Here is a 135111-nt window from a genome sequence, read left to right on the forward strand (position 1 = left end):
TCCTGAGCTCAAACGATCCGCCCACCTCGGCCTCCCAGAGTGCTAGGATTACAGGCCTGAGCCACCGCGCCCGGCCCCTGCTGAGACTTTTGATAAGGAATCTCAGATAGGACTTTAAAAGCCTCTCCTGGCTGGGAAACCAAGCCAAAGCCTCACGATCATATTTTGCCTGCAATACCTATAAGTTTGGGTGAATTCCTTTCTTTTCAAGGTCCCCAAAATATCCTGAGGTTCCTGGGCTTGACAGGAAGTGACATTCCTTTCGTACCTGCAAGGCAACCATGTGACCCATGTTTTCAAAGTACCTGGCCATTTTTTCCCAACATTTTTGGTTTCATAAAGTCAACCTTACTTTCTAAAGTTGTCTGGTCATATCTGAAAATAGGACATTCCATTCAAAGCTGCGGTAATATAACATTTCCTCAGTTGTACACTGTTGGAAAGAGAACAAATTCTTATTGAACTTATGTACATAACTATATTGCCATAAAAGTGAGACTACTCATGAATAGTTTTTGAATTCTGGAAGGATCAGGTAGGGAGAAAAGGTATTTATTTCATCTTTGTTTATCAAATTACTATAAGCTATAGATATCTTAAAAGAAAAGGAAAAGTAAGTTTCCTTGAATCTAGAAAACAAAATATTAAAGAGCCAGAAATGTTTCAAACAAAACATCATAAAAATTATCCTCATCAGTGCATTCAGCCCTATGTAATTAATTCTTTTTCTGCATGACCTTGGTTAACAGTTTCATGAGCCCTTCGTTGTCTTCATTAGCATTCTGGAAATTCTTACACAATCCAATGGTATGATCATAAAGTTGCCAAAACTCTGTACGCCAGAGTACTTATCAGTCTTTTTTCATGAACTGTTTATGAATGATAAACACTTAAAATGGCCATGCTTAAAGATCTGATGAGAGTGCATTATAATAATTACACAATTGACATGGAAATTTGGTTATTTCTGTGGCATACAAAATTTTAACATAATTATGACGGGTAACATTATACAAGACATATCAGATTTCTAGGAATTTCACACAATTTTGGGAGCACGCATTAATAACATCTATCCAAACATAACTTAAAGAAGGTTTAGTATCACTTATTTGATAATACTTCCCATATATTATAATTTAACATATCAAGCCAATTATTTTGGCTTTTTTACTCTTTTACAAAGTGAGAAACAAATCCTTTGAGACTTTTCAGGGGTCTTCTTGAAAGTCTCAAAGTTAGTTCAAAGTCAAAAAGACTTAATTTAGAATTTGATTTTGGAAAATTGTCAAAAATGTCAAAAGGTTTAAAACAAATAGGATTATAGGTCACTGTGAAATGATACTAAGGTGACAAAAGATTTTAAGGGCAACCAAAGTTCATAGTTGTAAATACAAAAAAAAAAGAGGAGAAAAAATGTTACATAGTTGTTAAAAAAGAAACCCTAGATGTTTTAATATTGAGAAGACTTACATTTCTTTCTTTTTTTTTTGAGACAGGGTCTCACTCTGTTGCCCAGGCTAGAGTGAGTGCCATGGCGTCAGCCTAGCTCACAGCAACCTCAAACTCCTGGGCTCAAGGGATCCTCCTGTCTCAGCCTCCCGGGTAGCTGGGACTACAGGCATGCACCACCACGCCCGGCTAATTTTTTCTATATATATTTTTAGCTGTCCATATAATTTCTTTCTATTTTTAGTAGAGGTGGGGTCTCGCTCTTGCTCAGGCTGGTCTCGAACTCCTGAGCTCAAACGATCCGCCTACCTCAGCCTCCCAGAGTGCTAGGATTACAGGCGTGAGCCACCGTGCCCGGCTACATTTCTTATATAATCAAAAACCTAATAAAAGACATCACGAAGCACAAGAAATTATCTTGATCAAATGCAAAATCTTTGTTTTCTAGGTCAATTATTTAAAAGGGAAAGAAAAATGTTCACATTCTCAAATACTCTAAAAAATTTTGTCGTCTTAGCAGAAAAGACCAAATTATAGTTTTGTATCAGTGGACTATTAATACTAATGCTAACTTCAATAGAAGCTTATAAATGATTCCATCCAATCTCAGCCAGTTTTGACCATACAAGATAATACTTCTTTTCCAAGATTCTTTCCTGTAAACCTTTTACAATTTTTTTAAAATATCTATCAGCACTTTTTTCCCCCTTTATTTTTCTCTTTCTCATTTTGGAAGAACCAGTCCTTCTATATTGATATAGAATCAATTACTCCCTACAGGGATTTTATAAATTAGTACTACCATCTGGAGATAGACGAATACCACATATACATAACATACAAACATACATACATGAACATACAGATAGATGCAAAGATCTTATAGTTTTCATTCTAAAATTTTAGTCATGAGTCCGTAAAACATAGTAATAGAAACTCAAGTGATTTATATCCAGTTATACTTTTATCTGAATTTCACCAGAAGGTGAAAGCTGGACAAATTGTTCCCTACTCAGTAACAGCTAAAGCTTTTTGCCAATGTTTTAAGACCTTCTGCCCTGATAGATAATCTCACGGAGGCACTCACTAAGTTTTAGGTGAGTGACTGAGGAAACATCCGGCAGCTTCTGAATGTCTCTAAAGCCCACCCAAGTAGAGAAAACATCAATTTCTGCTTCTAAATCGCCTTTTTTTATTTTCAGCCTCAAGTGATTGCTTTTGGGGGCCTATTATGGTTTGAATATTTGTCCCATCCAGAAATCATATTGAAATTTAATCCCCAATGTAGCACTATTGAGAGGTGGGGCCTTTAAGGAGTGATTGGGTCATAAAGGCTCTGCCCTTATGAATGGATTAATGAATTAATGGGTTATCGTGGGAGGGGAACTGGAGGCTTTATAAGAAGAGGAAGAAATGTCTGAGCTAGCACATTAACATGCTCAGCCTCGCCGTGTGGTACACTGTGCCGCTGCAGGAGTCTTCAGAGAGTCCGCGCCAGAAAGGAGGTTATGTGCGCCCTTGACTTCGGGCTTCTCAGCCTTTCAACTGTAAGAAATAAACTCCTATGAATTACCCAATTTTAGGTATTCTGTTATAAGCAACAGAAAACAGACTAAGGCGGGGTCCCTGAGTCTCTTGAGAACATGTGGCCTAAAGTTCAAGTGACTGAGGGGCTGTGGGGAAGAAGGGGGCCTGGCAGTAGGGACAGAGGACAGAGGGTATAGGAGTTTGAAGGGAGACGTACCCAAGGATTCAAGTAAACCAGAGGGCAAACTCATGCCAATGAGGAGGAGGTAGGCAGAGCTGGCAGAGCATATAGTCCACAGGGGTTCAAGAAGAGGGGATTCAGGTGACAGAGAGGTTCCCATGGGAGAAACAGGATCCAATAGAGAGAACAGAGAGGCCTCACAGTGAGCCAGGGAGTAGAGATGTCCAGCCTGGGGAGTCAGGGAATAATCCCCACCCAGAACAAGAAGCCAAGAAGACGTTCCAGTCCAGGAGATACCTTTCAAAAGAAGCCTGGGACACTAACCCAGCTTCAGAGACTGTATACCTTAAAATCAAAGTCTGTCCTTACCAGCTTGAACAAAAGTTTGTCCAGAGCAATGGTTCAGGAGTCTGACTCATCAACGGATCCCACAGTTAGGAGAGAAGACAAAGGTTGCAAAGATACACACTGAAGGGCCTTGGTGAGAGGCCTGAAGGTCCCATGATGAATCTGATTCTGAGTTGCAGCACCATAACTGTTAATGAAAAAAATTATTCAGTACCACTTGTTAAAGTACATATAGCATGGGCAAGTGGGAATTGGTAGCCACAGAACAAGGTGGGGGGCAGTGGGTGGAAAATGAATAAAAGAAAACATCAGGGGTAAGGGGAACTCTGGCTAAATTGACCTAACAGGATTCTTGCTGAAGACAGACGTCAGCAAGAATGATCAGAGATCACCTGGGAATGGCAGAGGATCAGATACTGAGGGTGATCAGAAATCAAAGTTATATGTGTGGGGGTTTGATAAACTGTTTTTTGTTTGTTTGTTTAAGATTGCACTCTGTCACCCAGGCTAGAATGCAGTGGCACAATCATAGCTCATTGTAGCCAAAAACTCTTGGGCTCAAGTGATCCTACCCCTTCAGCCTTCCGAATAACTGGCATGGCAGGCACACACCATCACGCCAGGCTAATTTATTTATGTAGAGATGGGGTCTCATTATGTCGCCCAGGATGGTCTCAAACTCCCGGCTCAAGCGATCCTCCAGCCTCCGTCTTCCAAGTAGCTGGGATTATAGGCGAGAGCCACTGTGCCTGGCCTACAGATGGGCCTAGGAGCTTGACTCAAGCTTGGCCAAGCAAAGAATCTTTTGTTAACACAATACTATTAACTAATCTACAGACCATATTTGAATTTTACCAATGGTAACCCACTAACATCCCTTTTGTGAGCATAGAGGGCCTGGATTCCATCTTGCAGTTTGTTATGTCTCCTTCAAACAAAGAGGGCTCCTCAGTCTGTTTTTGACTTGAATGATCCTGACACTTTTGAAAAGCACTGGCTGGTATTTTTTTTCCTTTGTCACCCAGGCTGGAGTGCAGTGGCACCATCACAGCTCACTATGGCCCTCCACTCCTCGGCTCAAGGGATCCTCCCGCCTCAGCCTCCGAGTAGCTGGGAGTACAGGCACGGGCCACTTCTTCGGGCTATTGGCCGGTAATTTTGCAGAATGCCCCTAATTTTGCCTTTGTCTGATCTTTCTTTATTCGGGTTCTGCCTTTTGGGCAGAAATACCCACAAATGAACCTATGTCCTTCTCTTGAGGTCCACAGTATGTCCTTTCACTGGTGCCTTTTTTCACTTCTATTGAAGCATAATTGCACATATGTCACGTCAAGTGTAGCACTCGCTAAGTCTGGTGACCTAGATCGCTGATTAATATTTACACTGGTGTCTCCCAGGTTTTTTTCCCACTGTAAAGCTATTTTCCCTCTGCAATTAATAAGTTTCTTGGGGGAGAAACTTTGCAACTGCGTATAAAGACACAACAAAAAAGGTTTCTCGTATTTCGCCACCATTCTTAGCACCCGGGTTTCGGTCTTTGGGTGCCGACAGGCGAGTTTCTGTGTCCGCCGTCCCTTCCACGCTTGGCCCGGGAAGTGCCCGCTCCACTCACACGCCCTCTCCGAGGCGGCTGATGCAGCGTCCGCAAACAGGGCAGCGCCCGCCGAGCACGCCCCGCGCTTTGTTCACCACCAAGTTTGACAAACTGACGCTCCTGACTGGATCCCGCGGGCCCGCGCGGCAGCGCCGCTCCCGGCGTCCCCCGCTCCCCTCTCCCGGCATCCCCCGCGCTCCCCGTTCCCGGCGCCCCCCGCGCCGCGGTCCTCCCCCCGGGAGCCCCGCCCGGGCGGCGACCGTTAGCGCGACCGCGGCCTGGCGCCTGGTCCCGCCCGCGCGGCCGCGCGATTGGGCCGCGCGCCGCGGACACGCGCGCCACGCGCCGCCGATTGGCGGGCTCCGCAGCCCGCTCGGCGGGTCCCCCAATGCGGGGCTGCCGTGCGCCCGGATTGGCCGCGCGCCGCCAAGGCCCGCCCTCCGCTCTCCCGGCGCGGCGGGCGGGTCCGCCGACCCGAGAGCCTGGGAGGCCTTTCCAGATGGCGGCGGCGGCCGGGCGGTGAGGATCTCCCTGCCGGGGTCGGGCTGCGGGCGGCTCGGGCAGGCCGCGGGGGCCGCAGGTAGGTGCGGGGCGCAAGGGGCGCCCCGCGGGCGGGCGGGCTGCGGCCTGCGCGGAGGCTCGACCTCCCTCCCGCCTCCCTCCCGACCGCGGCCGCGGCCCGGGCTGGGGCGGGGCGGGCGGGCCGCGCGGAGTCCGGCCTTTGTGAGGCAGCATGGCCGCGGGAGCGCGCGGGGTTCCGCCGGGCCGAGCCGGGGCGGGGGGCGGGGGGCGGGCCCGGGCCGGGCCGGGCGTCGCCGACACGCGTCGCTGTCCACCCGGGCACAGAGGCCGCTCTCCCGGTGAGCCCGAAGCCGTAGCATCGCTTTCAGGCGGGAAAGGTGTGGACAGGGACCGTGCTCGCCCAGGACCCTGCTGGCTTTAACACAGTTTGGGAACCCGAGAAGTCGCCCAAGTCCTTTTCTCCACCAAACGCTCCCGGATTGAGTGTCACATAGATATTTGGGATATGGTTTTATTGGAACAATGAACATGGTATAAATAAATGGAAGGTGGCAACCTGTTGACAGCGATTCCTGTCAAGTATCGTCAGATGGACTTGGGTTGCTCCCGGTAGGAATTCGATTTGCCGGTTTGCATGCTTGCATGTCCCCTGCTACCTGCCGCACGGCAGGCCCGGCTGTCGGCTGTTCGAGGCCAGCTGCTAGGCGAGGACCCGCTGTCTCCTAGCCGGACTGGACTCCAGTTGTGGGAGTGGCTCAAACCCTGTTGCAGGCCATCCCCCCCCAAAGGGGGTGAATGGCCAGCCTGGGGCACTGAGTGCCTGGTGTGAGCACAGGATGTGAGGCCCTGTGGAGGGTGACAAAAGGAACGGATGAGGTCATGCTGCACTGGGTTGGGCGGGCGGCTGCAGCATGAGAGGCTTGGCCGAAAAGCAGGCTCCGCCGCGCTGGACCCTCCGGCCGGCGCCTCGATGCCAGCACGGCAAGTAGACTCCAAGGAAGGGTGCTGTCCTAGTGTTGGTGTTACCTGGTGCCAGGGGCCCAGGGAGCCCACTGTGAAGTCTGCTGCTGGCCTGTGGCCCCGTTGACAAGGCAGAGTTTGCCACGTGCATGTGTCACTCCCCTGAGGCAGTGTTGAGGCCGAGGGGTGGGAGGGACCCCCTTTAAGCCCGTTATGGCCAGGCATTGTGTGCGGAGCACTTTCCAGGGCTTGTTTCACAGTTTTACCTTGACCTTGGGTGGGAAATGTGATTCTGACTGGCCCAGTCTTGGTCTCTCCTGTCACAGCTCCCTTTGTGATCTCATCCAGCCTCCTGGCTTTAATGTCACCTTTCCTTGACATCTTCCATGCCTCCATCTCCAGCCCTGGCCTCCTTTCTGAGCTCCAGCCTGCTGTTTCCAGCTGCTGCTTCCACATCTCCCTGTGTTACTGTGATGCCAGGTAGCCACGTCCAAACCAAACTCCACCTTCGCCTGCCAGAACTCTCCTGGGGCCTTTCTGAAGTCCCCTCAATCTGTCTCTTTCTTACGCCTTCGTGCAGCCCTCAGGAAGCCCCGTCACCTCACCTCCTACTTCCAACGACAGACCATTTCTCACCACTTACTGTCCTGGTCCAGGCTACCAAGTGAGCCTCTAATTCTCTTTGTTGTCACCCTTGATCCCACTTCCCACCCCCATCCACCCACCTGTAGTTTTTCTGGACACAGGGTGATTCTTTTAAACTGTAAGGTGGTATAAAAGTGAGGCAGTGTAGACTCCAGCTTGCCTTGGGGATAAGGCAGCGGCACCATTTCTAGCTGTGTGACCTTGAGCAAATGCTTTAACCTTTGTCACAGTGCTGGGTGAGGTAAAATGCTTACAGCACTTAGGACGGCCTGCCTGAGGGTGGGCTGCCACTGCTGTCTTTGGATCATGTGGCCCATCTCAAGATAGGAGCCACAGTCCTGGCAGCAGCCTGGGACACCTATCCCTGACCCACTTGCTCTCACCGCCCCGGCCCATTGTCAGGCTCCTGGGCACACAATCCAGCTCCCACACCGTGCTGCTGCCCTCGGGCCTTTGCTTTTCCTCTCAGTGTCACCTGGAATGTCCCTTCCTCCCAGCCTTGCTACCTACCTGGTCTCTGCCTTCAGGTGATGCTGGCTGTGAGGCCTTCTGTGATCCCCCTCTCTGAAGCTGCCTCCTCTTCCTCAGCCCTTCCCCTGTTTTGTTTTAGCTGGAAAACTCAGCATGTGTCGCAGTACATGCCTTTCCTAGTTGTTACTTGTCCATCTCACCCGCTACAATGTGAGCTCTGCGGGGCAGGGGTTTTGCGTGTCTTGTGTCTGCAGCGTCTGGGATGGTGTGTGGACCGCACGGAAGGCGATGAGTGGCTGCAGACAGCTTGCAGGGGGAGAGCCGGGGGCTTGTCTGGGACTGCCTGTCACTGAGTTCTGGGGCTGGGCAGGTTTCCCGCTTTCCCAGAGAGCGCATCCTCCCTGCCCTGGCTCCAGGACTCCCTGCCCTGCACCTCTTCCAGGCGCTGCCCTTTGGCAGTTTTCATCTTTGCTGGGTGCTCGCACACTGGCTGCTTCGGAGCCTTTTCACATGGTGGCAGCCTTCCTCCTCCCGTCCTCCCGTCCTCCCGTCCTCCCACCTCCTTGTGTCTTCTTCACGTTAGCTTTTGCTGCCCCAGAACCATGGATTGACTCACGAGGGTCTCTGCAGGACTGTCGGGTCGGAGGGCCTAGTCCTGGTCTTACTCGGGGTCTGGAGCACTGGGCATGCCGACCGGTGTGTCCCTTCTCTGAGGTGGTCTCTCTTGGTTGCCAGGAGACTGGCCTCACCCCACTTGGTGGTCCTCATGCCCACCTGGCTGCTGGCTGCAGCCTGCTCAGCGCCGCAGCACTCTGAGGGCCATGGTCAGCTCTGTGCTGTATTGCCTTGTTGCCGAGCACCTTTGATGGACGTGCCTTTGGGGAGGTGTTGTGTTAAATTCCTATTGAGTTAAAAAGTGTTAGGACATCTCAGAACCTAGAAATACAGTGACAGTGCAGTGGTCATTGCCCTGCCAACACGTCCAGATCCCGGGGGCCTTGTCGCTTGTTCACGTAGCGCCTCCCTCCAAGTAGACGGTTAGACACTAGTTGTGAAGTGTACTGATGACACCTAAAGCAGCCTGTGGTCTTCATGTCGTGTTACCTTCAAAGTACAACCACCATATTCTGTCCCCGCACCGTAAACTCCTCAAACGTGTGATATCTGCTGTCTCCTGTTACTTCTGGGAGTCTCTGGAGTAGTCCCTGAAACCAACCAGGCTGTCACATGGCGTGGGCATGCGTGTTGCATCTGCACCGTGTGCACAGCATGTGCATGGGTGTGTTTCTGTGCACGTTGCGGGGTGTGCATGCACGTGTGTGTCTGTCTGCATGTACTGCTCCTGCTGGGCCCCTGGGTTTTCTGGCTGCGCTGTCCCCCGCCCCGCCTTCCCTGCCCGTGGCAGCCGTCCCACCTGCCGTGCTTCCTCTGTAGTGAGGCTTCCTAGAGTTGCATCCTTAACCCCCGGGCTGCCATCCTCCTGTGGCCTGGCAGCTCGCTCCTCGTTGGTGTGTGTTGGCCGTCTGTCCCTGGGCCCATGACGGCGCCTGTCAGTCTCTGGAGCCTCCTGCTTAGGGGCTGGAATCCGTGTGTCCCTGCAGGGGAGGAGCCTTGCTCGTCTCAGTTCCCTCTTTTCTCTGCTCCCTGCCTCTGTTGGGTCAACCATGTGGCCAGTTATGTGGCACTGTTCTTGGTGTCTCCAGCCCCGTCGCCAGGGCCTCCTTTACACCTTTGTCCTCTGGCGCGGAAGACTGTCCCCTGCCTCGGGTGCAGTCGCCTCTGCCTGGCACGGCTGTCAGTGTCTTTTCTCAAATAGAGACCTAATTCTGACCCCAAAGTTGCTTCACCCTCGGTGGCTCCTGTTGTCCCCGTCGTGGAGCCAGGCTGCAGGTGGCACCCAGGACTCTCTGTGCCTTGGCTCCAGCTGTCTCTTGTAGCTCTCCCCAAAACCCTGGCAGGCTCCCTTCCCCACAGCCACTCACCCCTCTCCTCTACCAGAACAACTCTGCCGCCACCTCTGGTGACCTCAGCACGCTGCATCACTATCCCTGTCCACGTGCCACCTTGTGGGCCCAGGGCTGGTAGCGGGGCACCTGGCCATACCTCTGAGGCCCTAGTGCCGCAGAGCTGAGCTGAGGGCCTGGCGCTCGCCCTCTGACTGACCCAGCCCTTGCAGGTGAGTGGATTGACGTGCTCCGAAGGCCTGAGGGAGGCCACATGCCTTATGCGTGTTCCGGAAAGGGTGCTTCCCACCATGCTTGCTTACCTGTAGACTGAGGTAGGGCAGTGCTGTGGTACAGTTCAGGGTACATTTTTTTTTTATCCCTTTTGAGCCTTAAGATTATATTATTTTTGTGCTCCTGAAGTAGGAATTAAAGTGAACAGTTAATAAAATATTAAACTTTGGACTTAAATTATAATTTAGGTTCTAAAAGAAGAAAGCAAGGCTAGTTTGTTCTGATGCCTAACAGGTTCTCTTAGGCATATAATTTTAAGCTCTCTACTGCGCTGTGAATGGCGCTTGACTTTGACTTGGTACCCGGGAAGTGGAAGGTTTCTGTCATTTTGTGATGATACTTTTAAATTTCTTTGCAGGTGGAAGAAGAAAGGTGCCACTCCGGCATGAAGACAGACTCGCTTAGTCGCCAGTCACTTAAGCTGAGTGCATTGTGATTTCCAATAATTGAGGCAGTGGTTCTAAAAGCTGTCTACATTAATGAAAAGAGCAATGTGGCCAGCTTGACTAAGCCGCCAGCGCACAGCGCGGCAGGACGCGCCCGGGTTTCGGCGGACTTTGCATGTTAGCTGTGTAGATTTATGTGAGGGCTTGTAAAACTCTGGTCTTTTAAAGTAGTCTTAAGCGCTTTTAATATGGAGACAGATGAGAGCCCCTCTCTGCTCCCGTGTGGGCCCGCAGGAGAAGCGGTGATGGAGAGCCGAGCTCGCCCCTCCCCAGCGCTGCCCCGTGAGCAGTCTCCACCACCTCCCCTGCAAACGTCCAGTGGTGCAGAGGTAATGGACGTTGGCTCTGGTGGTGATGGACAGTCCGAACCCCCTGCTGAGGACCCCTTCAACTTCTACGGAGCTTCTCTTCTCTCCAAAGGATCCTTCTCTAAGGGCCGCCTCCTCATAGACCCGAACTGTAGTGGCCACAGCCCGCGCACCGCCCGGCACGCACCTGCGGTCCGGAAGTTCTCCCCTGACCTTAAGTTGCTTAAGGATGTAAAGATTAGCGTGAGCTTTACTGAGAGTTGCAGGAGTAAGGACAGAAAGGTGCTGTACACAGGAGCGGAGCGCGACACGCGGGCAGAGTGCGGTCTGCTCCTCAGCCCTGTCAGTGGGGACGTGCATGCTTGTCCCTTTGGCGGGAGTGTTGGTAATGGGGTAGGCATAGGGGGTGAGAGTGCAGATAAGAAGGATGAGGAGAATGAGCTGGATCAGGAAAAGAGAGTGGAGTATGCAGTGCTCGATGAGTTAGAAGATTTTACTGACAATTTGGAGCTAGATGAAGAAGGAGCAGGCGGGTTCACGGCTAAAGCAATCGTTCAAAGAGACAGAGTGGACGAAGAGGCCTTGAATTTCTCCTACGAGGTATGTTGGCGACCCCTTCTTTGGTGGGCTCTTAGCAATCCCAAAGGGGTTTGGGAATTGCAGCATCTTTTAAAAGCAGGGAAATTTAAAAAATGAAATGCCTTATGAGGTGGGATAATGTTAATGTGGAGAAGAGAAAGATGTAAGGAGTCCGGATTTTTAAAGTTTTGTTAACGAAACGTTTGGCCAACGGGTTGGCCTTGAACCCTTTATCCAGCCTGAGTCGGCAGGTGCTGCTGAGAAGCGCTCCTTGGCGGTGTGTGCACCTGGACCAGGTGTGTTGGCATCAGCTTTCGGTCTCATCCCGTTTGTTTTTCAGATGACCACACGCCCTAAGGGCACACCTAGGCCCCCTTGAGCGCAGCTCTCTCTGTGTCTGTTCTGGTGGACACGGCTGGGCTTGCCCGTCGTGCAGGAACTCGGGCTCCGGGCCGTGGTACCTGAACAGCATGTTTTGCAGGATGACTTTGACAACGATGTGGATGCTCTGCTGGAAGAAGGCCTTTGTGCTCCCAAAAAGAGACGAACAGAGGAGAAATACGGAGGAGACAGCGACCATCCCTCTGATGGAGAGACGAGCGTGCAGCCGATGATGACCAAGATTAAGACAGTGCTCAAAAGTGAGTCGACGGCACAGGAGCAGTGCGCTCTTCCAGGGCAGGGGAAGGGCAGCTGCTTCCTTCAGAAAGATGCTCTGGCCGGGCACAGTGGCTCGCGCCTGTAATCCCAGCACTTTGGGAGGCTGAGGCAGGAGGATTGCTTGAGGTCAGGAGTTTGAGACGAGCCTTGGCAATACAGCAAGACCCTGTCTCTACATAAACTGAAAATCAGTCAGGCATGGTAGTGCGTGCCTGTAGTCCTGGGTACTCTGGAGAGTGAGGCCGGAGGATCACTTGAGCCCAGATGCTGGAGGCTACAGTGAACTATGATCGTACCACTGCACTCTAACCTGGGCAACAGAGCGAGACCCTGTCTCTTAAAAAAAAAATGCTTTGAAGGCCCTCTGGTGCCAGGCAGTGGGCTGGGTGGAGGCATGTGTTTGTGGACAGGACAGTCATGCCTGAGGGCAAAACAGACCAGATTTGGGATGCCTGCTGACGCACAGCCCAGGAGCAGATCCTGGGAGGTGCCGTGGAAAGCACAGAGCGGGGGGTGGGGACACTGTGCAGAGGAATGGGGAGGGGCTTCTCAGGGAGCAGGAGCAGACCCCAGGGAGGGGCCATTGGTGTGTGCTGGGAGCCAAGACCAGAGGTGGGTGCTCAGTGAAGTAGCAGGTGGCGGTCCAGGTTTTTGTTTTAAGCCAGGTGTCACAGAAGCCACCAGAAGTGGGTGGGCATTACCCGATTTTTGTTTGAAAGTGTGGCACTTGTGTTTTTGGTGGGCAGGGGAAGCTCCCTGGGTAGAGGTGGAGGTGTTTTGGAGGTACAGGTGGTGGGACTTGCACTTTGATTTTGGGGAGAGCAGTTGGAAGGTGCCCAGAGTAGCTTCGTGAGGCTCTGTCTTGGATGCGGTGCAGGTGTGGGAGGAGTCGGGCTTGGTGGCCTAGAGGCACCTGGAGTGCCCCAGTGGAGGTGTCGGGCTCGGTAGAGGGTCTGAAAAGGCTCACGGGGACTCGGGCACACAGGTGAGACCCAGGGCTGAGGGCCATGGTGCAGAAGGTGGCAAGGTGCGACTGGGAGGAAAGCAAGAGGTGGGTGGCACAAGACCCCTGTCCTTGGGCTGCTGAGAGGATGGCCCGCAGCCCCAGGGGTCATGTGCTTCTGCCCATGTAGTTGAGCAGGAGGACTGTTGGGATAGGCGGTGACAGGCAGGATGAACCTGGGGCTGCAGCTTCTGGAAGAGGCAGGGGCAGTCTGCCTTGGTGCCTGGAGAGCGGGCTCCTGCCCCTCTGTGGCTTCAGCAGGCCCACTCCAAGCAGGGAAGCCCGTGCCCATTCTGTGCGGCCCACAGGTCAGAGCAGGCCTGGCCTGCCTACCTGGGTGCTCATGCATGGGCAGCTGCGCGTGAGCTCTTCAGGTGCCTGGGCTGACTTTGTGTCCGCTGACTGTCACAGAGGAGCAGCCTGGCTAGACCTGTGTCCCGTCTTGTGCTTGGCTCTCTATTCCATTTGCTGCTTCTCCTGACTTAGCCCAGAGCTGCAGCGAGGCAGCTCCGTGTTGGCAGAGCCCCTGGGGAGAGCACCCCATGGTGTGCATGTACCCCGACCTGTGTCACTCCCTCCCTGGGGCTGTCACCTGACGGGTCTGTGTGCAGGTGCCAGGCCCAGGGTGAGGGCTGTGGCTGGGTCCTGGCCGTGAAGTGCCACTTCTTTCCTGAGAGTCACTGGAACCTTTTTCCCCGCATATATTTTTTTAGATTTCACTTGCTTTTTTTTTTTTCTTTTGTTTCTAAATTTTTAATTTGTTCCCAATACCTACAAGAAAATTAGTTTTAGTTAAATCTTTGCTTTATGCTCTTTCTAGCAATAGGTCCGTCAGACAGGTGTTGAGTGGATGATAAATCTTAAACCTCTAGCTCATGACTGCCTGGAAGGGGTTGGGAAGGGTGTCTTAAAACCCGTTTAGAGACTTACAGATTCCATGTAGTGTTTCGTGTGCTGGTGAGAGTATGTAGCTCAGTTACAATAAAGACTCGTCACCTGGTCACTGGGAGCAGCAGCTGACAGACATGCAGTTGATCAGCAAAGCTGACCCAGCCCTGGCGCGCCCCTGGCCGTGGCCAAGCGGGCAGGAGGGGACCGCAGCATCCGTGGTGCTCACCAGCTGTGGAGGCAGGCGCTGAGGACTTGTGTCCAGCACAGCCCTGTTCTGTGCTCCTTCATGTGTTGGTTTGACACATTTCATTACCACGTTGTGCCACATGCTGTCCTGGGCCCTGGGGGCACGGCAGTGAGCAAGGTGGACAGGAGCTTAGGTTCTCTGGGAAGACCCAGGTAAACACGTACACAAACATGGAGCAGTTTCATGTGCAGGAGGCGCCGTGGCAACAGTTCTAAGTGTTTTTAAAGTGATCATGGCATGTTCTCATCTTCCGTGCAGGTCGTGGCCGCCCACCTACGGAGCCGCTGCCCGACGGGTGGATCATGACATTCCATAACTCCGGAGTCCCCGTGTACCTACACAGAGAGTCTCGGGTGGTCACCTGGTCCAGGCCATACTTCTTGGGAACGGGAAGCATACGGGTAGGGGAGGCATCAGTCGTGACTTTAGGCTTGTAAGTTCTCAGACCAAAACGTGCACATCTACACACACTGCACTGTAGCCAAGCAGAGGCTGGTGAAAGCCCTCAGATTTTCAGACCTCTGGGGTCACCCTTGTGATCTGTGTTGCACTCTCTGTCCACAGAAGCATGACCCTCCTCTGAGCAGCATCCCTTGCCTGCATTATAAGAAAATGAAGGACAACGAAGAGCGGGAGCAAAGTAGTGAGCTCACCCCCAGTGGGGAAGTGTCCCCCGTCAAGCCCCTGACCCGATCTGCAGAGCTGGAGTTCCCCCTGGACGACCCCGACTCCGTGGGCACTGACTCAGGACCCCCGGATGAGAAGGACCCACTAGGGGCTGAGGCGGCCCCCGGGGCCCTGGGGCAGGTGAAGGCCAAAGTTGAGGTGTGCAAAGATGAATCAGTTGGTAAGTTTCCTGAAGGAGCTTTGTCCTTGCTGCCCGGGACCTGCCTGTGGGAGTGCAGCTGCATCTGTGCCTTCCTGGGGTCTCGTTCCTCCTGCTAAAGGCCGTCGTCCCTAGTTCCTCTCTGTGTCTCTAGGAAGGTGCGTGCCCGTCCTCTCGTGGGGTGGGAAGGCCTGTCTCCCTGCTGTGCGAGAACCCGCCTGGGGCAGCTCCCCGGGCCCCTGGCCTGGGCTCCGCAGAGCTGCACGCTGCGGCTGCTTTGGGGAAGTGGCTGCCAGCCCAGCCCACGGGCCTTCGGCTCTTTGGTCACTTGTATGATCTTCCTGGAAGCCTTGCTATTTCAGTAGGATTTGCTCATGCGATATGGTTTTGATTTTTCCTGACGAGCTCAGAGTGAGCCTCTTCGATGCATGTACTCAGCGTTGGGAGGCTGTCGCTGCTCTGTGACGGTTCCCTCCTAATTCCTGCTGTTGCTTTCGCACGTGTGCTGGTGTTTCTCCTTCTCTTCCACATCTTTTAGCTTAGTTCTATCCATTCGACTCTTAGCTCTCTCTTCAGTGGTGGCAAATCTCTTTCAGCCCACCTGCTGGGCCCCTCTCAAAGAGCACTTTCCATGTTCTGGGTTTCTGGTCGTCTGTGTATTGCTGCCCAGCCTGTCCTGTAACTCTGGAGCGTGAGGTGCCCTAGGAGAGCTGGCTGGGGTGGGAGCTGTTGCCGAGGATGGGGAGGTGGCCTGGGAAGAGCTGTGACAAGCACAGAGGCCCCCAGGCAGGGAGCTGGCTGGTGTGTTACTGCGTGTGGAAGTGGCCGGAGGAAGAAAGCAAGGTGGTCAGAGAGGTGTGGGACCACCAGTGCACGGGGCCTGAGTTGCTGCTGGTAGTCAGGCATTGGTTTTCATACAGGGAGAAGGTGCGGACGGCCATCTGATTTTTTTTTTTTTTTGGCTTCCTTTTTTCCTTTTCATTTTTAGGATTTTTTTTTTTTTTTTTTTTTTTTTTATAATTTTATTTTTTTTTTTTTTGAGACAGAGTCTCACTCTGTTGCCCGGGCTAGAGTGAGTGCCGTGGCTTCAGCCTAGCTCACAGCAACCTCAAACTCCTGGGCTCAAGCGATCCTCCTGCCTCAGCCTCCCAAGTAGCTGGGACTACAGGCATGTGCCACCATGCCCGGCTAATTTTTTGTATATATATATTTTAGTTGTCCATATAATTTGTTTCTATTTTTAGTAGAGACGGGGTCTCACTCTTGCTCAGGCTGGTCTCGAACTCCTGACCTCGAGTGATCCACCCGCCTCGGCCTCCCAGAGTGCTAGGATTACAGGCGTGAGCCACCGTGCCCGGCCTCCTTTTCATTTTTATATTCTTGATTTTGTTCCAGATAAAGGCTATCCCAGAAATTTGTCCATAAGTGACCTGCCAGAATGATCTGTGCTGGCAGAGTGAGGGACCTGATTCTTTGCTTTTGCTGCCCTTTGAAGGGATGGGAAAAGGGAATGGGTGTCAGGTGGCCTGTTTACTGGGCGGCCTGTCCCTGTCCTCTGCACTAGGTTGTGGGGACGTGACTCCTACATCAGAAGTTTAGTAATTGGGTTCTCTGGTAATCTTGGACAGATCTTGAGGAATTTCGGAACTACCTGGAGAAACGTTTTGACTTTGAGCAAGTTACTGTGAAAAAATTCAGGACTTGGGCTGAGCGGCGGCAGTTCAACCGAGAAATGAAGCGGAAACAGGCTGAGTCTGAGAGGCCCATCTTGCCGGCCAATCAGAAGCTGATCACTTTATCCGTGCAAGATGCACCCACAAAGAAAGGTGCGTCGGGCTTCCAGATTTTAATGTCAACAGATGGATTATGCTATTGTTTCTAAGTTGACGTGTATAAGAGTGTATGTCCTATGAATTGCATTTCATTCAAAGCTTATGTTTATCCCGTGAATGCAGAATCTGCCACGCTCCTGGTTGTGGGCCCTAGTTAGTGATTCAGTAGTGCGACACTGCCAGGTCCCCGAGTGCTTGCAGCAGTGCTTCCCACTGTTGCTGAGATGGTCTTTCTTGTCACAGAATTTGTCATTAACCCCAATGGGAAATCTGAGGTCTGCATCCTGCACGAGTACATGCAGCGAGTCCTCAAGGTCCGCCCTGTTTATAATTTCTTTGAATGCGGTAAGTTTGACCTTCCCTGTTCCAGTCCTAAAGCGTCACACACGTCACTCGGTCAGGGCTGGGGAGGTGGGGGCTGGCCGTGAGCCCTGTCCTGCTGGCGTGGAAGGAGCGTGCAGGGCAGAGACAGGCGCGCTGCAGTCAAGCTTCGTCCTCATGGAGCTCGCCCTGCCCGCGGGGAATGGTTCTGCTTTCCCTTTCCAGTCTGCCCCGTCTGCCTCGCTGGCTCCTGCCCTGTGTTGTCACAGAGCCTCCTTGTGAGGAGCTGCCCCACTGTCACTGTGTCCTTTCCCTGGTCTCCCGGCACCCCCGGGTGGCCGAAGGGTTCTTGGGCCTGCACTTCCCTGCAGCTGCGTCTCCCATGGGCATCCTCGCCACACCTTTGTGAAGACCACTGTGTCTTCCCCTTGGAAGCCAAAGCCCAGAGCGTCACTCATCATTTGGGTGTGTTTCTTTGGCAGACCACATCTTGTGCTTCCCCTCCTGCCAGTCCTGTGACCGTCTTTCATAGACGTTGGTCCCTGTCCCAGGAGGCTCTGCCGCCAGCCTCTTGCCTTCTCTCTGCTCCCCACCCCACCATCCCCCATTTCCCTCGATTGCCCGGCTGTGCCCTCTGCTGCTGACTGCCCGTGGCCCTGCCTCCGTGCCTCAGGAGCCCCCAGGTCTCTGCAGGGCAGCTCCTGACTCCTCCTCATCTGTTGGTGTGGGCAGACTGTGTGTGGCACATGCTGTTAACGTCTTGGCAAGTGTGTTTTAAAACAAGTAATTTTAATTTTAAGAGAACCCAAGTGAGCCTTTTGGTGCCTCGGTGACCATTGATGGTGTGACTTACGGATCTGGAACTGCAAGCAGCAAAAAACTTGCGAAGAATAAAGCTGGTAATGTGCCCGCTGGGGGGGGGGGGGCGGGTCTCAGGGACACGTGTGCCTGGTCATGTGCCTGCTGGGGGTGGGGGGCGGGTCTCAGGGACACGTGCACCTGGTCATGTGCCTGCTGGGAGGGGGCGGGTCTCAGGGACACATGCGCCTGGTCATGTGCCTGCTGGGGGAGGTCTCAGGGATACGTGTGCCTGGTCATGTGCCTGCTGGGGGGGCGGGGTCTCAGGGACACATGCGCCTGGTCATGTGCCTGCTGGGGGTGGGTCTCAGGGACACGTGTGCCTGGTCATGTGCCTGCTGGGGGTGGGTCTCAGGGACACATGCGCCTGGTCATGTGCCTGCTGGGGGTGGGGGGCGGGTCTCAGGGACACGTGCACCTGGTCATGTGCCTGCTGGGAGGGGGCGGGTCTCAGGGACACATGCGCCTGGTCATGTGCCTGCTGGGGGAGGTCTCAGGGATACGTGTGCCTGGTCATGTGCCTGCTGGGGGGGCGGGGTCTCAGGGACACATGCGCCTGGTCATGTGCCTGCTGGGGGTGGGTCTCAGGGACACGTGTGCCTGGTCATGTGCCTGCTGGGGGTGGGTCTCAGGGACACATGCGCCTGGTCATGTGCCTGCTGGGGGCGGGTCTCAGGGACGCATGTGCCTGGTCATGTGCCTGCTGGGGGAGGTCTCAGGGACACGTGTTCCTGGTCATGTGCCTGCTGGGGGGGGGGGTCTCAGGGACACGTGTTCCTGGTCATGTGCCTGCTGGGGGGGGGTCTCAGGGACACGTGGGCCTGGTCATGTGCCTGCTGGGGGGGGTCTCAGGGACACGTGTTCCTGGTCATGTGCCTGCTGGGGGGGGTCTCAGGGACACGTGTGCCTGGTCATGTGCCTGCTGGGGGCGGGTCTCAGGGACACGTGTTCCTGGTCATGTGCCTGCTGGGGGGGGGTCTCAGGGACACGTGTGCCTGGTCATGTGCCTGCTGGGGGCGGGTCTCAGGGACACGTGTTCCTGGTCATGTGCCTGCTGGGGGAGGGGTCTCAGGGATACATGTGCCTGGTCATGTGCCTGCTGGGAGGGGGCGGGTCTCAGGGACACGTGCGCCTGGTCATGTGCCTGCTGGGGGGGTGTCTCAGGGACACGCCCCTGCCACCTCTGCTTCTCCCACCATGGGTAGGCAGGGGCTGAGCAGTGGTGGCAGGTGGGGGGTGTGGGTGGGACACATTCATTTTATTTATATAGTCATCTACTTTGATTTTTAAAATTACATGCTCATTGGGAAAAACTCAAATAGAGTGAAATGTGAGACTTAAAACTAGAAGGCCCCTCTCTGCTGAGGGACACCTGGGCTGGTATGTCCGTTTCTTATCTCAGCCCCAGACGGATTTGGGGGTGTGCTCAGAGCTAACTGGCCTGTGTTGGGTACACACTGTAGCACAAGTTTGTTTTTAAACTGAGCAAATGTGGGCACACAAGGAGAGAAGTGTCGGATCAGCATGCTTCCAGCATTCTCCAGTGGTTTGACATTTATGGGGACTCTTTCCTGAGTCCTTCAGACTCCAGATTTGGGAGTCACCACAGTTGCTCACAGGATAGCATATACCCTTGAAAGCTTGTGTCTGGACCACGTCCTTCCTGTTAGCTTTTGTGCTGGCACTAGTCACGGCCGGCACTAGAACGGCCAGCACTAGTCACGGCGGGCGCTAGTCATGGCCGGCACTAGAACGGCCAGCACTAGAACGGCGGGCGCTAGTCACGGCCGGCACTAGTCACGGCGGGCACTAGTCATGGCCGGCACCAGTCACGGCCGGCACCAGTAACAGTGGGCACTAGTCACGGCCGGCACTAGTCACGGCTGGCACCAGTAACAGTGGGCGTTTTTTTGCAGGAGACCGTTCTGCCCCAGCATCAGGGTCATTTGGCCTCTTCTGAGGTGGGAGCCACATTGCAGAGTGGTGTTGGGTGCACCCCAGGCAGTCACACCTTCAGGTCGATTCTTGGGGTTGATACCATTGCTGTGTCTCCCAAAGCAGGTCTCAAAGCAGGAAGTGTGTCAGTTGTATCCTGGTCACGCTAGGTCTTAGGGACAGTGCAGGTGTCTTTTGCTCATGGGAATCAGAGTGTCCCTCAGTGTTGCTTCCTTTCAATGGCAGATGCTGAGGACGGTTGGGAGCCTTCTGCGTTGTAGTTACTGCCTGTCCTTTCCTCTGCGCCACTGTCCTGGGTGTGCACACGTCTCCCTAGTCACCAAGAAGGACTGCTGTCTTAGATTCTGCCTAAAAGACTTTTTCAGCTCAACAGACTGGGTGTTAGCAAGGTTTTGAGCCGATTACCTGTCGGGTGGGGCCTGGCACAGGGATGGAGAGGCCCTGGGGAGCTCTTTCCCTCGTGCTGAAATCCACTTCCCCTGCCCAGACTGCCCGCCCTCCGTCAGTGTCTCTGTTTGGATCTCCTGCAGCACTTAGAGCTCTGCAGGGTCAGACTGAGCTGAGCCACCAGCCCTCTGGCTGTTGCACCCCAGCCCTGTGGCCGTGATAGCCCTGCTCACGTGGTGCCTGTGCTCTGAGCCCTGGGCTGTCCCTGTGCTCTTCCCTGCAGACACTCTCCAGAGTGTCCCACAGTCCTGGCCGTGGCAGGCCCTGCCACTGCTGCCTGGTCTGGATGCTCGCAGCCACCTGCTCCGTGGCCTTCCTGCTCGGTCCAGGGCCTACTGAGCCGTTTTTTTATACACCACCCAAAAGATTCCCTAGAACGCGGGTCTGAGCCCCTCTCCCCTTGCTCCAGGACCCCTGGGTGAGAGAGCACAGGCTCTCCATGTGGCTCGTGGGCTTCCTGCAGCCTGCCCCCCGTCTCCTGTCCTCAGGGTGGGCTCTTCCCTCTGTGCTCTCCTGACCCTGCCTCTGAAGTGCTGCCACTCCCTGGGGCCCTCACTTCCCCTGAGCTGTGGGACGGAAGCCAGCGCACAGCTCATTCTGCAGCTGAGTGGCATGTCTGCCTGAGCCCTGGGAAGAGGGCCATGCCCAGGCCTCACCCTCTGGCTTTTCTTTCCCCGTAGCCCGAGCCACCCTGGAAATCCTCATCCCTGACTTTGTTAAACAGACCTCTGAGGAGAAGCCCAAGGACAGTGAGGAGCTTGAGGTGAGTGTCTTGGTCCTGCCCGCTAGAGCTGCGCCGCACTTCAGCCACCCACTCTGTTGGCATGACCCGGGACTGCCTGCGGGCTATGCTTGTGCCCTCCACACCCTGTGCCAAGGATTTAGTCCAGGTCATTCTGTTCGTATTTCATAAAAGAGGAAACTTGGTTGTCTTTGTGCAGGCAGGGGAAAAAAATGTCCTTTTTGTTGGAGATTTTTGTCCCTTGTGTTTTGCAGCCTTGAGTGTGTACTGTAAGTGTAAATCTCTGGTGGGAATGAACCTTTGAGCCACAGACTACAAGATTTAGATTGTTCTTTATACAGTTTACCCTTGAATAGTGCAGGGGTTTAGGGGTACCGACCCCCCTTGTAGTTGAAAATCCATGTATAACTTTTGACTCCCCCAAATCTTAACTACTAATAGTCTACTGTTGGCCAGAAGCCTTACTGATAAACATAAATAGTCGATTAACACATACTTTGTATGTGGTGCATTGTATACTGTATTCTTATGATAAAGTAAGCTACACAAAAGAAAATATCATTAAGAAAATCATAAGGAAAAGAAAATATAAGGCCAGGCGCAGTGGCTCACGCCTGTAATCCTAGCACTCCGGGAGGCTGAGGTGGGTGGATTATTTGAGCTCAGGAGTTCGAGACCAGCCTGAGCAAGAGTGAGACCACGTCTCTACTGAAAATAGAAAGAAATTATATAGACAGCTAAAAATATATATAGAAAAAATTAGCAGGGCATGGTGGTGCATGCCTGTAGTCCCAGCTACTCAGGAGGCTGAGGCAGGAGGATCGCTTGAGCCCAGGAGTTTGAAGTTGCTGTGAGCTAGGCTGATGCCACAGCACTCTGGCCCAGACAAGACAACAGAGTGAGACTCTGTCTCAAAAAAAAAAAGAAAAGAAAAGAAAATATATTTACCATTCATTAAGTCAAAGTGAATCATCACAACGGTTTTTATCTTCGTCATCCTCACGCTGAGTAGGCTGAGGAGAAAGGAGGGGTTGGTCTTGCTGTCTCAGGGGTGGCAGAGGTGGAAGAAAATCTGCATAAAGGTGGACCCTTGCAGTTCAAGCCCATGTTGTTCAAGGGTCAATTATATGAAGAACCATTTAAAACTAGTTGTAAACCTTTTCTGAGTAAATATGATTCTAGCGTTATTTGTAGCAAGGGCTTCTCCAAGTTCTGAAGGATGTGTTCTTTTATATGATAGTTTTATTGGGATAATTTATGTGCCGTAAAGTTCGACCTGTTAAGCTATACAACGCAGTGGATTTTTGTGTATTCAGAGTTGTGCAGCCGTCACAACTACCTGATTTTAGCACATTTCCTCACGCCTCAAGGAAACCCCCAGACCCACGAGCAGTCACTGCCAGTTCTCCAGCCGCCAGGAGCCGCTAGCGTGCCCCTGTCTCCGTATAGTCGCCAGTTCTGGACAGTTCACGTACGTGGAATCACACAGTGTGTGGTCCGTGGTGACTGCCTTTCCTCACTTGGTATGCTGTGTTAGCTATGGGTTTTATCAGAGTGAGGAAATTTCCTTCTTTTCCTGGTTTGCTGAGAGTTTTACCAGGAATGGATATTGAATTTTGCCAAATGTTTTTTCTGCTTCTGTTGAGCTGATCATGTCGTTTTCTTATTTTTTATTTTGCTAATACGGTATATTGCTTTTTGAAAGTTAAACCAATCTTACATTCCTGGGATAAATGCCACTTGATCGTGGCATATAATCATTTTTATATGGATTTGTTTTGCTAGTATTTTGTTAAAGATTTTTGGATACATAGTGCTGAGGAATAGTGGTCTGTGGTTTTCTTGTGGTATCTTTGTCTAGTGTTGGCATCAGGGTAATGCTTGCTTCATAAAATGAGTTGAAAGTATTCCTTCCTTTTCTATTGTGTAGAATAGTTTGGGAAGGATTGGTATTAATTTTTTAAACGTTTGATAGAATTCACCCAGTGAAACCTTGGCCCAGGCTTTTCTTTGTCCTGAGTTATTTAATTACTGATTCAATCTTCTTACAGGTCTATTTAGAGTTTCTATTTCTTCTTGAGCCAGTTTTGGTATTATAGTTTGTGTCTTCCTAGGAATTTTTTCCATTTGATCTGCATTATCTAGTTCATTAGCATATATTTGTTCATAGAATTCCCTTATGATCCTTTTTTTATTTCTATGAGGTTGTGATGGTCCCTGCTTTCATTCCTGATTTTAGTAATTTGAGTCTGTTTTGTTTTCTTAGTCATTCTAGGTAAAGTTTTATCAATGTAGATATTTTCAAAGATCTATCTTCTATGGATTTGAGTTACTGTGTCTTTTTATTTCAGCCTGAAGGCCATTCAGTATTTCTTGTAGAGCAGGTCCACTAGCAGTGAATTTTCTGAGTTTTTATCTGAAAATGTCTTAATCTCTCCTGTACTTTTGAAGCATAGTTTTGCTGGACACAGAATTCTTGGTTGACAGTCTTTTCTTGGCAGTGGGTGCATGTCATCCTGTTGCCTTCTGGCCCGCGTGGGTTCTGATGAAGAGCTGGCTGTTTTTGTTTTTGTTTGATTTTTTTTATATCAGCTTATTATGGGGGTACAAACGTTTAGGTCACGTATATTGCCCTTGGCCCACTGGAGTCAGAGCTTCAAGCGTGTCCATCCCTCAGATGGTGCGCACCACACCCTTTAGGGGTGTATATACCCATCCCCCTCCCCCCTCCCATCTGCCTGACACCCGATGAATGTCATTACTATGTGTGCACTTAAGTGTTGATCAGTTAACACCAGTTTGATGGTGAGCCCATGTGGCGCTTGTTTTTCCATTCTTAGGGTACTTCACTTAGTAGAATGGGCTCCAGAAGACCTGGCTGTGAGCCTCCTGGAGGCTCTCTTCTGTCTTTGGTCTTCGATCGATGTCTCTGGGTGCGGATGTCTTTAAGTTTGTTCTAGTGGGAGTTTGTTGAGCTTCTCAGATGTATAGCTTAATGTAAATTTGGGGATGTTTCAGCCTTGGTTTCCTCAAATATTCTCCTTGCTCTTTTATTTACTATTTCACTCCTCTTTTTGGGACTCCCGTTAACATCCATTGTTACACTTAGTGATGTCTCACAGGTCTCTGAGGTGCCGTTCTTGTTTCTTCATTCTTTTTCTTTCTCTTCCTCAGAGTGGATAACAGTTGTTCTATCTTCAAGTTTGCTGATCTTTCTTCTGCCTGCTCAAATCTGGTGAACCCCTCTAGTGAACATTTCATAATTTCCATTTCTTCTTTGATATTTTCTATGTGGTGAGACATTATTCTTTCATTTTTTAGACTTTTTTTTTAGTTCTTTGAACATGTTTATTGTAGGTGATTTAAAGTCTGTGTTTGGCAAGTCCAGTCTCCTCAGAGATAGTGTGTATCATGTTAACTGCTTTTTCCTGCCATGTGTGGGCTATCTATACTTTCCTATTCCTTTGCGTGTCTTGTCGTTTTTCTGTTGAGGAGGGGAAGTTTAAAACAGTACGTGGCAGCTCTAGAAATCAGATGACCTTCCCCACCCAAAGTTGATTGTTTTGCTGTTTGTGGTTGTTGCTGGGGGGCTGCTGTAACAAAGTATCACAAACTGACTTAAATAACAGAAATACATTGCTCATGGTTTGGGGGCTGGAAGTGTAAAGTCAAGGTGTCCGGAGGGCCAGCTCCTTCTGAGGGCTGTGCGGGCGCCGCGCGCCTGGGTTGGATGCTGGCGGTCTCCACGCTCGCGCCTTCCTCACCGCACACGTTTGTCTCCAAATTTCCCCTTTGCATAAGGACGCCAGTCGTACTGGGTAAGAGCTCCCTAAATGACCTCATTTTTAACTTGATTACCTCTGCAAAGACCCTGTGCGAATACGGTCACATTCTGAGGTCCTGGGGTTTAGGACTTCCACATGTGAATTCCGGGTGACACACGGTTCAGCTTAGCATAGTGACTTTCCTAGACTAATTTTGTGAAGTCTTGTCATAAGTGGCCACTGAAGTCACAGTTTCTGTTAGCTAAGTGATCACCTGATTATTGGACACAGATTTCCTTAAATTCCCGAAACCAGTAAGTCTCCTAGTCTTTGCCAGGGTGCTGTGTGGGCTTGTTGGCGCTCACCTGCGGTGCTCCAGCGGCTGACCCTGCTGCCTTGGCCTCGCCTTCCCACCTGCACGGAGCTTCCTGGGCAACCAGAGGGGAAGTTAAGGCCCTTCTGAGGTCTGTGCTGGACAGGCACAGGGCCACGTGGGCCCCCAGACCCCACACATACGCTGGAGCTTTTCAGAGTCCTCCACGGACATCTCGTTGTCCAGCTTTTTCTGTCAAGGCTTTTGGCAACCCTCTTGTTTGCCCAGCTGGTGTCACAGCCTCAGGCCACTGCAGTGTGAGCCGTGTGCCACTGATTCCTTTTGACACGTGCCCTGGGGACTGGGCTGTTTTCACGGGGTGAACTCTGAGTCAGGCAAATAAAGACGAGTCCTTCCCTGAGGGCAGCCAGAGAGGTCTCAGAGTGACAGTTCTCTGTGGCTGGGGTCTTGGGGACCACAGAGCTGGGGGGAGAGAATGGGAGTAGGGTAAGTTAAAATGCCACGAAACTCCTTGTTCTTACCAAGATTCAGCTGTTTTTCTTGAATAAACACTCCTCAGATGGTTTAAAGGCTTTCTTTAATTTCCAGAGTTTTGAAAAAGTTGATTTTGACCATTTTTGTTAGTGTTCTTATTGCTTTTATGGAGGAGCAGATTTTGGAGGCCCTCATTCTGCCATTCCAGAAGCACTTCAGGATGGATTTTTAAGTCTGCTATCTTTGTAGGCTGTTACTATTATAAAATACAATAAACTAGTATTAAATTGTTGCTCTCAAGTTTCTGGATGTTTTCTATGCTTGCTTGCTTTTTTTTTTTTTTTTTTTTTTTTTGAGACAGGGTCTCGCTCTGTTGCCCGGGTAGGGGGCAGTGGCACTGTGATAGCTCACAGCAACCTCAAACTCCTGGGCTCAAGCAATCCTCCTGCCCTAGCCTCCCAAGCAGCTGGGACTATAGTCACACACCATGATGCCCGGCTAATTTTTCTAATTTTGGTAGAGACAGGGTCTTGCTTTTGCTCAGGCTGGTCTTGAACTCTTGAGCTCAAGCAATCCTCCTGCCTCGGCCTCCCAGAGCGCTAGGATTACAGGCACGAGCCACTGCACCCAGCGCTTTATGTAACTTATTTTATCATAAATAGGCCACATACAGATCACAGACGCCCCTTGGATCAGGGACTTAGTCTCAGCATGCTACCGTTTGCAGAAAAAGCCACATTTCAACTTTGTTTCTGAGGGAAAGATGGGAAAGAACCCCCTGCCCATTCTCACGCCCACAGCCCATGAGACTCTCAGAGGCACTGTCGCACATGACGGGACCGGGGCTGTGCAGCTCTGATGCCACCATTCTTCCTGAGTCGTGGCCCTGCTTGTCCTTTGACGTGGGGTGGCACAAGTGTGTGTGCGTGACTGTGGGTTCTGGCGCTGGGAGACAGCCCAGCTGGGGTCAGAGTCTCAATGTGCACTCTCGGGCTCTGCTGGGAAGCAGAGAGGCTTTCCAGAAACTACACTGGAAATTTGCCTGAGCAGGAAGAGGTTTCCCAGGTGGAGAAGGGCATGTAGGCGGGAGGGTTCCCCTCACCAGCTGCGGCTGGGCTCGGGAATCCCGGCCAGAAGATCTCCCCGTGTGGGGGGTGTCCACGCACTCCCCCAGTCCTCCGCCACCACGTGGGTGTCCAGCAGGTCAGCTCTGGCGCTGCTACCTGGAGTGCTGTCAGCTCTCACAGGATAAAGCGCTCGGTCCCACACAACTGCCTCCACTTGAGATGCCAGCTGCAGACGGGGACCCTCGCTGCCCACCACGCTTCTGCCTGGCCAGCTGCAGATTTGCAGTCTTCAGGCTGTTAGTTTGCTAGAGGATTCATGGAACTCGGGAGAGCGTTTTGCTTACCATGGTTATGACAAAGGAAACAAGTGAACAGCCAGCTGAGGAGACACACAGGGCGGGGTCTAGGAGGATCGCGAGGGCAGGAATCTCTGTGTCCTGGGGTCGGGTGCTCCACCGTCCCAGCACATGGGTACCTTCACGACCAGGAAGCTCTCCACGTCTCCTTCAAGAGATTTTATAACCCAATCTCCAGCCCCGCCTTCACTCCCGGAGGTGGGGGACAGCCTGAAAGTTCCCACCCTTTAGTCAGGCGTTTGATCTTTCTGGAGACCCCACCCTGAGCCACCTCCTTCCCACAAGCTCAGGTGTGGGGTCTTTTTTTTTTTTTTTTAAAGGAGATAGGGGCTCACTCTGTCACCCAGGCTGGAGTGCAGTGGCACAGTTAGGGCTCACTGCAGCCTTGAACTCCTGGGCTCCAGTGATCCTCCCACCTCAGCCTCTGGAGGAACTGGGACTATAGGTGTGCACCATCACCTGGCTAATTTTTAAAATTTTTTGTAAAGACGGGCTGGGAGTGTGTGTCTCTCCAAGTTGTCTAGGTTGGTCTCAAACTCCTGGCCTCAAGTGATCTTCCTGCCTTGGCCTTCTAAAGTGTTGGGACTTTGGGCCTGACCTAAGGGTCCTTTTGAATAACGCAGATACTCCTATCACTCAGGAAATCCCCAGGGTTTTAGGAGCCCCGTGCTGGGAATTGGAGACAAAGACCAGATATACTTTTATTATGTTACACCTTGGTTAGGGTACCTTTTATGTGTGCCCCTCTTGAGAAGCTTTTTGACCTGATTTAATTATATACATATGTATCTGATTTTCCCTTTTTTTTTTTTTTTTTTTTTTTTGTTGAGACAGAGTCTCACTTTGTTGCCCAGGCTAGAGTGAGTGCCGTGGCGTCAGCTTAGCTCATAGCAACCTCAAACTCCTGGGCTTAAGCGATCCTACTGCCTCAGCCTCCCGAGTAGCTGGGACTACAGGCATGCGCCACTATGCCCGGCTAATTTTTTCTATATAGATTTTTAGGTGTCCATATAATGTCTTTCTATTTTTAGTAGAGACGGGGTCTCGCTCAGGCTGGTCTCGAACTCCTGACCTTGAGCAATCCACCCGCCTCGGCCTCCCAGAGTGCTAGGATTACAGGCGTGAGCCACCGCGCCCGGCTGATTTTCCCATTTTAAAATCTGTCCCAGGAGAAAGTAGCTTTTCCTTCAGGTGGGGTGGAGGGAGCATTCAGACGAGGTAGTCGTCTCTCGCTCCTGGGAAGTGTCCTGGGGGCTGGACTTTGTTGCAGAGGTGTCAGCACGCTGCTCTGGGGCTGTCTCCCCTGGACATCCCAGCCTGGACCGTGGGTCGAGGTGTCGGAGCAGGCTGGGGAGGCCCTGGGCGCGCTCTGCGGGCTGACGCCCGTGAGGTGCGGTGGTTACCCGGTCCCCGCCTCGGAAGTGCCGGTGCCACTGTTAGGAAGGAGAGGCTCACCGAGAAGCAAGTGTGTTGCTTGATCAGAAAGGGAAAAAAAACAGACCCGGCATTTCCTTTTCACACTCGTGGTGACCTGTTCTTGGTATTTTGTTGTCTTTTAGCTAGCTGTTGGCTGGTTGGTGCGTGGCTATTTACGAATTTAGAGATTAGTGGCCAGGTGTTTTCCGGTTTTTTCAATTGATTTTTTAGTTCACGTAAAGTTCACTTTTTGGTGCAGTTGTATGAGTTTTGACAAATGTATAGAGTCATGTAACCAACGCAGCAGTCAAGATACAGAGAACATTTCCCTATGCCTCGTGTTCTTTCGGGGTGCCCCTCTGTTTTGCCAGTTCCAGAATGTCCTACGAGTGGAGCCACACAGTAAGTGGCCTTTGGACCTGGCCGCTGTGACTTAGGGTGGTTCACCTCCATCACGTGCATGTCAGGGTCATTTCCACCGCTGAGTAGCCCCCACTGTGTGGTTGTGCCACAGCGTGTGGGGGGCCTCTCTGGTCTCAGTTCGGGACACTGGCACCTTCCTGGGTTTTGGTGACTGACAGTGAGGCTGTCCGGTTCTGTGCGCTCGTCAAATTCCAGCACCTGGGCTGGGGCTGCTGGGCCCTGGGCAGGCGTTTCCCTTGAGTTGCTCTTGCACCTTTCCTGGGAATCAGGTCACCATGGAGGTGTGCACCTGTTTCCGGGCTCTCTTCTGTCCCTTGAGCTCTGTGTCTGTCCTTTCACTGATGCCACACCACACCTTCTTGATGACTTGAAATCTTGAGGTCAGATAGCTCGAATCCTCAGACTTTGTTTTTCTTTCTCAAAATTTTTTTGGCTTTTCTAGCTCCTTTGCCATTCCATGTAGACTTTAGAAACAGTATGTTGATTTCTATAAAAAATTCAAATGGAATTTTAATTGGAATTGTGTTAATCTGTGGATCAATTTGGGGAGAATTGACATCCTAACAATATTGAGTCTCCTAAATCATAAACATAGACTATTTCTACATTTATTAGGTCTTCTTTGATATCTCTCATATCAAAGAATTCGGCAGTTTTTCAGCACATAGATTCTGCACATATTTTATTAGATTTATACTTAGGTATTTTGTATGTTTGGCGCTACTGAGTAGTACTCTAGTTTGAATTCTGGTTACTCATCTAGCATAGACACAATTTATTGTTTGTATATTGACCTGTGTCCTGTCACTTTGCTAAAGTCATATATAAATTCTAGTTGTTTTTTGTAGACTTTGGATTTTCTACATACAGGATTATGTCAACTATGATTAAAGATGGTTTGATTTTTTTCTTTTCCATCTGGATGCTTTGTATTTTAGTTCTTGCCTGACTTCTCTGGCTGGGACCTCCAGTGCACTGTTGGCCGGAAGTGGTGAGAGTGGGTAGCTGTTCCTGACCTTAGGGGCAGCCCACTGAGTGTGATGCTGGCTGGGGTTTGCCGTAGATGCCCTCACGAGGTAGACAAAGGTCGCCTCTATCCCTGGTTTGTTGAATGCTTTTATATGAAATAGTGTTGGATTTTGTCTAATGCCTTTTCTGTATTTGTTGACCTTATCATCACATTTTCTTCTTTGTTAATGTAGATAATTATGTTGATGGAATAAGTCCTACGTGGGCATGGGATATATTTCTTTTTATGCGTTAATGGTTTCAATATGCTTTACAGTGTTGCATGTGTATTCATGAGGGACATTGTAGTTTTGTGTGTAGTTTTTTGTACTATTTTTGCCTGGTCTTAACATCGTGGTACTGTTGGTGTCATAAAATGAGTTGGGAAGTGTCCTTTCTCTTGAGTTTTTCAAGAAAGTCTGTATAGAATCAATGTAATTTCTTTCTTAAAATTTGGGCCTGGAGTTTTCCTAGTGGGAAATTATTTAAGCACAGAGTCAATTTCTTGAATAGATATATGGCTATTCAGGCTATTTAGATAATTTGTAATTTTTTGAGGCATTGGTCCGTTTTATCCAGATTGTTGGATTCATGGGTGTCAGGTTGCCCGTGGTATTCCCTCACGGCCCTCAACATCTGCCGGGCACTGGTCACTCAGGTTCCTTCTGTGCCGTTTGTCTGCAGAGCTGGAGCCTCCACCTGCCCCTGGCGTTAGCGCTCAGCAGTGCGTGTGGCCTTGGCCGCTCGGTGCAGGCCGTCCTGGCCCAGGTCTTTGCCGGAAACTGGTGTCTGTGCTTCTGAGCCGTGCTCTCCAGCGAGGCGTGTGCCAGGGCGGGTCCTAGAGCTCTGGGGTGTGCACGCTGTTCCCGTTGCTCAGCCCCATGCCAGGCCTGCTGCCCAGGGACGGACCACGGCTTGGAGAGCGGGGCCTTCCCAGCCAAGAGGGTCAGAGGTCACTAAGTGGTCGGCTGTCTGGTTGGTACCCCGAGGTCGGTTCCAGGGCCTGATGTCTTTGTGAGGGACTCTCCTTGGAAACAGGCCCACACTGATGCGGGCATGTGTGGAGAGAAGTGTCTTGGGAGGACCTCTTTGCAGACAAGAGCCAGACCGTGCCGGGAGGAGTTCCTGCTCGCTGGCCTGGGCGGTCCTCCTCAGGGACGGTGCCTGCCTCCTCCCCGCGGCCGGCAGTGCGTCTGCCTCCTCGTCCAAGCGGGGGAGGGCCCAGGAGCCGCCTTCTTCCTCGTCTGCAGGGCCGGCACCACTGCTGAGGTCGTGGCTCACCTGTAGGGCTGCGCGGCCAGCTGTTGGAATCGGCCGAGTCCAGCTTCCTGGGGTGCCCACACATGAGGCCGGAGCACGTCTCTCGCCCTCGGCTCCAGGTCTCTCAGAGGTCCCCAGAACAGGGCTGGGGGCAAGGCCGTGAGGGGTGTGGACTCGGTGTGTCCCCTCTGGTGCTGGGCCCCCCTGTTTCATGTGTGGTGCCAACTCTTAATTAAGGTTTGCTTGTCAGCTGGGAAGACCTTGCTTAGAATCTCAGGGAGACCCTGTTCTGGGCTGCTTTGTGTCCCCCGAAAGGATATGTTGGAGGTGACCTTTGGAAAGAGTCATTGCAGATACAGTTAGAGTAACATGACGTCACACGCAGTGGGGTGGTTTGGTGTCTAAAGGGGGAGAGACAGGGCCAGCAGACCGCGTGGAGAGCAGAGGGATGCTGCCGGAAGCCGGGGCCGCCTGGGGTCTTCAGGAGCTGGGAGAGGTGAGGAAGGGTCCTCCCCTAGAGGCTTCTTCTCATTTTTTTTTTCTGTTCTTATTAGAGACAGGGTCTTGCTGTGTTGCCCAGGCTGGTCTTGAACTCCTGGCCTCAAGTGATCCTCCCACCTCTGCACCCCAGGTGGCTGGGCCTACAGGGCGTGTATGTCCTGCTAATTACTTTCATCACCCTAGAGGTTTCTGAGGGAGCACAGCCTTGCCGACACCTGGACTCCAGACTTCCAGCCTTCACAACTGAGAAAACAAACCTCTGCTGGTCAAAGGCTGGTCTGTGGGACTGGACCACGGCAGCCCCGCCAGGGAGGTGGGCTGGATGGCATCTCTCTTTCACCCAGGAGGGGTCTCGGCTTCAGCCTTTGGCTAGAGACTGTGTCAGGGAAGGCAAGGTCGGTGGCCCGTCCCTGTGGCTCCACCTCATGCACCCCTCGGCCACCTCAGTCCTGTCCAGCTTCCCCCGGCCTTGCTGTGCAGAATTTCCCCTTTGTCCTCCTCATGTGTGACTTGGTTAACTTGCTTCAGTATTGCCAGTTCTTGCCCTCTCTGTTCTCTGGTCAGAGTGACTGGCCGCAGAGCCGGGGTGAAGGCGCCGTTGGAAACAGCTGCAGCAGGCCCTGCCGGCCCCAACCGGTGGGACTCTGCGGCCACCTGGGGCTCTGGCCCTCGGGGAGCTTGGCCTTTTTTAAAATGCAGCTTCTGTGTCTGTCTGGCTTATCTTCTCTCTCTCTTTGTAATTATGACTGTGAAGGTTCTCTCCGAGAGTGGTTTGACTTTAGATTTCTGAAGAATTGTGTCTTGTTGGTCAGAGTGAGACTCAGAAGAGGTGTCCCCTAGCCAGCCGTGGGCCCAGGGCCCCCGTGGGCACCAGACTCCGTCCCACTGTGCTCAGGGGGACAGGGAGGTACGGAACGTTGTCCGTGCCCAGTCGGTCCCTGGCAGGGCTGTGGGGTGTCATGTTTAGGGGATGTCATAGGAAACAACGCTGAGTGTCTGGGGGAAGCCAGCCCTGAGAGGCCGGTGGGCCTGGTGAGGACTCACAGGCGTCTGCTTTGTGTTGTAGTATTTTAACCACATCAGTATCGAGGACTCGCGGGTCTATGAGCTGACGAGCAAGGCCGGGCTGTTGTCGCCATATCAGATCCTCCACGAGTGCCTTAAAAGGTAGGGCGGGAGGGCGCCTCCCGTGCGGGGTCAGCTTGGGCGAGCTCCTGTCTGGCGTCCCACGGCCTCTGTGGCCGTCTGTGCCCGGGTGGAGGCATGGCAGTTTTCCCTGGGTGCATGAAGCCCCTCAGCCCTGGCTGTCAGGCAGAGCCGTGGGGTTGAGGCAGGTGTGCCAGGGACCCCCTCCTCCCGCTGACACGCAGTGTGGGGAGAGGCCTGGCCTTTTCTTCAGAGAGCCTTGAAGGGCCTGCCCAAAGCAGCCCTCGCTCCTCAGTCGGTGCTGCCTGCTCTTTGTGTTCTGTTAAAGAAACCACGGAATGGGTGACACGTCCATCAAGTTTGAAGTGGTTCCTGGTAAAAATCAGAAGAGCGAATATGTCATGGCGTGTGGCAAGCACACAGTCCGCGGGTGGTGTAAGGACCCTTCTCCACTGCTTCCCGAGGACCCTGGGGGGTGGCATTGGGCTGGTGGCCCTTGGTGTGGCCTTGTGCTTCCTGAGCCCCAGCTGTGTGTTGGCTAGAGGCCATCCTGCGTGCACCTCCTGTCCTCCTCCCATGCCCTCCTGCCGCCCCTGTCTGTCCAGCCCCGTCCCTGTGGCAAGAGTGTTCTTCCAGAACAGCCAGCAGAACGCTGGTGCTTCTCTGCGTCTGGAGTGTAAGGCTTGGGGGAGAGGCAGGCTGCTTAGCTGCGTGGCTCTGGGTGCGTGCCCTCCCCTCCTAGAGCCACAGATGGCCATCGCAAGGTGGCAGCCGGGTGCCATGAGACACGGACGCCCAGAGCAGTGGCACAGTGTGCCCTGCTGGCCCTCGGGGTGGGGGTTGGTGAGGCTGGGAACAGCAGGGCTCCTGTTGAGGCGAGCTGGCTGTGTGAACACAGGATGCTCGCGGCAGCGCTCTCCATGTTTGCTTTCTCTTTGTAGGTAAAAATAAGAGAGTGGGAAAACAGTTAGCCTCTCAGAAAATCCTTCAGCTGCTGCACCCGCATGTCAAGAACTGGGGGTCTTTGCTGCGCATGTATGGCCGCGAGAGCAGCAAGATGGTCAAGCAGGTAGGTGGCCCCCTCGGGTCCCACGATAGCCTCTGCTTCTCCTCCCACCCCGGAGCTTGTGTCTGGGGCTCTGCCGTCAGAGGGGCAGAGCGTGGCAGCTCCGCTCTAGCCCATGGCTGCCCCCCCTACGCCATGTCCGTGCATTTGTGGGCAGGCGACGTGGGGCTGTCTGAACTGCTGGGAGTGGTCGGTGCAGCGTGAGCAATCGGGCACTGCCTGGGCCCGCGAGGCGGCTGGAGTGCAAGGCAGGGCCAGGCGGGAGACTGGTGGTGCGCCCGGCTCTGAGGGGCGTGAAGGCTCAGGAGCCAGGCCCCGGCCCTCCCGGGGTGGCACACCCTTGGACTTAGTGGACGCCCGGTGGCTTGAAGGAGATGAGCACATCAGTGCAGCTCTCCCTGGTCTGCCTTTATCGGAAGAGCGCTGTGTGCCATCGGTCTTGCTTCTGTTGCGGCCACGATCTCCATGTGTGAGCCGATGCCTGCACCCAGGGGGTGGAGGGAAGCACTGGGAGGTGAGTGCTCGCCTTCTTCATTTTCCCCAGTGTTTGCGTCCCGCTTGGTGGAGGGGCAGTAGGCATGAGGGGAGCGCGCTGCGGGTGGGCTGACCTGAGGGCCGTGCCACGGGCCCTCAGGCTGAGCCAGAGGCCAGGGCGAGCACAGCACCACCTTCAGGTCCCCCAGGGCCGTGAAGAGGCGCTTGCTATGGGCATGACAAGGCAGGGTGAGGCCACACAGGCCACCAAGGTGTGTGAAGGATGACGCTTTGGGGCAAGGAGTTAAAATGTAGGTGAAGCCGGCTTCTGCCTTTGCTGCGCACGGTCCTGGGCGCAGACCGAGGGAGAGAGAAGCCTCGGCTTGGCCTTGGGGAAGCGCTCTAAGCTGGAGGGCGAAGAGTGCCGGCATGGCACAGCCTAGCACAGGGCAGCTCTGGCATCCCAGGGCGCGGCAGGCACCCTCATGGCTGGCCTCAGAAGACAGGAAGGGGCCAAGGACAGCTCGTTGGCTGTGTGAGCTGTGGGACGCACAGAGAGCTCAGTGCCCGGGGCCAGCACGCTGTCCCTGCTGGCTGTGGCCACGTGCTCATCTCTCTACTCGATGGGTCCTTGGGGTCCAGTGGGCACCCAGCCTCCCTGTCCTGCCAGGCAGGAGGAGGCAGAAGTGGGGTGGTGTGGCCAGAACGCAGGCCAGGCGTCGGTGAGGATAGGCAGCCAGTGTGGAGTGGGTGGCCACATCTCCTGGCTGCTGTGTGCCTGCCAGGCGGTCCTGAGAGCGAGCCCCTGTGTCCCCAGGAGACCTCGGACAAGAGCGTGATCGAGCTGCAGCAGTACGCCAAGAAGAACAAGCCCAACCTGCACATCCTGAGCAAGCTGCAGGAGGAGATGAAGAGGCTGGCGGAGGAGAGGGTGAGTGCGGCCCCGCGTCTGCCCTCCCGCGTCTCCCCCGAGACCAGGGCACCAGGACCCTCCTTCCAGATGAGCTTCAGCATGTGTGAAATTTTATAAAATCACTTTCCTTTGGTTACAGTAGAGAGCTGGCAGGCCAGCCTGGTGTTCGGTGATGGGTGTGACCTCTGTGGGCTGACCCTGGGTCTTGCTTCCACGCTGGCGTTTAAGGGCAGGGTCAGTGTGCCGGCCAGGTACCCTGGGGAACTCACAGGTTCAGCTGGTAGGGCTTGGTCCCAGCGAGGCTTCCAAAAGCCACCTTGGGTGCCCCACACCAAGAGGGGACTGTCAGGTTGACAGTGGTATCCCCTGTCCCCAGGCACAGTCCATGTGGCTACTCACGCCCCCTCCTGGGCCTCCGAGGCGGAGCTTTCCTAGCTGTGGCATCCCCTGGGCCTGCACGAGCCCCAGGACTCGCATCTGCTGCCCTGCCCGTGCCTCGACCGGCCAGGAGGCCAGGAGGCCAGGAGGCGCCCTGCTCCTGCCCTAGGCAGGGGTGGGACCCTTGTCCGCCTGCAGCTAGCAGGACTGCCTGGCCTGGCCCTGGTCAGGAGAGGGGCTGTGGGGCCTGAGGGGAACAGGCCCTGGCTTGGGGAAAGGGGTTGACTGGGCCCCAGGGCAAACAAAGGCTGGGCCAGGGAGAGACTTGGCTTGTTGCTGTGACCCCACCTGACTTCTTTGCTTCTGGGTGTGCGGACACCAGGGAAATTGCAGCATGTGGTGCTTTGCCATGGCATTGCGGGGGCCCTCTCCAGGCCTGGCTTAGCCTGCTCCCCAGGCCGTCCCACTCCCAGCCTGGCGTCGTAGGCACTGGTGTCCTCTGGGCTGCCGGAGCCTCCTAGCGCCAGTCTGCGGGGCTTGCCACCCCGGCCTTCCTGAGCCTTGGCGAAGCCCAGTGCGTTGGCATCCCTGAGCTGTTGTTCTTTCAGGAGGAGACTCGGAAGAAGCCCAAGATGTCAATCGTGGCGTCTGCCCAGCCTGGCGGCGAGCCCCTATGCACCGTGGACGTGTGAGGCGGCAGCACAGGCCGGGGCGCGGGGGCCGCCAGCGGCACTGCTGAGACCCCCAGTCACGCATCGCTCATCGCAGAGTCAGGCCTCCAGCCTGAGTTCCTCCCCTGTGGCCAGCGTGTCCGAGGGCCTGGGCCAGAGGTGGGGGCTCTAGCACACACGTGAGGCAACGGTTCCCCCTTGGACGCCCTCCCAGGCCTGAATGGATGTGTTTAAGGATCAACTCCGGGTGCCGCACGGTTGGAAGCTGGTAGTTTCTAGACAGCTGTAGACCGTGCTTGTGTACCTGCTGCGCACTGTCTTGATGAAGGTTTTCATGAATTTTCGTACGTAATGTGCACGGACAGCAGATGATACGGGATGATGGATGAGTTGAGAAAGGACACTGAATGCCGTGGCTGGCCGTGGTGCCAGGTGGCCCCTGCAGAGCCGCTGGGGGAGCTGGTCAGAGGGGCACGTGGCACTTCGCCCCCACCTGCCTTCTGTGTTTTCCCGTTTTCTCTGAAAAAGTTATAACAGTTAGAAAGGAGTATTTCAGATCTTTTTGGATTAAAATAAATAGACTTTTAGCATCAGCACTACTTTTCAGAGATGGCAGGCAAACCATCGTCAGGGTGGTTGCTCTCCAGCCTGGACGTGACGCCAGGGGGACGACGCATCCTGCAGCCTCCCGGGTGTCGCTGCCTGCTGCAGCCCAGCGTCCTGATCCAGTCGATGCCCCAAGGCCACACCTCGCTGGACACAGAGGCCCCGCATTCGCTGGCCGCTGGCGACGGTTTTTTATGGAGATTTTTGCACAGTCAAGTCCATCTGTGCCCTCATCGATTTTTAAAGCTTTTGATATTTCAGCATTTGGAAAGAAACTTTTACAGTGAGGGTGGAAGTCGACTTGGAACCCTGCATTTTAGCAAGTGGACTTGTTTAAACAGGAAGCCAGGGCCCTTCAGTGCAGTCCACTCTTGACGCGGGGCTGGCTGAGCGCGAGGCGGGCAGCTGCCTCCCGGCGACAGGGGCTTCCCTGGATCTCGAGGGCAGCCACCCCATGCAGCCAGGCCCCACGCCCAGTTTGCTCCTTGCCTGGCACCGGTGCTCGCTGGGCCCCTGCAGACGGAGCAGGGTTGGAGCGGTGCTCCTGTTGTGTCCCAGGGCAGGAGGTCGTGCTCACCTGTCCCCAGCACCTGTCGAGGCGGCCGTGTGCTTGTGCCGTGCCAACCGATGCTGCCCATGGGTGGTGGTGATGGTGTTTTTGTCCAGAAGACGGAATGTCAGCCTGTGGGTCACCCAGAGCATATCCCTCCCTCACCACCTGTGTGACCAAGGTTGGCTTCTGTGCTGAGCTTTCAAAAGAAACCCCTAAATCAAGTTGCTGTAATTAGATACTTGCTTCTGTCTTGCCTTTTGTCTGCAGCTGTGAATAATCGTTTGACCGTAACTGTTGCCCTTAGACAGCCAGATGCGCCTGTAAACCAAAGCTTTGTGCACACCTGTCCCCCTAGAGGCCGGGGAGCCTCACTGTGGCTCACTGGTCCCCTCTCACTGTGTCCCCCTGTGTCCACCAAGTGTGGGTGCCAGTTGTGTGCAGTCCTGCTGTGAGGTTGGCGGGCAGGGGGGCCTGTGCGATGCCCCTGGGCACTGGGCCGTGGCTGGAAGGCGAGCCTCTATGTCTGAACGCATAAAGCAAACTGTCCAAAAGGAGTGGCTGCTGTTTTTCTTCTGAGGGCAGGAGCCCGGGGGCTCAGGGACCCTCTGGGCTGGGTGCCTGCTGGACACAGTGGCTCCTGCAGGGCTGGGCAGCACCTCAGCGTGGCTCTGGGTCCCTCCTTGGTCACCGTCCTCCCTCCTGGGCTGAGGGTTTGAGGGCCCTTCCCTCGCTCAGGTGCAGGGGCAGCAACTGCTGTCCGCAGATGGGGAGACAGGCGGCCTCAGCTTACTGCCCAGCGCCCACCACCCAGCACGCCCAGTGGTGCTTGTTTCTGCGATCTGCATCTCGGCCTCCTCTTGGGTTTAAGTGTAAAATTCAACACTCTGTTAAAAGCAGACTCCGACTCCCCCAGCAGAGAAGGGTCGGAGAGCTGCTCCACCACCCACCTCCCCCCTAGCCGGGCAGATCTTTGTGCTCAGGTCTGGTGAGAAGGGTGCCAGTAGGGACCTGGGTCCAGGCAGGCCAGACGGGCCGAGGTGCCCTGCCCCTTGGCACCCACAGTGGGGGGCTGAGAGGAGCCCGTGTATGCCTGAGTCCTGGCTCATCACAGAAACGTCCTTAGTTCAGCATTGTTTATTCCAGCCATCATAGCCCAGCTATTCCAGAAGGGACATGGAGATGGGGAACGGGCCCCAGGAGACCTCCCACCTTCCTAGTCGGAGCTCAGAGCCCATGGCCCACAGCCACAGGCTGGTCCTGGTGGCACCACTGGCTGCGCTGCATCCTGGAGCGCCTGGGCAGGGCTGTGGGGGTCCCTGGCCTTCTGCCCCTGTGCCAGGCCCTGGTCTGGAAGAGCTGGCTGCTACTGGTCCTAGGGCCTAGGACGAGAGGGAGGCCCCAGTCTCCTGTGGGGTGTCATCTGGAGGCCCTGGTGGGGGCTGGGCTGGAGGGTCTTGGGGCCCCAGGACCCCTGTGCCGTTGGAGTGCTCCACCCTCTGGAACAGGATGAGCATCTCGCAGTGTGGTGTCTGTGGGAACAGGTCCACGGCCACGGCCTTGACTGGCTGGAATGGGGTGCCCTTCACGCGGTTAGACGGGGCCCTGCAGAGGCTGCATTGGGAAAGGAGGGAGCGCCAAGGTCAGCCCCGTGGCTGGCCAGGGGCTCCAGTGGGGGGCTGGGAGGCATGGGCTGGGCCCTGGCCCCCCACCCCATCCTGCCTGACACTCACTCCACAAAGTTGCCCATGGCCGCCCGAGGGTTGCAGGAAACATAGAGGAGCCGCTTGAGGTTCTCAGCTCTGCGGAGGGCCAGGATCACCTTGGAGTCTGAGGAGGCAGACACGGGCTGGGTGCCTGAGGCCCAGGACTGCACAGCCTGGCGTGCCACCCGACACCTGCCTTCCCTGTACCACCTCCCCACGCAGAGGCCACTCACGCAGGCCGGCACGGGGTGGGTCCAGGACGGCCACAAGCTGCTCGGAGGCCAGTCTGCTCACCAGGGCAGGCATCAGGTCCTCGGCCCTCCCGCAGTGGAACTCCACGTTGCTCAGCTCTGGAGACGGCACCACAGCCTGTCAGCAGGCCCTGGACACCGTCCCCCAGCAGGGCCAGCCTGCTGCTACCTACTCCTACCCACGCACCCAAGTCCCGGGGCTGCTCACCCTACCTCCCTGCTGGGCAACCCCGGGACCTGGGTGCACGGGAGGTCTGCGGGCTGCCCTGCTGCACCCCAAATGCCCTCACCCCCAGGGTGGATTCTAGGTGCCATGTTGGAGGCACGCAGTGGGGGGCGACGGCTGTTCCCCCAGGCCTGCCCGCTGTGCTCACCATTGGCGTGGGCGTTCACCCGGGCGTCCTCCACGGCCTCCGGGCACAGCTCAACCCCGATGACTCTCTTCACCCTCTGAAACAGAACGGGCACAGACAGTGGTGCCTGCCCAGCACTCCTCAGGAAGCGGAGTGGCAGGAGACAAAGAGGAGCTGGGCCGGGGCAGGACAGGGTTGGCGGGGGTCGTGGGGTGGAGAGGGCTCACCCGGGCCAGGGCCAGGCCGATGGTGCCGGTACCGCAGCACACGTCCAGCACCGTGCTGCCCCCATCCAGCTGCGCCCAGTCCTGGATGACTGTGTAGAGCACCTCGGCCGCGGGCGTGTTCACCTGGAGGGCGGTGATGGTGCCCGTATGCAGGCCTCCCCTCCTGCACCCCAAGCACACCTGACCCCTGGCTCTCCCCACGAGACTTCTGGGCCCAGGCAGCCCACCCTCTTCCCCATCCTGGCCCCAAGCCACCCCTCTGGCCACACCATGCTGGCGACCCCACCCAGCCTCCTGGCTTCAAGAGCCAAGTCCATGCCAACCCTCCTGCCCCTACCCCCATTCATAGGGAGCCCTCCCGACTGGCAGGCTTGCAGGGCCCCACAGCTGCCCAGTGGGCCACACCTTCCTACACCAGCAAGGGGGGACCTCGCCTCCCACTAGGGCCCCTGGAGTCACCCAACTACCACTGCCACCTCCACCTCTGGACCCTCAAGTCCTGCCAGGCCTATGTCCAAAAGAGGGTCCTTACAGGCTCCAGACCCCACACCTCCCCTGAGGGTCTCTCCCCACACCACCCCCTGCCGCAGTATTGGGAATGAGCCTGAAACTGTTCCAGCCCCAAAGCCACCACTGTCCCATGGTGGTGCAGTGTGCCCTGCACTGGGGACTGTTCCGCACCCTCCCTGTGACAACCTCCTTCCTGCCTCGGCCCTTCCCCCGGGGCTCCCCTGCCTGGATGCTCTCCCCAGATGGAGCCAGCATGTGTCACCATCCTAACCCAACGCCCCCCTCATGTCCTGACGGTGCGTCAGGCCTCGCTCCGTGTGTCCTTGTGCCCCCCAGGGACTCGGGGCTACCTGGAAGAAGGCGTGAGGAGAGATCCGGAAGGTCAGCCCAAGCAGGTCCTCGTAAATGCACCGGTCCCCCGCCACGTGCTCCAGGGGCAGGCCCTCCTGGCTGGGAGTCTTTCTGTGGGTGGAGGCATAGGGCCTTCAGTGTCACCTCCCCTGTGGGGACCCACCTCGTCCTCTCCCAGGCTCCTCACCGCTGTCCCTCCTCCACGAAGTACAGGCAGGTCACCCCACTGGCATTGCCTGGCCCTGCCACGAAGTGCTGTGCCAGGGAGGCCTTCAGCTCCGCCAGCTCGCTGAGGCTCAGCTTCTGGAACAGCGGGTGACAAGGCCCCGTCAGACTGTGCTGCGGCCCACCCAGGTCAGACACCCCCCCCAGCAGGGCCCCTGCTGAGACCTGGGGGTGGAAGTGGGCGATGGCCATGGCCTGGCCGCGGCGGCTGGTGCGCACAGTCAGCTGCTTCCAGTGGCCCGTGTACGTCTCTGGGTCATACGCTGAGTACGGAGTGGACCTGTGGGAGTCACAGATGGCCTCGACTGCCTGACGTCTGCCAGCCAGGACTGGGTAGCAGCCTCCCTGCTCTCTCTTCCAGCCATACCCTCCCCCACCTGACCGCCATCGCGTGCACCCCAGAAGCCTTGGGGTACAATCCCTGCCCTCTGCTCCCAGAACGCACAGGACTTCCCAGAAGCCCAGCCTCAGGTCCTCACCGAATGAACTCCTGGAAGGCCTTCACCACCTGCTTGGTGGCTTCAGGGATGTGCACAGTGTCAAAGGGGGCAGCCACAGCACATGTCCCACCCTTGTACTTGCCGAGCCGGCAGCCGACTGTGTTGTCCTCCCCGTCCACCCCGACGCCAACCAGGAACTCGCACTTGTTACGATACTCAGTCTGCAGGAGGCCGGAGGCAGAGAGAGGGCCGGACCTCACCCTGGCTGTCCGGCACCCGCGTGTGGAGAAACCCTGACCTCCCCAGGGGGCTGGCAGTCAAAACCAAGAGGCCTACTGACAGCCACGCAGTGAGTACCAGGAGGGAACGCAAAGCAGGGACACTGATGGGAAGAGTGAGCAAAAGGGAAGTTTTAAAAGCACAGGACAGAGGTTGGTGGCTGCCACAGCCCAGGCTGACCTGCTGGGGTGATGGCTGGACCCCCTCCAGCGGGCAGCAGGCCTTGTTGTGCTTGTGCCTCTGTGCGAGCAGCCAGGGCAGCAGGGCGCGGTTGGTGTTCCCAATTTCCCTGCAGGAGGAGGCAGATCCGTGGTCGGACTGCCCAGTGCCCCCGACCTATGCCCGGCCACTCCCTAGAGACATCCTGGTGTCCACTGGACACCGGCCAGCTCCCTGAGTGCTGGGCCCCACGCTGGCCATCCTGCTGGGTGCGGGCAGGCTGAGCACGCATGGGGCCGAGCAGGACTGGGGGCTGAGGGGTGCCCCACGCCCACACTCACTTGGCGAGCTTCTGCAGCACCTGCTGACACTCCACCCGCTTCCGCTCCAGCTGCTCGGCGTAGGGCACTGTCCAAAGCGGGGTCACCACGTCGGCGACTCGAGCCGCAGGAGGATCACCCTCACCCTCCAGCCGCCGCCTCTTGGCCATGGGATCGGCCTTGGGCCGGGCGAGGCGCACGCTGAGTGGGCGGCCTTTCCAGAGGGTGCCGTGCAACACGCGCAGGGCCTTGTCCCGCTCCGCGGCACTGCGGAAGGTCACGAAGGCGCAGGGCGGCTGCCCGAAGAGCTTAGTCTTGTGGGGCTGCAAGCCAAAGCGGCCCAGGAAGCGCCGCATGTCGCTGAAGCTGGCATGGCGGGGCACGTTCTGCATCTCCAGCTTGAAGATCTCCGAGGTGAACACGTCATCTCTGATGTAGCCGTAGAGGCCCAGCTGAGGCCCGGGCCCTGTGGCGGTGCCAGCTCCCTCCTCCTCCTCCTCCTGAGGTGCCGGGGCTGCGGGGCTGCCCAGGGCACCGCTGCTACACTGGCTGCAGCCCTCCATGGGCTCCGGGCCCTGCACGGGGACAGACAGGGCTAGGCCGAGGGCCTGACGCCCGGGCCTGACCCCCGGCCCAGGCTCCCTGCCCCCACACCCGGCCCGTCCCCACTGCTCGCCTTTCTACCCTCTTCCCCATCCCAGTCTCGCATCCCCATCTGTCCTCCCGCGGGCTTCCCGCCCCGCCCCGCCCCACCCCATCCCCGACCGTTTCCCTTCACTCTACTTCGCTGTCCAGCTTGTCACTCATCGTCTGGGCTTTTCGCCGCCAGGACTGGGGGCCCCAAGAGGGCCGCGTCGCCGCCGGGTCCTGGGCCTGTCACACGGGAGGTGCTCAGAGAGCAGGGGCGGCCCTGCGAGGTCGCCCGGCGGGGGCTGGACTCGAACCCCTGGTGCTCGGGTCCTGATCTCGGGCGCGGGGCTGTAGCGCCCGCCCACCAGGGGCCCGCGCCGGCCACTCCCCTCACCCGCCGCTCTTGAGTCCTCCAGCGCGTGTCGCCGAGGCGGTGCGTCTCCATGGTCCCGGCTTCCGACAACGTCATCACCATGCGCCGGCTGAGCCCCTCCAGCTACTTTAGCCGGCACTAGGAGCGCGTGCGGCTGGGGACGGAAGTGCGCGCAGGTGCTGCTGGGAGCGCGCGCCTCCCCGGCTGACGGGCGGGCCGGGCATGCGCCGCGGGCGTTTTGGCGGGAAGCGCCGGGCGGGCCGGACAATGAGAGTGTCCGCCGCATGAGCCAATAAAGCTGTGCTGGTTTTGAATCGCGCCGCGTTTCCCGCCGCCGGGGTCAGGGGTCGGGGTTCGGGTCGCGGGGCGGAGGGAAGAGCGGACGGGCAGGAGGCGCCGGCGCCAGACGCGGAGGGAAGGAGCTACGAGTAGCCGCCGAGAGGCCGCGGAGCCAGCGACGACCGAGCCAGCCGAGCCGCCGCCGCCGCCGCCGCGCCCCCATGGCGGCCACCAAGGTGCGGCCGGGCCCCGGCGGGGACGGGATGGGCGGACGGGGCCCAAGGGGGACGGGGCCGCTATCGGCGGCCACGTGGGCGGCCCGCGCCGACACGGCCAACCCCCGCCGGCCTGCGGGCTCGGCGCCTGCGGGGCCTTCCTCACGCGGTGCCTGGGAGCTCAGGGCTTGCGGGCCGGGGTGCCTGGTGTCTGGGGGTGTGGGCTCCAGGCCCGGGGGCTGCGGGGCGCCCGCGTGACCTTGGGGTGGGCCATGGAGCAGCCATCGCCACGCAAGGCCGCCCATTCACTGGGGGCCGAGGCCGGCGGCCGGTTTCCTCTGGCCCAGCCCACTTGGGGCTTCCCAGTAGTACGGTGCAGTGATCCCTTCCGTCGCCCACGCAGCACTTCATTCATTCAGTCCTGACGTCTGGAGTCGCCACCAGCCTCTGTGGGAGAAATCGCGTTCCAGCGGCGTGACGGGGGCGCGGGGAGACGGGTCCAGGACGCGCCGACCCAGGGCGGGGGCGGCTTTGTTGGCTGCCGGTGCCTGGCTGGGTGCGTGCCGCGACAGAGCCGCAGTGCTGTTGAACTGGGGAGAGCAGCTTATATATTTTTTCCGGTTTGATTCTGGTGGTGATGTTTTGGGGTCCCTTAGGGACTTTTGGGCCACGGAGGCACGTGTTCTGCAAGACTTGAACCTAAAATATGATTATTTGTGCTCTGTAATTTTCTGAATTGGGGTGGGGATTTTGTGACTTTCACTTGTATGACTGACGTACTAATGAACTTAGTTTTGCAAACTATGAGAAAACTGCTAACAGAATTGCGAATTCCATGTAAATACCAGTAGTCCTACGGCAATATTTTTTCCTTTTGGTAAGGAAGAGCCCAGGCATTTCCTAACTAGTGAAAACAGAAAGGGTTTCTCTTCCCTTTAAGGGTGATGCTCTTAAGATTCATCATTGTGGCCTTTGATCTTCACAAAGCAGGTATCCCCTGCATTTTACAGCTGAGGGAACTGAGCAGTTTCTCCCGGGCCACTCAGCAAGTTTCAGGAGCCCCAGTCAATCTGTGCACAGATCTGATTGATGTTTGCAAATGGGGGCAGGGATGCAGAAACCTAGCGGCGAACCACAGGCTTGCCTGGTGATTCCCAAACGCAAACCTTTCCTAGAGCGAAAGGCTGTGGGCTGAGTTTCTTACTCTAGAGTGAGGCCCACTGTAGTGTTCAAAGGCTCTTCATAAACTGCTGGGGACACCCACTGCGGGCACTGGTGGGCTCTGGCTGTGGGCCAGGTCTGGAGGCCAGCAGTGTCACTCACCTCTTTGTATCTCCCTCCACAGGACACGCATGAGGACCACGATACCTCCACTGAGAACGCAGATGAATCCAACCATGACCCCCAGTTTGAGCCAATAGTTTCTCTTCCTGAGCAAGAAATTAAAACCCTGGAGGAAGATGAAGAGGAGCTTTTTAAAATGTAAGTAGGCTGATGTCCCAGAATAGGTATCTTTAGAGGTTACGGTGTTTGGGTGTCAAGGTCTTGCTTGGCCTGACCTTTAATCGGACTGAGGCTGTTAGCAGAAAGGGCCTAAAATTGTGTGGTAACTAATCCTGCTTAGAAATTCAACCCATTACTTCACCAGATCTTCACCCGGTGGCCCTGCTGCCCCCTGGCCAGTCACGTGAGGGTGTCCCATCACTGCTGCTCTGTCCAGAGAGAGCACACTGCTGGGTCCTGGGTGCCCGGGTCCCCAGCACGACATGCTGCTTCTGGGCAGGAAGGCTGGGTGTTGGCCTAGAGCCTGGTTGTCGAGCAGAGGCCTGGGCTCCCCCTGGGGCTGGGGGAGAACAGAGGGCATGTCACAGTTGAGGGAAGGTCTGGGCCTGTGTAGGGTGAGGGCCTCAGCTTCCCCCTGCTCCGAGTTGTCCCCATGGGTCTGCAGGCCTGAGAGGTCACCTGAACTGTGACCGTGGGACACCCAGCCCACCGGGGAGCTTCTGTACCCACTTTGGGTCGTTTGCATGTCGCTCAGAGAGGTCAGGGGTTTCTGTTGGGAAAACATTGCGACCATACACATTTCTTTTTCCTTTTGATTGTGAAATAAAAACGGCCCATAATTTGTTGGGCTGTTGTGCTCTTTGGGGTGATGTTCCTGGGTGCTTGTTGAGATGTCGGGTCCAGCAGTGCGGAGTTGTGCCACGTGTTCAGTGCAGCGAGGACAAGGGTTCTTTCTGGGAAAATGTTTGGTGCCTACGTTCCCCTCTATGCATGTCTAAGCTTTTTGGTGGCTTTTCTCTCAGGCGGGCAAAGCTGTTCCGATTTGCGTCAGAGAATGATCTTCCAGAGTGGAAGGAACGAGGCACTGGCGACGTCAAGCTCCTGAAGCACAAGGAGAAAGGGACCATCCGCCTCCTCATGAGAAGGGACAAGACTCTGAAGATCTGCGCCAACCACTACAGTAGGTGGCCTCGGGCTCTGTGTTCACACCAGGTCAGCTTGAGGCCTTCAGGAAGAGTCTCAGAGCTGGCTGGGAACCAGGGAGCATGTTCCTACATGCAGCGGACGTTTGTGGTGTGTTCGTTGGATTTAAAATGAGAAATGCGTTTTCTAAATGTGCCTCTGCACTGAGAACAGGTCTGCGTGAGACTCACAGAACATAGAGCTGTGGAGGCCAGGCAGGCCTGCCGGGGTGACAGAGCCCAGGCTGGTTGGGGACACGGAGTGAGTGCTGCAGGACAGGGTGGGGGCCAGCAGTGTGCGTGTGCGCGTGCGTAAGGTGCCTGGGCTCTGTGTGACAGAGAGAGTGTGTGTGTGCGTGTGTAAGGTGCCTGGGCTCTGTGTGACAGAGAGAGTGTGTGTGTGCGTGTACGTGTGCGTAAGGTGCCTGGGCTCTGCGTGACAGAGAGAAAGTGCGTGTGTGTGCGTGTGTAAGGTGCCTGGGCTCTGTGTGACAGAGTGTGTGTGTGCGTGTGTAAGGTGCCTGGACTCTGTGTGACAGAGAGAGTGTGTGTGCGCGTGTGTAAGGTGCCTGGGCTCTGTGTGACAGAGTGTGTGTGTGCGTGTGTAAGGTGCCTGGGCTCTGTGTGACAGAGAGAGTGTGCGTGTGCGCGTGTGTAAGGTGCCTGGGCTCTGTGTGACAGAGAGTGTGTGTGTGCGTGTGTAAGGTGCCTGGACTCTGTGTGACAGAGAGAGTGTGTGTGTGCGTGTGTAAGGTGCCTGGGCTCTGTGTGACAGAGAGAGTGTGTGTGTGCGTGTGTAAGGTGCCTGGACTCTGTGTGACAGAGAGAGTGTGTGTGTGCGTGTGTAAGGTGCCTGGGCTCTGTGTGACAGAGTGTGTGTGCGCGTGTGTAAGGTGCCTGGGCTCTGTGACAGAGTGTGTGCGTGTGCGCGCGTGGTATGTGAGCGTGTTGCATGTGGCATCTGGGCATGTGACGGGAGGGTGTCTAGGCATGTGTGTGGTTTCTGAGATTGTGTTTGTGGTGTCTGAGCACGTATGTGGGGACGGATTCTGTGCGTGTGTCTGTGGTGTCTGTGTGGTGCCTGGGCTCGCTCTGTGTGGTGTGTAAGTACACGTGAGGGCGGGTGTCTGGGCGTGTGTGTAGTGACTGGGCCTGTGTGTGTGTGTGTGTGTGTGTGTGGTGTGTCTGTGCATAAGTGTGTGTGTGCACGGGGCCTGGGCGGCAGCCTCCCAACCTTTGGTGTTCCACTCCCGCCAGCACGTCTCCTGGGGAGGACACGGGAGGAGGACAGGTGGCCATTGAGTCCTGGGCACCTGTGAAGCTGCACGAGGACGGAGTGGAGGCCCTTGGGCAGGTGTGGCCGTAAGCCCTAATCACCCTGTGTGGGGCCAGAGAAGGGCCACAGGAGGCCCGGCCTGGAAAGAAGTGGCAGTAGGTTGTCCTCAACTCGTATGGCTGCCAGCTGCCTGCAGGCTGAGCTTGTGCTGCCCCTGCTGGGGCATGTTCAGAAGCACACCTGTCCTGGGGGGTCCTTTGGTGAAGCTCCGATGCCGTGTCTGTTTGCTGAGTGTAATGTGTGTCCATTGGGACAGGGCCCCAAGTCCTGGGCACACAGGGTGACTGCTGGCAGGAACCGGAGCTGAGTGGCCCTCGGGTGAGGCAGAAGGATGGCCAGCTTTGCAGAGGCCCTGAGAAAGGGACAGGGCGCCCTCCCCGCCCAGCCTGTCTTCCTCGTCCTCATCCTCAAGCCCCGGTTGAATCATTTCCGTGGGGTCTTCCCTGATGCCCCATGCTTCTCCCAAGCCTTGTTGTTTGCTGGGCTTCTGTGAGAGTCGTCAGTCAGCCCTGGCATCCGGGCAGAGCCGTCTGTGCGGTCCACGGGGCCTGGTGCGTGTCAGGGCCCTCAGTGGACGGGGCTGGTGGTGGTGGGTGGGAGCCGCGTGCCCAGTGGGGTGTGGGTGAGGCTGACGGGTGGGCTGGGGTACGCGGTGTGGTTGTGGATGGGCACTGCGTGCCGCAGGCCTGGTCACTGTCCTGGGAGATCCTGCGCTCCCAGGTCACACAGTGACGTGTGGACACCCATGAGAGCATGTGGCCAGGGCTGGCCTGGGCCCACCCCGCATTCTCAGAGACCTGCCAGGGCACAGCGGGCTGTTCTGGTGAGCCGGCAGCTGTAGGGCCATCTCCAGACACATAGTCCCTTGGCCCAGGGACCTGGCTCCTTCCCTCCCCTCAGGTCTGCGTGGGGCCTGAGGAATCAGGGGTGGACATGTTTATTCCAGGCTCTGTCTTCTGTGACACTGAAGCATCTGTCAGGGGGCTCCGGGCGGCCCCTGCTGGTGTTCTCATCTCTGGGCAGTAGCGGGTTAACAGTGGTTGCCCTGCCTGGCCACATGCTCTGCTAGGTGACTGCCCCATGTTCTGGCTTCTTTCCCTCAGCTACCCCCGACCTTTAGGTCGGCCAGGTCCCCGTGTTGAGGCCCTTAGAAATGTCTGGGCTCCCTTGGCCTTGTACCCTGACATCTGACCCAGGGCCTGAGACGTGCTGGGACTGCCGCTGGTCCCTTTTTTGCCCCTGTCTGCTTTTCTGCAGGTGGGGGTCTGTGTGCTGCATGGTATTGGGAAGATGGCTCAGGAACCCCGTGCTGAGATGTCCTCGTGGTTGGGGAGCAGGCTGCCCTGTTCCTGAGCTGCATGCCCTGTGGGAGTTTGGGCCTAGTTCTCAGGCCCAAATTGTCCCTGTATTGCCTGAAGTGGGTCCCTTGGCTCGGTTATCAGGGTGCTCTGTGGCCAAGGACTGGGTGGGCCAGCCTTGGCGGCTGTCCCTGCTGTCAGTCCCCACCGTTCTCATGGGCTTCTCTCCCTGCAGTCACACCGATGATGGAGCTGAAGCCCAACGCAGGCAGCGACCGCGCCTGGGTCTGGAACACCCACGCTGACTTCGCTGACGAGTGCCCCAAGCCGGAGCTGCTGGCCATCCGCTTCCTAAATGCTGAGAGTGAGCAGGAGGGCAGGCCCCCAGGGACCGACCTGACTTGGGGTTCACCTGTCCCGCAGCGTGCAATAAATGCTGTTGCTTTTGGGGGAGAAGGGACAGTAGCTGGGGAGTGTGCTGGGGCTGTTTCTGCCCTGCTGTCTTGTGCCTGGCACTTTAGTTTCTTGTTTAAGCTCCGGTTCCTGTCAGGTCTTGTGGAGCCTAAAACCAACCCCAGGGGCCTCCCAGGGCTGCTCCTCATGCCAGGCTTCTGGCTCACCGAGGGCAGGGGCAGTGTGGACATCCAGGCCCGCCTCTCTCTCCTGCTCGGGGGTCTTTGCAGTCTGGACTGTCAAAGTAGCATTCGGTGGTTCCTGGAGGAGTCGGTAGGTGTTGTGGCCCGTGCCCAGTAGCTGAAAGTCTGGGGCTGAGTGAACCTCGCTCATGTCCTGGGAGTGGGGTTGTCCCCGCAGCCCTTCCAGCACAAGTGAGGGGTGGAGCCGTGGCCAGGAGGTCCCGTGCTCTGGGCTGCTCTTTCTAAACTACACAATTATGGCCGGGCGCGGTGGCTCATGCCTGTAATCCTAGCACTCTGGGAGGCCGAGGTGGGAGGATTGCTCGAAGTCAGGAGTTCAAGACCAGCCTGAGCAAGAGCGAGACCCCGTCTCTACTAAAAATAGAAAGAAATTATATGGACAGCTAAAAATATATATAGAAAAAAAAATTAGCCGGGCATGGTGGCGCATGCCTGTAGTCCCAGCTACTCGGGAGGCTGAGGCAGGAAGATTGCTCGAGCCCAGGAGTTTGAGGTTGCTGTGAGCGAGGCTGACACCACTGCACTCTAGCCCGGGCAACAGAGTGAGACTCTGTCTCAAAAAATAAAAATAAATTGACACAATTAGATGAAGGGAGACACAAGGCTCAGCATAGCCCCCAGCCTTGGGATGGACTCAGGTCACTGCCCGATGCGGCCGAAAACCCAGGGCCCTCTGTGAACCCCAGCTCATGTCCACAGGGCATGTCCCCTCCACTGCTCCCGGCTCTCAGGAAGTCATTTCTCTTCTTTCCGCAGATGCACAGAAATTCAAAACAAAGTTTGAAGAATGCAGGAAAGAGATTGAAGAGAGAGAAAAGAAAGGTGGGGTGGGGCCTGGGAGGGCCTGGGTGGGGCTTCCTCGCAGACTCACTCTGCACCCGGCTGCGGCCTCAGGCGGGTGCTTTTTCTGTCTGCCAGAGAAATATCCCGGGTGCTGCGCTGCCTGACTTGTCAAGGGCGATGCAGCTGCCTGGGGACACGGGGTGCCCAGTGTGGCTGGTCTCGGGTCCAGCTGGGCAGGCGGTTGGCCCACGATGCTCTGACTAAACTGACCAGAGGCTAAAGGTGCTTCGAGATAGTCCTTGTGTTTCTTTCTCTCAGAGGCCTCCTGGGTTACCTGCCCTCTGGGGTCGGGTGATGGCTGTGGGGCGAGTGGCCAGATGGTACCGAGCAGGCGCCCGAGGTCTAGGTGGACATGTGTTTACGTGGCCCTTCCGGTCGTGCCCCTGGCGGGGGTCGGTCCTGAGGGCCGTGGGGGCCGGCAGGGCTGCACTGTGGGCCAGTGCTCCCTTTCTGTTTTCTTACTTTGCTCCCTTGTGTTCTAGCAGGATCCGGCAAAAACGATAATGCCGAAAAAGTGGCTGAAAAGCTAGAAGCTCTTTCGGTGAAGGAGGAGACCAAGGAGGAAGCTGAGGAGAAGCAATAAATCGTCTTATTTTATTTCCTTTTCCTTTCTTTTTTCTTCTTTTTTAAAATTTTGCCCTGCCCTTCCTTTTTGGTTTTATTCTGTTTTGTTTTTACAAGGGACTTTATATAAAGAACTGAATTCCAACATTCAGGTTGGTTTTGTTTTCTAAGTTTTTGCCCTATTGAAGACGACTTCAGAAAATCCATTCCCCAGTCATGAAAATGTACTGTGCTAACTTTCTTTTCCATAGTGGAAACACTTATTTATAGTCATCAAAAATAGTGAATAAAGACCACATTTGGAACCTGGACCAGGCGGCAGGACTGTGTGTGCGGCTCCGTTCTGTGAGTGGTGCCGGTCCCACTGGCTGCCAGGGCGCTCGCCTGAGCCCCTGGGTGTGCGCGGCCACGGCAGGCACCACGCTTCACAGCAGGGTTCTCTGGCCTTGCTGGGCTGTGCGCATCGTGCTGCGGGCCGCGGTGCCTGGTGCGGGCTGGCAGCGTGCGCTGCTGCTGAGGGTCTGGCTGGGGCTGGGGCTGGGGCTGGGCCTGCGGTGTGCTCTGCTCTGCCCTGTGGTGAGTAGGTAGGTGGTGTGTGTGGGGGGGAGGGGGGCGTGTGCGAATGTGTTTGGGGGAGAGAGAGGAAGACCACCAAAGTACCTCACTTTGGCACAAGGAGGTGGCAACCAACTGAACAGGTTTCCAGGCTGTGGCCAAGGCCGGCTTTGGCCGGGTCCTGGTGGAGGGACGCGTGTGAAAAGCAGGTCCCCGAGGGTGTGATCGGGATCCCTTCTCTAGGACCCGAGGGTGTGATCGGGAGCCCTTCTCTAGGACCGCAGACACCCCTCTCAGCATACAAAGGATGTTTAACTTTCAGTCTTCAGATTTGGGTTCCAATAAAACTCCAGACTGACTTCATCTGGGGACAGAAGTGTCCCGAAGGGGGACTCCCTGACAGCAGGAAGGCACTTTGGGATGGCTGGGGGACAGTGCCGTCCTGTGCTCAGGTTGTATTGCAGGGTGTGATGGACGATGTAGTTTGTTGACACTGCAGAATGTGCAAGGGGACAGAATGTCCAAGCGTTGGCTCCACAGGACCCCAGCGTAGGCCAAGTCAGGATGCCTGTGGGGGTGCTCTGTGAGCCACCCAGCCCAGCGGGTTTCTGGTGGGCCCTCTTTGGTGGAGAAGCAACAGAAAGCAGGAACGAAGGTCCTACAGGTGGGGATCCTGTGAGAAACACCAGGCCCCTCTGCTGGGCTATGGGGGGTGGGGGCTCCTGCTTTCTGCTTCATTTTCCTTTTCCCTGGGATCTTAGCTGTCCTTGGGAAGAGAAGTCCTGGGTCCTGGGCTCAGCAGCAACATAGGTGGGTGAGGCCTGCGCTGGCCCTGGCTGCTGGCCCTGCGTGGGGGGCCTACGCTGGGACCTCAGTGGGCTCTCTGTCTTCTGTGGCTGGGTCTGCACTGCCCAGGACCCCTCTCTGTCCAGGCCTCAACGGGAAGGAAAAGGGGTCTCACCAAGCAGGCACGAGCCTGTTTCTGCTTTGCCCACCTCGGGCACTTTTCTCCAGGGCTCTGAGCCCAGTGGAGGAGGGTGACTGTCCTGGCACCCTGCAGAGCACAGGTGTGGAGTCACCGGAACCCCAGCGGCTCTGTGTAGCTCTGTGTGGTGGGTGTGCCACCGGAGGGGCACCTTGCTGGGAGGGCCGCTCCTCCTGGGGGTCTAGGGTGTCTTCATGCTGGGCTGTGAGAGCAAGGGCGAGGCGCCCTGGCCGGCGTGTGGTGTTCCAGCCCCGGAGGCCACCCGAGCTGAGGTGAGGAGGTGCCTGCTCCAGCAGCGTCTGCTCTTGGCTCACCACACGTCCTGAGACCGCTCCACGACCTCGGAACCCCCATCAGTGCCGGGGAGCTGTGGCCTCCTGGAGTGGGGCACTCCTCAGAGCAGAGGTTCCAGTGGGGTGTTTGTTAGAAAGCCCATCCCGTTTCTGCTGTCGGGTGGCTGGCTGCTTCAAGGGCCGGCCCCGAGTTCCTTCCTCTAACCCCCCAGCCCTGGCTGCCCACCCTGGGGCTCCCTGGGCAAGGGCCTGCTGGGAGGGTGCCGGCCCCACACCGATTCCCACCTGGGGAGGGTATAGTGGGTCTGGGTTTCATCGGAGGGGCGCTCGGGGCGTGTTGGCTGGCCGAGGACAATGACCCTGGCTGGGGAGGCTGCGGAGTTTCAGGCCGGCGCGGCGCCCGCCGGTCCACCTTAAGCGGCAGCGGCGCGGCGCCGGCGGGTGGGATTTCCTGCGGGGGGTGGGCCCGCCGCCGGCCTATCGGGCGGCCCGGCGCCGCGCGACCCGGGGCGGGGGTGGGGGGTCTCCCGCCTCGAGGGACAGTGCGCTGGCCTCACGCCGAGGTCTCCCGGGCACACTTCCAGGCCTGCAGGCGGGGAGAGACGCGGAGGGACGCACCCCGCCCTCCTGTCCCTGCCCGCTGGCTGGGCTCGATCAGCCTAGGGACCAACCACCACGACGGCCCGCCATGTACCCGGGTCCCCGCTGCATGCCGCGGGCCCCAGAGGAGGGCGGTCGGCCGGCCCAGCTGGGGGCCGGCAGCCTGCCCCGGGGGCGCGCCCCGGGGGTGCGTAGGAAAAACAAAATAGATTTAGGAGGCACGCCGCCGCGCCGGGGCCTGCGGGCCAGGACCCGGGTCTGGTCCTTGCCGTGGGGTCCCCCGCGCCGGCAAGGCCGCAAGGGTGCGGCTGGGAAGCCTCGGAGAGCTGAGCACGCGAGCGAGTGAGCCCGCGCTCCCCGGGGCCGGCGGGCGTGGCCGCGAGGAAGGGGTCGGCCCGGCCCGCCCGCCGCCCCGCCCCCTCCGCCCCGCCCACGTCCGGCCCCGCCCACGGCCCCGCCCGCCCGCCGCGGCCCGGGCCGTCCAGTCCACCTTAAGGGGCGCGCTGACATCAGCGCGCCGCCGCCGCGGCCCGTGGGGTGGGATTTCCTCCGCCGCTGCCGCCGCCGTCGCCGCCGCCGCCGCCGTCGCCGCCGCGGGTCCTGCGCCGCGTCCAACCCGCCCGCCCGACCCCGGCCCGACCCCGGCCGGCTCCGCCCGCCCGGCCCCGGGGAGGGATGAGGCGGCGCGGCGCCCAGGATGCCCCGCAGCCCCGGGACGCGCCTCAAACCCGCCAAGTACATCCCGGTGGCCACGGCCGCCGCGCTGCTGGTCGGCTCCAGCACCCTGTTCTTCGTGTTCACGTGAGTCAGCGCCGTGTCCGGGCACCGGCGGCGCAGCGAGGGGCAGCGGCGGGTGGGCCGGGCCGGGGGCAGGGGTGGGGCAGGCGGGGCGCCGGCTGCGGGCTACGCGAGCCCCACCCTCGGCTGGGAGTCGAAGCCGGTGCGGGCGTCCCGGAGGACCACTGACAGGTGAGTCCCGTGTGGGGACGCTGGCGCCGACTGGCACCTCACAGTGTGCCAGGCAGGCCCTGGGTGGGAGCATTGGCCTGCCAGGGGGGTAGGCCAGGCTGCCCAGGGTGTGGCTGCAGCCCTCCCACCCCATGGGCGCGAGCGGGGACGTGGGATGCCCATAGCTGCTAGCCCTCCCTGCAGACGGCCGTGGGCGCCTCTTGGGTGCCCTCCCGGCTGCCTGCCCCTGGCCAGAGCCAAGTTGTTCCTACGTAGGTGTGGTCTGGCCCTGTTGCCACATGCCTGCCTCACAGCCGCTGGTGACCCCCGCCTGGCCCAAGGCCCGGTGGTTGTTGCCGCTGGTGGGTCCAGGCCAGGCCACACCCAGAGACCCGTGTTGGCACTGCACCTCTGTGCCCATCCTGGCCACCAGGACCCTTGGGGCCAGGCCTCCACCTTCGAGGAGGGAGCACCCAGGCCGGCAGACACTTGGCCCCTCTGGCCTCAACTTCCTCACCGAAGACACAGGCTGGCTGGCAGACCAGAGTGGTGCGCTGACAGCCCCACCTCCCTCCATGCCGTGGGGTCTCCCCAGGACTCCTTCAGGCACAAGGAGAGGTTGGGGGCTCCAGGCTTCAGTTTCTGGACCTTCACCTACCTACCCTCTTCCATAAGTCCGTGGCCATGGCACAGCCTGGGTGGCCCAAGCAGTGGCTACCTGCTCAGAGGTGTCCTGGCCCCTGAATGTGTGCAGTGGGAGTGGGGTGGGCGGGAGCTGCCTGGTGCCTTTCACCTTCCCAGGAGTGAGGCTGGCCGCCAGGTGCACAGCTAGTCCGCCTGGGCGCCAGTGGAGGCGGGAGAGCTCCTACCTGGAGGCTGGGGCTGGGTGGGCACTGCAGGCTGCCAAGAACGCGTTTAAAAAAGGCCTGTGTGGATGGGCTTATTTCTGGCTTGGGCGAGCCGGTGTGTTTTTGTCACTCAGATGCTGCTGGCGGAGGGCAGAGAGGGGGAGGGTGGTGGGTGGCCTAGGGTGCCTGGTCCAGGGGGACAGACCCACTGAGGCTTCTGGAGGGATGGGCTCAGCCCATCCTTGTCCTTAGGGGCCTCTGTGGTGGGTTTCTCACTTCTTTGTGCAATTCAGTGTCCTTCTTGTGACTTTAAAAGTAGCGTATGGTCTCTATGGAGAACTTGTGAAATGCAGAGAAAAAAATTTTAAAGAAATTGAAATCCATCCTGACACCCCCGTCTCCTCTCCTCTGCGCCAGACGTTGCTGCTGTGGCACCTGGGCCTGGCTGTAGCCGCGGCTGTTGGTTCACTCGTATGTGATTTCAGAGGGCCCTTGGCACGGCTGTTCCTGCGAACGTGGCCCGTTGGGTACTTCAGCTGCCCCTCCTGTGGCGAGCGCCCTGCCTTCTTCCTCTGTTCTCGGCCCTGGGGTTCTGGGTTCACAGACACGTGCTCTCCAGTGTGGGTCTCTATCTGGAGGCACGGGCCGTGCCCTCACCCCGCCCCGCTTGTGGCCCGCCCTGACCTGGGCTGGCCCTGTACCGGGACGTGCCATGTGTCTGCAACAGGATGGGAGCTCAGGGGTGCTGCTCGCCCAGGTCTGATGTGCGGTGGCCATCTGCTGAGGCTCAGGAGCCTCTCCTGCACCCTGACGCCGAGGCCACACTCCCTGGACCCTGGCCTGCCCCACCCTGGCTCTGCCAGGCTCCTCCAAGACCTCTTGGTTCCAGAGAAAGGGTGTCTGCCGGGGCCCAGGCCTGTTGACGCCACCCACAGCAGCTGTGCCGATTCCTGGGTGGGCATGGGCCCAGGCAGGTCGGGGTGGCTGTGCCAGGCTGGTCCCCTGCCCGGGGCAGGCCTCTTATCCACCCAGTGCCCACCCTTCTGCCCTGTGGCCTGGGACATGTGCCCAGGGAGGGGACCAGGCTGTTCCTGTGCCCTCCCCACCTTTCCACTGGTGCCTCCACAGGGGCTTCCCGTCTCTTCTGGGTATGCCTCAGACTTTACTAGACACTGAGTGCCCCCTGCGTGCCCTCTCTGCACTCAGTGTGCGTCACGCCCTGCGTGCCAGGCAGCAGAGGGCAACGCTGTCACACAGGGCCTGGGGCTGGAGGTCGAAGAAACCCAGGACCCCCTTCCTCAGCCAGCTCACCAGGGGGTGAGAGCAGCAGGACCTTCAGACATCTCTCCAGGAGAGGCCAGGGCAAGGAAGGGTGCCTGGACATGGGGAACCCCTGCGCATGGAGTGTGTGCTGCGGGGCAGGCTCTCAGAGGCCCTCCTCCTCCAAGAAGCCTCCCTGGTTTCCTGGTGGGGTTTGTGTCCCGCTGGGCCCCAGAAATCCTTCACACTATGGTACAACTCTAGGCTGGGTCAGATGCTGGGGGGTCTGAAGACCCCCCAGGCCAGGCCTCGGCCCCCACCCCTCCCCTCTCAGCCCCCCAGAGGGACCTTGTGAATGTTGGAGGGCTGGGGCTGCTTGGTGAGCTGCCAGCACCTGGGGCTGGGCTGGGCTCTCTGTCTGTCTCTCATCTTGGACAGGGCCCAGCCCAGGACAGCGGGCAGCCCAGGCCTGTGACCAGCACAGCCTCAGTGGGCCCAGACGGATGGACTAGGGCCTCACCGGGTGGGGCAGCCGGGGGTGGAAGTTCCATGTGAGCTCCCTGCTGAGACTCGCTGTGTGTGGCCTGGCGTAGCCTGGCCCCTGAGCCTCAGTTTCCACATCTGCCTAGGTGTCTGTAGGGATCAGACAGGTGGGTGCAGGTACCATGAGGCCAAGGCCTCCTGGCCTGAGCAGGGCAGATGGCTTCTGCCCCGCCGGTCCCGGCACCCCGTGGGTGAGTGCTGCCCTCAGACACAAACGGTGCTAACGAAGAACCTGATTTAAATGAAAACGTCTGAGTTAAAATTTTCCATTCCACATTTAGCCATGGCGGACATTCTGCCCCTAAGCCACCCCCCCTGGGCGGCGTCTCCCTGCCGGCCCAGGCGGGACTCTGGGCCTCAGCCCGGGTGGGGCCCACAGTGGAGGCTCGTGTCCCAGCCCGTGGCCCTGGAGGAGGGCTGGGGCCCCCAGGCCAGCGCCGGCCGGGAGGGGCTCGCAGGAGCACGGCTGCCAGACGCCCCTCTCTGGCCCAGGGGCCCAAAGCCCGCAATGTCTGTCCGACCCTCCGGCAGGGCAGCCCTGTGCTCACCGTCGGACCGTTGGCCCGGCGGGAGTGGGGTGGCGTCCCCGCTGGCAGAGGAGCCCCTCCAGCCCCAGGACGGGCACAAGTGTGGACGGAGCCCTGCTGCCTGCTGGGCCCGCCCATGGAGTGTGTGTGTCCTCGAGCAGCCCCGAGGATCCTTCCTGTCCTCGAGTGTCCCCTCACGTCTCCATTGTCGTCACACTTGCCCTGTCCACAGGGGAGGGAGGCCCAGAGCGAGGGGCCGGCCACGCTGGGGGCAGTGGGAGGAGAGGTGTGTCTGCGAATGTGTGTTCACGTGTGTGTGCGCACACGCCCTGAGTGAACGGATATGCAAGTGCATCTGTGTGCACATGTGTGCACAAGTGTGCGTTTGCAGGCGGTGTTCATGTGTGTACACGTGTGTTATGTGTGGGTGGGATGGGGGGGTGCGCCTTCTGTGCATGAGAGCAGGTTGTGTGCTTAGGTGCACACACATGCTCGTCGTGCCTGTGTGCCCTGGAGTGTGCTTGTGTCTGTGCACGTGCCTGCCCCGAGCCACGTGTCTCCCGAGTCCTGCACCCTGGCAGGCTGGCCTGGGGGCCAGTCCCCGTCAGCCGGGGTCCAGGCCTCGGGGTCCCCGCGGCAGTGCCTGGGGGAGAGCAGAGGGCAGGGGCCGATCCTGGGCCTGCGTCAAGCCCGGGGAGCAGAGACGGGGGCAGTGGCTCAGGTCCCCAGGCCTCCCTGACACCGGCTGAGGCCCCAGACAGGCTGTCACAGGCATGCAGGTGGGTGGTGCCCACACCAGGTGGGAGCTGCCAGCACCTCAGTGCAGCGCTGCCTGGTCACAGCGCACATGTGCAGAGGTGGCCCTGTTGATGTGCAGCTATAGCCCCCTGGCACCCCCAGGGACATCTCGCTCAGGCCGCTGTCCAGCCCACTTAGTCGAAGGGAAACTGAGTCTCAGGGAGGACACGGCAGTACAGCCTGCCTGGGCCGGCGGGGAGCTCTGGTCGGTGTGGGGCTTCAGGCCCTGCCTCCCCCTGCGCGGGGCCAGGGCAGGCTAGAAGCCAGCGCAGACACAGACCAGCCCCAAGGCCTCCGCGCTCAGCTCCTCGTTTGTAACCCGGGCAGGATGGACGTCCTCCCTCCTCCTGGCCTGGCAGGCCAAGCACTTGTGCACCATGCAGGGTGGGGGTGGCCCCGTGCCTGCCCTCTGTCTGCCCCGTCCTTGCCGGCCCGGGGCCCCTTCCTCTCCCAGAGCAGGCTGGCTCCACAGGCGCCACGGGGCCCGACTTGGTGTAATGCTCCGTTATCAATGTCTTGAAATTCCTAATATTTTTTAAACAAGGGGCCGCATTTTCATTTGCACAGCCCTCCCCAGGAGGTGCCAGGGCAGCTCCGCGGGCCCCTCCTCTGCCTGGAGGCCCGGGCTGCTCTCTCAGGTGTCTCTCACCTGCCCGTGTCCCGCCTTGCTGTGCTGGCCACGCCTTAGGGGCCCACCGTCCTTGCTGACAGTGTGGATTTGGAGGCCGCGCACACGTTTTGAGTGCGACCTGTATGCCAGGAAGGGCTGGGAGGGCGGAGGGAAGGCTGCAAGCCGGGCCGAGGGGCGAGGATGGGGAAGGCCCTCCCGGCAGAAGGGGCCACGCGGCTGCAGCCCGTGTCCTCATGCCGGGCATCCACCTCCGTGGGCCGGCTCTGGACGAGAGGCAGGGTAACACGCGGCTTCTGGCCCGCTGAGGGCTGCTGCCGTGGGAAGCGGAATCTTTAAATAGCCTCTCACTTTCCACTAAAAATAGCGAAGTTCTGCTGCCGTGGAGGTGGTTGCCGGGGTGGCGGGGCCGGCTCCCAGCCAAGGCTGGTGTGGGTGCAGCAGCGTGGCCGCGTGCACTGGGTGGCGGGCAGCGCGTGGGCCCTGTCCCCTGCTGGTGGCCCCTCGCCCCAACTCCACAGACGGCCTGGGTGCGAGGAGGGATGTGAACCTCTGTGCTCTGCTGCGTGTCCCAGGAGCCAGGTTCGGGGCCCAGGGGAGAGATGGGGAGTCTGAGGTCTGGGAGCCGAGTGGGTGGGTTCAGGGCCCTATTGTGGGCTCCCTGGCCCAGGGACTGGTGGGCCTCCTGGGAGGGGACTCTGGCCAGGCCCCGTGAGGGCTGAGGAAGGCACTTTTCAGGGAGGTGTGCGAGCCCCATACAGAGAGGCTGTGGAGGGGACTCCTGGAAGGCTTCCCGGGAGAGGGGGCGGCCTTGGAGCCAGGTGCTGAGGGGTGGTGAGATGGGGCGGGGTGGGCGGGTGTGTATGTCTCCAGTCCCTGGAGTGTCCTGTGCTGCCATCTGGGCAGGAAGGTGACAAACTCACTAAAAGAAGGGGCCGGCAGGATGGGGGTGTGCCCCTCCAGGAAGAGCCGGGGGACACCCCCGTGCATTTACTGGCCCAGGATTGGGGCTCCTCGCACCCCCAAATCTCCCTGGTGACGGGTCCTTGCTGGGCTGGGGACAGGTCCGGTGAGGCCTGGGCTGGCCCAAGCTGCCCGGTAGGTCGCGTCCTCTGTCCGCCGTAGCACACAGGCACTGCAGGGGTGTTTCCCAGTCCGTGCCCCTGCCCCTCCCCTCCCCAGGGCAGGGGAGCCCAGAGGGTTGGCTGGGGTGGGAGGGTGTATGTGCCCTGGCTCTGGGCACCCCTCTTAAATGGTGTGACCCCAAGCCCGTGGCCTCTGAGCCTCAGTTCCCGCCGTGGTGAGTTGTGTTCCAGACAGCCGCCCTGGGGGGTGCTGGGTCAGAGCTGACGCTGGGGGCGCTCTACACGCCGTGCAGGACTCGAAAGGCCCCTGACGGTCGAGCAGAGGCTCGACGTGGCCGAGATCTCCTGGTGGGCCCACGTCACCCTCCCCGATGCCAGCCAAGCCCTGGTGGTGGCCCTGCAGGCCCGGCCTGCACGCGTGCTCCCGCACCCTCCACAGCCCCAGACCCCACTCTTGCCCTGCTGCCCACTGCAGGTGCCCGTGGTTGACACGAGCTGTGTCTCCAGCTGTTCCTGTCTACAATGGCATCATCTTCCTCTTTGTCCTGGCCAACTTCAGCATGGCCACCTTCATGGACCCTGGCGTCTTCCCCCGAGGTAGGGCCCTGTGCCGGGGCAGTTCATTTGTTCGCTTTTGCTACAGTGTGAGTGGCTGATTGGGAGCACCTTGGGGGTTCCCAGTGAGTGGGCTGCGCAGAGATTGGGGAGGCGCTCTCCTACTGGGAAAGTCACCTTCTGCCTGGCCCCTGGTCTGCAGCGGACGAGGACGAGGACAAGGAGGATGACTTCCGAGCCCCGCTATACAAAAATGTGGACGTGCGAGGCATCCAGGTCCGCATGAAGTGGTGTGCCACCTGCCACTTCTACCGCCCGCCGCGCTGTTCCCACTGCAGCGTCTGTGACAACTGCGTAGAGGTGACCAACCCGCTGCCCTGCACTCCCCCCAGCCCCACACCACATCCCTGCCTGCCCCGCGCTCTGACGCGCTGCTCCTGCTCAGGACTTCGACCACCACTGCCCCTGGGTCAACAACTGCATCGGGCGCCGCAACTACCGCTACTTCTTCCTGTTCCTGCTGTCGCTCAGTGCACACATGGTGGGCGTCGTGGCCTTTGGCCTGGTCTACGTGCTGAACCACGCGGAGGGGCTGGGTGCCGCTCACACGACCATCACGTATCCTGTGTCCCCGTGTGCCTGGTCACAAAGGCAGTGTGGGTGGGGACACACTTGACAGGAGAAATTGAGGCTCACAGGGGTTGGACAGCTGCCCAGGGATCCCCAGCGGGTGGTCACCATCCCCAGGTGGGCAGGGGTAGGTGTTTGTCCAGGGCACCTGCCCTGAGCCACTGTGAGGGGGTCTCCTGTGTCCTCGCCTGTGCCATTGGCCTTAACAGGCTAGCATGGCTGTCATGTGTGTGGCCGGCCTCTTCTTCATCCCTGTCATCGGCCTAACTGGCTTCCACGTGGTGCTGGTCACTCGCGGGCGCACCACCAACGAGCAGGTGCAGACCCTGCTGGGGGATGGGGGTGTCCCTCCGTGGGCTGAGAGGGCTGTGGCTGCTTGGGGACAGTGCTGGGGGAACCGTTACCCAAGGTGCCTTGTGCAGCTGTTGTGGGAGGGGGCTCTACACCTGCCCTGGCCCCCTGCACACTCCCTGCCCGTGGACACTAGCCACTGGTGACTCAGGGCCAGGCCAGGGTGACCTGAGTGAGGGGCACCCCTGGGCTGGCTCTGCTCAAGCACCTCCCACAAGGATCAGCTTCTCAGGAGCCCCAGCCGCCCTCCTTGTGCCTGGGTGGCCAGGCTGGCTGAGGGTCCCATGTCCACAGGTGACGGGGAAGTTCCGCGGGGGCGTGAACCCCTTCACCCGAGGCTGCTGTGGGAACGTGGAGCATGTGCTGTGCAGCCCCCTGGCGCCCCGGTGAGGCCCGGGGGCAGGGTGGCACAGGGGTCTCTGCCGGGGATGGGTGGGCAGCCCCAGTCCCTCAGCCTGGCCCATCTCGGCTCCCGCCAGGTGGGGCGGGCCCTGCCCTTGTGTGTTCACGGCAGGTGGCCTGGCCACTGACCCTTCTGCCCTCGTGCAGATACGTCGTGGAGCCGCCCCGGCTGCCACTGGCCGCGAGCCTGAAGCCGCCCTTCCTTCGGCCTGAGCTCCTGGAGCGGGCTGCACCGCTCAAGGTCAAGCTCAGTGACAATGGGCTGAAGGCTGGCCTGGGCCGCAGCAAGGTGGGGACCAGGGCTGGGATGAGGGTGGTGGGGAAGGCAGGCCCTTATAGAAGGGAGGGTGCTGACAGGCCGGAGGGGCCTCCAAGGGTGGATTCTGGGGAAGGGTCTAGGTCTCAGGGCGGCAGGAAGGAATCCCTAGTTAACCCCCCCGCCCCTCATCCAAGCCCTGCCCACCACTGACTCGCCCCCTCCCAGTCCAAGGGCAGTCTGGACCGGCTGGACGAGAAGCCGCTGGACTTGGGGCCGCCGCTACCCCCCAAGATAGACGCCGGCACGTTTGGCAGCGACCTGCAGACATCGCGCCCAGGCAGTGCTGGTGAGATGGGGGGAGCCAGACGGGCGCGGGGTCGGGGGGAATGGACTAACTGGACCCAGCCCTAGGCTGACAGTTGTCCGCCGCCTCAGAGAGTGCCCTGTCAGTGCAGAGGACCAGCCCGCCGACACCTGCCATGTACAAGTTCCGGCCGGCCTTCTCCACCGGGCCCAAGTCACCCTTCTGCGGGCCGGGTGAGCAGGTGAGGAGGCCTGGCCCTGCCCTATATAAGCCCCGCCCACAGATGCTCCGCCCCATCTAGGCCCCGCCCACAGATGCTCCGCCCCATCTAGGCCCCGCCCACAGATGCTCCGCCCTATCTAGGCCCTGTCCTGTGTAGGCCCCGCCCACAGGTGCTCTGCCCTATCTAGGCCCTGTCCCAGAGCCCCAGCCATGGAGGCTCCGCCTTATTTAGGCCCTGCCCCCAGAGGCCCCCCGCAACCTGGGGAACGGTGGGGGCCCTTGGAGGCAAGCAGGATGGGGTGTCCCGGGAGGGGCTGGCACAGACGGGCCTGGCCCAGCATCTGCCCTTGGCTGGCACTGCCCTAGCCCTGTGGGCAGCTGCCCCCGGGGAGCAGTGTGTGCCGGATGCCTGAAATTCCACCCAGGGCCACTTTGAGGCCCACGCAAGTCTTCAGAGGAATTTGAGATTTGCTCGAGAAAGCACATTCGTCCTCCCTGAGTTGTATGAGGACCCTGTGGTCACTGTGGTGTGGCCAGCAGTGCTGGACAGCCTGCAGAATGGTCCAGAACCCTGGGTGTTCCCAGGGCACCGTCCCTTCTTCAGGACTACCGTGAGAGGCAGGCCTGTGGCCAGGCCCCACCCTGGGGACCCCTCCCCTCGGGGCCCACATCCTGCCCCACCCTTCCTCTGGGGACACTGGGTGGGCAGTGAGTCTGGGCCTGCCTGGCTGAGGGTCTGAGCCTGACAGGTGTGTGGTGGCCCTGACACCCAGGAGGGTCAGTCCTGCTTGGGGGTCCCCACAGTCACCTCCCTCCTGGGGCTCTCCTGGATCCATGGAGGAATTGCTCTGCTGGGCCAAGTGCGCTGAGGCCACTTTTGCCCCCATCCCCTTTGGGTTTTGAGGTTCCTGAGGCTTCTGTCTCCAGCCCAAGCCCACATGCCCCAATTACAGATGCTGGAAGAGGTCTCTTCTCCCTGTGGCTGCCTCGGGGGGCCCTGGGGCTGAGTGGGCTCTGCGGGCACAGCCCTGGGTGTTTGCAGCAGCCAGCTCTGGCTACGTGCTGCAGCTCCCCCACCCCACAGCTATGGGGTGCTTGGGGACAGGGCCCGAGGTCATCATGCCATTGTTGGGGCTCCTCAAGGCTCACTCCTTGGGGCCATGGTGCTGTCCTGGGTGTTGCCCACGTGGCTCCCTCCTCCCCACCTGAATGTGGACAGAAGCAGGCCTGCGAGGCCTTCCCTTGGGGGGCTCTATCTGGGGCCGCCATGCTGCTCCACTCTGTCCTGGCTTCCCTCTGAGGTGGGTGGGGTGGGGGAGGTGGGCGGGGCCAGACACGGAGCATTTTGAATGGCGTGTGGTTGCACCTGCGGCTGAGGTACTGTCCCTGGGATTGCAGCCTTCCGTGGGCACGCGATTCTGGCATCTGCAGGCAGGGTGGTGGCTTGGCAGTGCTGAGACTGCTGCTCTCCCCACAGGTCCCAGGCCCCGACTCCCTGACCCTGGGGGACGACAGCATCCACAGCCTGGACTTTGTGTCTGAGCCCAGCCTTGACCTTCCTGACTACGGGCCCGGTGGCCTCCACGCAGCCTACCCACCGTCCCCGCCACTCAGCGCCTCTGATGCCTTCTCGGGTGCTTTGCGTTCCCTGAGCCTCAAGGCCGCAGGCCGGAGGGGTGGGGACCACGTGGCCTTGCAGCCCCTGCGCTCCGAGGGTGGGCCGCCCACGCCCCACCGCAGCATCTTCGCCCCCCATGCGCTGCCCAACCGCAACGGCAGCCTCTCCTACGACAGCCTGCTCAACCCCGGCTCGCCCGGCGGCCACGCCTGTCCGGCCCACCCCTCGGTCGGCGTGGCCAGCTACCGCTCGCCCTACCTGCACCCCGGGGCGGCGGGCGACCCGCCACGGCCTCCACCCCGCAGCTTCAGCCCCGTGCTGGGCCCCCGGCCACGGGAGCCTTCGCCCGTGCGCTACGACAACCTGTCCAGGACCATCATGGCGTCCATCCAGGAGCGCAAGGACAGGGAGGAGCGCGAGCGGCTGCTGCGCTCCCAGGCTGACTCGCTCTTCGGCGACTCGGGCGTCTACGACGCGCCCAGCTCCTACAGCCTGCAGCAGGCCAGCGTGCTGTCCGAGGGGCCCCGTGGCCCTGTGCTGCGCTACGGCTCCAGGGATGACCTCGTGGCTGGGCCCGGCTTCGGAGGCGCCCGCAACCCTGCCCTGCAGACGTCGCTGTCCTCGCTGTCCAGCTCTGTGAGCCGGGCACCGCGGACATCCTCCTCCTCCTTGCAAGCCGACCAGGCCAACAACAACGCCGTGGCGACCCGGCCTGGCAGTGGCTCGCACAGGTCGCCTGTGCGCCAGGGTCTGCCTTCCCCGCCTGGCACTCCCTGCTCACCCTCCTTCTCGGGCCCCAAAGCTGTCGCCTTCATCCACACGGACCTCCCAGAGCCGCCACCCTCACTGGCCATGCAAAGGTGGGTGCCTGGAGGTGTGGGTGGGCTTCCTGGCGCAGGGCAGTCACACAGCTGCCTTCAGGGCCATTTTTGGCTGGACTCGCATGGGTCATCCGAGAGGCCTGTGGTTGGCTCCAGGGACAGGGCAGGGAGGGTGGGCCTCCTCCTGCCGTGAGGCCCCTGGCTGGCCTGTGTGTGGGCGGCCCCGCTCCAGGGACACCCTGGCACACTCTGGGGACAGGGCAGGAGGATTTGCGTGCTGAGCCCAATGTCTCATTCTCCCAGGGCCAGCACAGACTCTGCACGGGGGCGGGGGGTGTTGCTGGGGGCTGCCTCCTTTGGGGCTGGTGCCACATGGCAGCTCAGGCCTTCTCTGGCCGTGGCTCTGTCCTTCCTGGCCGCTGTGCCTGTCCACGCAGGGTTCTCCCTGGGCCTGCTGTGCTGCATTTCTGAGGCTGGGGGCAGCACCTGCAGCAAAACATGCCGCCCTAGGTGCCAGGGCTGGTCCTCAGTGGGGCACAAAGGCTCCAGAGGCAGGGGCTTCCCTGCTCATAGATGCAGAAACCGAGGCCAAGGGAGGGCAGGCTGGTTCAGGCCCCGAGACGGAGAACGGGGGGCCTTCACAGCATCTCCCCCTCTGGGCCCTGCAGCCCCAGCACAGGCTCCGTTATCTCCTGTTGGCAGACGAGGTCCGGGGGAGACCCCTGCCTGGGCCGCTTGGCCACAAAAGGGCTGCCATCGTGAGTGAGAGCCCGAGATCCAGAGGGTGGCAGTTGTGCGATGAGGCGCAGACAGCAGCCGGGGGGTGAGGGGCTCCCCAGGCGGGAGCCGAGGGGATGCCAGGCAGGGTCACCGCCGGGCTCCCCACCCAGGGACCAGGACAAGGTGTGATGGGGCCCAGGGCTCTGAGTCCAGTGGCTCAGCCAGTGCCGCCCGAGGGGACTGAGGGACTCGGAGGCCGGTGGCAGTTGCGACCGTGTCTGTCTAATCTGTGACAGCTCTGCCCCTCCCCGGGCAGGCTCTGCACCCCCCACTGGCTCTCCAGGTGAGACGCTCCAAGCTCAGAGAGGAGGGCGGGGCTTGCCCGGGCCCCACGACATGGAGCTGTGCCAGCCCAGGCTCCAGTCCCATCTGCGTCGTGTCTGTCCTGTTGCCTCTGCCGTCCTGTCCCCACGTGGTCTGCGTGGTCCCGTGTTCACCCTGTGCGTGCGTGTATGTGCTTGTTTTGATGCAGGGACCACCCTCAGCTGAAGACCCCCCCAAGTAAGCTTAACGGGCAGTCCCCGGGCGTGGCCCGGCTGGGGCCTGTCTCTGGCCCCCCAGGGCCCTCCGCCAGCCCCACCCGGCACACGCTGGTTAAGAAGGTGTCCGGCGTGGGTGGGACCACGTACGAGATCTCGGTGTGAGGACTGACCACCACCCGTCGGCCGTGGCACCACGGGGACCAGGGCCCCCAGCAGCCCTCCCCCCACCGACTTCTCTGCCCCAGGGACAGGAGGCCACCTCGGTGTGGACGCATCAGCAGGAGCCAGCGCCAGGCCTCCACAGCTTGCCCCAAGCCTTCCGCCTGCCCCTCCACGTGTCTGCCCCTGGGGCACGCAGGACCCTGGCCCAGGCTGGGCCCTGGCCTGCGGGTCTGTGCCGCTGGGCCGTGTCAGCTGTGTGCCCCCCGGCTGTAGCCAGGCCAGCCCACAGCAGCCCACAGCCCCAGCCACTCCCCTTACAGACGGGTCCCTGAGGCCCAGAGGCACACAGGTGCCCAGGGCCCCCGCCACCCTCCTGACGCAGCCTGCGGGCTCTGGACCGAAGGTCCCCCGCGAGGCTCCTAATGCGTTGCCTTTCACGGACCCCCTGGAAGCTTTAGCTTGGCAGGGCTGGTGCTTCTGCAGGAAGTCCAGCCCCGTCTGCTCTGGGTTGTGACAGACGGGTGGACAGACGGACAGCCAGCCAGCTGCGGCAGGGGTCCCAGCTCTGTGTGTCCTGTCGTGCCCGGCCAGTGGGCTCATGTCCCCATGTCTGTGTGCCGAGCTGCCATGCTGTGTCCGACGTGTTAGCGCTCCAGCCGCCGCTGTCCCTTTCATTGAAGCCTTAACCTCTGCTTTATGCTCTTGTGGAGGCGACAGAGGGCAGGCCGGAGCGGGCGTGGGTGACGCTGCCACAGGGGCGGGTGACACCTGGAGCCCTCTCCCTGGCCCTCAGGCCCTCCCTGCCAGGCTGGAGAGTCCCTGCCCCTGGCATGCCAGCCCCCAGCCCTGGCCCGGCGGCGGCATGTGCCGCGGGGAAAGCACATCGGGGAAGGGTCAGTGCGTCCCCTGGCGTCGGGGACCTGAGAGTAAGCACACGACAGCGTCCGCTTGCGTTGTGTCTGTTTTATGTTTTTATATCTACATCTATATATCTATAATTTTATTAAAAAAAACAAAAAGAGTCATTTTGATTCTTTCCTTGGGCAAGGCCAGGGCCGTTGCTGCGGAGGCCTGGGCTGGGCTGGCCCGGCTGGCTGCTGTGCACAGGGTCTGCAGGTGCCTCTGGCCGTTCCTGCCCACCTGGGCGCGTCAGAGGCCCGGGAGGCGGGGTTTGCTGATGGGTCTTTGGCTGGCAAGCGTGAGCGTCTCACGCTGGGTCCCGTCATTCCTGGCAGCAACGGAGTGTCTGGGAGAGGGCGGGGCTGCGCTGCCCCAGGGAACCCGGGAACCCAGGAGATGGGGTGGGTGCACAGGGCACCGGCCGCTGCCCTTGCTGGAACTCTCTCCTGCCTGCCGGACGCCAGCGGCCAGGCCCGGGGAGGGTCGGGAATCCACATTTTCAGGGCTGAGGGGCCGCGAGGCGTGTGGGGCTTGGGACTCGGAGGGAGATGCTCCGAGCTGACCTCCACCTTTCTGCTTCTTTCTCACGGTCGCCGCGGCCCGCAGGGGGCGGATCGGCACCTGCAGCCGTGGATGGGGGCGGCGCGGCCCACCCAGGGTGCCCCCCGGGCTGCACCTGTGCCACCTTGGCCGTCCTGAGGACCGCCCGCCACTGCGGGCCCCCTGGAGCCCGGCTGCCGGGGCACCCCCACGCGGGGCCATGTGCCGCCTGCACTTGGCCGCATCCAGCCTTTTCCCCAGCCTCTCGGGCCCCTAGCAGGACGCCAAGTAGATAGCCCAGCTGGGGACCCAGGAGGCCAGGCTGCCGTGGACCCTCGGGCGGCGCTGGGTGTGGGCTGGGGGTCTCTTCTCTACCAGCCACATCTTGACTGATTCCCAGTCTGCCCGGGCCCGTGACCTGTGTCCATGTGACCTCAGGAAGTCCCCAACCTGCTGCAGGGGGTCCCACACCCCAAGAGGGCGGCCCTGGAGCTGCTGGGACCAGCAGAACCTCCACCCCAGCCTCCCTGCCCAACAAGCACTTTAGACTAAGCCACTTCCTCCCCAGGGGGCTCAGGCCTCTGTGGGTTGGGCTGGGGGGGTCTCAGGTTGCCCCCGCAGGTCACTGCACTCCCCCCACCCCGTCCCCAGCACATGAACAGATGCCTTAACTTCCTGCAGCCACCAGCCTGGTGAGCCGCTGACCCCCTTGCCTGCCCGCCAAGTCCCCCTGGCCAAATCTGCCCCGGCCCCCCTGGCCACCCACACCCAGAGATGATGCATCTGGGAGCCCAGAGGGTCCGCACGCAGCCCACAGCCCTGCAGCCCCCAGGCCAGCTCGGCCTGGACGCCCTGGGGCAGGGCAGGGTGGTGTCCCGGCCAGCCCCCGCACAGGGTCCCCGTCCACTCTGGGCAGGGCTCTATTTCTCCCATTTTGGGACAAGAAAGCCACAAGACTATTCTCTATTGTTCTAAAGGGTACCACCCCCAATTCAATTCCCCAAATAAAATTTTTGGTGTTTACCTCCACAGCTGTCTACCAATGTGGTCTCCTCGCCTGAGCCTTGGGCACTGCCAGGAGCCTGGGCTGGGGAGGGGAGGGGAACGGGGTGGCGGGGCGGTGGCTGTGCAGGGGCGAGGAGCTACATGAGGGGTGGGCAGAGGGTGGGACCGGGTGGGGGTGGTGGCCAGATGGGGACGGGTTGCATGAGGGGCTTGAACAGATTCGGGGCTGAGAACCTGACCTCTGAAGTCCCTGGCGGGGGCCTAGCCCAGGGGACCTCACCGTGCAGTAGCCGCAGTGGAGACCCTCCTGGGCTACCCCCAGGGCTTGGGACCCCGTGGAGGGACCCCCACTGCCAGATCCACCAGGTGCCTGGGAAGGCGTCAAGCCCCCCACCGCGCCCCTCTATTTCCATGGAAACAAGTTCTCAGGCCATGAGTGTCATGACTCTATGTCCAGCTGCAGGCCCAGCCCTCAGGACAGACCCCGCCTCCACCCTTCTCCGCAGCTCCTGGTGGGGACTGTGCGTGGCAGTGCCGCAGGCTGGGGCTGGCGCAGCCGCCGGGCACCCTGGGCAGCGCTGGCCACCAGGCCTCCTCCTCGCTGGGGCCACTGGGCCTCCCGCCTAAAAGGGCAGGAAGTCGTCCACCTCGAGGCGCAGGAAGGGGCCCAGCAAGGCCCGGAGCTTCCAGACGGCGGCGCGGCTCAGCAGGGGCGGCACCAGCCCCTCGAAGGGCGCGGGGTCCACCACATACACATAGGCGGCGGTGCAGGCCAGCAGGGCGCCCAGCAGCAGCCTCAGGGCCAGCAGCCTGTGGGCAGCGGCGGTCAGGGGCAGGGGCTGCCCGTGGGGACGGTCCGGGGCTGGGCTCTGCCCGCTCAGTGACCTACCAGAGCTGGCCCGTGACGCCCTCGGAACATCCCAGCTGTGGCCTCCCTTTCTGTCGGGGAGGGGCCAGGTCAGAGCCTGCTCCGAGGGCCGGGCGGAGGCCAGGTCCCTGGGCCAGGGGACCTGCGACGGACAGGGATCCCCTAGCCGCACCCCACCTCCCCCAAGAGGCTCCTGAAGCCACTTGCCAGGATGGCCCTGGGACCGCCACTCCCGCCCCCGCCCCGGCCTGCCCCTGAGCCTGTTTCTCCCCCTCCCCCAGCAGGACCCGTGGGGGCCGTCCCCACGCTGGGAGGGGTGCTGAGTGGGGGCTCACCGCCATGCACGCCATCTGCTGCTCCTTCCTGGCCTGGGCGCGACACTGGGCCCGCTCCCTGGGGGGCCGCACTGTCAGGACTCCCCCAACCTCCCCAGCCTGGCACCACCCACTGGTTTGGTGCCACAGAGCTGGGGCTCAAGGGTGGGTCCAGCCCATCCTGACCAGGACACCTTCCCGTCCGGGCCCCTCACGTCACCCCAGAATCTCCAGCTGAATGTCCTCCATCTGATCCAGCACGCCCCGGATGTCCTTCTTGAGGTTCTGGGGGCAGAGGAGGTAGGTAAGGCAGGCCCCCCGCCCCCTGTCGCTCTCCCCGCCTCTCACCCTCACCCTTCGTCTCCCGGGGGTTGCCTGAAGGGGACCTACCAGGAGCCCCGTGGCCTGGTTGTTCAGGGCCATGTGCACCTCGGCCACGCCGTCCCACACCTGGGGGCAGGGGAGGCAGGGTCACACCTTCGGAGCAGAACCCACCAGGAGGGTCCCTAGCACCCCCTCCCACCCCGGCCAGGCGGGCACCTCAGTGATGGCCATCTTCTTCCTCTCAAAGGACAGTCGGATCTGCTGCAGCTCGTTCTGGGGGACGGACAGCAGGGTGGCCAGCCCCTCCTCCAGGCCCACCTGGGACTGCCGCACGGAGGCCCCTCCCCCGCAGCCCCTGCCCCAGGCCCACCTGGGACTGCCGCACGAAGGCCCACCCCCCGCCCCCCGCAGCCCCTGCCCCAGGCCCACCTGGGACTGCCGCACGGAGGCCCCTCCCCCCCGCAGCCCCTCCTCCAGGCCCACCTGGGACTGCCGCACGGAGGGCCACCCCCCGCCCCCCGCAGCCCCTGCCCCAGGCCCACCTGGGACTGCCGCACGAAGGCCTCCTGCCCTTGGCATAGCTCCTGCCGCAGCAGCTGCAGAGGGGCCCGCTCCTCCAGGGGCTGGGTGCCGGCCGGCTCGGGGGGCTATGGGAGAGCCCCCAGTTCGGTGGCCATGGACGGATGGGGGTGTGCTGCATGGGGTCCCAGGGCCACGCCCGCCGCCCGCCACACGGCGCTCACCCAGGCCAGGGCTGTGCAGCTGGAGTGCTCAGGACACAGGGGAAGGAACTGCTGCCCTGGCCCCAGGAGGGCCCCCAGCTGCTCCCGAAGATCCTGGTTCTGCCTTTTCTGGGGGCGAGAGACAGAGAGGGGACGCCTGTCACAGCCGCTCCTCCGAGGAGGGTGCAGCCCGTGGCCCAGGCAGCAGCTCACCAGGCTGTGATTCTCCTGCTCCAGCTGCAGAAAGGACTGTTCTGCAGACCCCAGCGGCCGGCACTGGAGTGGGGAGGGGGCTGCCCTGGGTGAGGCTGGGGCCCCACCCCCGGGCGTCAGGGGCGGGCATGGGCAGGGTCTGGACCCTGAGCTGGCGGGTGGACCCTGCCTGGGAGCCCCCTGCTCTCGGCCTGGGTGCAGCGACCAGCCCCACCCCGGCCCTGCCCCCACTTCTTGTCTCGGCCCCGCAGGGTCTCTTGTTCTCTGCTGTGGCATCTCTCCCTCTTCGCAGGAGAGGAAGATCCCAGGAGACTCACCCCCCACCCTGGGCCCCCCACCCCCTGTCCCTGGGGCTGGGAAAGGCCTTTCGGACTCCACTGAGTGATGGGAGGTGAGGGGGACCAGGCAGGGCCACCTTACAAATCCCTGGCAGGGCTGGTCCAGGCATCCTCCATGGCCGCTCGAGGCTGGGGCTGGGGCTGGGGGACATGGGGGGTGGGAATGGCCGCAGGGGCCCAGGGTTTTCGGCTCCTCCATCCCTCCCTGCGACCCCTTCCTGACCCCGGGTCCAGGCTCTGGCCTGGCCCGACCTGCCACCCTCTTACTGAGGACACTCTGGGATCCCACTGGCTCCCAGGCTGCCCCAGGCTACCGTCACAAAGGCGGGCGCAGCCAAGGAGGTCACAATGGGCTGGGCTATGGCCAGAGCCGGGTGCTGGGCCCCTCCCACCGGCTCTAGTCCTGAGGTCACCCTACCTGGTCTCCTCCCTCTGCTCTCCCCCGCCACCCCGCTCCCCCCACCCCTGCCAGTGGCTAGTTTTCTTTTTTTTTTTTTTTTTTGAGACAGAGTCTCACTCTGTTGCCCGGGCTAGAGTGAGTGCCGTGGCGTCAGTCTAGCTCACAGCAACCTCAAACTCCTGGGCTTAAGTGATCCTACTGCCTCAGCCTCCCGAGTAGCTGGGACTACAGGCATGCGCCACCATGCCCGGCTAATTTTTTGTATATATATATTTTAGTTGTCCATATAATTTCTTTCTATTTTTAGTAGAGACGGGGTCTCACTCTTGCTCAGGCTGGTCTCGAACTCCTGACCTCGAGCGATCCACCCGCTTCGGCCTCCCAGAGTGCTAGGATTACAGGCGTGAGCCACTGCGCCTGGCCTAGTTTTCTTAAAATGTAAAACACACACACACTCAGGGTGCACAAACAATCAAAGAGCAAAGGTGGTGTCCAGGTGGAGCGTCTCGCCCAGCCCCATCTCTGGTCCCTGCCACGAGCACGTCCGCGAGCCCCTCCCGCGCAGGCTGCCTGCCCCTGCGCAGCCCGGTCCGCCCCTGCCCGCCGCACAGGCGAGATCACCCTACAGCCCGGCTTGTGTTTGTTCAACCTACTGTATCTTTGAGATTTTTTTTTAAATTATTTTTTAGCTATTTATTGAATTGCCATTATGTATCCTCTGTTTGTGGATGGGGAAACCGAGGCACGAAGACCTTTAATTCCTTGCCGAAGGCTTGTTCCTGGTGGCACCAGGTTCCAGCTCGCTCTTCACCACTTTGGGGGCTTCTGGTGACTGCACTTGGTGGTGGGGCCAGACTCGGTTCCCTGGGCTGGTTCTCGTTCCTTCTTCCCGACATGCCACCACCCCGCGGTCCCACCGCCCCTCTCGGCCCGTGTCCTGCTCTGTCTCGGCTCCCTCCCTTGCTCTCGGAAGCAGCCCCTCAGGAAGCTGGCTCAGCCCTGGTGTGGTGGCAACACCCGGCCTCCCTCCGATGTCCTTGGTCTCTGCATGTGCCTTTGGCTCCTCACCAGAGGCGGGTCGCTCTGCACCCGAGGCTCTGGGCCAGCCTTGGAGCCACCTGGCCGTGGGCTGTTGCTGAGCTGTCCCGGGCAGAGGTTTGCAAGATGCCTGGCCCTCGGGCCTCCACCTCCCTCTCGGCTCTGGGGGCTCCTCTGAGGGGGAGGCCCGCGCTGGGCTGCAAGATGAGAGGTCATCCCATCCCATCCCCCCAGCTGCCTGGAGATGGGGGACGCAGCCCTGTGAGACCCCCAGAGAGCCAGCCCCAGGGCCAGCCAAGTCTCAGACCACACGCCACCGAGCCCCAGGCTAAATCAGGGTTGTTTTCGCTGCGGAGCTTTGGACTGTCACCTGGCAGTCACAGGTCTGGAAACATCTAACTGACCTCACGCCTGCTGGACGTCGGGCTGGGGAGAGAATCAGGTCCGAGGAGTCTTCCCCCGGGAATGTGAGGCTGGCCTGGTGGTCCTCTCGGTGCGAGGGCAGGCCATCCTGGGGCTGTCTCTGGACGCCTTGGGCCCTCTCTGACCCCCACGGCTCTGGGAGATCACGATGACTGAGAGTGTTTCCTTAGCACTTGGGCGTCTTCCACCCTGAGGCTCGAGTTTCTTGAATAAAATTTCTCCTTACGCTGCTCATCTTGGACGCCCCTGCCCACTGCCCCGTCCCAGCAGTCAGATGTTGGGCCTTTGGTCCATCTTATAAGTTCTTCCCTTTTTTCTACCTGTCTTTGTTACTTGTACGTACATTTCTCTGAATTGTAACACGCATGCACTCTCTCTCTTTTTTTTTTTTTAAATCGTTTTGAATTTCAGCAGTCATGTTTTTAATTTCCAAGCCATCTCTGCTGTTCCTCAAGTGCCTCCTGTTCTTGTTTCGGAGCATCCTGTTCTGCTTTAGGGATCAAGTGGGTTTTGGGGAGAGGAGAATCTTTTGCTCTCTGTATTTTCTCTCTTCCCTTTCTGGTTCTTTTTTGTTTGTCTGGTCTTGGGACTTTCCAGTAGACACTGTCCTCAAATGTTTGGCTTTTCTTTCCTTTCTATTTCCGTTTGTAAGGGAGGCAGGCGGAGCTGACGGACACACTTCTCTCTCTGTTAATTCTAGAGAGCCGGGGCGGCAGGCAGGGCCCTGGGAAGGAGGCGTCTCCCTCTGGGGTTCTAAGGTCTGGAATAGGGGACATGTCGGAGGCGCTGCCGAGACGGTGCCTGTTCATGCCTGCTGTCCTGCCCTGACTATTCAGAATGCTGTCTCCCTCACAGCAGTGGGGAGGTCACTGCAGGCCACTCTGGCCTGTCCCATTCTGCCCTTGCCTTGCTGACACCCGGGCCGTCCTGCTGGGGCAGCTCCACTTCCCGTCTCAAGAAGTTTCTCGAGGTTCCTTGTCTGCGGGTGGCCTCTCTCCGGCTGATTGCCACGTGGGGCACTGGGGCACTGGGGGAGGCAGCTCAGGCCGTGCCCAGCTGGACACTGTGGCCCTGGCTGCAGGACGTCGCTCTGGGTTTCTAGCGCCAGGGGGACGGTGCCTGTGCGGCCCAGTACCAACAGGCTCCGGCCGGGCGTGAACGAGACGGGAAGGGCCTGGGGCCTGCACCAGCCGCCCCCGCGCTGCCCCCAGCTGCCCAGCTGGCCATCCGCTCAGCCACCAGGCGGAGGTGGCAGCTCCAGGGCCCTCCCAGGCCTCTGCCCTGTTCTTTCCTCACGGGAGTCTCACGGGGCGTCTTGGGGGTGGCCAAGGAAGGTCTCTCAGAGGACCCCAGAGGCAAAGTGGCCTGCGGCGGAGAGCTGAGGGTGGGGTCCTGCGTCCTGCTGTCTGTGCCAGGCACCCAGCTGGTGCCCGGGATGCTCAGTGGGGAGAGGTCTTCGTGGAGACTGGTGACCCCTGTAATGACGACAACAGGTCACAGGTGGACAGCCGGGTGGGGTCCTCAACCCCACCGGGGTGCCCAGGCCAGGCCATGAGCCCCGAGTGGCCTCAAGGTGGCGCCTGGGGCACCCTGGATACGCTGGTGTCTTCCTGCCAGTGTCTGCCAAGGGCACCTCCCTTCTCGGCCTGCGGACCCCACACTCCCAAAGCACCCACACCCTTCCCCAGGCCGTGCCCTTCCAGAAGGCTCGCTGGTCTCTCAGAGCCCCCTCCTCCCAGAAACCTTCCTGACCCCTCCCCGCATCCGTGCTGTGTGGCCCCGAGTTCAGAAGGCCCCGGGGGGGCCTCTCCGAGGGAGAGCGGGTGCCGTGGACGCACAGCCCTGGCGGGCCCCCACTCACGGGTCAGACAGGCCAACATGAGCCACGTGCCCTGCACATCGTGTCCGGGGCTGGGCTGGGCCTGGGGGTCCATGTGGAGTCTGGGCTCCGGGATGTCCGTCAGAGGAGGGCCCAGTCTGCATCGGGTCAGGGCCCTGGCCGGAAGCCGGAACTCCTGGCCACGCGGGCGGAACGTGTGGCCAGCCGGAGCGTGTTCCGGGGGGGCCATGGCCCCGTTGCCAGGCACTGTGCCTCCCTGGACACCGGTTGCCATGGAAGCCGCTTCTTGCCCATGTTGCCATGACGCCCAGATGGCCTTGAGGAGCCTGGAGCAGTGGGGAGGGGCTGGCCCTCTCGCCCTCCTCCCAGGGGTGGGGGTCGGGGGTAAGGAGACCCTGGGCTGGGGGCTGAGAGCGGGGGCCGACGGGGGCGCTCCTGCCGTCCGCAATGAGCATTGATGGTCAAGGCCCCAGCTCATTTCAAAGCCTGAAAACCGGCCCTGCACGGATGGGACTTGGGGTCACTGGGCCAGCCACAGCCCTCGGGGACCTCCTGTCTGTATCCCCTAACCCGGCTCCTGGGCCACACCCACCAGGCTGGCCATCAGGGGACTGCTCCGTCTCCAGCCCTCAGTGCTGCCACCATGGAGAGCCAGGGGTCCCAGCAGACTCTGGAGAAATGTCCCTTGCCCTGGAGCAGCCCTGGGCTGGGCGTTGCCTGCTTCCCTGCCCTCCCGGGGCCTGGGCATGGCCCGAGCCATAAGCTCCTTTGTGCACGTGGGTATGAGGTGCAGGGTGGTCTTCGGCCAGGGCCTGTGAGGCTCCAGGTGTGGTCTTGGGCCACCCAGGTGCCCCTAGACTCACAGCCAAGAGGACGGGTCCACTGGGGGCCGTGTGAGGGGTGGGGTGGGCTGCAGAGTGACTGCCCCTGCCAGGGCCAGCGGCAGGTGGATGCATGTGGCCGGGTGCCAGGTGGCCTCCCCTGCCCTCCCTTCCCAGCCCGTGGGGGCAGCCCTGTGGGGACAGCGAACAGGCGATGGGGCTGGGCCCGTGGGTCCCCCGAGGTATTCCCACATCAGAGGCAAGGCTCCAAGAGGGGAGGGGACTCCTGCCTCTTCCCTGTCCCCAGGCTGTGGCCGTGGCAGGCCATTTGTTTCCCCTCCCGGATGGCTCTCTAGACACCTGCTGCTCACATTTTTTATTTAAGAATCGGAGAGATAATAAGAATGTCAAGGAAAACCCTTTCACGGACGACACAGCCCCAATAAATTACCGCCAGCTTGGGGTGTCGAGGGCTCTAAGACCTGGAGAGGCGGCTGTGCTGGGGCTGGCACAGCCCATGTGCTCCAAGGTCGCCGCGAGGGGCTTGTTTGTGCCCACCCTGCTGGAGCCCAGAGACCCCCGCCCCTGAGGATCCCACGCGGCCTTGGCTCTGTGCCCCGACGCCCACCTGCCCCTTCCCGCCCGACAGTAGTGCCTGGGGCGCCAGCGTGGCTGGAGTGTCTGGTGGGCCATGACAGGGTCACCTTGCCAGGTCCTTGCTGGGGCTGGAATCCAGGACTCCTGCCCCTTGCCTGTCCCGGCTCCTGTGGGAGGCCAGGCTGTCCGTGGCAGCAGGGAACACAGCGCTGGGCTGTGAGCTCCCAGGGCCTGTCCCTGCACCCTGAGAACAGGCTCCTGGGGTGGACTGAGAGACTGGGGGCGGCCGAGGGGCCACAGGCCGCCCTGAATCCCTGAGGTGCCCCGCCAGGACCCATGAAGATGCAGGCAGGAGCTGGGTGCATGTCCCAGCTCTACCACCAGATGGCGCCATGACCCCGCAGAAGGGCTGCAGGTTTCTGGGGCCCCGGGCAGGTGGGGGGGCCCCGGGCAGGTGGGGGGGGCCCGAGCAGGTGGGGCGGCCCGGCCGGCAGAGTCAGGGCTGGGTCCATCCAGGCTGAAGCTTCGGACAAGGCAAGGGCAGTGCTGGGGGAGGGGCCTCCTCCCCACTCCCCACTCGGGTCCTCATGAGGGGAGGCGGGAGCCCCTTCCCAGAGCTGACTGTGGTCCTCCCGGGCAGCCCCACTGCGGTCCCCTCCGCCGGTTCCGCCAGGGGCGCGGCTGCCCGCTGCCCCAGGAGAAGCTCGGCCCCTCAGAGCCAGCCCCCCAGGTTCCTGGGGACCCCAGCTTGCTGCCCTGGACCCTGAGTCTGCCTAGCCGTCTGCTCTTTGGGCCTCACCCTCCCGTCCCCAGGGAGCAGGTCCCCTGTCCCCCGACAGGCTCCCCTCACTGTGCCACCAGGTTCTGCTGGATGGGGTGACCCTGGGCACACCGTCATCGAGTCCGGCTGACCTTGGAGTGGTTTCCCTACTGGATAGTCTCTCCGCGGGGCTCTGTGTGAGCTGCAAACATGCACGGCAAACTCCGTCCACCCAAATGACCCCCGCCAGCCAGCGAGAGACAGTGAGCCCACCCACTAGCTAACTGCCACCTCACGGCCACCGTGGGCCAGCTCGCACTGCAGACCCTTCCTACAACCTGCTGGCTAAGTGAGCTGGCAGCTGCTCCGGTGGGAGTGGGCGCCCCACCTCCCCTCCCCCAGTGCTGCTCCAGGGCCCGTGCCCGCCGGTCTCAGTGCCTGACCTTGCCATGGCGTGGGCTCTCTGGGCACAGCCCAGCCAGGCGGGTGCTGGGCTCCCTGGGCTCAGCTTTGGTCAACAGAGCCGGGGAGGGGGCAAACCCTCCCCCTTCTCATCGGCTCGCTGCCCTGTCCGCACCCCTCCCTCTGGCTCCCTGCGGACACACTCCCTGAAAGCTGCCCGGTGGGTGCCCCAGGTTTCCCGGCCCAACCGCCCAGCTCATCACCCAACTAGCCAGCAAAGGAGGCGGCTGCCCAGCCGCCCTGGCAGCCCACCCGCCACACGGCACCTCTGACCAACGCCGCTTAGGGCCGCGGTGGGGGCCGGAGCCTCCCAGGAGGCAGCGCCAGGCATTGCTCTTAATAGGTCCCTGCGATGACAGAGGGCGCCATCAGCCCCTCGCTGATGTGCCGTGAGAGGGCTCCCCATACAGGGGAGACGTTTAATTTATCTTGGGAACTGGGCGCAAGTTATAAAAATGGTAATTTCTTGGAGATTCAATTACGTGTTTTCATTGTTACCCTCGGTAATCAAGGAAACGATTTTTTACAAAAGGCTGTGGGAGGAGACCAGTCTCCGGGAGGATTGGGGCGGGCGGGAGTTTGGGGACGGACCAAGGACAGTGTCTGCTGGGGGTGGGCAGGGCGACTGGGGCTGAGCCCCCTCTCTGGCCTCTGTCTTCCCACCTGCGCACGACGGTCTCTGGCGGGCAGGGTCTGCGTTTTGGGCTGGAAGGTGATTAAGTGAGACGGAACTCCTGGGCCCTGAGGCTGCGGAGGATGGGTGTGTCCCTGCCCCTCCCCCGCCAGGCCAAGCTGGGACTGGCCTCTGCAGGGAACACGCAGGGACTCCTCATGGGTTCGGGTCTGATTTTCCCCAAGTGTTGTCTTGGCTCTAAATAACATCTCCAGGATTAACAGGGCCGGCAGCCAACAGCACCAGGTGATTGGAAAAAGGGTTTTATGGCCCCGTGGGTGAAATTGAACTTGCATCCGACGTGTATTTCCAAGATGGGATTTTCCTCCCTGGCAAAGGCGGCACATTTCATGCTAATTATACCGGCAGCTCCTCCACACCTATCACCCGTGGAGGGGCGGATGCCTGTCTAGGGCACAGAGCCCAGCCGGAATGGCCCGGTGATCAGGGCTGGGTCACCTCCAGGCCCCTAATCTCCGCAGACCCTAGGGGTGGCTCTGGGGAAAGTGCTCCCCACAGAAGCACGAGGCCTAGATGGGCCGCACCACGGGGCGGGCGGGCAGGAGGCCCAGGCTGAGGGCAGGAGGCCTGGCTGTGGCTCCTTGCTCAGCGGGACTCAGGAGAGGGGCTGGGCCCCTGGGCCGCGCTGGGCAGTTGCCCTTGGATCTAGTTGTGCCTCCCTTGAAAGCCCTTCTAGTCCAGACCCTGGGCTGCCCCGACGGCTGTCCCGCAGCCCAGCCCAGCACCTGGCACCTGTCTCCTGCAGGCCCTTTCTGTGCCCCTGTCTGAAGGGACACAGGGACCACCTCCTGGTGGCTAGAGAACCCTAGGGCTGGATGGGTCTGGGGAGGAAAGAGGAGACCCACCTTCTGCCCAGCCAGCAGGTCGACCTCCTCAGCCCCCACTGGGGGCAGCTGCCTTCTCCCATTTCCCAGGTGAGGATAGAGGCTCAGAGAGGTGCAAGGTTTGCCTGAGGTCACAAAGCAGGTGAGCAACAGAACAAGCAAGGGCCTGGGTTGTGACTACATCAAGGAATCTGGGGACCAGCGGTCTAGAGCCTGGCCGACAATTGGGGGCGGGGCCAGGGAAGGGGGCATTGCAACCCTGCAGCCCCTGCCCTGGGGGATGGGCAGGGGCACCACCTAGGGGCCTGGGGGAAGGGTGATCCCACCCTACTCCCTCCAACCAGGCCCCTCCAAGGGGCCTCACCTGCAGCTGGTGAGCCTGGCAGGAGGGTCAGAACCTGGCATCCTAAGGGGACTTTTCCCAGAGTAATTACCTTCAATTCACTTGCAGTAAATACTAGGCAGTTTTTCCCCTTTCCAATAATTGGACTCATTTATTTTTAACTAAGATTAAATGTTCTATGTTAGCTCAGGACACTGACTGCCCTGTCAGGCTTGGTCAAAGCTCTCCTTGCCCTGGCTCCAGGGATGGCCCACCAGGTAGGGAAGGGCCACGTGGCTCTGGAGGAGCAGAGAAGTAGCTTCTCTGGGAAACTCGGGGTCTTGCAGAATCAGTTGTCATTATTCCATAACCACTTTCATGGCCACCTCCAAATCCCCACCATCACCACCACCATCATGACCTCCACCATCACCATCACCACCATCACCTCCGTCACCACCATCATCCATCACCACCATCACCATCATCTTCACCACCATCACCACCATCACCATCACTGCCATCACCTCCATCACCACCACCACCTCCATCATCATCACCTCCATCACCACCATCACCATCATCACCTCCTTCACCACCATCACCACCATCACCTCCATCACCACCACCATCACCTCCACCACCATCACCTCCATCACCACCATCACCATCACTGCCATCACCTCCATCACCACCACCATCACCTCCACCACCATCACCTCCTTCACCACCATCACCACCATCACCATCATCATCTCCTTCACCATCATCACCTCCATCACCATCACTTTCATCACCACCATCACCACCATCATCATCACCACAATCATCACCACCATGATCACGGTCACCACCATCACCTCCATCACCACCATCACCACCATCACCTCCATCATCATCTCCATCACCACTATCACCTCCATCATCACCATCACCTCCATCATCATCTCCATCACCACCATCATCATCTTCATCACCTCCATCACCACCATCACCATCACCACCATCACCATCACCACCATCACCTCCATCACCACCATTACCTCCATCACTGTCATAATACCATGTTGACAAGCCCCAGTAAATTTCAGGCATGCCATTGCTTGGCACCAATTGCTCTAACACAGGAGCCCCTATCAGGTCTGATTGCAATTGAGCAGATGCCTGGCATGGCTCTTTGTGAGGTGGACATTGTGGGGAGGGAGGAGCAGGCTAGGCCAGGTCTTCAAGGACGTGGGCCCTTGAATGTCCACTGTACATGGACGCTCTCCCCAATGTGCCCTCCTGTCTCAGCAGCCACCAGAGTTTTGTCCTTGATGAATTTGGGGCAGAAGATATAGTCAGGGGCAGGAGCAGGGGCTGGGATGCCCTTGTCCTTTCCTCTGGCTGCAACCCCCTGCACCCAGGCGGGAGTGCAGCCTCCACGGCCTCCACAGAGTCAGGGGCACCGGAGGAGGTGCCCAGCCACCTCCCTGCCAGACACCAGTCAGTGCTTGGGGTGCCAAGGGGGCAGCTTGGGGTGCCAAGGAGCCAGCTTGGGGTGCCAAGAGGGCAGCTTGGGGTGCCAAGGGGGCTGCTTGGGGTTGGGGCTGGGCGCTTGGCAGAAGGGGCATCCTGGGAGTATCTGCTGGGCAGAGCCCACCCCAGATGAGGCGGCCAGAGCCAGCCGTGCTCATCTGTGAGAGGGGGTGACATGGCACAACAGGGGCCCGTGGCACAGCAGGCTACGAGGGCAGAATGACAGGACACCACATGAGGATGGGGTGCTGCCTGGTAAGAAGGCTGCAGGCTGGCCTTGGTGGGTGGCCTTAGCTGGGCATGGCCCAGTGGGGAGAGAGGTCTCAGTCATCCAGGCCTGCCCACAACCCTGCCCGGGGCTCCGGACGCTGTGCTGGGAGCAGCCTGGCCCGGCAGGGGCTCTCCCCACCGGAGAGAGGCGGCCTGAGCCCGCGCCACCCCGGGCAGGGAGAGAATCTATGGAGGTGCATTAAACCTCTCTCATGTCCAGGAAATAGCATTAACAATTAAAAGTCTTCAATCTTGGTGACATTCCCGATGGCCAGATAATTAATACAAGTGCAGATAATAATTAGTCAATGATTAATAACTACATTTAATAGTTTTCAAAGTAATTGTGATAAAGAAAAAATTAAATGAAAAAAACATCAAAGTTGCTGATGTCCTGCACAGAGCGGGCACCTTGGTGCTAGGCCATGGGACCCCCGGGGCCCACTTGTTTGCTGGTGCTGTATACCAGGGGTGGGGGGTTACGCTTGGAGTGTGAGGACCCCATCCCCACACTCAGAAAGTAAGGTATCTTTCCCAGTACCGGCCCAGGGGGCCAGAGCTCTCCCTGCCTCGTAGAGCTTGTGCGGGGCCATGGGATTGCCTCAGTGGCTGGCCCAGGAGTCCCTGTCCCTTCCTGACAGGTGTTTCAGATCTCAGGGCTAGTGGGCTGGGGCCTCCTCTGCCCCCATGGGCCAGTCCCTGGGCCTCCTACTGCCTCAGCCCCTCTGGGCCCTGGGCAAACCCCTGCACCATCGGACTTGCTCTGCCAGGCTCCTGGGATCCGGCCAGCGTTGCTCCACCCCCCAATGCTCACTAAAGTGTGAGTGGTTGCTTGGCACTGCCCTAAACTGCCAGGCTTGCAGCTGCGTGTGTTTATTGGTGTGAAGATTTCAGCTGCGTGAGGAGAAGGGCAATTCTAGAAAGAGCAGGCCGGGCACCCTCCCCTCCGAGTCTGTTGACTCTGCCAGCCCTGAACAGTGGTTTGATTCTGCCAGGAGCCCAGGTAGGGGCAAGACCTGGGGACATGGTGCCTCTCAAATGAGCCAGTTTTTCTGATCCTGGTTCCCAGCCCTGCCCGGCCCAACTCCCAGCTGACACTGCCATGCAGCCCCCTGGCCTCATTATCTGAGCAGGCCCATCCTGAGTCGTCACAGCTTCCAGACCCCTCAAGGCCACCTGGTTCCCTGTCTGGGGCTGGGGCTGTCCCTGCAAAGCCTGCCATGAGGCCCAGAGTGGACCAGCTGTCCTTGGACACCAAGGATGAGGGACTCAGACTTTGCATCCCACCAAGACCCAGAGGGGCGAAGGGCTCCCGGACCACAGTGGGGGCCTGGCAGGGTGGGTGGGCTCCGGAGGCCACGGCTCTGTTCCAACTACAACGTTGGTGACTGCTTTGGGCAGGATCACGGGCAGCACAAACACCATTAGACAAAAGGCTGAGGTGGACAGGCCTGTGGCCGGGCTCAGCTTCCCCCACAAGCTCCTGACTAATTCCAAAGACAGAGAGCGTGTCCTCCTGGTAGGAGACCTGGGAGTCCACGCCAGGGGGACACATGGTACCCCTGCTGCAGCCACTGCCCCCCCAGTGTGAAGACGCAAAGTCTGGTCACCAGGAAACAGCAGAACCCCGCCCCCCCCCACCAGGGGAGCGATGTCTGCAGCCACCTCTTCCCTCCAGGCAAAGGGACAACGGGTGGGGGAGGGGCAGGCAGGTGGGACACTTAGACTGCTCTTGCGGCTTCTTTGAGAGTTTAGCATTTTTCAGGGCACAAGATTGAGGGAAGGAGACACCTGGAGAGCAGGGGGCGAGGAGGGTGCAGCCCTGCGGAGAGCGCCCTGCCGGGGGCCTCCCCGGCCCCTCTGCACGGCGGTCGCTGTGGGCCGTGGGACAGGCAGGTGTGGTCTCGGCCTCAATTTCCCGTCTCCCACTTTGGAGAGCGCCTCCTCCCTCATCTCTGTCTCAAGGTCACACCTGGATGGGTAAACTGGGGCCTGAGATGGTCCGGGCTGCCCAAGGCCCTGAAGGCCAGCGCTGGAGCCGCTGGGTGCTGGGACCCGGCTGGCCCTGCAGCCCACTCTCTTGCCCTCCACCCTCTGCCCGCGTCCTGTGGCCAGCCCGCCCTCACGCACCCACAGCTCCCTGGGCTGGGGTCAGAGGCTCCAGACCCTTGGCGGACCCCTGGCTCCTCTGAGCCTGATTGTTCATTAATTCTCCTCCTGTGCCCGCCCTCCTCCTGTGCCCGGCAAATGGCCCAGGTGCCCTTGGCCTTGACCCCATGGGAGGAGCTGCCGCCGCAAGCCCACGGCCTCCCACGCCCCCCACCCCGGCACCTCCCTCCCCAAGCCAACTGCTTCCGTCAGCCTGGGAGGGGCCCATGATCCTGTGGGGACACAACCGATGGGCGGGGACACGGACAGAAACGCAGCCCAGTCCCTGCTCTGCAGTGGGGTGGCCCAGCCCTCCCTGCCTCAGTCGGCCCACCTGCAGGGCGGGTGTGCAAGGCCTGCTGTGCGGCGGTCTCCTCAGGGCCCTGGGCGGGGGCTGGGCCGGCTCAGGAGGTCGTCCTGGCCCTGCTTGTGTCTGGTGAGGGCGCACGGTCCCACCCCACACTGCTACTGCGAGGGTTGGGGAGAGATGCTGGGAGGGGCTTCGTGCCGGCGGGCTTGCTCGGGAGAGGCTGGAGGACCTCGGGGGGCCAGGGGAGGCCCAGGGGCAGAGGCCAGGGCCGTGAGCCATCCTTTGCTGTGGGGTGGGCTGGCCCGTGAACCCCCACTCGGCGCCCCTGAGGGATCTGTGGGCTGGGGAGGGTGGTGCCCGTTTCTGCCCCAGGCCAGCAACAGAGGCTGGGTGTGCGGAGGCGAGTCGCACCCAGAGGCTGGGGCGGAGCTGTGGGTCCCCAGGGCAACAACATCCACGGTCTCTGAGCCCCGCCCTCCTGGCGCCACCCACCTGCAGCCTGGCAGTCCCCTCCCAGGGCCCAGCAGTCCTCAGGGATTTGGGGAGCCCAGTGATTTAGGGGTCTGCCTGGCTGGGCCTCCTCATGGAGGATGCATTCCTGCTAATGACCTTCTCCCCTCTGTGCCACTAAACGTGTCCTCCGGCTGGGGGGAGGGAGGCCTGGAGTCCCCAGGAGTGAGGGGACCCTGGGAAGTGGGTGGGAGGAGGGGCAGATACGGGGTCTCCTGTGTCTGGCCACACAGGGGGGCAGGGCGGTGACCCAGGAAAGAGCCCACGGGGGCCTGGGGCTGCCCTCCTCATCCTGGGGTCAGTGGGCTGTGGGCATGGGGGTGCGGTCAGGGCAGGGTATGGGGGCCACACCCCAGTGGGGCAAAGGCTCGGGATGAGGTTTGGGCAAAAGGAGGCTTGGACAGCAGGTCCAGAGCAAGCAACCCCAGGAGGTAATGGACGAGATTAATGCAGTAAAGTTCCAGGAGCTTCTGAGGAAGTCAGGGTCAGGAGGGCAGGGACCCAGCTCAGTGGGAGGCCGCCCCTCCCCCCCAGCCAGGCTCTTCCCCTTGGATCCTGCCCTCTGCCCTGCCCCACCCCTGTCACTCCTGCCAGTGGGTCCCTGCCCCACCCCTGTCACTCCTGCCAGTGGGTCCCTGCCCCACCCCTGTCACTCCTGCCAGTGGGTCCCTGCCCCACCCCTGTCACTCCTGCCAGTGGGTCCCTGCCCCACCCCTGTCACTCCTGCCAGTGGGTCCCTGCCCCACCCCTGTCACTCCTGCCAGTGGGTCCCTGCCCCACCCCTGTCACTCCTGCCAGTGGGTCCCTGCCCCACCCCTGTCACTCCTGCCAGTGGGTCCCTGCCCCACCCCTGTCACTCCTGCCAGTGGGTCCCTGCCCCATGGACAAAGTGTCAGATTTGGCCCAGGGCAGAGGACGTGGTTGGTCTTGGGGGCTGTGGCGGGAGTCCCAGACCACGGCCCACGGATGCCAGGTGACCGCCCTGGCCCTACCGCGTCCAGTGGACGAGGGTCCTGCCCCTACCACACCTCTGTGGCCAGCCCAGAGGATCCTCCGTCGGGCACAGCTACAAAACTTCTAAGACTTAATTAAAGTCGATCTCCAGTTACTCAAATGCCATTGACTTGGGTCTCGACTGATGGGGAGAACGTGGCGGCCGTTACGGGAAACGTCCATAGGAAGCACAGCCCGGCTGGGCCACCGAGGCCCGGCGTCCTCGCTCTGGGCCTGGGCCACATGGCCTCACTCAGCACCCGCGCCCAGACCCTTCCAGAAGGAGGTCTGTGGGGCCGGGGGATGTCGCTGAATTGTCACCTCCTGGCTGAGCCCCAGGGCCTCACAGAAGCGAGGGGCTGCTGGGCTGTGGGAGGCTCGAGTGCTCTTCCAAGGGCGTGTCTGGGGTGGGCAGCGGCAGGTGCTCCATGGAGACCACCCGGGCACGTGATGTGGCAGGGTGCTCTCCTGGTCGCAGTGGGGACCCTGGGCTGGCAGGGCCGAGTCTCACCGGGGTGAGAGGGAAGGGCCTATGGCGAGGTGCACCCTGAGCCCTCTCGTCTGCGGCCCCGAGGGCTGGGCGGCCGGGCCCCTGCGTGGGAGGCAGCGGGGTCAGACCCCGGCCCAGCCTTCGTGGGGGAGGGAGGGTGGGGGACAGGACCCGTCCACAGAGGCAGAACGTGGGGCACTGAGGCCAGAGCCCCCCACGGCCTGGTCTGGTCTGGCAATGCCAGAGCAGGCCGGGGCAGAAGGAGACCTGGGCGGTGGTGGCCATGCGGGAGGCTTAACCGGAGGCCGTAATCTTCTTTTCTGTTTTTCCTTGGAAAAATAAATACAAAGCCCTCAACTTACCTGCCCTTAAAATAAAAAGCTGCATAAAATATCTCCCACAAGAGCAATAAGCACTAACACCTTGTGTGATTTTTGCCCATGGCCCTGGAGGGGTGCAGCCCCAGGGTGGGTGAGGGGAGAGGAGGGGGAGGGGGCGGCTGTGGGGGAAGGGCCTGGGCAGGGCTGCGGAGGGGCAGTGCTGGATCCACTGCCTGTGGCCCCCCTGGCTTTGGTGTCCCTCTCTTGGCTCCTGTGACCTCTGTCCTGGGCCATTGTCCCCAGCTGCCCCCTGTGGGCTGCTGGCTGGGGTGGGTGGGAGGGAGGAAGCTGATGGTATCCAGGGTCTGTGCACAGCCTGGGGTCTGACTTCTCTGGGATGGGGGCGAAGGAGGGGCCACAGGAGGCTGGGGAGGGGCTCTGAGCAGAGGCTCCAGGGCTTCGGGACCTGCCAGTGTTCCTGGGACACACCGTGCAGGGGCTTGGCCCTAACAAGGGCCCAGGTGTCCTGGGGTCCCGGTCCCCTCCCCGCTGGCCTTGGTGTAACCAGGGAGGTCAGGGCACCAGTGCCCAGGGGCATCCGGGGTGGGCGCTGATGAGGACACTGGGGTGCCCTGGTCTCAGGGCACCCCAGGCCCAAGTGCTCCGCCAACCCCCAGCGCCCGACTGCAGCCTGTCGGAGGGCCCGGCTTGCGTTGTGCTGAGTCTTCTGTTACTTTAATTAATGCCCAGCTTCCTGATGCCTAATTAAACTGGAATTGCTCCATGTCCAATAGCCCCGCGTCCCATTAGATACAAGTTAATGCAACTGTCGCGGCAGCAGTGACACGAGGCTGGCACGGCCCCCCAGGGGACGCGGGACGCAGCCTGGAGGACTCCCGGGCCAGCCCACCCAGCCCTTCCCCTGAGGACCCCCCGCCTGGCCCCTGGGCCTGCAGCCCCCTGCATGCGCCAAGGGAGCCTGGTTTCTTCCCACTGGTGTTTTCTGTTGCAACAACGTGAGAAACTCACACCAGTGTATGAAAAACTGGAAAATGCAGAAAAACTGGAGGAAGGAACGTGAGGACGCCTCCGTCCCAGAACTTCAGCGTCCTCCTGTGGGTCTGCCTTGGGGGCTCCATGGGGGCCGGAGGGGGCTCTCCATGGCCTGGGGGGCCTCAGCTGGCGGTGGGCACAGAGGCTCATCTGGAGGAGCCCCTGGTTGTCAGGAGCCACAGTTCCAGGATGGGGACAGGGCTGGGTGCCAGCTGGGGCCGCCAGGATGACACCCTGCACCCACTAACCTCTGGGAGTGCCCAGGGCGCCTCCCTGGGGCTGGGCCCTCACCCTGCCAGCCCCACTGTCCAGGGAAACCTCGCACAGGGCTCTGCCAGTGGCCTTGGTTCAGTCCCGCGGAAGACTGGGTGGGCAAGGAGTGGGCAGAGTGGCAGCAAGGGGCCACCGTGGAAGGCCCTTTCCCACCCACCTCAGGGGTGCTGGTGTCCCCCGAGGCAGGAGAGGCCCCTCGGGTGGAGCCAGGGTGGGCGGCTGGGCGGGTGCAGGCACCAGGCTGTGTGCCGGTCTCTGGTCCATGGGCCGCTGGGCCCCGCTCCGTCCCATCCGCCTGGTCCCTGCTGCGCGCCCACGTCCAGCTCGTCCAGCTCGGCACCCTGAGGCGCTGTGTGTCTTAGGTGATGGCAGTGGGCCCCCACCCCCCCACCGTGCCCCACAGGGCCACCCCACAGCTCGGTGTTCCTGCCTGGAAGGACACAGCCCTGAAGCCCTCACTGTGGATCGGGCGATGCCTGAGCACCTGGTTTTTGGTGCAGCAGTTGCTGCTGTTTGCACAGAGAACAGAGCCGGCGTGTTTGTTTAGCAAGATTGCCTCTGCCGGAGCCCGCCCGGGCCAGGCCCGGTGAGAGGGGGGTGTGCACACAGAACATCGCCCCAAGAGCGGTTTTGTCCACAGACTGGGCTACTCTGGAGGTGATGGCACCGCAGGTGCTTGGCCAGGGCCAGAGGGCGGCTCCCCCGCGCGGCTCTTGGGCTGTGTCCACCCCATGCCCGTGACGCTTCCTTGCACAGCAGCCTCGTCACCCCCAGGTGCCGCTCTGCCCTCCAGCCAGCTTCCTGGGGCACTGAGGGGGCCCTGCCCAGGGACAGTCAAGGGAGCGCCCCCGGAAGGGAGCTTGGGGGGTCCTGTCTCATGTGGGACAGTGGGGACAGGGAAGGGTGGCAGGCACCTGGTGTAGACAGCAGATGTGGACACTCTAGGGGCCGGGGGCCAGGCCGTGGTCAGAAACACAGCCCTGAATGTCTTCACTCTGCCATCTCGAGCTGGGGGACCTCGGGGCAGCTGGTCTCCCTCTCTGAGCTGGTGGTGGGGACAAGGAGGAATGTGCCAGGCAGGACGAGGCTCCCAGCTATGGCTGGCCACCAACAGGCCAGGGCAGGGTGTCCCGGGGGTCGACTGAGGAGATGGAGGGGCCGGTCCAGCCAGCTCCGCCTGCCGGGCCCACATCCCCCTGCAGACCGAAAGTGGGCCTTGGCCAGGGTCCCCGAGCTCAGCTGCACCCCCGAGGGGCCAGCTTCCTGCACACCCTGTCCACGCAGGACCCGGGAGGCTGGTCCTGTTTCCCAGAGGCTGCCGGCACCGCGGGCTCCTGGCTGGGGTCTCGGGGCTCTGCTCCGCTGCCCGCCCAGCACTCTGTGCTGAGCTCGCCCTGCAGGGGCCCCGTGGGGCCACACAAGGCAGCTACACATTCCTTGACCCTCTGCGACGTCATCTTAGTCCCTCCCTGGACACAGGTGGGTCTGGGACAGCTTTGGCCATCAACACCGGGGCTGTGCCAGGCCCAGGCATTCGGAGCCTGGCAGCTTCCGCTTCCTGCTCTGGGCCCTGAGCTGCCACAGAAGGGGTCTGAGCACCAGGGAGACCATGAGGAGAAGCCAGCCTGCCAGGGCCGGGCGTGCCAGCTGAGGGCCATGGAGGGACTCTGGCCCCCGGATGCCACACTGAGCCCTGCCCGGCACTGCAGACCCACAGACCGAGCGCCAGAGAAAGACGGGGCTGCCTTGTTACGCAGCGCCTGGTACCCGGGCACGGGCTTCCTCATTCCCCTGCCGTCCTCTCAAAGCCCGTGAAACTTGCGCCCAGGGTCCTGACCCCGTGCAAAGAACCCCAGCCAGGCCGGCCGGGGACCCACGGGGGCTGGGGCCGGGGTCTGCCTCAGGGCCCCCTTTCTAACCTGAGTTGGATCCCATCCAGTGCCGGTGGCACGGAGGAGCGTGACTGATGCTGCTCACACAGTTGAGCTCTTACCTGTGCCTCAAAGCCCAACTTCACAGGCCCCAGAAATTCCCCTTTGGGGCACCATAGCCCCCTTGCCTTCCTCTGCTATAGCATAAACCACTCGAGCGGTTTCTGTGGTTGAATATGGTTAAGGAAAAGGCTGGTGCAAGCTCTCATTAACCCCGTCCGTCTGGCTGGGGCGGCCGGGGCTGCTGACGGCAGGCGTGGGTTGGGGTCTTCTTTGGGTCCCTTGTCTTGCTGGGCTCACACGGGGCACACGGAAGAGCGTGTGGCGGGGGGCAGGGCCGGGTGGGGGCGGGTGAGGGAGGCTCGGCTGCGCCCTCCGCCTCCCGTTGTTTCTACTGCAGCCGAGGAGAAAACAAGGACTTCACGGCTGTCACAAATATTTCATCCTGCACATTTTACAGCCCACGACCGCTGTGAACACTGGGCTCCTGTCGGAGCTGGAAGATTCATAAAATGCACGTGAATTTTTATGTTCAATTATTCCAGGTTCTGCGCTTGGGGCCCAGGAGCCGCCCTTGTGCAACGCCCCCCCAGGCCCCCACCCAGCCCCACTCAGCAGGGAAGGCCAGCCCACCCCGCCCGCACCCTGGTGACAAGCCAGTCGCGAGCCTGGTCGGAGACGCTCCACCCCCGATGCCCTGCCCCTCCCACCCGTCACCTGCCAGGGAGCCGGGGGCTCCTCGGTCCCTGTCCTGTGCAGGAGGGGCGTCTGACGAGGCTCGAAGCTACCTCTCCAGTCACCACCAGGGCTGGGGACCTCTGATGCAGCACTTGGGGTGGCAGCGCGCCCGCCAGGGCCTGTCACTTCGGCTCGGCCTCCCTGGGCCTCAGCTTCCTCTCCTGAAAAACGGGCTCGTGACTGGCACAGTTGTGTGAAGCTGCGGAGGAAACGCCCATTGCAAGCTTGGCGGGAGGTCGGGAGGTCGCCAAGCTGTGACCTGGGTTGGGGCCAGGCGGCTCGGCCAGGCCCAGGTCGGCCCTGCGGGGAGCGGCTCATCGCTTGCGGCCTCACGTCCCTCATTACAGCGCCTGCAGAAGATGTTCTCTGATTAGTCTGCTGAATTATGAATTAGGTTCCGGGTCCCTGTGCAGCTGTTCCCGGCTTGTCATCCCACCACTTTATTTCCCCGTCTGCTTATAAAACCAGGAGCGCCGTCCTGCAATAAACACTTCAAATGCTTTTTTTTAGGGGCTAATTAATTGTGTTGCATTTCTTCAACACAGCATGCAGGCCGGACCTGCCCCGAATTCCCTACGCCGTTGCGGCTCGGCTGAGTGCCTGGGGAGGGGCTGGGCCCAGAGCAGGGGTGCGGGCGGGGGGCTGTGTGTGGTCGCCCCAAGTGCAGGCTCTCCCAGGCAGCCCCCAGTCCCCGCTGCAGCAGGCTGGGCCTCTTGGAAAGGAGCGATGGTGCCAGGCTCTCCCCGGGGCCTCCTCAGCACCCTTCGGCTGCCGGCCGCCCGCCAGAGCCACTGGTTGCTCCTCCGACTCACCTGCGACACATCCAAGGTCAAGTTCACACCCCCTGTCGATGGACAGCGCTGACCCTGTGGTCCGCCCCCCCCCTGCAGTGTCCATCTTGCCCCCAGCCCTCCCTGCCTTTGTCTGCAGAGCCCCCTGCCCCCTCCACCTGCCGCAGGCCCCTCGGTGAGTGCTGGGTGGGGGACGGCCTTTCAGGAAGCCTGTGCTTCCCCGGGACCACGCGCCTCTCCGTGGTGGCCTTGGGGCCCCAGTCTGCTCCGCACCCTCAGGCCAGCAGGGCTCCGTCTGAGCAAGCCCAGGGAACATCAGAGGAAGTTTGAAACAATGACATTAATAAGAAAACAAAATCACAATTATCGAGTTACAAAACAGAGAGCTCAGAGACAATTAAGTTACGGCAGCCATTCCACTGTTCTCGGTGCCGGGAAAGTGGCTTTTTATTAAGTTGGTCCCAAAGCAGCTCTGCAGCGTCAGGAGGAGTTTTTGGTGCCTGACCTGTGGCCAGGCATCCTGTGCCCGATCCGGGTCTCAGAGGCAGGTGGGACCTGACTCTCTGCAGAGGGGACCCAGGAGGCGCCTGTCACATATGTATGGAGGAACCTGGATCCTCTGTCCCGAGGTTGCTGTGGCCCTCGTGGCCACCGTCGTCCACTGGTCGGAGCTGGGCCTGGAGCTTCCTCACGGCCTCATCCTCAGCTGCTGGGGCAGGGGCTCTGCTGTCCCCACAGGGAGTCACTGCTGTGTGTCTGTGGTCCCCAAGCTGAGCCCACAAGTGTGTGGGGAGTGGCTGAGCTGAGGACAACTGAGGCGCAGGGCCGTGCACTTCGGGGGACGCCTCCTCCCCCCGCCCTCCCTCCCCCCCCGCCCCCCCCCCCCCCCCCGGGGTCTCATTTTCCAGCTGAGCAGAGCTGCTGGGCGGGACTTTGTCCCTCTGTCCCACCTGTCCAGAGGTGAGGGTGCTGTGACTGCGGGGACTGTCTTGCAGCCCTGGGGGCAGGAAGCCGAGGCCAGAAGGTCTGGGGGTGGGGGGCCATGTTTCCTCCCCGTGAGGCTGGACCCCGCGGGCCCCCACACTGCCCTGCCGAGGGGACAGGGTGACAGCCCTCGGCCATGAGGGGTGGGCTGTCAGGATACTTGGGAACACGTGTGCCACGTGGGGAGAGCCCGTTGAACGCTTTCTTGGTGTGGGTCCTCCAGCATGGACCCTGACACGGGGCTGCGGGTAGGAGCTGGCTTGGGAGTGACGGCAGGAGCAGGAGCGGGGCAGGAGGGGAACTGGGGGCACCCAAGAGCACACACCTCCCCCAGGGGCCTGGGACTGGTGTGTGCCCTGGGCGAAGCACCTGCTTGTGACTGAACACGCTGGTGAGTGACCTTGGGGGGGCCTGAGGGTCCTGACGGCACCTGCACCCCCAGAGCAGCGAGGGAGGCAGGCGGGACCGGCCCGAGCTGGCAGTGGCTGGTGGACCCGGGCAGGTGCCTCTGCGGCCAGGAGTGGGGCGGCCCGGCCCCTGCACCCCGGGACCTGGAGCCATGCTGCCCGAGGCAGGCCCAGCCGAGCCCCCGGGACCCCCACTCAGTGGTGGAGACGCAGGTCCCACTCAGAACGTTTTTATGGGCTGTTAATTGTTATGCTTCCATTTAACTCTGGGTGTCATTCCATGTCAGCCAGGCCCGACAGGCTGGGATTTATGCCTCCAAGTTATGGGGCTCGGGCCGTTCAGACGTAAAACAATTACCCATCCATCAGCCACCAAGCGGCTATGGCTGGGGCTGGCAGCTCCGTTAGCGGGTGTGGGCCGCCATGTCCCCAGCAAGACCCCTCGAGGGGCAGGGCTACCTGCGAGGCCAGGGAAGGCTGGGCAGGGGTCCCACCCAGCGCGCCCTGTCCCTGCATCACCCCAGGGGAGGAGTCCGGGGTCTGCACTCAGACTTCACTGGCTCCATGGCTGGGGACCTCAGCCTCCCACATGGGCAGGTGACTCTGGCTGGGCTGAGGGCGAGGCGGCAAGAGGACAGGGCCATCATCCCATGTGCTGGGGGTCTGGGGGCCAGGGCTAGCCACAGTCATTCAGCTGAAGGGTCAAGGTCACCTGCCTCACAGGCAGCCCCAGCCCGGGAGGTGACACAGGTGTTGACCCTCCTGACAGACAGAAGCCTCGGCTCCCGGAGGGAACGCCTGGGTCTCCCACTGAGGGCACCTTGAAGCCTGGTGATCTGTGCCCGTGTAGCTGTTGGTGGGGGCAGGTGGGGGACAGGTAGGGGGGCAGGTGGGGGGGCAGGTGGGGGACAGATGAGGGGGCAGGTGGGGGGCAGGTGGGGGGCAGGTGGGGGCAGGTGGGGGGCAGGTGGGGGACAGATGAGGGGGCAGGTGGGGGACAGATGAGGGGGCAGGTGGGGGATAGGTAGGGGGGCAGGTGGGGGGGCAGGTGGGGGACAGATGAGGGGGCAGGTGGGGGGCAGGTGGGGGCAGGTGGGGGGCAGGTGGGGGACAGATGAGGGGGCAGGTGGGGGACAGGTAGGGGGGCAGGTGGGGGGGCAGGTGGGGGACAGATGAGGGGGCAGGTGGGGGCAGGTGGGGGGCAGGTGGGGGACAGATGAGGGGGCAGGTGGGGGACAGGTAGGGGGGCAGGTGGGGGGGCAGGTGGGGGACAGATGAGGGGGCAGGTGGGGGACAGGTAGGGGGGCAGGTGGGGGACAGATGAGGGGGCAGGTGGGGGACAGGTAGGGGGGCAGGTGGGGGACAGATGAGGGGGCAGGTGGGGGGCAGGTGGGGGGGCAGGTGGGGGGGCAGGTGGGGGACAGATGAGGGGGCAGGTGGGGGACAGGTAGGGGGGCAGGTGGGGGACAGATGAGGGGGCAGGTGGGGGACAGGTAGGGGGGCAGGTGGGGGACAGATGAGGGGGCAGGTGGGGGACAGGTAGGGGGGCAGGTGGGGGACAGATGAGGGGGCAGGTGGGGGGCAGGTGGGGGGCAGGTGGGGGACAGGTAGGGGGGCAGGTGGGGGACAGATGAGGGGGCAGGTGGGGGACAGGTAGGGGGGCAGGTGGGGGGGCAGGTGGGGGACAGATGAGGGGGCAGGTGGGGGACAGGTAGGGGGGCAGGTGGGGGGGCAGGTGGGGGACAGATGAGGGGGCAGGTGGGGGACAGGTAGGGGGGCAGGTGGGGGACAGATGAGGGGGCAGGTGGGGGACAGGTAGGGGGGCAGGTGGGGGACAGATGAGGGGGCAGGTGGGGGGGGCAGGTGGGGGGCAGGTGGGGGGGGCAGGTGGGGGGCAGGTGGGGGGGCAGGTGGGGGGGCAGGTAGGGGGCAGGTGGGGGGGCAGGTGGGGGGCAGATGGGGGGGCAGGTGGGGGGGCAGGTGGGGGGCAGGGGGGGACAGGTGAGGGGCAGGTGAGGGGCTAGGTGGGGGGGCAGGCCAGGGACCTGCCCTCCCCTCTGTCTCTGACACTGTCCCCACCCCTGCTGGGAGTCCCCCGAGCCCGGGCCCTCTTTGGGGCAGCCCTGCTTAGGAGGCTGCCGGAGGCCTGCCCCGGCCCTGGCTGTGTCGTTGGCGCGGGCCCCGAAGGCCGGCGAGGTCGGCCTGGGGCTCCCTGTCCATGGCGGGCTGAGCGGGCTTTCCCGTTGTCCCCCTCACGGGCCTCCTGCCTGGGGCCCGCCAGGCCGGCACGGCCCTCACAGACCAGGCCCTGTCCCCAGGCCCCTGGTTCTGAGACCCTGCCCTGGGGTGGCCCTGCATGGCCCCCCCTCAGGACGCACCCACCTGTGACCCCCCTGCGCCGGGGCCACGCACAGCCAACGCCTGTCGCTGGGCCTCTGTCTTCCCAGCCTGGGCTCTGCCAAGGGTGGCCGGCCGGGGGCCAGTCGGACAGGTGCAGGTGGCAGGGCTGATGTGGCTGGGAGGCCACTGGGCGGATGCTGTGGGAGCCCCACCCGCCCCTCCGTCCTCCTGGGCCAGAGTGAAACTGGACCCTGGTTCTGGGTCAGGTCCTCTCAGCGTCATGTCCCCTGGGACCCGGGGGGCGTCACTCTGCTGTGGCATCCTCAGGGGCAGATTCGGCTCAGCAGCAGGACCTCCAGGGTTTTGTACTGAAATTTTCAAACTGAATGGAAAACACCCATTTTTGTTCTCTGACCATAGTGGAGTTCTCTCTTGTTGACATTGACGTCGAGGCACCGATTGGCGCCTGGTGGGCGCTGACGCCCTCAAGTCGTCTCCGGGACATCTCTGTGGTGGCTCCCACATGAGCACCTCAGCTACGTTACCTGTGGATGGGCTCCGCACCCCTCGACCCCTGCCCTTAGCTCTTTAAAGGGAGGTGACAGCCCGGAAGGCTGGCTGGGCAGTCCCTGGTGCCTGGGTCTCCAGCTGACCTTCCAGGCTGGGCCCCTGGGGCCGAAGTGGGTTTGACCTTCAGGGTCCCAGTAGGGCAGGGCCTGGCAGTTTCAAAGACGCACGGCAGGGGGCAGGGTGGGGGCGGGGCAGGGCAGGACAGGGTAGGCCCCAGGTTGCCCACCTGCCCGGGGGCTGCCCCAGCTGCTGCAGGGACAGCTGCCCTGGGGGAGGGGCAGGGGCGGAGCTTGCTCTCCAGGGTGGTGCTGGCAGGGCAGCCCCGGGACCCCTCGGCAGCCCCCCGCTGTCCGTGCCCACCCTGGGCTGTCCGATTCCCGGTGGGGCTGCTGGGCCTCTCCCTGCCACGCTCGGCTGGCCATGCTGGCACCGGGAGCCCGGGGAGCTGCTGGCAGTGCCGGTTCTGCCTGCTGTTTGAAAATGTCAGGCCCGTGGGTGGCCGATACTGCCCAGCGCCCCAACCCCCTCTGCCACTCGGCGAGGCGGGACACGGGTGGCTGCCCCAGCCGTGGAGCCAGGCCGGGAGCCAGGAGGCCCCAGAGTAAGGAGGGCTCGCTGGGGGGACGCGGGCTGGGGGGGAAGGGCTGGCGTGGGCCGGCCGCCCCGCCCCCTGTCTGAGGCTGATGGACGAGGTCCCTGTCCTTGCTGCCGCGGCAGCCTTGGTGGGCCAGTCGATGCAGAAGAGTGATGGGGCACGGGGCCGCGGGGTGTCTGTGGGAGGTTTATTGGCGTCGGCTGATTTCCCTGGGGACCCTTGCTGGCAACAGCCACCACACTCCCCGAGAACTGACCGTGTCACGCTGGGCGGGTGGTGGGAGGCCTGGCGTGACGGGTGGGCTTGGCCATCAGCTGGTGGGCACGCCTGGGCTGTGACAGTGCCGTGGGGTCCCTGGGGGGCCAAGGGAGGCGGGGGGCAGGGTCTGTGCTGGGAGGTGGGCAAGAGGGAGGGAAGGGGACCTCCTGGGGTGGGGGGTTATGGGATGGCGGGCTCCTGGTGACGCCGACTAAGGGACGGGAGCCGGTTGGGAAGGGGGACCTGGGTCTGGGGCACCAGGAGGGGCCTCCTGGCTTGGGACTTGGTCCCACCTCCTCGTCCCCTTGTGTGAGAACTGGCCCTTGCAGCCAGGGCTCTGTGGCCTCCCGTGGCCACCCCTACCCTGCTCTGGCCACCCTCGGAGGATTCCCTCTGCCGCTCTGCTGGCCTGGCCCTGACACTGGCCGCTGCCGTCCCCAGGCCTCAGCCCTGGGTGGGGAAAGGCCCTGCTCTTACCTGTGGCTCTGAAACAGGTAACTATGGTGCTGGTAGAACGACAGGGAGTGGGCCTAAGCCACGTGTCATCACCGCGCAGTCCGCCACGCCTTCGCATCTGCCCACGCGCCCTGAAGAGCTGCGGGCTCAGCCGCTGGCCGCGGCGCGGGAGCAGGCAGCGTGGCCGCGGGGGCAGGCAGCGTGGCCGCGGTGCGGGAGCAGGCAGTGTGGCCGCGGTGCGGGAGCGGGCAGTGTGGCCGCGGTGCGGGGGCAGACAGCGTGGCCGCGGGAGCAGGCAGTGTGGCCGCGGCAGGGGGCAGGGAGCCCCGAGGTGAGGCTCTTGCGCTCTGCAGCGGCGGCGTGGGCTCCATGGGCCTTGCTGGGCTGGAGGGGCACAAGGAATGGGAGGACCCCGGGGCTGGTGGGGATGGGGACGGGGACGGTGGACAGAGTGGCCGCCCTTCTCCAGGCCTGGCCCCTCCACTGGGCCCCACGCCTCCCCACCATCTTCCTCTCCCTTCCTCTCTTGGTCTCTTTCTCTGTTCTTCTCTCTCCTCTCTCCTTCTCTCATTCCTCTGGGCACTGCTTGCAGTGTCACCAGCCCAGGTGTCATTGTCCCCTCCGCTGCCTCATTTGTCCACCCCAGAGCTGGACCTGCCCATTCCCAGCTCTTGGGACACTGGACCCACAAGAACCTGGGCTCAGTCCTGGCTCGTAATGCTTCTGTGCACCCTGGCCCCGCCTGTGCCTCAGTTTACCACACGGTGCTGAGGGCATCTGCTTTGCATGGGGGACTCAGCCTGGCCCCGAGATGTCTGACCGCTGTGTACTCTTGGCTCCTTGGGTCTGGCCACTCTGTGATGCATTCAGCTGTGCCCCACGCTGGCCCCGTGTGGCCCCGGGCACAGGCCTCCCCAGGCCCGGTCTGCGAGGGGCCCCTGCTGCGCTGCGCCCGCCGGCCTGGGCGTGTGCTGGGCTCCTGGGGGTTCTCAGGCAATGGCCACCCATCTCCCAAGCTGGGCCTGGCTCTGCCCAAAGTCATACTCGAGGGTCCCCCGGAGCAGTGACTCTGGCTCAGAGCCCAGTGAGTGTGGTCCCTGGGACCCCAGGGTCCCAAGCCTGGCCCAGGGCTGGCAGCCAAGGCCTGATCCCTCTGTGCAGGGGCCCCCAGGCCCCAGGAGGGCGCAGGGTCGGCTAGGTGGGGACAGGCGGCTGTTTTGAAGTCCCCAGTGGGGGATCCTGCCTGGGGTGCCTGGGGCATAGTGGGGACAGATGGCTCTTGGCAGGACACATGCCGCCACCTGTGGGGCCAGCTGCGTTGAGTTGGGCACAGAGCAAGTCTCCTGGCGAAAGCAGCGGGGCCAGGGCCGGCGCGAGCCAGGGCGCGGGCGGCTCCCAGCTCTGTGCCGGGGCTCCAGGCCCACTGTGGGGCTGGGCTGGGCCTGCCCGGCCCCTTCTCCCCACGCAGCTGCCGGGGGGCCCAGGGGTCGGAGGCCTCCGCGCAGGGGCCCCTCCTGCCTGCTCCAGCCTTAATCTTCCACTGCTTTGGTCCTTACAAAAGAAACACGTTCCCGTGGTTAATTGAAACAATAAATCAGAAAATGATAAAGAGAAACTAGAAGGCGCCTCCCACCACCTGGCCCCTCCTCAGGATCTCCCCAGGGCCGGCCCCACAGCCCCTTGTCCCCAGGCTGCACGCAGTTAACATGACCTGCTCCCCCCAACCGCGTTCGGGCTCTCCAGAAACACGGTTTCAGCAGCCACTCTCGGTCCCAGCTCTGGGATTCATGGAACCGTCTTCTTCAGACATTTGGCTTGTCTACACCTTCTTGCTGTTGTCAGAAAGTCCCACAATGCCCACGTGTGTCTGGTGCACACGCCCGGTGACCCCGACAGCGGGAGGCACAAAGCTCAGCCTACTGCCCGCGTGCCACCTCCCGTCCCGTCGCGCTGGGCCCATGGCAAGCCCAGCCCCACCTGCCTTTACCTGGAGCTTCTCCTGTGCCCACCTGGGGCAGCTGGAGGTGTGCCCCGCCCTCGAGTCAGACCCTCACAGACCTGGGGCGCACCGGGGTGGGGTCCTGGGGTCAAACAGCAGCTCTGCCCCTGCCTGGGCGCCGTGCCCGGGGCCGTGGGGCGCTGGCCGTGCCTCACTGGCAGGGCCCGTGGGCGCTCCCTAGGGGGGCCTGGCCTGCAGGTGAGGCTGCTTAAGCGGTGCTGGGGGGTCCCCAGCTTCTGAGGGGCTTCTGTGGTTACAAGGAGGCAACCCTGGCCCTGCCGCCGCTGGTGAGACGAGCAGGCTGCCTCAGGGCTGGAAGGCTGGGCTCGCCCCTCATCCGTCACCAGCCGGGCCGCCCTGGGCACCTGTCCCCTGGCCCTGGCCGTGGGCCCTCGCTGAGGCGCGTCTGAGGGCTGAGTTGACGGCCCGGCCCACGGTGCAGCGGGAAGGCCTCCTGGGAAACAGCAGCCAGAAACACGCGCGTGTGTGCCCGTGGAGGGCTCTGGGATCCGGGGCCTGGTGGCCGTGAGCACGCGTGTGCTGGCTCCTCCCACCCCAGGCTGGCAGCAGGCTCAGAGGCCCACCTTGCGCCTGAGGAGCCCTGCGCTGGAGACCCCCCGTCTGCGTCTTGTCCTCTGTGTGACCCCCAGGAGCCGCACAGTCTCCCAGGCCCCCCCCTACCCCACAGCCCCCCCGGGCTCCCCACAGTCCCCGGGGGCCCCCCACAAACCCCACAGCCCCCAGGGTCCCCCAGGAGCCCCCAGTCCCCTTGGCCACACAGCTGGCCCCACTGCCACCTGCCAGCTTCCTGGAGTTCTCTACGTGACTCCCCATGTGCCCAGGCCCAGGAACACCTCTGAAGCCACGTGAGCCGGTGACAGGCTGCCAGTCCGGCGGCGAGGCCGCGTGTGAGCCGAGCGCGGGCCGGGGGCGTGGGGCCGTTGGCAGGGATTCCCGGGCAGTGGGGCCTCCCGGGCTCAGGGCTGGGCGTGTCAGCCCCAATACCGCGGCTCCTCCTGAGGACGCCCCCAGCCCAGACCTCGGGGCCGAGGGGCTCCTGCACCCCCAGCCCCGACGGGGTCCCTGCCACGGCCCGGCCAGGCCCAGGGCACCGGCTCAGACCGGACCTGCCCGAGGAGGGAGCCGGCCACCCGGGAAGCGGCCGTGCTGCTCCCTCTGGACAGAGCGACCCGAGGGGCCGCACCGCCCACCCCCCTGCCAGGTGCTGCCCCACAGGACGCTGGGGGCGCTCGGGCCGGGTGGCGGTCAGAGCGGCCCCTCTCTCCTCGTGCCTGAGGACCTCCGCTGTGTCCACCCACAGTTTTCTTGGGCCCGGGGGTCCCTGACTTTCTTGGCCACCTCAGGACCAGCCCTCTGGCCAGCCAGGTTCCCAAACACGCCCTGCCCTTCCTTGCACCTGGCGTCTTCAGAACTGGGAGGTGACAGTCCTTAGAGATGTTTCCGAGGTCCCCATGCCAGTGCTGGGCGCAGACACACAGCGCCCTCCCCCAGATCCCCGAGGGATGGGAGTGTCTCTCAGCACCACCTGCCAAGCCCAGGAGATGAGGGGCCCATCGAGGAGGGGTGAGAATCTTCGTTCTGTCCAAAGGCCTTTCCCAAGTTCAAGCACCCGCCACATGCAGTAGAGGGCCATCTTCACTTTCGTTTTATGGCTGAGCTTAAGACTCAGGATGGAGGGGATCAGCCAGGGCACTGACAAGGTCTGCAGGGAGCACACTGTTAAGGGCTGAGCCTGCTGGGTGGGCAGGTGGGGCCGGCTGGGTGATGCTGCAGCTCCTGGCCTGATCTGTGGAGCCAAGGGCAGTCCTGCATGTCCCCTGGCTTTGCTGGACACAACAGGAAGAACTGTCAGGTGACATTTGAGTGGATATCATGTCTTCTCTTTGAGCAAACCTGGATTTGTGGATTCGTGAGTGTCTGACCAGGAGGGCTGCCTGTCCGTCTCTCCTCCACAGAGGCCCACCCAGACCCAGAGCCGAGCCCAGGAGAAGGACTTGCAGGGAAACGCTGAGTTAAACAAAGTTTTTATGTTCCCTGTAGGACTTCTCAGTGTCTTTAGCATGTCAGGTGTTGGTGAGTTTAAGAGATGCCCAGGTGGCTGTGGCCTGCGTGCCACCACGCTGGGGCTGCTGTCTTCCTGCTCTGCCCAGGGCCCTGTGCAGGCGTTTGGGAGTGGGCCTGGGTAATCAACAGAAATTGGGAGTCTCTGTCCCCAGACACCGCTTCTGAACTGGGGACAAGATTCAGCCATTTCAAGTCCACACTAGACAGCGCTCACAGGTGCCCAATAAATTCTGCACTGATTACAGGAAGAGCTTTCTGACCGTCAGTGGGGGCGGTGGGGGGCTCTCCCTGCAGGCGGGGCCTCGAGGCAGAGAGCCCTGTCCCGGTGGTGTGGCCAGGACCGTAATTCCCTCGCGGCTCCTGGTGGAGGAGCGGTGCCGCTGGGGACTGCGAAGCATGTTCTGTTTTCACTCTGTTCGCACAGATACCTTCTCTTTGCCACCTGCGATGCTTGTTTTCCATTTCCAGTGGCGCTGTAAGATTTCCTTTCAAAATATCATCACTTGAGTAACAAAAAAAATCCATATGACGGAAACCCTCAGGTAAACAACGGGGAGGCAGGTGGGCGACGCAGGGTGGAGCGAGCGTGGGCCCCAGTGTGGGCTGGGCACAGGGGCGGGGCCCTTCCTGGGACACCCCAGCCCCGTCTGGCTTCTGTCCCTGCCCTCCCTGCCGGGCCCGCTCGGCTGCGGTCCTGTGGCCCCGGCTGGCACCGGTGGCCTGACGCCACCATAGCAGTGGCCAAGCCTGCTCAGCCCTGGGCTCCCAGACTCCCCTGGTCTCATGGCCACTTCCCGCCTTGACCCTGCAACCAGCTGTGCTTTTTACTTGCCTGTCAACCCTGCAGCCGATTCCTGGGAAGGGGACAGGGAGTGGGCCGTTCGGGGAGTCTGGGGCCGTGGGAAGCCGGGCTCCTATCCCAGCACATTCCGGGTAGGGGCCGTGTCCCAGGATTCCCGAGGCCAACAAAGCCAGGGCCTTCCACCGAAACCCACATGAGCAATGGCAAGGACCCCTCCTCCCAGAAGGTAAACTGAGGCCCGGGGCATTGCGTCTTGCCTAAGGCTGCACAGCTGGGTGCGGCTGGCCCCGACCTCTCTATTCCTTCATGAGGGCTGGTACAGCCGTGCCCTGAGCAGGTGTGTGGACGTCCCGTCAACAGGGGCCCCAGGGGGCCCTCCTTCGACCTCATGGTCCCTGCACCTGGGATCTGTGTGCTAGGACTTGGCAGAGGTGGCCCTGTCTCCTTTCCTGACAGGTGGCCCTGGTGAGTGAGGCAGAGGGGTGGACTTCCACACCGGCAGTGTCCAGAGTGGGCACTCTCGGGGGGTCGGGCACCAAGACGCCCAGCAGGAGGGGCACAGACCCTCACACAGACGGGGGCAGCTCAGGGCCCCGGATGCCAGAGGCTGCAGGCCAGAGTTGGACTTAGCCACCCTGCAGTGAGGACAGCTCATGGCCGAGGACACTTGTGCCCCGTGTGTGCCCAGCTGTCCCTTCCACCATGGGTTTGGTATGGGGCCGTCGGCAGGGCCTGGCTCGCTTGGAGCTGGGGAGAGAGAAGTGGTGGGCCACACGGGGGGCGGGACCTGCCCTTGGGGGGCCCCCTCGGCGCCTGGGCTGGGGCTGGCAGAACCCAGGTAATGCCTCAGAGAGTGGGATGGGGAGCCCCGAGCCCACGGCCCCAGCATGTCACCTGTCCCCCGGGCAGGCCTGCTGCCTCCCGCTGTCCAGGTGGGGAAACTGAGGCAGACTCCCACGTGCCCTGCCCACGTCTCACGACAGCAGGTGACACAGCTGGGAGCCGCAGCCCTCTGCCCTCTTCCCTCCACCTAGGGGAATGACTCCCACCGCTGCCACGAGCGTGAGGCCACTGCCACGCGCCTCCCTGCCCCACGCTGGGGCCGTGCCTGCCCAGGCCTGGCGACGTGCTTCCTGCCCCTCCCCCCGCACGGCAAACACACTGGCCACTCTTCCAGCTTCCTGCCCACGGGCCGCGAGGCGGGCACGGCTGGCGCGGTGGCCACGCTTGTCCAGGGAGCCCAGGGCCCTGTTGCTCAGCTTCTGTCCTGTGCTGGGTGAACCCCAGGAGGTGGACGAGCAGGCCGTGCCTGGGATTTCGCGGGCAAGCACGTCACCAGGCGCAAGCAGGTGCTGCCGACTGATGGAGGTCGATTCCTGGCAGCAGATCTCAGCCTGGGCCTGGGGCCCCACCTGCCTGCCCACCCCTGGCAGGCAGAGACCTTTCCAGAAGGTCGTGGATGCTGCTGGGTGGCTCAGACTCCCAGACCTGGCTGGAGGCGCTGCCTGCCGGCAGCTGCGCTTCTCCAGTCTGCACCCGAGGCCTGGGAGGGGCCGGGGTCCTGGGCCGGGGTGGGGCACACAGGGGCTGGTCCAGGCCCCGCTGGCTGGCAGGGGGATAGCAGAGGGGCGGTGTCACAGAGCACAGAGCTGCACGCCCCCACCCCGTCCGTAGTGCTGGGGCAGGTGCACCCTGGACTCCCCTCCCCGGCTCTCACCACGTGGAGCCCCAGAGGGCCCAGCCCCTCCACCCTAGGACGTCCCCTCCCATCTTGGGGCCTGGAGGGGCTGTGGGGGTGTGAGGCCATGCGGCCCGTGAGCACCTACTGTGTGCCGTGCCCTTGCGCAGGCGTCCTCCTGGGAAGCAGTGTGGCCCTCCGGGGTGGCAGTGGGGCCGCGGGAGGTGGGCTCTCACGGCAGGTGGCAGGGGGCGTCCAGGGTCCTTGTGCCAGACCGGAGGTCATGCCTGGGTCCTGCTCTGTGCCCGTGTGCTGAGAGGAGGCCTGGGTGCTGGCCGGGCCCCATCACGCCTCCCAGGAGTGGGGTGGGCCTTGGGAAGCCCCAAGCCGGCCCTGTGGGTGCGTCGGAGGTGACAGATCTGGGTCAGGGCTGACCGTCCCTGGTCACCGGCCTTGGGATGGTGCCAGGCAGGCATGTGTTCCCAGGCTGCCCCCAGGACAGCCTTCCTCTTCCCTGCCCCGGACGCCCTGTCCTCTGCCGAGGCCTGCAGCACCCACCGTGCACCCAGCTTTCACTGAAACCTCAGGACGGCCCAGCCCAGGTGGGAGCCTCAGCCAGACGCAAGGGGCTTGCTGGAGGGGTGGGGGAAGGGCAGGCACACCCTTCGCCCCGGGCTCCCTGCTCATCCGCACCCCGCTCGCCCCACAGGCCCTGACACTCTCAGCCCTACCCCACCCCCGGGCTCCCCCGGTCCCCCTCTGCCCCGCTCTGCACACTGTGGATGGGGACAATGCTTGCTGTCACCACTGCCCCTCCACGTGGCCCAGCAGCCTGGGGAGGCCAGACTGGGGGGACCCTGTGACAGGGAGCCCCAGCCCGGCAGCTTGTTTACCGCATGCGCACCCACTCCTGCCAACGCCTCTCGCCCACAGGGCAGCCGGCAGCATGTCTGTGGGCCAGCCGGGAGCCCTGCTGGCTGTCTGCAGGGCCTGTCAGCCACCGCAGCCACACCCTGCCTCCTGACAGTTCCGGGTCTGCCTCCTCCTCAGGTGCCTGACACTGCCTCCTCCATGCTGGCCTCCAGGCTGCTCATGAAAGGGTTAGAGCCAGGAATGAAAAAACCAGAACAAGACCACTGCCAGGACCAGGTTCAGGAGACAGGGCCTGGCCACCACTTGTGGTGGGGGCCTTGGGCTGGTCACTCCCCTGTGACACACACAGTGGGGTGAAGAGGGCTGTGCCAGTCTGACGCTGTGCAAGACCCCAGGGGACGGTGGTGTGGGGCGTCCAGCTTGGCCCTGCTCGTTTGTGTCCTCTCCAGCCGCACACCCTTGGTTCCGTGCACTTGGCCAGCCCTGCGCGGGGCACAGTGCAGCCACTGCCCCAGCAGGGGGCGAGGCGCGGCTGCAGGATGGGGGTGCTCCTGCTCTCAGGCCACAAGAATGAGGAGCCAATGGGGGCACGAGGCAGCAGCCACAGGCAGGGGAAGCCCCCCATGATTGGCTCTGCCGGGACGCTGGGTGGCCCGGGGCCGGTCACTCCACCTTCTAGGCCCGCCTGCTCCGTGAGCTGGTGGGCTGTGCCGTGGGTCAGCCTTGGGGCCCAGGACACCCACAGACAATATTGATGCTGTTTCTGCCCAAACAGCCAAATGCCAGATATTAATTCCAGGCTCTGGCCGGGCGCCGTGGCTCACGCCTGTAATCCTAGCACTCTGGGAGGCCGAGACGGGTGGATCATTTGAGCTCAGGAGTTCAAGACCAGCCTGAGCAAGAGCGAGACCCCGTCTCTACTAAAAAATAGAAAGAAATGATTTGGACAGCTAAAAATATATATAGAAAAATCAGCCGGGCATGATGGCACACACCTGTAGTCCCAGCTACTCGGGAGGCTGAGGCAGGAGGATCGCTTGAGCCCAGGACTTGGAGGTTGCTGTGAGCTAGGCTGACGCCATGACACTCACTCTAGCCTGGGCAACAGAGTGAGACTCTGTCTCAAAAAAGAAAAAAATTCCAGGCTCTGCTGGGAACACAGACATCAATGCCCACAGATCAGGGAGGACAGACCCTCAGGAGGCGCTGCGGGGGGTCTGACCCCAGGGGGCCACTACGGGCAGGAGGGGCTGGAGGTGAGCAAAGCTCATGATGGGCAGACATGTCCCTGTGCCGACCCCTCCCCCAGGTGCAGACTCAGGGACAGCACCTCGGGGGTCAGGACAGCAGACCCTTGGGCTGCCACTGGGGACCTGGACTCAGGGGCAACCCTGGTGCCTCAGCGCCCGCCCCTGCCAAACGGGGAACGTGCCCCCAACTCTGGCTCCTGCCCCGTTGCCTTGGCTTTGGTACCTCAGCGGCTCATAAATAATTGTGGAGGGGACACATGAGTGAGCGAGTGAACTAGCGTCAACTCTGTGACCAGTGAGGGGCGCGTGCGGGAGGGCGGGAAGGGGTGCTGGGCGGGGCGGTGGGGCACAGGCTGGCAGCCCGCTCCAGGCGGAGTGAGCCCCGTGGCGCCCACAGCCCTGCCCTTCCCCTCGCGGGTTTCTCCATCCACGCTGCGTTCTGGGTCCCTGGGTCCCACCACCTACCTGGGATCTCAGGCTCCCGGTCAGGAGGGAGGGGCTCCCGCCAGCACCCGGTGAGCTTCCCACGCCCAGCTCTGAGCGCGCCTTCCGGCCAGGCTCCGTGGGCGGCACGCCTGTCTCTGGCCTGCTGGGCCCTGTGCACAGGAGATGCCCCATACAGGGACAGCGGCCTTCGGCTGGAGTCCTGGGCCCACGTCCTGCCTGCGGCTTCCAGGCTGGGGAGCAGGGGAGAGGCTCCCGCCCTCCCCAGGCCCCGCCTCGGCCTCTGCGCAGGGCGCTGGCACCTCTGCTGCAGCAGGTGTCGGAGGGCGGGCCCTGGCTGGCGAGTCTGCCCCTGCCCCCCACCCGTCCTCACTCCCGCCTGTCCTCTCCGGGTGGGGGGGGGGCTATGGGACAAGCGTCTTGTGGGTGGGGCCCAGGGCTGCGCGAGTGCCTGGCCCCCAGAGCCCCCAGCTCGAGGGTCTGTGAGCTGGGCCCTCACCAGGTAAGGGTTTCAACCTCTCTGAGCCTCAGTTTCTCTGTTTGTCAGACAGGGGAGTGTGCTCCTGGTCAGGTGGGGGTCCTGCCATCTCCCGGTGGCTTCTAAGGCCCCCACATGCTGCCCGGGCCCCTCCCCATCCCATGCCAAGACCTCCTGGCCCCACGAGGGCATGCGGCCCTCCTGAGCCCACCCGTCCCCCGGGCAACTGGCTCCACAGCACGGAAATGCTAAGGTCTCTTGCGGCGGACCCCTGGCCAACAGTCGGATTCTTCCCCCGGCCTTCCTCCGCCCAGGAGGACAGGTGGGCTGGCGTGGGGCGGGGAGGGAGGCGGGAGGAGGGGAGGTGGGCCCTGGGCTGGCCGTCCGTCCCCAGAAGGCCTCAGTCCCTGGCAGGCCCTCCCCTGCGGCACCTCCGCTGGGGCGGCTGCTGCCCCTCGGCCCTGGGCCCGGTGGGGTCCCCACCAAGGCCCCTTCTCTCCAGTCTGTGGGCCTGCCGTGTGGGTGGCTCTGGCCAGGGCCTGACTGGCCTCCCAGGCGTCCCCTGGGCCCCGTTCCGTGGGCCTGTGGCCGCTTCAGTGTAACGGCAAGGCACTGCGGCAAACGCAGGACGCCCCGCAGAGGCAGGAGCCCTTGGTGACCCCGACACAGACACCCCACAGGGGGTCCCAACGGGCAGGTTTCCACAGGGCGGCTCTGGCTGGGGGAGGCTCCGGGCTTGGACGCTTGATAAGCAGCCTGCCAGGTGCCCCTCAGCTGGGAGGCTGAGGACAGGGGCCAAGGTCTCGGACCCCTCAGGCCCAGGCCCCTCTCCGGGCCCCACTGCAGGCACGTGCCCGCCTCCCACCTGGGTCCCTTCCCTCCCCCTTCCGGAGGCCTGTCCTCGCCCTGCCCTTGGCCCATGGTGGCCCCTTGGGTGCCCCTGTCCTTCCCCCTGCCCTGGAGTGGGCCCAGCTCTCAGCCATCCTGGCACCTACAGCTCTGCCCTCGGGACCTCTCTTCCTCCCAGCCCCTGCCAAGGGGGTCTCGGAATCCACCGATTTTTGGAGGAATCCCCTCCATGCAGCGGTACTCGTGGAGCGCCGAGACGCCCGGGGCGCGAGCCACAGCGTGAGAACCGTGGCGGGGCCCAGGCAGTGGAGCCGGCGACTTGCCCTCCTGGGACGAGGCAGGAGGGGGCGTGGGCTGGGCCTTGGTGGCGGTTCCCTGGCGTTCATCCCACATTAAAAATTGGGGATCAGGGAAGCGAAGGTAGTGGCCATGCCCACCGAGACACATCAGTGGCTCTGGGAGGCTTCAGGGGACTGGCCGCCTCCTCCAGGAAGCCTCCCAGAGACATCTCCAGACTTCCAGGCCCCCACACCCTGGGCTGTCAGGACCACCGTGACCCCCAGCCGGGCCTTGGATGGGTTCGTGTTTGCAGCAGGAGCCCCGACCCACCCTTGCTCCCGTCCCTCCAGCCCTGGCCCGGCCCCCACCCACCTGCCCGGGCTCCTCTGCCCTCATCCTGCCTGAGGGGCTGCCCCCCCACCCCCCGCCCCGCCGGGACATCTTGCAGACGAGGAGACTAAGGCTCTGCGAGGTCACGGTGCCTGCGCAGGGCATGCAGCCACTGGGCGCCTGCACCGTCTCTCTGGGGAAGCTGGGCCTCTCCAGGGCGGGCCCTTGAGGCAGTGGAGTTTTGGGCACGTGGCTGGGCAGGGAGAGCAGGGAGCCATGGGCAGGGGTGGACGTGAAGGACCCTCCCCAGGGCTGCGCTTGCCCAGGGCGGCCCGTGACCGGGTCTGTCTGCCCCACCTCTGCCCTGGCATCTGCAGGCTCAGGCTCCGCTGCCACGTGCAGCCTCTCCGGCTGCTCCCCGCCCCCCGGGTCTCTCCTGTGCTGTCCTTGGGCTTGAGAATTCTCCTGTGTGAACGTGCTTGGCCTCACCGAGTCTGCAGGCTCAGCAGAGACTCCGGGCAGTTTTCAGGTGCCGTCCGGCCCTGGCTGCCTGCGCCTCCAACCCCCATGGCTGGAGCCACCTGTCCTCCTGTCCCGCCACCTCTGTGCCTGGGGGTGGGGGGTCTCCTCTTGTCCTTTGCCTGAGCCCTGCGGCATGGTGGCCCCTCGGGGGGACGCTCCACATCCTTGCCTGGTGTGAGGGGGGCTCTGCCAGCACCGAGACGGGGCCCCCTGGGTGCCCCGTGTGGATGGGAGGGGGGCTTGCTGGAGAGAGCCCCCATCCAGCCCACTTATCACCCAAACTCAGAGAAAGTGGACTTCTCAACAGAGGGGCTTCAGCTGGAAAAATTAATAGTGTCGGCTCCTGGAAACTCACCCTGAGCCTCCACAGACCAAGCAAGCAGCCTCCAGCGGGCAGGACGCCGGGAGGCCCGAGACAGAGCGCTCACGGCCCGGCCCAGGCGCCGGAGACCTCTGGCTGACGGCTGCTGCTTCTGTGGCCGGGTGGGTGCTCCTGGGGGTCCCCTCCGGGTGGGGGTCCCAGGTTGGGTGGGGTGGGGTGGGCGCCCAGGCTGGCGAGGCCTGCTGGGCAGTGTGGCGGCCATTCATCAGCCCACAGCACCCCCTCTCCACCCCTAGTCTTTGAAGCTGCAATAAATATTGATTTGGGCAAATCGATGTGCTTCCGAGGACCTGGGTCGATAGCAAAGTTACAAGGATCAGGGCAAAGTCATCCACGTGCCCGACTGCAGCATCGAGGAAGAGCTTGGCAAGGGCTGAAAGAGAACAGGCTACATACAGAACTGGCACATCCTGGTGCCAGTGCCGCTGGCCAGAGCTGCTGAGGGACTGGGAACGTGGACGCCAGACCACTGCCCTCACCTGGCTCTCTGGTCCTCCCTTCTCTGTCTGCCGTCCGCACTGCCTCTTCCTCCGCACTGCCCACCTGCCTGGACCTGCCCTCCCAGGGGGCGAGGCTGGGCTGGGGCATGGGGGGCACTGAGCTGCGCCCAAGTCCCCCCAAGGGGGCTGGGTGGGAATGAGCTCCCGGGACCACCATCTGGGCCGGCGGGCGTTGGGGCTGAGCCCTGCCCCCTCCTGTCTCTGATGCGCCCCCCTCCCCCCGCCCCCCCTTTCTTCCTGTCCTGGAACTTCAAGGCTAGGTCTGGTGTTCTCTGGGGGGAGGGGACTTTATTAATGAGGATTTGGGAAATGCAGATGTGGTGCTTCCAGCTCCTAGCCCCAAATCACAGGTACCGCCCCGTGAGCGGGGAAGCCGGCCTGTGTACCTCACACACCACCTAAGTGGGGGCTGAGGCAGTGGTTTTATGACTCCATAAAACTTTGGGAGTTTATTGCTATTGAACAAACATGTAATCCGATGCTTCAAGTTCAATATATGTAGCCAGCGGCATCCAGAGCTGGCTGCGGCTGCAGCTCCCACAGCCGGACCCAGCTGCTGAGACATGTAGGGGTTTCGGAGCACATTGGCGATTGATTGGCTGCAGGACAGGGGCAGGATTTATGGTGGCTGTGTGGGCCTGGTCCCTCTGCATATTGAACAGCCCAGAGGACATCAAAGGGGAGGTGCAGCACCTGGGACCTGGGGCCAGGGGCTAGTCAGTGGGTGCTGGGGCAGAGGTGGCAGCAATGGGATTGTGGCTCCCCTGAAGAGGTGGGCCCAGCAGAACTTCTGGAGGGGAGGAGCCGAGGAACAGGCTAGGGGAGGGGTCAGTGGCTAAGACTTATCCACCAGGGGCCTCACCCATCCCCCATTCATTCATTGTCCGCTCACCCCATCCCTCCACCCATCCACCTGCCCATCTATCCATCCACCCATCCATCCATTTATCCACCTGCCCATCCATCCATTCATCCACCCATCCACCTGCCCATCCATCCATCCATCCATCCACATATCCACCTGCCCATCTATCCATCCACCCATCCATCCATTTATCCATCCACCTGCCCATCCATCCACACATCCACCTGCCCATCTATCCATCCACCCATCCATCCATTTATCCACCTGCCCATCCATCCATTCATCCACCCATCCACCTGCCCATCCATCCATCCATCCATCCACACATCCACCTGCCCATCCATCCATCCATTCATCCACCCATCCACCTGCCCATCCATCCACCCATCCACTGGCCCATCCATTTCTCCATCTGTGTACCTATCCCATTGATTCATGCAGCCATCTTTCTACTCATCCATCTGTCCATCCCCCCATCTACTCATCCATCCATCATCTACCTACTCACTTATCCACCCATCCACCTGTTCACTCACACACTTATCTACCCGCCTATCTGCCCATGTACTTGTGTATCTGTTCATTCATCCATTCTTGCTCCATCCGCCTGCCTACCTGGCCATCCATCCTTGCCCCTCATCCAGGGGCGAGGCTGTCCTTCCAGTCCCAGAGACAATCAGAGCCTGGGAAAGCCTCTGTGGCTTTTACCACCATGCAGAAGATACCTGCATTATTGTTCGGTCAGGACAACAGAGGCCTCGTGGCTTCATGCCCCAGAAATCTTTCTTCATGCCTATTGATTCCTATAGCTATTTTAAATAAAGGAGACTCTCATGGCTGCTGATAGTTTACTTATTTCCTCTCAGTCTCGTTCTGTGCACACATTCTTTCTTCTCAGTTCGTAGCATCTGGTCCTGTCTGTCTTGTATTTCACTCTGCGTTTGTCTCATGCTGTTGCAGCTCATCGTAAACGTCTGTCCAGGTGCTATTCCACAGCGAGACTCTCCCCGCGTCAACTTAAGCGCTCCCCACCATCAGCGGATACTGTGGCTCTTTCCACCTTTCTTGCATTACCAGTAAGCTGTGGCCGACTCAGCCCACAGAGCTGGAGTGTTTCACCGGTGGAGATTCCAAGAAGGGGCTAATGGTGAAACATCTTGTGACTCAGGACACACCTTGTCCTGTGACCTTCAAACACCTGGTCTGCTGACGGCGCCTTGGTGGGGAGGCACGTCCTGTGCTGGGCTGGGGGAGGGGCTGCGTTCGCTGCGTGTCGGGCGGGGCACCCCGCTCACGAGTCTCGCGTCGTCGAGTCTCGCGTCATCGGGTGTCGCAGCCAGCGTTGGGCGTGCGCAGTGTGCTCAGGTCCTCCTTGGTGTTTTTGCTTCAGATAAGCTCGTGTCATGTTAATGGTATTAATTTTTTGCCATGTTAGCGTGAAAAATTTGCCCGACTCATTGCTTGTCTTTTAGCTTGGTGTTTTCTTTTGAGCCACCTGGGAGTTTAGATTCCACACAGTCCGAGTGTGTTCATTTGTTGCCTTTATTCTTAGAAAGTCCTTTCCCACCAGGGGTTTGGTAAATATTTGCTTCTGTTTACTTCCTCTTCCCTTCACTGGTTTGAGTTCTGTTCCGTGGGCACCACCTGCCCCACCTGCCCCCGCCCCGGGGCTGCGGCCCCAGCCTCTGACTAAGAGGATACCTGGGTCCCCCCCTGCCTCCCTGCCCTCCTTCCTTCCCGATAGCCTTGAGGCTGCAGCTGCGCAGGGGACTGAGCCCCAGCCCTGGCCTCAGGGACTCGCATAGACAGCGGACTTGGGGACTGGGGGCTGGAGGACAGAGTGTCAGGTGAGCTGGGAATGCCAGAAAACTCCTGCAACCAAGGCGCTGTGGGGTGGGCAGGTGGTGGAGGGGTGGACGGTGTTCTGGGGGGCACGTTTTGGCACCGTCTCAGGGGTTTGTTTGGGACCCCAGGAGCAGGGGTGAGGCAGGAGCGGGAGGGGAGGTGGGGGCTGCAGGGGAGTGGCTGACAGCCGACCTCCCTCCTGGGCCAGGGCAGCCGCGTGGGACCACGAGACGAACCTCAGTGGTCCCCGCACCCGACCACTAGGGGAGGGGCGGGCACTGGGCTCAGAGTTGGGAGGGCTTGTGCGCGCTGAACACCAGGGCCTTGGGCATTGTCGGGGGTCTCTTCAGAGAGCTTCACCATGGCCTGTGCGGAGTCGGTGGCGGCCAGGGACAGGGTCGCAGCTCTGCCCCCCTGCGAGATGCTGGCCGAGCCTCCGTTTCTTCACCTGTAAAATGGGGTGATCAGGCAGTGAGGGACGTGGCACGCCCAGCACAATGCCTGGTGCGCAGGAGGCCCTGCCAGGACCTTCTGGAAATGATTCCTCTTGAGGACTTCCTGGGCCACTTCATCACAGGCTCCGACCCACGTGCTGTGGTCCCCAGCGGGCTCCTGGCTGCGCCAGGGGTCAGTGTGGATCTCTGGGGCGTGACGTCCCCACTCCGGCCATCGAGTCTTCGGGGACTGACAGAATTCAGCTGAGGGAACGTGCTTCGCGCCTGGTGAACCCAGCGGCAAGCTCGCCCCTCCAGGGCGGGGACGTTCTGGAATGAGGGTCTCATCGCCTCCTTCCTGGCCGGATACGGTGCCGCCGCTTGCCCTGAGCTGGGACTCCTCTGCCGCAGCCCAGGTCCCTGCGGAGTTTCCTGTGGGGCCATTCTTGGCAGGGGCTGTGGGGACCGGGGCGGGGGTGAGGGGCCTGGGCCCTGCCACGCGGGAGGGGCCTATTCCCGGCCCTTGGCAATGGGAGCGGCCCATGGTGGTGCCCGAGGGTCGGGGAGCCTGAGAGCTGTGCCCATTGGGACCCAGCGCCCTCGCCCCCAGCCGAGAAGGGGGACGCTCCAAGGGGGGGAGTTCCCCGGGGGGGAGCTCTCTCATGGGGTGGGAAGCAGACATTCCTGGGGACACTGTGGAGCCATCACCAAGCAAGGCACAGATGGGGACCAGGCCCCTTGGCCCCCAAGACGAGGCTGGCTTGTGGCTGGGACAAGAGGGCCTGGTCTTTGGCCACAAACCCAACCATTTGTTCAGGTGGAGACATAGGCTTCGCTTGTAACAGAGAAGAAAGGGCCTCAGAATCAGGTGACAAAGTCCCACACAGCCCGTGTGGCTGGATGCCACCTCAGACACCAGAGCTGGCCACATTAGCAGAGGTTGAGGCCCAGAGGGAGGGAGGGGATGGGTCTCTTTTATCCAGGGCTGGCTGGGCGTGGGGGGGCCAGAAGCTGTGGCAGAAGCAGGTACCTGGTGGTCCGTGTAGCCCCAGGAGTGGTGCTGGGTGAGTCGGGGGGGCCCCAGGAGAGTGGCCGAAGCAGGAGCCAGCAAGCAGGGCGGGGCCCCGTTGGAGGGGCAGCGGGAGGGCCCGGGGCCCGTGGCCTGGGTCGGGCTGTCCCAGCGCTGGCCCGGAGTCTGCTGTGCAGCAGCCGTGTCCTCATGGCTGAGACGTGGCCCCATGAGCTCCAGGGCGGGGCAGGTGCCACACACCGAGGATTAATGGCCAGAGGGAGGAGGGGCTGCACCACCTCCCGGCTGGTCGAGTTAATTACCAGCCTCGATTAGCACTTGACCCGTGGCCAGCGCCCGGCGCCCGTCAACTCATTACTGCTAATTGCAGGGACTCAGTGACCCCTCGGCCCTCTGTCCCCATGGTCACAGCCCCTGCTCTGAGGAGGCCTATGGAATGGGGGCTAGAGGCAGCCAGGGGTCCCCTGTCTTGCCAGGCATCCCACGGGTGTAGAGGGAGCCTGGGCAGAGGGTCTTCGAGGGTGGGGCTCTGAGAGTGGGTCTCACCCCTGCCTGCCCCACTCCGGCCCACCCCAGTCTGGCTGCCTTGTGATGTTGCTCCCCGCCCCCACCCCGTGCCCACACTCCACTCCGTGCCCGGGACACCCCAAGGCCTGCCGGGCTTGGGGTGCAGTTGTGCAGGACCCTCTCCTGGTTATGCAGGGCCGGGCGTTGGGGTGGGGGCCCTCCCGGACCCTCCAAGACATCAGATTGCTCAGCTCCTCAGTTCTCACCGGGATACGTGCCTTGCTGGGGGTGCGGGCTGTGAGCACCCGCAAGGGAGGCCGTCCCCGAGCTGCCCTGGCCTCCAGAGCTGCCTTGGTGGCAAATGGCGCCCTGCTTGAAGGGCGTGGCTGGGGCTACCTCTTCCACCAGGGGTGGCCGGGTCTGCTCCAGGGTCGCCCTGGGTGTGGCCCAGGGTGCGTGTCCTCCCCAGGGACCCCTGCCCCGGCTTGCCTGGTGCAGTCCTCGGCCGCCCGGCCCTGCGGGGTACACGCCGTCTCCCCGCGAGCAGTCGGGCTCCGTGATCCTCCTGGAGCAGGGCCCGGGCCTCGCTCCCCAGCACGGAGTTAAAGGCAGCCCCGAAACCCGGCGGCTCCCTCAGAAGTCAGCCTGTGCGTCCCGTCCTCGCCGCGGCCTCTCTTGCATTCTGGTGCCTGGGCAGACCCTCCTCGTCCTGGGGACCGCATGCGTCCAGCTCCGCCGGCTGCCGTGCCACTGAATTACGGATTTAATAGCAGAGGAGCGGCGCCGGCCGCCCAGACACCCCGTGCTGGCTCAGGGGCCTGGGGGCAGGGCCAGGGACGGTCATCACCCTGGTGCCCACCCTGCTCCCCACGGTCGCTGCGGAAGCAAGCAGAGAGGAGATTTATCTTCCCGGGTTTGCGAGGTACTAACTGAGCAGGCTGAGAGGCAAAAGCTGAATAATTTATGGCCTTGCTGGCTCCAAAGAAGATGACGGGCCGGACGGGAGGAGGAGGGGCCGAGAGGGCTGACCTCGCAGAGTGGGGGCCAGCCCCAGGACGGCACGGGTGGCTGGAGGACCCCAACTCAGGGCACAGTCCCAGGCGTCTCTGGGCAAGTGCCAGGGGCTGCAGGGTCCCCAGGAGCTGAGCCCGGAGGACCCCAGGGCGGGCGCAGCCCCCACTCCCTACTCACCCTACTCACCTGTCCTGCCAGCACTGTCCACTGCCCCACCTGTCCCTGTGGACTGGCTTGTCCCGATGGGCCGTCTGAGCCTGGCGGAGCGTGGCAGCAGGGGTGGGGGCCGGGGGGCCGGTTGCGGCGCCTCCTCAGCCTCCTGACAGCCTTGGCCTCCGCCCAGGAGCACCCCCACCGGCCGGTATGTCTAGCCTCCCTCCCAGGTACTGTTTCCACCCAAGAGACCACTGCCCACCCCCGCCCCACGCAGGGAGGCCAGGGACAGGGGACCCCCCAGGAGCCAGGCCCCGGGGACAGGCGAGAGGGCCCCCTGGGGCACACACCTCCCCTGGTGAGGACCAGGCCCAGTTTCTTTATCTGTGAAGGGGCCATCAGGGACCTCAGGTGTGGCCTGTGCCTCGAGGGGGAGAGAGGCTCCCAAACCCCCACCCCCGCCAGCCAGCCAGCCTCTTCGCAAAGGAAGACTTGTTTATTTGAACTTGTATGAAATAAAAGTTCACTGTCCTCCCTCCTGACAGGGGTCGGAGGGTCACACAGGTAGGTTATGTTGTGGGTGGCTGGAGCCCTGGGCAGGGTTAGGGAGAGAGGTGCAGGGGCGCTGCATGGCCACCCACCAGGTGCCCAGGCTCTGAGACTGAGCCCTGCCTCAGTGTCCCTCCCAGGCGCAGCCCCTGTTCTGGGACCCTGGACGGGATCTGGCCCACAGGACCTGGGCCTTCAAGGCTCTCCCGGTGGCCGAAGTGGATGACAAGAAAGTGCCCATGGAGCTTCCTCCTGCTGGGCTTCTGAGAGGGTGACAGGCGCAGAGACCGAGTCCCAGGACATGGGTGACCTGAGTCGCCTGTGTCGGCACCGCACTGTTCTCTGTGGGCCACTCTGGCGCCCCTGCCTGTCCTCTCCTCTTGTCCCCAGCGGCAGCAGGAACCCTCACCCCAGGAGGCATCACGGCGGGTGGAGGGCCCAGTGGGGCGGGTCGTCCCTGAGTTTGTTTTTAATTAACACGAGTCCGGTACAGTTTTTCCTCGCAACTGCCCCTCACGCAGGCAGGCCGCCTCCCGCCCCGCGCAACCCGCCGAGCCCGTGCTCAAATACAAGCCGCTTTGCCGCTTTCTAAACACAGCTAATCCAACTCGGGGTTTGGGGATTCAAGGTGGGCAGCGCCAGGGGTGGGCGAGCCTCCTCCACGCAGGGGAGCCGGCCAGGCCAGCGCAGAATGGGGTCGCGGCCAGGCATCCCGGTGAGCCTTGCCTTCCCCATCACACAGTGGCTACAGAGTGAGGGGACCTCAGCGGGAACGCTGGCCAGAGGCAGGACCCCCATCCCGCTGGGCCTGCCCTGACCCAGCCTCTCTAAGGCGGCCCAGCATCGCTGCTGCCCCCAGGGCCCGGCCGGCCTGGATGAGTCCCGGTTCAGCGCACAGTGTGGCCCTGCAGCCTGTGATGGGGAGATCCCAGGAGCTGGGGTGGAGCCTTCCTGCCCCGGGCCAGGGCAGACACTCCTCAGCCTGCAACCGCAGCCAGCCCGCCCCTGGCCGGCGCCTGTGGGCCTTCCCGGTCCCCAGGACACCCTGCCACCTTGCTCGAGAAGACAAGGGACTCCACCACCTCTCCACCGGCCAGGCCCCAACTGTGCCCTGCGAGGGGCCCTTGAGCTGGGTTTTCCTGCCAGAGGCAGAAACCGCAAAACGACCCAGAACACGCCCGGCCCCCAAGTGACGGCTTCAATTCAATCCCACAAATATTGACCGTGAGTCTGATCCACTCGTCCGCCAGCTCAGGCTCATTCCTCCAGGGCCCGGCTCGGCAGCTGCGGATCCGGCTAATCCCTGCCTGACAATGTCGTGGTTCACAGCCCGGGACTGAGCTGCTCCGGGCCCTGCAGGAGGGGCCAGAGCTGGGGTCTGGCCTCCGCACCCAGACCTGCTACCGTGGGGCGTCCCCCGGGGTGGGCTGGGCCACGGCGGGGGTGGGGGGAGGGGGGGTGCTCAGGCCAGCCCCAGCCCGCCAGACCCCTGACCCGGCGCCCATCTCTGCTGGGTGCTGCCGCCCCACGGTGACTCCGGCACCGGGACATTCATCAGAAATGGAACTGATGGATTAAAGTGGAACCAGGCAAATCGATTTTTGTCCCCTGGGCGCTTAAATGCTGCTCTTAATCAAGCAATCACCTCCCAGGGTGGGGCGGCCGCGGTGACAGAGGTGAGGGTGAGGGGTGGCCGTGGTGGGGGTTGGAGGGCAGCTATGGGGACGCATGAGACGGGAGGGGTCTCGGCCCAGCCGTGGGGCTGGTGGCATCAGCAGGCATGGGACCAGGAAGGGCAGGAGGACCGGTGCTGGGCTTGGCCTGGTCTCAGTGTCAGGGCCCAGGTCCAGCCTGACCCGGGGGGCTGGGCGAGTGGCCAAGGGGCCAGGACCACCCGTCTGGAGCCTGGGAGAGGAGCACTCCAGTGCCCTGCGGCTTGGGGGCTCTGCAGATTGCCTCCCTCCCAGGACATTGCCAGCATACCCAGCCCGCCCTGGCAGGAAGGCCTTGGCACATCGACCCGGCTGATGGCTGGAGGTCCGAGGCCCAGGCTGCTCCCTCTAGGAGGTTCTGGGTCTGGCCAGGGGAGTGTGGGATCATAGTACTTGTCAAGCGTGTACCTGAGACTCAGTTTCCCCCTGCGTTTGGCGACCTGCCCAGCAGGCCTCCCCCACCAGACTAGACACTTGGGCTGCAGACCTGGCCCAGGGTGAGACCGGGCCCCCGAGGACCACCTGCTCAGGGCGTCTCTGGCAGCCCTCCCAGCCGTCAGCAGGGTGGCCCCTCGGAAGGCCGTCCCCAGCCCTTCCTGGCGGGGCCTTCCGGAGTCGCGGGAAAGTGCTGAGCCGGGAAAGCAAGGAGCATCCGAGGGCCAGGCTCCTGGGGGACGGCCAGGAGCCGCACGTGGACAGGGCACTGGGGAGGCAGAGCCCTGCTCCTCTGGACCACTGCCTGAGACGGGGCCAGGGACTCATCTTCAGGCTTGAGACCCCGGGCCCTGGCCGCTCCAGACTCTGAGATCCGGGTGTCTGCAGCGGGCGCAGGCAGCGGGGGCTGGGGGTGTTTAGACCCAGCCCTGCCCTGCGTGTACCCCCGACCTGCATGGTGGCCTGCAAACCTTCCTTGCTCCCCCACGAAATGGTATGGTCCGGGACTGCGTGGTGGCCCCTGCTCCCAGAATTCCTCCAGGCCCGGCGAACCAGGAAGCATCGGCAGGGGTGCCCCTGCCTGCACCCTACCTGCACCCTGCCCACCCCCTCCCTCCAGGGACCCCGCCTGGTGTCTGTGGTGTCTGGCTGGCTGGGCTGCGTGTGCCTCCCACCCTCAGAGCTCTGCGGGACTCCCCCTTTGCCAGCCCCTCCCCAAACCAGACAGGCCCCGACCACCTGACAATGAGGAGGTGAGGACAGGCCTGGACCCTGCACCGCCGCCCCCCCATGGGGACCCCAGCTGCTGAGCTGCATTGCTTAGCTTCAATTCCCCCCACCCTTGCAGCGAGGCACACTGTGCCCACCCTGAAAAACCATCGTGGCCGTGTCCCCTTGGCTCCCTTGGCCTACTGTCGGGGCCCTGGGACCTCCAGGTGATGAGGGTGGCCTATAAGGCCCAAGGTGGCCGTGCCTGCTGAACACCCCCTGCCCATCCCCACCCTCCCCCCGCCCTCAGGAGCCAGGCAGGCTCCACCCCCTTGCTGCTCTGTGAGCTTGGGCAGTCCTGGGGTGCTGTCCTGGGCCCCCACAATTGTCCCTCTAGAAAGTTGGGCTGTGTGTGAGCCCAGACTTCAGCATGGCGTGGGGCGGCCGTGTTCAGACAGGGCTCCAAGTGCTGGGGTGGCCAGGGCTGCGCCTGGGGGCTCAGGGTACAGGGAAGGGCCTGAAGTCGCAGGTGGCTTTGGCGGGAGGCCCTGACGCTGAGCAGAGGGCAAGTCCTCCGTACACAAGCCCTGTGCGCTCAGCCTGTCGCCCGGCCAGGGCCAGTGGGGCAGGGTCCAGGCAGGGGTTCGGGCCCTGGCGGGAGCGGGGGCCTGGTATGGGCTGACTCAAGCTGGGGCCTGGCCACTGCAGGTGGCTCTTCCAGATGCCCCTTCCCTGGGCCACCAGTCTCCATGGTGCCAGCTGGACATACAGCTGCTTCTTCTTTGGAGGCTGGTCCTGGGGTGGGGAGGGGTGTGAGAGCAGCCCACCCTGCCCCTGCCCACCCTGAGGGCTCCGCTGCCCAGCAGGCTCCTGCCTGGCACGTGGAGGGGCTCGGCTGCCCGGGTGGAGGAGACCCTCCTGGAAGCCGGCCAGCCTGGGCCCCGGGACCGCACGGCTGCCGTCACCCTCGGAGTCAGGGCAGGCTGGGAGGCAAAGGCCCGGAGGGCGGCGGGACCACGCTACGGCTCCCGTGTTGCCGTAGGCGGGAACAGGCTGCGGACCAGGCTTGCCCCCCTCCCTTAGCCAGCGCCCCCGAGCCTCCCGGCAGGATGGGGTGTGCTGCTGTCTCCTCCGGCTGCCGGGACCGCCGTGTACTGGCTGTCCTGGTTCCCCCGAGGCCTGTAGTGCTGTCCCAGGGGGGGCTCCGAGTGCCGCCCCCACCCACGCTGCGCGGTGGTCCCCAGGGAGACCCACCTGACGACGTGCCCCTGTCCCAGCGTCCCGGCCCCAGGGATCGACCTTGACCCTGGATGCTCAGCCTTGCCAGCCAGGGGCCAGCGGGGTGGGAGGGGGCTCCGCAGAGGGGCTTCCTGGGCGGGGGCGGCCCGGCCTGTCTGCTTCCTGCCCTGCTCAGCCCCCGCCTGTCTGGACGTCACCCACCTGGCTCCACGCAGCCTCTCCTACGAGGGTGCTTCTGTGTCACGTGTCTTCCAGGCCTTTGGAAATCCCAGGGATGACTCCGTGTGGGGAGGGGCCTTCACCCCTCCCTGTTGCCTTGTTTCTGTCCCCAGCACCCCCAGCCCAAGCCCTGCCCCAGGACCCCCTTTCCAGCCTGTCCTGTCCTCCACCAATAGTGGACCTTGCCCCCCAGACCCTAGGCTGCAGCTCCCGCTGCCACATGCCTGCCTGTCCCATCCCCACCCGTGTCCTCCTGGGGTCCTGGGAGAGCCCAGCCCCACGGTGCGCAGTCTCCACAGCCACCCAGCAGGCGGGCAGCTGAGCAGAGACGCCGGCCGGCTGCCAGCCAGCACCAGCCCTGCTGAAGTTGCTCCTGCAGGTGGGACGGGATGGCCAGGGCTTCTCCGGGGATGGGGCATGCTTTTTGTCCCTGGGGAGCAGGGAGAGTCCAGAGCAGCTGGTGGCATGTGGGTGGGGCATTTGGCAGCAGCCGGGGTGGGACACCAGCCCTGAATGTCCGTGAGAGGTCTGTGCAAAGGGCCTGAGTGAAAAGCAAAAGACAAAATAAGCTCGTGTGGGTGTGTGAATTGTGAGTGTAAAGGGCGTGGGTAAGTGTGTGGGTGGGCGTGCGAGAGCGTGTGTACACGTGTGCGGGAGCATGTGTGTGCAGGTGTGTTGTGCATGCGCACACGGGTGTCAGTGTGCGTGTGCCAGCACGTGTTAATGAATGTGAGTGTGCAAATGTGTGCGTGCACGCGTGCTGGTGATCCAGGCTTTGCACCTGAACGGCTCTGACTCCCGGGAGTGGCTTGGACGGCAGCGTGGGCCGGAAGGGCAGGCCAGGCCCGGGGCAGTGCGGAGCCCGGACCGCGAATGGGCTGCTGGCCCAGGAGGCCCAGCCTAACCCTAACCCTAACCCTAACCCTCAGCCTCGTGACAACGCGCACCCCACAGGGGAAGTGCCAACAGGGCAGGGCTGCAGGGGTGGCCGCGGGGTCCCCTGCTCCTGCAGGCCCGTGTCCACCACTGGCCACAGCACGTGGGCTCTGTGCAGTGTCCTTGAAAGCCTGAAGATGGGAACAGCTCCGGCGGGCGGGGGCGTTTCACACATCCGACACGTGTTCCTCACGCCTGTGGGTGTGTGCAGGGCCGCTTTACAGTTACGTGAGGATTTTAGGCCCGAGGTGCCGCGCCTGCGGCTGAGCAGTGCCCGGGGGCGGGGGGAGGCTGGGGAGGAGGGTCCCCGCCAGGAAAGTGGGGTGATGGGTGCCCACATGGGATGAGCCCCGGCCCTCTGCCAGCCTGGGCTGTCTGGGGACCCACGGCCAAAGTCCCCAGTGCGCTTGGCTCACGTGTTTGGTCCTGAAGCACCCCCGGGGTGTCCCGGCACAGTGCAGTGCGCTTAGGGACCTTTCCTGCCACCCAGACGCCATCACAGACCCCGCTCCACGCTGCTGGGCCCCCAGGGAGCAGCCGCTCGCTCCAATTTGGACAGCCCCCTGCACCGCGCCCGCTCGCCCGGCTCCCACAGCTATTCCAGCCTCCCTGGGTGGGCGCAGGAAGCCGGAGGCAGCCGGCACTGTTGCTGTTTTTGGAAAACAGGGGCTCGAGGCAGGGAGGGCCCAGCCCATGTTCCAGCAGGGTTGTCTGGCTGGGGGGTCCGCGCCGCGCCCCTGCGCCCCCGGGTTCCTGGCTCCCCACGCACACGCAGCCCTTCTTGCCTGGCAGGCCTGGGCCCCCGGCCGCCGCCCGCTCCGCGGCGGGTGTGATTTCACAGTGGCGTTCTCCTTGCCAGCTTGTGTCGCACACAGGGGGTGTTTCCATTTTTACAGCAGAAAGAAACCGATTCCAAGTGCCTCAGCCACAGGCGGAGCGCGCCGGCCCCCGGGGAGCCGCTGCCATGTCAGGTGCTTTGGGGGTGCAGGCTGCTCTGCCAGCCACGGCCCTAATTGCTGTCACTCAGGGAACCGGCTCCAGCCTGGGGCAGGCAGGAGCCAAGGGGGAGGGTCTCCAGGGCAGGCACCAACCCCTAGGGGGGTCGGGGCCTCCGTCCCGGTCTGCTGGCGCTTTCCCCACCCCGAGACCTGGAGTGGCCCTGACCGGGCCAGAGCTTTGCCTCGGGGTGCTCTGTGGGGCAGGGGTGCCCCAGAGCCCAAGCTGAGCACACGGCAGCCCCAGGCTGTGCCTTCCAGCCGCGAGGACCTGCCTCAGAGCCCCGCCCACGGCAGTCTGTCCCAGGGCTGCTGCGAGGTCCGGCCGACGTGACCGCCCACAGCCCCACGCCTGGCACGGGGCTCTGCCGCCAACGCCGTCCTGACTCTGCCCTGTTGCCAAGAGTTACCTGTGGACTCGGGCCGCCTCCACTGGGCTGGGGGCACGGTGTCCTCTGTCACCTCCACAGCTGGTCCTCCAGTGCTTCGGGGACTATCAGGAAGATTTTCTCGGGAAGAAATACTTGCTACCCAGGGCACAGAACAGATCCCTGATCTTGACATCGAAAGGTCTCAAATAACACACAAGGCAATTTAAAAAGAAAATAAGAAAATTCTTAGGAAACAGGAAAAAGATTCAATTTTACCTGCCATCAGTGTTGTGAGCCTTCAAGGAACAGGGTGCCGTCGGGCTCGTCACGCTGGGAGGGCGTCACTGTGCTGGGGGCATTGCCGACACCGCAGTCCCAGGGGGTTGCTGCCAGCACCGAAATCCGCAGGAAAAGCGGGGCTCGGAGCCAGGGCAGGGCCTGCAGCGGGTCCTGGCCCCCTGGGAGCCCGGGCACATGCCGGCCTCTGCCCTGCCCTGCCCCGTGGGCTGGTCACTGGACGTGGCCACAGGCTCCAGGCAAGGAGGAGAGGAGAAACAGAGGCAGGCTGGCACCAGGCCCGGGGCTCATGGCTGGAGGCCTAACAGGGAGGCTTCTGGCCAGCTGGAATCAGGACTGCCTTGGCCTTTGGTTTCTAGGATAAGAAGAGTGTGGAGGTGGCCACAGCAGGATCCGTGAGCTGTCACACACGCAAGGCGGGTGCCTGCAGGGGGAGGGGGGCCCAAGGGGCGGCCCTCGGCCAAGGTCCCCCCAGAGTCCACTGACTGCTGTGGATCCTGGCCCCGGGGGGCCGCGTGCACCCGCTCTCCCATGGACCAGCTGGGTGACCCGAGGCCATATCACCCTCTCTGCCTCAGTTTCTCCCAGGTGACGGCTCCTCCCTGGGCGCAGCCCCCAGGCCTTTTCTGATGCCGCGGCTGCTGTCTGAGGTGCCCCGGCCTCCTGTCTGGGCTCCTGCCCTCCTTCCTGGCCTCACGAGGCCCTGTCAGTGCCGAGTGAGCCGGAGACGGGCAGGGCTGGGGGCTGGCAGCTGCCCCGCCACGTGGTGGGCCCAGGCCACAGGGTGGGCCCCGCTCCTCATGCACAGGCGGGACGGGGAGCCAAGCACAGTGCACTGTCCCCAGGTGGCTGTCTGGGGGTGTCACTGCAGGGGCAGGAGGGGAGCTGAGCTACCCAGCCCTGGCTCCCATGGGGACCTAGCCGGGCCCTCTGTGGATTCCTGGGGCTCAGTGCGCCTCCAGCCTCGTCCTCACGGCCAGAGGAGCAGCGTTTCCAAAGTGCTTGCCCTGGGCCGTGAATCCTCCCCCGGGTCTCTGCCCCCACCTGGGGGCTCTGAGAGCTGGGGTTCCTCTTCCAGGTCGCACAGGCCCCTCTGAGGCCAAAGCCAGCAACTCATGGCTCCTTAGTCAAGGCCTACAACCCCTTATGCCTCAGTTTCCCTGGTTAAGTGGGGCATAATCACCTGGGGCAGGGGATGATGTTTTCCACCCTCTCCAGGCCTCTAACCTCTGCCCATCCTGTGCCACTGTCCCTGGCAGGCGAGCGACTCGTCTGGTGGGCTGGGACCCGGCTTCATGGGTCGGGCTGCTGTCCTCCAAGGCCAGGGCCCTGTCCCAGGAGCTTCCTCCTTCAGACCCAGGAGGCTCTCGGCCCTGGCGGCTGCCGCGTCCTTCCCCGAGTGACAGAATCGGGAGCTCCAGAGGCTGCTTCCTCTGCCAGCACCCGATGCCTCAGCTTGGACTTGGGGTGCTGGATGGCAGTGGGGGCCCTTGCCTGGCCTCCTTCCTCCTGCAGCCCGGCCTGGGCAGGGGTGCCCTACCCAGTTTGGGGGGGCTGTCTCCCACGATGTTCCAAATACAGTCACACGCCACATAATGACGTTTTGGTTAGCAGGTGACTGCATATACCATAGTGGTTCTATAGGATTATAATTTCATATTTTTACTGAACCCTTTCTGTGTTTAGCTACACAAATATGTACCACTGTGTTCCAGCTGGCCCGCTGCGCAGGTCTGCAGCCGGGGCGCGGGGGCTGTGCGCCCAGGTTTGTGTGAGGACACTCTGGGGCGCTTGTGCAGCCATGACATCGCCTAATGGTGCATTTCTCCGAACGTGTCCCCGTGGTCAAGTGACACACGACTATGTATCACAAGAAGACACAGGGACAGAACCTGTTTGGGTGCTCATTCTCAGGGTGGCCACCATGGTTGGACATCTCCACACATGTGGGCACACGTGTGCAGGCACATACACGCCCACACACGCATGCACACACACGCCCACACATGCGTGCACACACGCCCACACACGCGTGCACACACGCCCACACACACGTGCACACACACGCCCACACACGCATGCACACACACGCCCACACATGCATGCACACACGCCCACACACGCGTGCACACACGCCCACACATGTGTCCACACACACGCCCACACACGTGTGCACGTGTGCTCACATGCACACATGTGCACACACACGGGCTGGTGGCAGGAGGCCCAATGGGGAACTTCGGCCGGTGGGGCCCAGGGCCGCCAGGCCTAGTGGTGCGCTGGGGCTTTGGCCCTTCTAGCACCCGAGGGGCGAGTGTCCCAAGGGGGCAGGGGGCCCACGGCAAATGGGATCCGGAACCTGGTCAGGGGTTCAGATTCCACCTTGCACCCGGGTGTGCTAAACTCGGCTTCCACCTGGTGCAGGGCGGGGAGTGGGCTGGAGAACCTGCCACCTGGGCTGCAGTGGTGTCCCTGCGGGGACCTTGCCCAGACGCGCCCAGTGCTGTGGCTGCGCCACTGCAGGAGGCGCTGGCTGAGGACCCGAGGGCCCAGGAGGGGCCTTGAGGCCACAGTGTCTGTGGGTGGGCCTGGCTTGTGGTGGGTGCACCCGTGCCCAGCCACGCCTGGGGTGACGAGAGCCTGGCATTGGCTCTGGGCCTCATATTTCAGGGCTGCTCCAGGAGTGGCCCCCATGGGCCCTGGGACGCTGCTCCCTGGCCCCAGGCCCGAGTAGTGTGGACCCTGAGGGCCATCCCGGCAGCCGGAGCCCAGGCCCCACCCTCTGCTGCCCCCCACTGTGGGGCTGTGGGTGCAGGTGCCTCTTCTACTGGGCCTGACCCCCACCCCTGTGGGGGCTGACCGCCAAGACCAAGCGCTGGAGGTTCCTGGAGCCTGGGTGGGTGCCACAGGCAGGGGGCAGGAGCCTGTCCCTTGCTGCCTGTCTGGCTTTTCCCCGCCCTGTCCTATCTTGTCCTGTCTGATCATACCCCAAATGTGCACTCATACCCCATCTCCCTGCCACCAGCGCTGGCCCAGGCCCCACCCTGTCCCTGAGCCCTGTCCCGATGGTCAACTTCCTCCTTGGTCTCAGCCCACTGGGGTCCAGGGCTGCCAGCCGGGAGCGGCACCCAGCGGCCTCCACGCTCCTGTCACCATCACAGAGACAGATCCTCCCTCCTGTGGAGCCCAGGATGGGCTGTGCAGCTCGGCCGGTGGTCACTCTCCTTAGCCAGCCTACATCCTTGGCCATGGAGACGCCACCTGCCCCTGACGGACGTGCCCAGGGATGGGGCAGGAGGGACTGAACCCCACAGTGCCGCTGGGCCCTCCCTCCAGCCGTCCAGTCCAGGGTGGTTACACCGGCTCCAGGCTCAGGGCCCCAGTGTGGCCCGCATGGCCCCTGGGAGGCCAGCCCGAGTGGAAGGCCACCCAAGACCCTCTGCAGCTGGGCCAAGGCAAGGGTGACAGGGGAGCTGGCCAGGGGGTGGAGGACTGGGGACGGGGCCAGAAGGTGGGGGCCTGCCCGTGCCCCTGCCCCCCGAGTGTGCCTGGCAGCCTCCCCCTGGTGGACTCATTGCCCGCTTTCCCACCCGGTGGGTCACCCTGCCACTGAGTGGGGCTGTCGGTGGGGCTGCCTGTTTTAAAACAGAGGTTTTATTATTATTCAGGATGGTGAGGCCGGCAGACCAGGAGCCGGCTGCCACTGAAAAGACCGTTTGCTACTCGCAGTTCCAAGAGGCAGGCGTGTCCCACACACGGACCCAGCCGGGAGGCAGAGGGGGCAGGGGCGTCGTGGTCAGGAGCCCGCGTGGTGGCTTCTGCTGGAGGGAACAGAGATCGAGGGAGGCAGGGTGGGCACTATGTCAGTGGGCTCTGGGGCACAGGGGCTACCCCTACTCGTCTGGTCCCTGGCCCTGGGGTGACAAGGGCAGGAGGAGAGGTCTGGGCTGTGAGGATCCCATGAAGCAGGTGGTTGGAGCGTGGGCTGTGGATCGCTGGTTTTCATCTGAAAGGTGCCCTCATAGGTGAGTCCGTTACTGTCTCCAGGGACTGGTCAACCTTGAGAGGGCAGCCCTCCAGGGCCAGTGAGGCCCCAGACATCAAAGCATCAAAAATACAGAAAATCAAAGGCCTGGTTAATACTGCCCCTTCTGGGAAGGCCCGGGGTGGGGTTGGGTGACAGGAGGCCCAGCAGGGATGACAGCCCAGCCTCGGGTGTGCAGGAGGACCCACGGCCCGCTTTGCTGCCTGTCACCAGCTGAGAGCCCCGAGGCCCAGCAGCCTGCCTGGGAGGCTCCTGCCACTGCCCCGGGCCTGGTCCCTCCTGGCTGCCGTCTGGCCTGTCTGCGCATGGTTTCTGGTTCTTGCATCTTTCCATTATAATTTTTGTTTGGAGAAATTTTTAAAGCACAAGGAAGGGCACCCAAAAAATGTAACCTTCTTCTGCCACCCACAGACAGGCCATGCCAAGGTAGCCTGTCCGTCCCAGCCTCCTCAGGTTCCCAGCTGCCCCGGCCAATCCCAGACTGCAGTCCACAGCCCCTGGCTCTCGGCTGGGCCTGGGGGCTGATTGCCCGGGAGACGAGGAGCCATCCCCTCTGGGTGGGACCATCTGCCAGGGACCTCTGGGACATTAGTAGGCTCCTTTGTGGCTCTTGTCTCCTGCCTCCTGTCTGTCCTCCCGAGAACGTCCCATGTGTCCCATTAGCTGCTGTGTCCCCGCCATGGAGAGGCCACGCAGCATGTAAGTGCGTGCTTGTCCTCGCCGCCTCCCTCCCCGGCACCTTAGCTGGGAACTCCTTCCTGGCTGGGCTGAGGCTGCAGACAGCATTTCATTGCTTTGACCTGTCCCGGGGCATTCGCTTCTAGAAGGACGATTTGAAATTTTTCATCACAGCACTATGGATGCCCGGTCTTGCTTTGGTCGTCTGGTTTTATGTGCCCAATTTTATACTCATTTTCTTCCCCTCTTGTTTTGTTTTTCTCTTTTAACTAAAATGATCCATTTATTGAGTTAAAGATTGTATATTCAGGACATTCACTCAGTAGGTGATCCTGCATAGTAAACCTAGGATGAATCAAAGACACCTACTTTGATATATTTAAAAAAATTTAATAGCCTATAGACTTCTAGTTTTTTTGTGTGGCGGGGAGGAGAGAGGGGACGATCCTTTTCTGTTTAACGGTGGTCAGACATCCATCAGGTAAAATTTACCGCTTTAACCATTTTCAAGTGTGCAGGTCAGTGGCATCCGCACCTCACGCTGCTGTGCAGCCGCCGCCACCTCCCATCCCCAGAGCTTTGTCATCGTCCCAGACTGAAACCCCGTAGCCATTAAGCAGCTCCTCTTCCTCCCTGGGCCCCTGGCAACCACCATTCTGCTGCGTCTCCGGATCCGACCACTCTGTGCGTAAGTGGCAGGCAGTGCTCGTCCTTGGGGGTGGCCTATTTCACCCCCGTTTTATGCCTTTCTGCTGCATGGCGTTTTGGTTTTCTGTGTTCTGCCAGTGGTAGTGGATGTCCTGCTTTTAATTCTGAGGGCTTGCTTCTCAGTTTTCAAAAACACACCTTAGTCTCTGGTTCTCCAATTATCAAGCATTTGCTATGAAGCAATATTTGCCACTCCTAACATTGCAGACCCTGAAGGACACATCTCAGCCAGTGTCCAGCCCCTGGGCCCTTCCTCTCCTCCACCTGTCATTTGACAAGAAGGTAAATGCTGAGTCATTAGAATATTCACACTAATTCCACGACCATGCTGGGCCTGAGACCACCCGGGCTCTGGTGCAAATCCCCCACAGCTCAGGGATGTGTTTTCAGGACTGTGTGGGTGGGGGTCTCATGGGCGCCCAGGAAGGCCTTGGGACCACAGAAATTGTAGTGAGGCTTCTACCTCCAGAGCTCCCTCCCCAGGGAGGAAGGGGCTCCACTTCCTGCTTTGGTTTGAAAAATTCCAGGGAAGCACTTGGATTGGCCTGGCTTGGGTCACATGACCATCCCGCTGTCCAATCACCATGGCCAGGAGGGTGAGGTTCTGTGATTGGCCCAGCTTGGGTCTGTCTCCAGGAGAGACGAGAGGGGCTCAGCCACACCAATAGTCTGCCCCTTGCAGAGTCATCAGCCCCACTTTGCAGAGGAGCTGGCTCTGAGATGAGAGTGGCCTGCTTGGCACTGTGGCTGATACATAACTTCATGGGGACTTGAACCTGCGTTGAGTCCAGGTGGAGAAACTGAGGCCCAGAGCAGGGCAGACTTCCTGGGATCCCATAGCATGAGCTGGCCACATGACACACTATGCCACCTCCTCCAGGAAGTCTTCCTGGCTTGGCCTAGCCAGGCCTGAGGTGGTCACTGCCTGATGTCACATCCATGTGAGACAGGGCTCCCCACCACGTACCTGTCCCCAGTGTCTAGGACAGGGCCAGGACGAGTGCTTGGATTCAGGCAGTCCCGTGCCCAGGAGGTTTATGGAATCAGCAGCTGTGGCTCTCAGCCCGGCTCTCTCACCTACCTGCTCACCATCCTCTGCTTGGCCCTGGCCCAGCCACATGCCAGCTCTCCTGGGTCCTGTCATCTCTCAGCGCGGTGCCCCTGTGCTGCCTTCCTCCCTACGACTCTGGGCTGTGCGCCTGGGGCCAGACCTGCACCCTCAGCTGCCACCACGACCTGTTTGCGTGTTGGAGGGGCCTTTGTGCGCCTTTGTTGGGCGGCGGCCAGGCCCCGGGCCCATGGCCACACAGAGCCTGCAGCCTGCTGGACGGAGCCACGCGCCGCTCCTCCTGCCCGCCTGTGGGCCCCGCGCCGCCTCATTACAGCCAAGGCGGCATCGATTTTGTAAATTATGAGCATTTGTAGGTGTTTATGGAGCCCTGGCGTGATTTCTCCTGCGTGGCTGATGCTCGGGGGGACATGTGCCGGCGACAGGCCTTATAAATGGGAGCCTGCTGGAATGCCCCGTTACGGAGATTTACGCCGATCCTTAAACATTGTAGATTAATTTTTTGAAAACGTCTATAAAATAAGAGATTTATACCTAAAACAATACCGTACACCATGACAGGAAGGGATTAGAGTCAATTTATTCATATATTAGTCAAAAACTCAATTTCATATATTGTGCAGAAAAATTAAAACCCTTTCTGCATTTTATTACAAATTATGCATTCTCCATATATGGGGATAAATAATTGATAGCATTACAAATACTTAATCTAGAAAATATTTATTAGGAACAGACAACTCATTTTTCATGTGTTTTATTGAGGACAATATTGCACACTTTAAAAAATTAATGATGACTCTTTGCAAGAAAAAACTGTCTACATCCTAATTCTTTTGTTTAGCATCATGTCCAAGCCAAGCAGACGCAGCTGGGCAGTGATGGGACGTCCACTCCCTTGACCCCTGGCTGTGGGTGGGCTGGAGGGTCTCCGGGACGTGGCAGTCGGCCAGGGTGCGTTTGAGGAGTGTCAACATGTTTTTCTTCTGCTGCCCAAACTCTCAGCTTATAATTTAAAAATAGGTGTTTCCGACTTAATTTCTAAGAAAGCACTAAGTAATGGGATGTGTGGATGGACTCAAAGAGCCAAGAGATCAACGCTGCCGACTCAGCCCGGAGAATTATGAGCCCGTGAATTATCCGGGCCCCCAGCAGGGCCCAGGCTCTGCCCATGGAGGGAGGGGCCGCCTGTGGGTGGCGGGGAGCCCACAGCTGGCCCAGCCTGCTCTTCTGGGACGAGTGGCCCTGCCAGGCCCACCCTGCCCTCTGCTGGGGCTGCACCCCCATCACGCCCTCGAGGCCTGTGAGGAGGGGACTGGGAGGACCCAGGCAGGGTGTCTGCCGTCTGCCCTCTGGCCCCGCTGCGCATGCGGGTGGCAGGCAGGCACGCGGTAGAGCCCGATGGCGGTGCTCTGGCAGGCCCCATTGCCAGCCCGCCCTGGGGAGCACCGGGCTTGAATAAATAACTGCTGTGTTTATTAAAAAATAAATTTGGTACCTAACGGAAGTGCTGTTTCTATACATAGAAAAAATGTTTAAAATACAAACCAAAACAGTTTTCAAAGACGTCTCAGCATTAATTATTCATCTCTTGCTAATGAAAACATGCCTTTGCAGGCGCCCGGGCCCCCTCCCTCCACGTGGGGTCTCAGGGCTCCCGAGAAAACCCAGCCTGAGGGCAGGAGCCAGGTGGCAGACCCTCGGGGCTGGGGCAGGCGGCCCTGAGCCCCAGTGTCCCCTGAGTAAAATGGGGGTGGCCACGGTACTCCCTCATGGCAGTTTACCGGGCAGCCACTGTGTGCCAGACCCAGCTGCTCCGGGACAAAGGAGACAGCCTGGCCTGGAGCAGTGGGCGGAGGATGCTGGTCAGCAGGCAGGCTGGGGGCGGGGTGGGGTCTGACCTGGAGGACGGAGGTAGTGGGCGGGGCTGGGTGGGCAGGAGAGGCAGGGATGAAGGCCACCCTGGCCAGGCCCAGGGGGCAGGGCACCCAGGCCAGATGCCCGGCCACAGCCACAGCCGCAGCTGCAAGTTGACGGCATCCTGCTCTGAGACATTCAACGACCCCAACTCCCTCTTGGACATGGCTGGATCCCAGGCAGAGGGGGACAGGGGCCTGCAGGCCTGCAACAGCCCAGATGGGCCATGCCCACCCCTGGCCGAGCAGTGCTGCCACACCGGGGAGGGCTGGCCTGAGGGCTGGCGGGGCGACAGGAGAAGCTTGGGGAGCAGCAGCAGGAGCTGCCAGCACCCTGCGCTCACCTCCCCAGCGGGCCTCACAGCAGCCCCAGCCCATCCTGTGCAGCTGGGCCATTAGAGCCCGGTGGCAAGCTCGTGGGCGCTGCCAGCAACTGAGAAGGAAGGTAAGCCCAGGGCCGTACACAGAGCTCCCGTCCTCGGGATCCTGCCTGGGTCCTCCCAGCTCTGTGGGTGGGCCCTGGGCATTTGCGCTTTGTTCATTCATTCATCCACTTGCAACCCCTGAGCATCCCACTCTGGTCTGCAGGCCTCCTGGGGACAGGGGCTCTGAGCCCTCCAGTCACCCGCCTGGCCAAGGGTCTGGGGGCCCAGAGGGAGCCGCTCTGAGCTGACAGCCGAGGGCAGGCACAGGTGGTGCCCAGGTTGATGTGAGAGCTGAGCCCGCCCTCGGGCAGTGCAGCGGGTCCCCAGCAGGGGCCTCCGAAGTCCCACCAGCCCCTGGGGTAGGCACGGAGGGGCGGGGGCTGCGGGGAGGGGCCCCAGGCCAGGCTCCTTCTCTGCAGGGCGGCTCTGTCCTGGCCCCTTGGTACAGACGGGGAGTGCAGCCTGCAGCCCGGCCGGCCGTGGCTCCTGCAGGACCTGGGCTCAGAGTCTGTGTGCCCAGCACCGCCAAGCCGGACAGGGCCCGGCAGGGTCCGGCCCTGGGATGGCCCCACTTGGCCTACTCGGAAGGCCCGTGGGGAGCAGCCCGGTGTCAGCCTGTGAGCAGGTGAGGGGAGGTGACGGGCCCTGGTCCCTGGCTCCCCACAGCAGGTCCAGCCTCGCCCAGTGTGGATTTCCTGACTTCCGTGAGGCCGCCGCACCGGCCAGCCCAGGGGTGTTTTCTGTTGTGATGGGGGCGGGGCCGGGGGGCCCAAACCTCCCGGAGCTGGGGGTCCTCTTCCTGCCTGTCACTCCTGGCTCCCTGTGGTGGCTCCCCACCCGGTGTGGGCAGCTGTCCATCTTAGACCCCAGCCCCACACGGCCCAGTCCCCAGGACAGGAGTCCGGGTGCCCTGGTGCCACCCCAGGGCTCTTCCAGGGCCAGAGCAATAGGGACATAGTCGCCGAGCTCGGCCTGTGTCAGGAGCACAGGTGACCTTGCTTGGTAGACAGTGCAGTGGCAGTGGTCCCTCTAGGGGTCACGGCTGCCAGGTCACACAGCCAGGCTGGGAGAGGTGCACACTCTGGTCCCCGATGCCCCCATCCCCGGGCACTGGGCACACTGAGGACCAGTGTGGGGGAGGGGAGGGCACTGGGCAGAGGGCAGGGCCAGGGACCAGAGGCCGAGGTGGAGATGAAGGTGGTACGGGCGCAGGCCCAGGAGGGCAGATGCCACTGCACGGCAGGCAGACAGACGCACACGGACGCACACACGTGCACACGGCATGTACAGGGGCATCACACTCTCGGAACACGCTGTGGGGCCCGCGGGGAGGGCAGCAGGGGTGCCCAGCTGGCAAAGCGGCTGCTGCAGAAATAATTAGTCCCTGGTAGGCTTCGCTCACCTTCTCCAAAGCCACAGGGCAGCCACCGCCCCTGGCCCTGGGGAGGGGGCTCTGGGAGCACCATGAGCAGCAGCCCTGGGACCCGGGGCTCCGTGACACGGTCCCCGAGGCTGCACGGGCTGGGCGTGCTCAGGCCACCACAAGCCCCCCACATCCCTGGGTCCCCCAGCACAGTGGGGGTGGTGGCTGCAGATGGAGGAGGAAGTGGGGCTGCGGGCAGGAGCCTGGTGCGCTCGGGGGTGCAGCTGACCCAGGGTCCCGAGGCCGACTGGGCTGAGCTGTCTGGGGCCAGGGCCCGGCCCGCAGAGAACTGCTCTGCTGTTAAACATTCACTTTGCTCTCTAAGAAGCCAGCAGCTGTTTACAGTCAGCGTGTAGGAGTCGCCCTGGGGTGATGGGTTCTGCTGTCCCAGCAGGCCCTGGGTCCCGGTGAGGAGGGGCCACCCCTCCCAGGCCCAGGGCAGGATGGGGGCTGGGCCAGGATCTTCCCAGCCACCTCCATGTCCACTCGGCCACTGTCACGCGTGGTCACTGGGCGCTCCCAGCACTGCCCTGGGAGAGTGAGAGGAGGGCGGCACCCCAGGAGGTGCACACAGACCAGGTGGGCTGGCGATGGGAGGGGGTCGGGCTGAGGACCTACGGGAGGCGGGGTGCAGTGGGGAGGGCGGGGGGCTGTGGGGAAGGCTGGCTGGCGCAGAGCAAGGTGTGCCTGAGAGGGGACACAAGGGCGGGTGGGAGGAGCCAGCAAGTGCAAGCCGTGGGGAGAGCGCCCTGGGGGGACGGTACCCTGACACCCCTAAGCTAGTCTAGCTCTCTGGACCTGTGACCGTGGGGGCCGCAACTGCATGTGTATACAGTGGGTGCTCAACAAATACTCCCTGAGTTTGAAAATGACAGTGTGGACTAGAAGACTCTGAGGCCTGGGCTGTGCACACTTCGGGGCTCCTGCTGCTCCCCTGCAGCCCTGAGCCGGTCTCTGGGTGCAGAACGAGGGCTCCCAGGAGGCGACCACACAGGCAAAGGCCCGGAGGCGAGGGCAGGGGCCGGGCACGCACCACCTCGGGACACTCCGAGGTTCAAAGCCAAATGCTGGCTCCCCCTGCCTGCTGTGGGACCCGGTGGGGCCGCAGATGGCCCGATGGGCAGCTCCTTGTCTCCCTGAAACCAGAGGCCCAGTGTCCCGGGGGCGGTTCCGAGGCCAGGAGAGGGCTCCTGCGGCAGGGCTGGGCCTAGGGAGGCCCCGCCAGGCAGGGGCAGCAGGGCGGTTCTGGCCAGGACTGGGCATCACACGAAGGCGTCTTAAGAGGCACTTCCAGGCCACAGGGACCTGGGTAGGGCAGAGACATCTGCCAGAGGCTCACCATGGGGACCCCCAGGTCCAGCTCCCAGTGTGGCACTTTGGCCAAGAAGCCAGACGCTCCCTCCAAGGCACCAAGGCACCTCACAGCCCTGGTCTGACCCGTCCTGGGGTCTTGGGGCCATGCGATGGCGGCACCCCACCACCGCCGGGGCCTGCCGAGTCCTGGTAGGGCACTGGTGGTGAAGCCAGGGAGGCAGCAGCCCAGCCGTGGCCCGTGGGACCTGCAGGGTGCAGGGTGTGGGGCAGGGCCATTGTCTCCGGCCGCTTCCTCCCTGTGCTCTGGGCCCACCCCTCATCTGCGGATTCTGCCCCCGAGGCCAAGCTGGCCCCTCCTGCCGCCTTCCACGGCTCCGGGAAGTGGCTGTCCTTGGAAGCTGGCATTTGCCAGAGTTTTAGCATCAGCTTCTAATTTTAATGCCGAGCGGGTGGTGAACACACCACGCAGCAGCGAAGGGCCCGTGCGAGTGCTCAGAGTGGGCTGGGCTATGGAGCTCTGGCTTCCGGAACCTTCTGGGAACAGCCCCTGCAGGCCACCCTCCCTCCCTGAAGTGGCAGGTGGGACAGTGCCCAGGACAGGGAGGTCGGGGCTGCAGACCCCGCCTGAGCCTCAGGCGCCTTCCTTGCCTTGGGCTCAGCCATGATGGGAGGACCTGGAGGTGATGGAACACAGCGGTGTGGGCACCGCGAGCTTCCTGGGGCTGGCGCGTGGGGAATCCTGGCGCCATGACGGGCGCTGCAGTCCCAGGAGCTGGGCCCGGGGCTGCTGGGTGGGG

General features: G+C 61.7%; 5 protein-coding genes, 1 long non-coding RNA gene and 1 other non-coding gene across 13 annotated transcripts; 4 read left to right on the forward strand and 3 right to left on the reverse strand.

The window, feature by feature from the left end:
- Nucleotides 1-2520: 2520 nt before the first annotated feature.
- On the reverse strand, nucleotides 2521-5258 carry LOC138401759 (uncharacterized). The gene is made up of 3 exons (XR_011236547.1): nucleotides 5121-5258; nucleotides 3530-3695; nucleotides 2521-2997 (listed from the first exon to the last, which is right to left on the reverse strand). It is a non-coding gene; the product is annotated as an uncharacterized lncRNA (long non-coding RNA).
- Nucleotides 5259-5594: 336 nt separating this feature from the next.
- Nucleotides 5595-36475, forward strand: DGCR8 (DGCR8 microprocessor complex subunit). 3 transcript variants are annotated; one of them, XM_069496713.1, is made up of 14 exons: nucleotides 5595-5621; nucleotides 10296-11291; nucleotides 11752-11911; nucleotides 14330-14472; nucleotides 14636-14918; nucleotides 16526-16723; nucleotides 16973-17074; nucleotides 17851-17949; nucleotides 20992-21074; nucleotides 32723-32823; nucleotides 33131-33237; nucleotides 33744-33871; nucleotides 35160-35273; nucleotides 36242-36475. In XM_069496713.1, exons 2-14 carry the CDS (start codon nucleotides 10572-10574, stop codon nucleotides 36323-36325), a joined length of 2322 nt encoding a protein of 773 aa, XP_069352814.1. In that variant the 5' UTR covers nucleotides 5595-5621; nucleotides 10296-10571; the 3' UTR covers nucleotides 36326-36475. The 3 variants fall into 3 exon arrangements, with proteins under 3 accessions (XP_069352814.1, XP_069352813.1, XP_069352815.1); XM_069496712.1 differs by having other exon boundaries at nucleotides 5603-5682; XM_069496714.1 differs by lacking the exon at nucleotides 36242-36475 and having other exon boundaries at nucleotides 5603-5682; nucleotides 34288-35228.
- Nucleotides 36476-38572: 2097 nt separating this feature from the next.
- On the reverse strand, nucleotides 38573-43465 carry TRMT2A (tRNA methyltransferase 2 homolog A). 3 transcript variants are annotated; one of them, XM_069496844.1, is made up of 12 exons: nucleotides 43065-43465; nucleotides 42303-42856; nucleotides 41983-42091; nucleotides 41563-41744; nucleotides 41249-41363; nucleotides 41046-41161; nucleotides 40858-40969; nucleotides 39998-40120; nucleotides 39792-39897; nucleotides 39400-39516; nucleotides 39194-39290; nucleotides 38573-39074 (listed from the first exon to the last, which is right to left on the reverse strand). In XM_069496844.1, the coding sequence occupies exons 1-12, from the start codon at nucleotides 43086-43088 to the stop codon at nucleotides 38843-38845; spliced, it is 1887 nt and encodes a 628-aa protein (XP_069352945.1). In that variant the 5' UTR covers nucleotides 43089-43465; the 3' UTR covers nucleotides 38573-38842. The 3 variants fall into 3 exon arrangements, with proteins under 3 accessions (XP_069352945.1, XP_069352944.1, XP_069352946.1); XM_069496843.1 differs by having other exon boundaries at nucleotides 39792-39867; nucleotides 42303-42889; XM_069496845.1 differs by having other exon boundaries at nucleotides 39792-39867; nucleotides 43065-43464.
- Nucleotides 43466-43636: 171 nt separating this feature from the next.
- RANBP1 (RAN binding protein 1) lies at nucleotides 43637-51250 on the forward strand. Of its 2 annotated transcripts, none has more exons than XM_069496846.1 (6): nucleotides 43637-43799; nucleotides 45124-45260; nucleotides 46085-46242; nucleotides 49113-49241; nucleotides 50290-50355; nucleotides 50859-51250. In XM_069496846.1, exons 1-6 carry the CDS (start codon nucleotides 43785-43787, stop codon nucleotides 50957-50959), a joined length of 606 nt encoding a protein of 201 aa, XP_069352947.1. In that variant the 5' UTR covers nucleotides 43637-43784; the 3' UTR covers nucleotides 50960-51250. The 2 variants fall into 2 exon arrangements, with proteins under 2 accessions (XP_069352947.1, XP_069352949.1); XM_069496848.1 differs by having other exon boundaries at nucleotides 50862-51250.
- LOC138401953 (small nucleolar RNA SNORA77) lies at nucleotides 50395-50517 on the forward strand. Its single transcript, XR_011236562.1, has one exon. It is a non-coding gene; the product is annotated as a small nucleolar RNA SNORA77 (small nucleolar RNA).
- Nucleotides 51251-53905: 2655 nt separating the features above from the next.
- ZDHHC8 (zinc finger DHHC-type palmitoyltransferase 8) lies at nucleotides 53906-69057 on the forward strand. 2 transcript variants are annotated; one of them, XM_069497572.1, is made up of 11 exons: nucleotides 53906-54174; nucleotides 60486-60607; nucleotides 60768-60925; nucleotides 61011-61183; nucleotides 61410-61512; nucleotides 61841-61932; nucleotides 62096-62237; nucleotides 62433-62553; nucleotides 62643-62752; nucleotides 64211-65211; nucleotides 68103-69057. In XM_069497572.1, the coding sequence occupies exons 1-11, from the start codon at nucleotides 54071-54073 to the stop codon at nucleotides 68311-68313; spliced, it is 2337 nt and encodes a 778-aa protein (XP_069353673.1). In that variant the 5' UTR covers nucleotides 53906-54070; the 3' UTR covers nucleotides 68314-69057. The 2 variants fall into 2 exon arrangements, with proteins under 2 accessions (XP_069353673.1, XP_069353674.1); XM_069497573.1 differs by lacking the exon at nucleotides 68103-69057 and adding an exon at nucleotides 66425-67592 and having other exon boundaries at nucleotides 54003-54174.
- A 607-nt stretch (nucleotides 69058-69664) lies between these two features.
- Nucleotides 69665-72019, reverse strand: CCDC188 (coiled-coil domain containing 188). Its single transcript, XM_069496821.1, has 9 exons — nucleotides 71483-72019; nucleotides 71291-71398; nucleotides 71090-71194; nucleotides 70764-70820; nucleotides 70614-70673; nucleotides 70444-70508; nucleotides 70245-70302; nucleotides 69931-69980; nucleotides 69665-69851 (listed from the first exon to the last, which is right to left on the reverse strand). Exons 1-9 carry the CDS (start codon nucleotides 72017-72019, stop codon nucleotides 69665-69667), a joined length of 1227 nt encoding a protein of 408 aa, XP_069352922.1.
- Between the last annotated feature and the right edge of the window lie 63092 nt (nucleotides 72020-135111).

This window comes from Eulemur rufifrons, chromosome 21, assembly GCF_041146395.1.
Source record: "Eulemur rufifrons isolate Redbay chromosome 21, OSU_ERuf_1, whole genome shotgun sequence".
Classification (NCBI taxonomy): Eukaryota; Metazoa; Chordata; class Mammalia; order Primates; family Lemuridae; genus Eulemur; species Eulemur rufifrons.

Coding starts and splice junctions, on each gene's coding strand:
- DGCR8 (XM_069496713.1), top strand. CDS start 10,572: ATGGAGACAGATGAGAGCCCCTCTCTGCTCCCGTGTGGGCCCGCAGGA. Junction 14,473..14,635: donor TGGGAACGGGAAGCATACGG/GTAGGGGAGGCA, acceptor CTCTGTCCACAG/AAGCATGACCCTCCTCTGAG. Junction 33,238..33,743: donor GCACACAGTCCGCGGGTGGT/GTAAGGACCCTT, acceptor TTCTCTTTGTAG/GTAAAAATAAGAGAGTGGGA.
- TRMT2A (XM_069496843.1), bottom strand. CDS start 43,088: ATGAGTGACAAGCTGGACAGCGAA. Junction 40,970..41,045: donor TTCGTGGAGGAGGGACAGCG/GTGAGGAGCCTG, acceptor CTCCACCCACAG/AAAGACTCCCAGCCAGGAGG. Junction 40,121..40,857: donor CTCCTCACGCCTTCTTCCAG/GTAGCCCCGAGT, acceptor ACCGCCCTCCAG/GTGAACACGCCCGCGGCCGA.
- RANBP1 (XM_069496846.1), top strand. Junction 45,261..46,084: donor GAAGAGGAGCTTTTTAAAAT/GTAAGTAGGCTG, acceptor CTTTTCTCTCAG/GCGGGCAAAGCTGTTCCGAT. Junction 49,242..50,289: donor CCGCTTCCTAAATGCTGAGA/GTGAGCAGGAGG, acceptor TTCTTTCCGCAG/ATGCACAGAAATTCAAAACA.
- ZDHHC8 (XM_069497572.1), top strand. CDS start 54,071: ATGCCCCGCAGCCCCGGGACGCGCCTCAAACCCGCCAAGTACATCCCG. Junction 61,184..61,409: donor GCCGCTCACACGACCATCAC/GTATCCTGTGTC, acceptor TTAACAGGCTAG/CATGGCTGTCATGTGTGTGG. Junction 62,238..62,432: donor CTGGCCTGGGCCGCAGCAAG/GTGGGGACCAGG, acceptor GCCCCCTCCCAG/TCCAAGGGCAGTCTGGACCG.
- CCDC188 (XM_069496821.1), bottom strand. CDS start 72,019: ATGGAGGAGCCGAAAACCCTGGGCCCCTGCGGCCATTCCCACCCCCCA. Junction 71,399..71,482: donor AGCAGGAGAATCACAGCCTG/GTGAGCTGCTGC, acceptor TCTCGCCCCCAG/AAAAGGCAGAACCAGGATCT. Junction 70,509..70,613: donor ACCAGGCCACGGGGCTCCTG/GTAGGTCCCCTT, acceptor CTCTGCCCCCAG/AACCTCAAGAAGGACATCCG.